Genomic DNA, 121,393 nt, shown 5'->3' with positions numbered 1-121,393 from the left:
CTGGGTGACAGAGTGAGACTCTTGTCTCAAAAAAAAAAACAAAAAAATCCAAAGACTATAAAAATAAAAATACACATTTAAAAAATATAGCATAACAATGATTTATATAGCATTTACAGTGTGCTAGGTATAAGTAATTTTTTTTTTCTTTGTATGGATCATGTTATAGGTATCAGTAATCTAGAGATGATTTTTTTTTTTTTTTTTTGAGATGCAGTTTTGCTCTTCTCCTGCCTCAGCCTCCTGACTAGCTGGGATTACAGGCATGTGCCACATGCCCAGCTAATTTTTTGTATTTTTAGTAGAGAAGGGGTTTTTCCATGTTGGTCAGGCTGGTCTCGAACTCTGAAACTCAGGTGATTGGCCAGCCTCGGCATCCCAAAGTGTTAGGATTACAGGTGAGAGTCACTGTGCCTGGCCTAGAGATGATTTAAAGTATATGGTGGTGTGAAGGCTCATGCCTGTATTCCAGCACTTTGGGAGGCCAAGGTGGGCAGATCACCTGAGGTCAGGAGTTCAAGACCAGCCTGGCCAACATGGTTAAACCCTGTCTCTACTGAAAATACAAAAATTAGGCAGCCATGGTGGCGAGCGCCTGTAACCCCAGCTACTTGGGAGGCTGAGGCAGGAGAATTGCTTGGACCCAGGAGGCAGAGGTTGTGGTGAGCAGAGATCACACCACTGCACTCCAGCCTGGGTGACGAGAGCGAGACTCTGTCTCAATAAATAAATAAATAAATAAAGTATACAGGAGGGCAGAGCAGGCCAAGCAAGCTGGGTGCAGTGACTCACACTTGTTATCTGAGCACTTTGGGAGGCCAAGACAGGAAGATTGCTTGAGCTCAGGAGTTCAAGACCAGCCTGGGAAATGTGGCGAGACTTCATCTCTACTAAAAATGAAAAAAGCCAAGCATGTACTCACACCTTCTTCAAAGGCTGAGATGAAGATTTTTAAGTCTGAAGGATATAATGAGCATGGGAGGTTGAAGCTGGAGTGGACCATGATAATGCCACTGCACTCCAGCCTGGGTGGCAGAGAGACGAAGACTCCAAAAAAAAATGTTGGTGAGCATGTGGAGAAATATGAATCCTTTTGCACTGTTAGTGGGAATGTAAAATGATATGGCTGCTCTAGAATACAGTATGGAGGTTCCTTAAAAAATTAGCAATAGAACTGTAAGATCCAGCTGTCTGACTTTGGGGTATGTTGGGTCTCTCAGTTTCCTTTTTCTGTCCTTACTGAGAAACAAAGGCTTCTTCACAGTTGTGTGTCCTGGGCAGCTGCATGTTTTGCCCTGCAGGCTTGAACCCAAGCCAGGATTTTGGACAGTTTCAGGCACTGATGAAGGTTTTTCAGGTTGTTGTCCGAAACCCTGAAAGGAACTAGCTCTAGCCCTGAGCCAAATTTCTTTTTTAAATATATATTTTATTGCACTTTAGGTTGTGGTATGCGTGTGCAGAACGTGCAGGATTGTTGCATAGGTACATACATGGCAATATGGTTTGCTGCCTCCATCCCCCCATCACCAGATTTCTCCCTATGTTATCCCTCCCCAATTCCCTATCCCCACTGTCCCTCCCCTGTTCCCCCACAACAGACCCCAGTATGTGATGTTCCCCTCCCTGTGTCCATGTGTTCTCATTATTCAACACCAGCCTATGAGTGAGAACATATAATGTTTGATTTCCTGTTCGTGTGTCAGTTTGCTGAGAATGATGGTTTCCACATTCATCCATGTCTTTACAAAGGACACGAACTCATCGTTTTTTATGATTGCATAGTGTTCCATGGTTTATATGTGCCACATTTTCCTTGTCCAGTCTATCATCAGTGGACATTTGGATTTGTTCCAGGTCTTTGCTATTGTAAACAGTGCTGCAGTGAACATATGTGTGCATGTGTCCTTATAATAAAACGATTTATAATCCTTTGGCTATATACCCAGTAATGGAATTGCGGGGTCAAATGGGATTTCTATTTCTAGGTCCTTGAGGAATCACCACACTGTCTTCCACAATGGTTGAACTAATTTACACTCCCACCAACAGTGTAAAAGTGTTCCTGGCTGGGCATGGTGGCTCACGCCTATAATCCCAGCACTTTGGGAGGCTGAGGTGAGTGGATCACAAGGTCAAGAGATCGAGACCATCCTGGTCAACAAGATGAAAGCCCGTCTCTACTAAAAATACAAAAATTAGCTGGGCATGGTGGTGTGTGCCTGTAATCCCAGCTACTTGGGAAGCTGAGGCAGGAGAATTGCTTGAACCCAGGAGGTGGAGGTTGCAGTGAGCTGAGATTGCGCCATTGCACTCCAGCCTGGGTAACAAGAGTGAAACTCCGTCTAAAAAAAAAAGTGTTCCTATTTCTCCACATCCTCTCCAGCATCTGTTGTCTCCAGATTTTTTAATGATTGCCATTCTAATTGGCGTGAGATGGTATCTCAATGTGGTTTTGATTTGCATTTCTCTAATGACCAGTGAGGATGAGCATTTTTTTCATATATTTCTTGGCCTCATATATGTCTTCTTTTGAAAAGTGTTCATATCCTTAACCCACTTTTGAATGGGTTTGTTTTTTTCCTTGTAAATCTGTTTTAGTTCTTTGTAGATTCTAGGTATTAGCCCTTTGTCAGATGGGTAGATTGCAAAAATTTTTTCTTATTCTGTTAGTTGCCAGTTCACTCTAATGATTTTTTCTTTTGCTGTATAGAAGCTCTGGAGTTTAATTAGATCCCATTTGTCTATTTTGGCTTTTGTTGCCAATGCTTTTGGTGTTTTAGTCATGAAGTCCTTGCCTATGCCTATGTCCTGAATGGTTTTGCCAAGGTTTTCTTCTAGGGATTTTATGGTGTTAGGTTTTTTTGTTTAAGTCTTTAATCCATCTGGAGTTAATTTTAGTGTAAGGTTTCAGGAAGGGGTGCAGTTTCTGCTTTCTGCACATGGCTAGCCAGTTTTCCCAACACCGTTTACTAAACAGGAAATCCTTTCCCTGTTGCTTGTTTTTGTCAGGTTTGTCAAAGATCAGATGGTTATAGATGTGTGGCATTGCCTCTGAGGCCTCTGTTCTGTTGCATTGGTCTATATCCCTGTTTTGGTACCAGTACCATGCTGTATTGATTACTGTAGCATCTGTTGTAATATAGTTTGAAGTCAGGTAGCATGATGCCTACAACTTTGTTCTTTTTGCTTAGAATTAACTTGGCTATGTGGGCTCTCTTTTGATTCCATATGAAGTTTAAGGTGGTTTTTTCCAGTTCTGTGAAGAGGGTCATAGGTAGCTTGGTGGGGATAGCATTGAATTTATAAATTACTTTGGGTAGTATGGCCATTTTCACAATATTGATCTTCCTAACCATGGCCAGGGAATGTTTTTCCATCTGTGTGTTCTCTTATTTCCTTGAGCAGTGGTTTGTAGTTCTCCTTGAAGAGGTACTTTACATCCTTTGTTAGTTTTATTCCTCTTTGTAGCAATTGTGAATGGCAGTTCCTTCTTGATTTGGTTCTAAGTCTGTTATTGATGTATTGGAATGCTTGTGATTTCTACACATTAATTTTGTATCCTGAGACGGCTGAAGTTGGTTATCAGTTTCAGGAGATTTTGCGCTGAGACGATGGGGTCTTCTATTTTTTTTTTTCACGTTTAACAAGATTCGTCCACTTTAATGCATAAAACCCTTTTAAATAGAGCTAATATTCTATATTCAGAACATCTGAGAAAACATTTTTGAGTATTACAAAAGTTTAACAAAAAGTCTAATATGAAAATGTACATGACCTAATTTTTACATCATAGTAAAACAGGCCGTATGGAGAGAGGACATGGGTTTCTCTGCTGAACAGCCATTATTTATACTCATTCCAAGATTTCTAACATGATGATACTATTTATTCATATTACCACCATTCCAATATTGTTCTATTGTCCGCTAGTCGCCATCTCCACACATTCATCTATCACAAGATTCATAAAGGGATCAAATCCCCGCAATATTCTTTGGACATGTTTGCCACCATTTAATTTCAATGATAGCTTCTTGTCCATCAATTTTTTCAACTCGGGAGGGTGAGCTTTGTTCATGATGGCTACTCTGCGGGCACACCAAAGAGGTCTTCTAAATATACAATCATATTGTCTGCAAATAGAGACAATTTGACTTCCTCCTTTCCTAATTGAATACCCTTTATTTCTTTTTCTTGCCTGATTGCTCTGGCTAGAACTTCCAATACCGTATTGAATAGGAGTGGTGAGAGAGAGCATCCTTGTCTAGTGCCAGATTTCAAAGGGAATGCTTCCAGTTTTTGCCCATTCAGTATGATATTGGCTGTGGGTCTGTCATAAATAGCTTTTATAATTTTGAGATACATTCTGTCAATACCTATTTTATTGAGAGTTTTTAGCATAAAGGTCTGTTGAATTTTGTTGAAGTCCTTCTCTGCATCTATTGAGATAATCATGTGGTTTTTGTCTTTGGTTCTGTTTATGTGGTGAATTATGTTTATGGACTTATGTATGTTGAACCAGCCTTGCTTCCCTGGGATGAAGCCTACTTGATCGTGATGGATAAGCTTTTTGATGTGCTGTTGCAGTCGGTTTGCTAGTATTTTATTGAAGATTTTTGCGTCTATGTTCATCATAGATATTGGCCTGAAGTTTTCTTTTTTTCTTGAGTCTGCTAGGTTTTGGTATCAGGATGATGTTGGTCTCATAAAGTGATTTGGGAAGGATTCCCTCTTTTTGGATTGTTTGGAATAGTTTCAGAAGGATGGTACCTGCTCCTCTTTGTACATCTGGTAGAATTCAGCTGTGAACCCATCTGGACCTGGGCCTTTTTTGGTTGGTAGGCTATTAATTGCTGCCTCAACTTCAGCCCTTGCTATTGGTCTATTCAGGCTTTCGACTTCTTCCTGGTTTAGGCTTGGAAAGGTGCAAGTGTCCAGGAATTTATCCATTTCTTCCAGGTTTACTGGTTTATGGGCATAGAGTTGTTTGTAGTAATCACTGATGGTAGTATGTATTTCTGTGGAATCTGTGGAGATATCCCCTTTATAATTTTTTATTGCATCTATTTGATTCTTTTCTATTTTCATTTTTATTAATTTGGCTAGTGGTCCTTTTGTTGATCTTTTCAAAAAAACCAGCTCCTAGATTTATTGATTTTTTTTTAAGGGTTTTTTCTATCTCTGTCTCCTTCAGTTCTGTTCTGATCTTAGTTATTTCTTGTCGTCTGCTAGCTTTTGAGTTTTTTTGATCTTGCTTCTCTAGCTCTTTCAATTTTGATGATAGGGTGTTGATTTTAGATCTTCCCTTGCTTCTCATATAGGGATTTATTGCTATAAATTTTCCTCTAGACACTGCTTTAAATGTGTCCCAGAGATTCTGGTACATTGTGTCTTCGTTCTTGTTGGTTTTGAAGAACATCTTTATTTCTGCCTTCATTTCATTATTTATCCAATTGTCATTCAGGAGCAGGTTGTTCAGTTTCCATATAGTTGTGTGGTTTTGAGTGAGTTTCATTATCTTGAGTTCTATTTTGATTGCACTGTGGTCTGAGACTGGTTGTTATGATTTTCATTCTTTTGCATTTACTAAGGAGTGATTTACTGAGGAGTGATTGACCAGTTATGTGGTCAATTTTAGCGTTAGTGCAATGTGGTGCTGAGAAGAATGTATATTTTGTGAATTTGGGGTGGAGAGTTCCGTAGATGTCTATTAGGTCTGCTTGGCCCAGATCTGTGTTCAAGTACTGGATATTCTTGTTAATTTTCTGTCTTGTTGATCTAATATTGACAGTGGACTGTTAAAGTCTCCCATTATTATTGTGTGGGAGTCTAAGTGTCTTTGTAGGTCATTAAAAACTTGCTTTATATATGTGTGCTCCTGTATTGGGTGCATATATATTTAGGATCATTAGCTCTTCTTGTTGTGTTGACCCTTTTTACCATTATGTAATGCCCTTCTTTGTCTCTTTTGATCTTTGTTGGTTTAAAGTCTATTGTATCAGAGACTAGGATTGCAACTCCTGCTTTTTATTGCTCTCCATTTGCTCGGAAAATCTTCTTCTATTCCTTTATTTTGAGCCAATGTGTGTCCTTGCACGTGAGATGGGTTTCCTGGATACAGCACATTGATGGGTTTTTGACTTTTTATCCAATTTGCCAGTCTGTGTCTTTTGATTGGGGCATTTAGCCCATTTACATTTAAGGTTACTATTGTTATGTGTGAATTCGATCCTGCCGTTTTGATGCTAGCTGGTTGTTTTGCGCATTAGTTGCTGCAGTTTCTTCATTGTGTCGATGCTCTTTACCATTTGGTACATTTTTGGAGTGGCCGGTACTTGTTGTTCCTTTCTATGTTTAGTGCTTCTTTCAGGAGCTCTTGTAAAGCAGGCCTGGCGGTCATTAAATTTCTGAGTAATTGCTTGTTCATAAAGGATTTTCTTTCTCCTTTGCTTATGAAGCTTAGTTTGGTTGGATATGAAATTCTAGGTTGAAAGTTCTTTTCTTTAAGGTGTTGAATACTGGCCCCCATTCTCTTCTGGCTTGTAGGGTTTCTGCTGAGAGATCTGCTGCGAGCCCGATGGACTTCCCTTTATGGGTAACTCGACCTTTCTCTCTGGCTGCCCTTGGTATTTTTTTCTTCATTTCAACCCTGGTGAATCTGCTGATTATGTGCCTTGGGGTTGCTCTTCTTGAGCAATGTCTTTGTGGTGTTCTCTGTATTTCCTGGACTTGAATATTGGCCTGACTTGCTAGGTTAGGGAAGTTCTCCTGGATCATATCCTGAAGAGTGTTTTCCAGTTTGGATTCATTCTCTCCATCACATTCAGGTATACCTATCAAACGTAGATTAGGTCTTTTCATGTAATCCCATATTTCTTAGAGGCTTTGTTCATTTCTTTTTACTCTTTTTCTCTAATCTTGCCTTCCTGTTTTATTTTATTGAGCTGATCTTCAATCTCTGATATCCTTTCTTCTCCTTGGTTGATTTGGTTATTGAAACTTGTGTATGATTTGCGAAGTTCTTGTGTTGTGTTTTTCAGCTCCATCGATTCATTTATATTCTTCTCTAAGCTGTTTATTCTTGTTAGCATTTCATCAAACCTTTTTTCAAAGTTTCTAGTTTCTTTTCATTGGGTTAGGACATGTTCTTTTAGCTCAGAGAAGTTTGTTATTACTCACCTTCTGAAGCCTGTTTCTGTGAATTCATCAGACTCATTCTCCATCCAGCTTGTTCCCTTGCTCGTGAGTAGTTGTGATCACTTGGAGGAGGAGAGGCATTCTGGTTTTGGGTGTTTTCATCCTTTTTGTGCTGGTTTCTTCCCATCTTTGTTTGATTTATCTACCTGTGGTCTTTGTAGTTGACTTTTGGATGGGGTCTCTGAGTGGATGTCCTTTTTGTTGATGATGAAGTTATTTCTTTCAGTTTTTAGTTTTCCTTCTAACAGGCCCCTCTGCTATAGGACTGCTGGAGGTCCACTCCAGACCCTGCTTGCCTGGGGATCACCTGTGGCAGCTGCAGAACAGTAAGGGTTGCTGCCAGTTTCTTCGTCTGTTATCTGTGTCCCAGAAGGATATCTGCCAGATGTCAGCCTGAGCTCTCCTTTATGAGGTGTCTCTTTGGATATACTGGGGTTGGGGAGCTGCTTGAGGAGACAGTCTATCCCTTATGGGAGCTCAAGTGCTGAGCTGTGAGCTCCTTTGTTCTGTTCAGAGCTGCTGGGCAGGTATGTTTGTCTGCTGCAGTGGAACTCATAACCGCCTTTTTTCCCCAGGTGCTCTGTCCTGGGAAAGTGGGGCTTCATTTATAAGTTCCTGATGTGCTGCTGCCTTTTATCAGAGATGCCTTGCCCAGCGATGAGGTAGCCTAGTCACAGTCTGCCAGCAGAGGTGTTCCTGAGCTGCTGTGGGCTCTGCCCAGCTGGTGTGAGAACTTCCTTGCGGTTTTGTTTATAGAGGTAGAGTTAGAACTGCCTCAGTAATGGTGGACTGCCTCAGTAATGGCAGACTGCCTTGGTAGTGGTGGACTGCCTCGGTAATGGTGGACACGCTTACCCCCACAGAGCCAGACTGTTGCGGGTCCAGCTGTGCTGCTGTGAAACTCTCAATCCAGAGTGTTTTAGATTGCTGGTCTTTGTGGGGGTGGAACCTGCTGTGCCAGATCACCTGGCTCCCTGTTTCAGCCCCCTTTTTTTTCAGTTGAATGGGTGACTGTGAATCCCAGTCATTCCAGACACCAGTTGAAATGGCCACCCAGATTTGTGTGAGATTTTGTGCAGAGACCCAGTGCACCCCCTGAAACAGCCATGCTGGAATCTTCTGGTCTGTGGGCAGTAAAAATTCGTTTGGAAATGTGGTGATCACTCACCCTCTGTGTTCTTGCTGGGAACAGAGCTGTTCCTATTCAGCCATCTTGGATTCTCCTAGCCAAATTTCTTAAGCCCTCATATAAACTCTGTCCCTGACCCTGTCATTGTGTACATACGCAGGTTAAGCATACCCAGGGAGAGCATCCCTTTTTTGCTGGTCCCAGGAAGGAGATACTGCAGCCTCCTCTTTACATAGGTTCCCTTATAAATACTCTGGACTGATCACTGATGCTTAGTACTTCTTTCTTTGGAATTCCAGCCAGCCTTATTTCCAAATGTTTTGGGACAGTCCCTTATGGGAATTCCTCTGCTTCCTATTTTGGAGTGACTGCAGCCTCAGGTTTAGCCAGGATGAAATGGTTTTTATCCAAAAGAAATGAAATTAGGGTCTTGAAGGGGTCTTTTCAGTTCCATTCACTGCAACATTCACAATAGCCAAGGGGTGGAAACAACGTCTCTATCTATGGATGAATGGATAAATGCATAAACAAAATATGATATATGCATATAATGGAATACTATTTATCCATAAAAGAGATTTTTGGGCTGGGCGCGGTGGCTCATGCCTGTAATCCCAGCACTTTGGGAGGCTGAGGCAGGTGTATCCTGAGGTCAAGAGATGGAGACCATCCTGGCCAACATAGTGAAACCCCATCTCTACTAAAAGATAAAAATTATCTGGGTGTCTGTAGTCCCAGCTACTTGGGAGGCTGAGGCAGGAGAATTGCGTGAACCTGGGAGGTGGCAGTTGCAGTGAGCCGAGATCGCGCCACTGCACTCCAGCCTGGCGTGTGGCGACAGAGCAAGACTCTGTCTCAAAAAAAAAAAAAAAAAAAGATTTTTGGCTGGGTGCAGTGGCTCTCGCCTGTAATCCCAGCACTTTGGGAGGCTGAGGCGGGCAGATCACCTGAGGTCAGGAGTTCAAGATCAGCCTGGCCAACGTGGCAAAAACCTGTCTCTACTAAACATACAAAAAAATTAGCTGGGTGTGGTGGTGGGCACCTGTAGTCCCAGCTACTCGGGGGGCTGAGACACAAGAATCACTTGAACCTGGGCAGTGGAGGTTGCCTTGAGCTGAGATCGTGCCACTGCACTCTAGCCTGGGTGACAGATTGAGACTCTGTCTCAATAAATAAAAAAAAAATTTCAGGCTGGGCACGGTGGCTCATGCCTGTAATCCCAGCACTTTGGTAGGCCAAGGAGGGCGGATCACGAGGTCAACAGATTGAGACCATGGTGAAACCCTGTCTTTAAAAACTAAAAAATAAAAATTTAATAAGCTTCAACACGGTGAACCTTGAGGACATTATGCTAAGTGAAATAAGTCAGTTACAGAAGAGCAAATACCACAACATTTCACTTTCATGAGGTATCTAAAGTGGTCAAACTTAGAAGCAGAAAGTAGAATGGTGGTTACACAGGAATAATGGGAGGGGAAAATGAGAGTTTTTCAGTGGGTATAGTGTTTTCAGTCATGCAAATTGAAAAAGTTGTAGAGATCTGTATAACAGTGTGCATATAGGTAATAATACCGTATTGTACACTTAAAACATCTGTCGAGGGTGGATTTAATTTTTTTTTTTTTTTGAGATGGAGTTTCACTCTTGTTGCCCAGCCTGGAGGGCAGTGGCAGGGTCTTGGCTCACTGCAACCTCTGCCTCCCGGGTTCAAGTGATTCTCCTGCCTCAGCCTCCCAAGTAGCTGGGATTATAGGTGCCTGCCACCATGCCCAGCTAAATTTTTTTGTATTTTTAGTAGAGATGGAGTTTCATCATGTTAGCCAGGCTGGTCTTGAATTCCTGACCTCAGATGATTCACCTGCCTCGGCCTCCCAGAGTGCTGGGATTACAGATGTGAGCCACCGGACACAGCCAGATTTCATGTTTTTTAACCACAATAACAAAAGGACATAACACAAAGTTTGCACTGCAGAAAGTACAATTTTTTTAAAAAAGGAAAACTATAGCACATACCACATAAATGAATATTTGCAATTTCTTTTGTAAAAATAGAGACGGGGTCTCCCTGTGTTGCCCAGGCTGGTCTCAAACTCCTGGACTCAAGTGATCCACCTGCCTCGGCCTCCCAAAGTGCTAGGATACAGGAGTGGGCCACTGCTTCCAGCCAAATATTTGTGTTTTAAAAATGCACGTATAGGCCGGGCTTGGTGACTCACACATGTAATCCCAGCACTTTGGGAGGTTGAAAGTGGGTATCACCTGAGGTCAGGAGTTCAAGACCAGCCTGGCCAGCATGGTGAAACCCCGTCTCTAAGATAAAATAAAATAAAATGCATGTATAACTTTAAAACATACACTTTAACCTAGTAATTCCAATTCTACAAAGTTAACCTAAGTAAGTAAATGAATATGCAAACTTGTATATATAAGGATTTTCACTATTTGGTTAAGTGTCCTTTGATGGTACTTCATTAAATTGCGATGCTAACATACAAGGAGATTCTGTGCAGCTGCTAAAAAGGATGAAATACCTCTACATGAATTTACATAGAAAGATGTTAAAACTGGTATATTAAGAGAAATTTTGCTATAGGATGCTACACATATAATATTTAAGCATATATAATGAATATATATATATATAGTATAAAAAGACTGAAAGTTACAAGTAATTTATATAGTAGTTCTCTGAAATTTTTGACATTAAGTTTCTATATTATTTGGGATTATTTTTTTTTGAGACGGAGTTTACTCTTACTGCTCTGGCTGGAGTGCAATGGCACGACTTCGGCTCACTGCAACCTCCACTCCTGGGTTTAAGCGATTCTTCTGCCTCAGCCTCCCGAGTATCTGGGATTACAGGCACCCACCACCATGCCTGGCTAATTTTTTGTACTTTTAGTAGACATGGGGTTTCAGCATGTTGGCCAGGCTGGTCTCAAACTCCTGACCTCACCTCAGCCTCCTAACTGCTGGGATTACAGGCATGAGCCACCATGCCCGGCCTATTTGGAACTTTTAAATAATCATCTCCCCAATACATGTTTTTTTATCTGGAATGGGAAAACATGATAAAACAACCAGTGATTTTTAAACTTTTTGGAATCCTAGGATTCCACAGGGTGCCTGATATGGTTTGGCTGTGTCCCCACCTGAATCTCAACTTGAATTGTATCTCCCAGAATTCCCACATGTTGTGGGAGGGACCCAGGGGGAAGTAGTTGAATCATGGAGGCTGGTCTTTTCTGTGCTATTCTTGTGATAGTGAACTATTCTCGTGATAGTGAATAAGTCTCATGAGATCTGATGGGTTTATCAGGGGTTTTTACTCTTGCTTCTTCCTTATTCTCTCTTGCTGCTGCTATGTAAGAAGTGCCTTTTGCCATCTCCCATGATTGTAAGGCTTCCCCAGCCACGTGGAGTTTTAAGTACAATTAAACCTCTTTCTTTTGTAAATTGCCCAGTGTCAGGTATGTGTTTACCAGCAGTGTGAAAATAGACTAATAGAGTAAATTGGTACCAGTAGAGTGGGGCATTGCTGAAAAGATAACCCAAAAATGTGGAAATGACTTTGGAACTGGGTAACAGGCAGAGATTGGAACAGTTTGAAGGGCTCAGAAGACAAGAAAACATAGGAAAGTTTGGAACTTTCTAGAGACTTGTCGAATGGCTTTGCCTAAAATGCTGATAGCTATATGGACAATAAAACCCAGGCTGGGATGGTCTCATATGGAGATGAGGAACTTGTTGGGAACTGGAGCAAAGGTGACTATTGTTATGTTTTAGCAAAGAGACTGGTGGCATTCTGCCCCTGACCTAGAGATTTGTGGAACTTTGAACTTGAGAGAAAGGATTTAGGGTATCTGGCTTAAGAAATTTCTAAGCAGCAAAGTATTCAAGAGGTGACTTGGGTACTGTTAAAGTCATTCAGTTTTAAAAGGGGAACAGAGGATTAAAGTTTAGAAAATTGGCAGCCTGACTGTGATAGAAAAGAAAAACCCATTTTCTGGGGAGAAATTAAAGCCAGCTGCATAATTTCCATAAGTAACAAGTAAGGAGCCTAATGTTGATCCCCAAGACCATGGGGAAAATGTCTCCAGGCCATTATAGCAGCCTGTCTCATCACAGGCTGCTCCAGCTGGCCAAAGTACAGCTGAGGCTGTGGCTTCAGAGGTGGAAGCCCCAAGCCTTGGCAGCTTTCGTGTGGTATTGAGCCTGCAGGTACACAGAAGTCAAGAATTGAGGTTTGGGAACCTCCACCTAGATTTCAGAAGATGTATGGAAATGCCTGGATGCCCAGGCAGAAGTTTGCTGCAAGGGCAGGGCCCTCATTGGAGAACCTCTGCTGGGGTAGTGCATAAGGGAAATGTGGGGTTTGAGCCTCCATATAGAGTCCCTACAGCACCACCTAGTGGAGCTGTGAGAAGAGGGTGACCATCCTCCAGACCCCAGAATGGTAGATCCATGGACAGCTTGCACCATGCACCTGGAAAAGCCACAGACATTCAACACCAGCCCATGAAAGCAGCCAGGAGGAAGGCTGTACCCTGCAAAGCCATAGTGGTGGAGCTGCCTAAGACCATGGGAACTCACCTTTTGCATCAGCATGACCCAGATGCCAGACATGGAGTCAAAGGAGATCATTTTGGAACTTTAAGATTTGATTGCCTCACTGGATTTTGGACTTGAATGGGCCCTTTGTTTTGGCCAATGTCTCCCATTTGGAATGGCTGTGTTTACCCAATGCTTGTACCCCCATTGTATCTAGGACTAAGTAACTAACTTGTTTTTGATTTTACAGGCTCGTAGAGGGAAGAGATTTGCCTTGTCTCAGATGAGACTTTGGACTGTGGACTTATGGGTTAATGCCAAAATGAGTTAAGATTTTGGAGGACTGCTGGGAAGGCATGATTGGTTTTGAAATGTGAGGACATGAGATTTGGAGGGGCCGGGGAGTAGAATAATATGGTTTGACTGTATCCTTAACCAAATCTCAACTTGAACTGTATTTCCTAGAATTACCATGTGTTGTGGGAGGGACCCAGGGGCAGGTAATTGAATCATGGAGGTCTTTCTTTCCCATGCTATTCTCATGTTAGTGAATAAGTCTCAAGAGATCTAAAGGGTTTATCAGGAGTTTTCGCTTTTGCTTCTTCCTTATTCTTTTTTTTTCTTTTTGAGACTGATTTTTGCTCTTGTCACCCAGGCTGGAGTGCAATGGCACTATCTTGGCTCGCTGCAATCTCTGCCTCCCAGGTTCAAACACCTCTCCTGCCTCAGCCTCCCGAACAGCTGGAATTACAGGCATGCACCACCATGCCTGGCTAATTTTTTTGTATTTTTAGTAGAGGCTTCACCATATTGGTCAGGCTGGTCTCAAACTCCTAACCTCAGGTGATCCACCCACCTTGGCCTCCCAAAGTGGTGGGATTACAGGCATAGTGTAATCCCACCACTTTGGGAGGCCAAGGTGGGTGGATCAGCCCTTCTTCAATCTCTCTTGCTGATACCATTTAAGAAGGGCCTTTCACCCTCCTTCATGATTGTGAGATCTTCCCTAGCCACATAGAACTGTAAATCCAATTAAACCTCTTTCTTTTATAAATTGCCCAGTCTCTGGTATTTCTTTATCAGCAGTGTGATTAATACAGTGCCTGAGGCTGGGAGCTGGGTGGGGGTAGGTGATAGCCCTGAAGCTACAGGAAGTCAACAGGTGCACCTGGTAAAGACCTTTTGGTTTAAAATATCTGTTTCTCTAGTTTAAAATATTTCTGGTCAGGCACAGTGGCTCAAGCTTGTAACATGAGCATGTTGGGAGGCTGAGGTGGGAGGATCACCTGAGGTAAGGAGTTCAAGACCAGCCTGGCCAACATGGCAAAACCCTGTCTCTACTAAAAATACAAAAATTAGCTCGTGGTGATAAGTGTCTGTAATCCCAGCTACTCGGGAGGCAGAGGGTACAGTGTGATCTTGATCACACCACTATACTCCAGCCCGGGCAACAGAGCAAGACTCCATCTCAAAAAAAAATTAAAAATAAATAAATAAAATGTTTATTTCTGTTTGTCTCTACCGTCCTGAAAAATAGCTTTATGCCAAGGTAAGTCATTATAAAAATGGTTTCTTAAACTATTAGAGATCCTCTAGCTTGCTAGTAGAGGTATAACTGCATTGACTTTTTTTTTTTTTTAAGTCTTGCTGTGTTGCCCAGGCTAGAGTGCAGTGGCATGATCTCGGCTCACTGCAATCTCTGCCTCCTGGGTTCAAGTGATTCTCCTGCCTCAGCCTCCCAAGTAGCTGGGATTACAGGTGTCTGCCACTATGCCTGGCTGATTTTTTTGTATCTTTAATAGAGATGGGGTTTCACCCGTCTTGAACTCCTGACCTCAGGTGATCCATTTGGCCGGGCTCTCAAAGTGCTGGGATTACAGGCATGAGCTACCAAGCTTGGCCAAAGTTTTTTACATACAAAATTCCTTCTTTTTTTTTTTTTTTTTTTCCTGAGACAGAGTTTTGCTCTGTCACCCATGCTGGAGTGCAGTGGTGTGATCTTGGCTCACTGCAACCTCCACTTCCCAGGTTCAAGCAACTCTCCTGCCTCAGCCTCCTGAATGCCTGAATTACAGGCATGCCCATCTAATTTTTGTATTTTTAGTAGAGATGGGGTTTCACAATGTTAGCCAGGCTGGTCTTGAACTCCTGACCTCATGATGCACCTGCCCTGGCCTCTTAAAGTGCTGGGATAACACGTGTGAGCCACTGTGCCTGGCCACATTCTTTTAAATATTTTCTAGTTCTCAATAATTTTGTTCTGTATGAGTAGAATGTATGCTCAGCCACTAGTTATGAGAAAATGTAAATTAAAACAATTGACACTTCTATTAAAGCAATCCCCAACCCACTCCCCACACCCCCACCCCAAGTATCATACCAGCAAAAAATGCGAGGCTATAACACAGCTAGCAGTGGTACAGGTTAGTATTCTAAACCTTTTATAGTAGACTGCTGGCTGCCTACTCAATATCTAGCCTCCCCCTTTAAAAATAGAAACCCACTTTTGTTTGGAGTGGCAACGTGCCTAGCTACATTTTCGAGCATTCTTTACAATTATGGCTGGTCATATGTCATAATTCTGGCCAATGAGATACAAGTTGAGGGTTTCTTAAAAAGCTCTGCTCTCCAGATATAAATGTCAAGAAGGGAGGGCCGGGCGCGGTGGCTCAAGCCTGTAATCCCAGCACTTTGGGAGGCCAAGGTGGGTGGATCACGAGGTCAAGAGATCGAGACCATCCTGGTCAACATGGTGAAACCCCGTCTCTACTAAAAATACAAAAAATTAACTGGGCATGGTAGCACGTGCCTGTAATCCCAGCTACTCAGGAGGCTGAGGCAGGAGAATTGCCTGAACCCAGGAGGCAGAGGTTGCGGTGAGCCGAGATTGCGCCATTGCACTCCAGCCTGGGTAACAAGAGCGAAACTCCGTCTTAAAAAAAAAAAAAAAAAATGACAAGAAGGGGTAGGGCCATTTCCTCCCCTGGAGTGTAGATGTGAGGCAAGAGATAAAGAAACCATACTTCATAACCAAAAAGATGAAAACTACATACTAAAATGATGAAAGAGAAATCTGGATGGAGCCCAGAATATTTAAGACATTGTAGAGCTGCTGTACCATCCTGAACTTCTCACACCAGAATTATATGAGAAACAAAAACAATTTTAGAAACATCAGTTTAGCCAAGTTTTCAAATGCAGTATTAACTGATTGATAGACTCTCATGGTTTGCCTACTTTTGGGAACTTTTGATCAAAGGAAAAAAGTTTGAAAAAAGAAAAAGCTGTGTGCATGAAGGTATCAGTGTAGTATTTTTTTTTATATTGGATTAGCACTGAAAATAAAATTAGATATCCAACAATGAGGAAATTTTTAAGTACTTGGACTGCCATTTTATAGTGAGCTTTATGAGTCGGGCACAGTGGCTTATGCCTGTAATCCCAACACTTTGGGAAGCCTAGGCGGGTGGATCATCTGAGGTCAGGAGTTCAAGACCAGCTGACCAACATGGTGAAACCCTGTCTCTACTAAAAATACAAAAAAATTAGCTAGGCGTGGTGATGCATGCCTGTAGTCCCTCCTACTCAGGAGGCTGAGGCGGGAGAATCATTTGAACCCAGGAGGTGGAGGTTCCAGTGAGCCAAAACTGTGCCACTGCACTCCAGCTTGGGCAACAAAGCAAGACTCCGTCTCAAGAAAAAAATAATAAAGTGGGCCAGGCGCGGTGGCTAATGCCTGTAATCCCAGCACTTTGGGAGGCTGAGGCAGGTGGATCACGAGGTCAAGAGATCGAGGCCATTCTGGTCAACATGGTGAAACCCCATCTCTACTAAAAAAAATACAAAAAATTAGCTGGGCATGGTGGCGCGTGCCTGTAATCCCAGCTACTCAGGAGGCTGAGGCAGGAGAATTGCCTGAACCCAGGAGGTGGAAGTTGTGGTGAGCCAAGATCGCACCATTGTACTCCAGCCTGGGTAACAAGAGCAAAACTCCGTCTCAAAATAAATAAATAAATAAATAAATAAATAAATAAATAAATAAATAAAATAAAAGTGAGTTTTGAAGATATAACAGAAAAGATCCAAATATAAAATGACCTCTTCTCTAATTATAACTAGTGGCAAAACTACTGGTTGTCTGATCCATGGTTATTCCCAATCCCCTTTTTCCTTTCCCACCTTCTATTAGTAAGATTGGAAAGGCTTACAGCTTCATTTCCCCACTTTTCTGGGAACAAGGGATGATCATGTTATATATTTATGGCTAGTAGATGAGCTAACTTTCTAAAAAAGGTTTTACATTTGAGAGAAAAGGATCCTACGTAGAAGGCTCTGCTTCCCCCTCTTTTTGTCTTGAATACAGATACACTGCCTTGAACTGCAATGGCTATCTTATTTCCATGATGGAAAGGCTAAAGGAATCTCAGAGACCTTGATAACACTGAGTCACTAATCTAATGTCATTGGCCAGCTCTTTCAGACTTCTTGTTATCTGAGAAAAATAAACCCCTATTTGAAGAACCATTGCCACTTGGATCTTCTGTGTTACTTAAATCAGAAAACATTCCTACCTGATATAAAAATAGATAAATTATAAGTAATATAAAAAAATTAAAACAGTTGACTTGTTAAGAATATTTTTGAAAATGATTTGTTAAAGATTTTTGCGCAACAAAGCATTTAAAAATAAAAGTATCAAGGCCAGGCATGGTGGCTCACACCTGTAATCCCAGCACTTTGGGAGGCTGAGGTAGATGGATCACCTGAGGTCAAGAGTTTGGGACTAGCCTGGCCAACATGGTGAAACCTCATCTCTAATAAAAATCCAAAAATTAGCTGGGCATGGTTGCTGGCACCTGTATACCCAGCTACTTGGGATTCTGAGGCAAGAGAATCACGAACTTGGGAGGCGGAGGTTGTAGTGAGCCTAGATCACACCACTGCACTCCAGCCTGGGTGACAGAGTAAAACTCCATCTCAAAAAAAAAAAAGTACTGAGCTCAAAGGAAAAAAATGTTTGATTAATTACTGCTGAGTATGAATATACTTGCCATTTAATCTAGATTGTTTTAATTCTGATGCTAAGGCTATCCATTGTCTTTTGTTAGGCGTCAAACAAAATTTTTGTAACCAAAACATATTTTCAATAAAATTTTATATGTATATCAGCAAATAACAAAACAAAAAACAACAAGAAAAGGACAAAACAGCACCAGAAACCTATGTAAAATTTTATCATACAATTTCTATGCAAGCTGCTTGATTATGTAAAACTGTTTAAATTGTTCATCAAAAACTGAATGGGATTTTCCACTGATATTTCAGATATTCAAATCAATACAACCTACATTCTGAGTATCAATCTGAAATTGCACTGTGAGCCCTTCACACAGTGTTGAAGATATGTTGCAATCTGTACTTGAATTGGCTTTGCTTTCCTCAGAGTTAGGCTGCCTTCATGAGAAATATCTTCTATCCCTGAGAGATCAGCTACATCAAGATGGCTCATCAGCTAAATCACGCTGGTCAAAATACCTAGCAAAAAAAATAATTTATGAAGATATTAACTGTTGCAATATTTTCGACAGCCAAAGACCAAAAGCAACCCAAATATCCATCAAGAGACTGGTTAAATAAGCTATAGTACATCTACATAGTGGAAAATTATGAAGCCATAAAAGGGAATGAGGAAGATATTTATACTACTAACGTATGATTTCCAGGATTTATTAAGTGAAAAAAAATGAAGTACAAAACAGATTGTTTTGTATGCTATCTTATGTGAATATGTGTAGGATTGCAAATATACATGTTTGCTTACATATTTCTTTTCCTTTTTTTTTTTTTTTTTTTTTTTTGAGACAAGGTCTCACTTTGTCACCTAGGCTGGAGTGCAGTGGCATGATCATGGCTCATTCATTGCCCAGACTGGTCTTGAACTCCTGGGGTCAAACAATTCTCCAGCCTCAGCCTCTCAAAGTGCTAGGATTATAGACATGAGCCACTGCATCTGGGCTACTTATACTTTTAAAAAGAAACAATGAATGAAAGGATAAAACAAAAATTAATAGTAACATGATTAGAGGAGAAACGAGAAAAGAGTTTAATGAGGTTAAAGATGGATGCTAAAATACTCCAAATGTACCTGGAATTATAATTTTAACTTTGGCAAGGTTAACTATTTTATGTAATTAAAAGACCAGATTAAATAAAAAGGAAAATCACTAATCAAATTTTATCATGGCTCACTGAACTCTTGAACTCCTGGACTCAAGCAATCCTCCCACCTTGGCCTCCCAAAGCACTGGGATTTACAGGTGTGAGTCACTGCACCTGGCTTTTTTTTCCTTTGAGATGGAATTTCCCTCTTGTTGCCCAGGCTGGAGTGCAATGGCATGATCTCAGCTCACTGCAACCTCCACCTCCTGGGTTCAAGCGATTCTCTTGCCTCAGTCTCCTGAGTAGCCAGGATTAAAGGCATGTGCTCCAATGCCTGGGTAATTTCTGTATTTTTAGTAGAGGCAGGGTTTCACCATGTTGGCCAGGCTAGTCTTGAACTCCTGACCTCAGGTGATCCACCTGCTTTGGCTTCCCAAAGTGCTGGGAACAGGCTTGAACCACAGCACCCGGCCCTTTTTTTCTAAAGTTTCAAATCTTTATGTCTTGTTTTGTAAGCTGTTAGCTTCAGAACCTTCTGTAGTCTAGAACTCTTTCCATTTTTATCTAACTTTTTGAGGGCAAAAAATACACTTGAATGTTTTTGCTTTCATAATTGCATAATACTGTAAAATCTCAATGGATTGGCAGTCAGAAGCTATACTTAAGTTTCAGATTTCATTTATTACTGGTTTGCTGAGCCATCAATTACTTAACCCATCCAAATCTGTGTCATTATCTGTAAAAGGGAAAAAAAATCAAGTCCAACAGAGCTGAAAGGATAAAATGTATTAAAACAAAAACAACAAAACACAACTCTGAGCTACTGTAAAGGGTAGAGATACTATACATAAGATAACTAGGGCAATGCTATATCATCTCATTTAACTGCTACTACCAACAGATGAGGTATGTATTAGCTTCATTTGTGATCAGCATAGTTAAAAGCTTAGCTCTGGAGTCAAGTTGCCTGGGTTTGGATCCTAACTCTACCACTTACTAGCTTTGTGATGGGAGTAATGTTATTTAACCTCTCTCTCCCATGGTTTCCTCATCTGTAAACTGATAACAGTACCCACCTTATGAGGATCAAATGGGTTCCTTAGTAAGGAAAATGCTTGGCACAAATTGTCCAGTAAATGTTAATCAGCAGCATAATTATTATAGATCAAGAAACTAGATATTGAATATGTGAAAATATGGACACTTACTTGCCTTCTCAATGTTTAAGTATATTATAAAGCTTTAAAAAGGTACTGGCACTGGAATAAAAACCCTGATGATCTATGGAGTAAAAATATGTCCAGGAGGAGACCTAAAATAAGTATGTATGTGTTTTATTTAGAATTTAGAATATGAAAAAGTTTTCAGGCTGGGAGTGGTGGCTCATGCCTGTAATCTTACCACTTTGGGAGGCCAAGGCAGGCAGATCACCTGAGGTCTGGAGTTCAATACCAGTGTGGCCAACATGGTGAAACCCCGTCTCCACAAAAATACAAAAATTAGCTGGGCATGATGGCGGGTGCCTGTAATCCCAGCTACTCGGAAGGCTGAGGTGGGAAATCACTTGAACCTGGAAGGTGGAGGTTGCAGTGAACCAAGATGGTGCCATTGTACTTTAGCCTGGGCAAGAGTGAGATTCCGTCTCAAAAAAAAAAAAAAGAAAAAGTTTTCAAATAAATTCCAAGAAAAACTTTTATGTAAGAAATGAAATCAAACAGATACTAAACAAAAATATGCTGCAACTGAAAATGAACACAAGACACAGGCAATTAAAAAAAAAATGAAGGCTGAGTGCAGTGGCTTATGCCAGTAATCCCAGTGCTTTGGGAGGCTTAGGTGGGAGGATCACTTGAGCCGAGGAGTTCTGAGACCAGACTGGGCAACACAGTGAGACCCCGTCTCCAAAGAAATTTTTTTTAAATTAGCTGGTTGTGGTGGTGTATGCTTGTGGTCCAACTAGCTACTCAGGAGCTAGCTGAGGTAGGAGGATCACTGGAGCCTGGAAGTTAAACCTGTAGTGAGCTGTGATTGTGCCACTGCACCCTAGCTATAGCAACAGAGTGACACCTGGTCTCAAAAAAAACAACCAAACAAAAAACAAATGTAATGAATATGTTCTACCCTTACTGACCTCACTGATATACAAATAATCAAGCAGCCAAGGATTAACTATACCTGCTAACCAAGCAGATTAATAAATTCAAAGCAGGAACCCTCTCATCATCTTTGCTATCCTAAAAAAAAGAAAGAAAAATTTAAATATTGTCTGTTTCCATTATTTTTTAAATAAATTATGTGAAACATGAAACATGAAAACTTTATTATAGTAATCATCATGTGGAAATAGGAGCCCTCAAAGAAAAAGGAGAACACTGTAGATTAATGATTCCTTAAGAAACAAGACTACCTTTTAAATAAAGATTCTGAATAGGGAAAAAAAATAAGAGTGGAGTGATCTAAGTTGGGGGAAATTTTTCCCTGGTTCCTACTAGAGGAACAATAAGAATCCTGTGTACAGTACAGTGATGAATATATATATTATATTCATATTAGTATATACATGAATATGTACTATATAATAGTGATGAATAATATATATATGGATATATTATATATTCATATTCATATATATATTATTCATCACTATACAGCCAAAACATAAGACTATTATTGTTCCTCTTGTTATGTAAGTATATGAAGATATATGTATTCTATATATGAATATATATAATTATATATTCATCACTGTACAGTCAAGACAGGATTCTTATTGTTCTTCTATATATATTCGTTACTGAATATATATATACTCATTACTGAATATATGTATTCATTACTGAATATACATACTCATTACTAAATATCTATGTATATATATAAATAAATATATATATGGTTCACCATATATGCCTATGTTTTAAGGACGTTACAATCAAGAAAGAGTGAAATCTTGGCTTCCAGGATAAGTCATACCAGAAAATATTCTAGGTCAGGCTTCTGAATTAAAATGCAGGCAATTTCTGAACTTTATTTATTTATGAGATGGAGTCTTGCTCTGTCGCCTGGCTGGAGTGCAGTGGCACGATCTCAGCTCTCTGCAACCTCTGCCTCCCAGGTTCAAGTGATTCTCCTGCCTCAGCCCCTCAAGTAGCTGGGACTACAGGCACATGTCACCACGCCCAGCTAATTTTTGTATTTTTAGTAGAGACAGGGTTACACCATGTTGGCCAGGATGGTCTCAATCTCTTGACCTCGTGATCTGCCTGACTTGGTCTCCCAAAGTGCTGGGGTGTGAGCTACCATTCCTGGCCTTTTTATTTATTTATTTAAGACAGAGTCTCACTCTGTCACCCAGGCTGGAGTGCAGTGGTATGATCTTGGCTCACTGGTTCTGCAGTCTCTGACTCCTGGGTTCAAGTGATTCTTCTGCCTCAGCCTCCTGAGTAGCTGGGATTACAGGCGTGCGCCACCACACCCGGGTAATTTTTGTATTTTCAGTAGAGATGGGGTTTCACCATGTTAGCCAGGCTGGTCTGACCTCAGGTGATCCACCCGCCTCAGCATTGCAAAATTCTGGGATTACAGGTGTGAGCCACCAGGCACAATCTGAACTAATATATTTTTAAAAGTTCACTTTAAATATTTGTTAAAATGACAGGTTTAAGACACATGGAAGGTAGTGGTATAAAATATGAACTTTATACATTTCAAGGAAAAGTCACAATAATCTCAGTAATGTTACAGCAGACATATTTAATTCAAATTTGAGACACACTTCCATGTTCAATTCTTTTTTTTTTTTTTTTTTTGAGACAGAGTTTTGCTCTGTTGCTAGGCTGGAGTGCAGTGGTGCAATCTTGGCTCACCGCAACCTCTGCCTCCTGGGTTCAAGTGATTCTCCTGCCTCAGCCTCCCGAGTGGCTGGGACTATAGGTGCACACCACCATGCCCCACTAATTTTTTGTAGTTTACTAGAGACGGGATTTCACCATGTTGGCCAGAATGGTCTCAATCTCTTGACCTCATGATCCACCTACCTCAGCCTCCCAGTGTGCTGGGATTACAGGCGTGAGCCGCTGTGCCCAGCCGCATGTTAAGTTCTTCCATGTAGCAAGCATTATATGAAATAAAGCTGAAGAAAACGTTATCTGCTAGTAGTACAGATGATGAACTATCACATATTAGCTAATATGGAAGGAAAAAATGTATTAAGTGCCATATACAGGATATAAAGATGCTGGAAAAACAAGATGGAGCGATTCTTCCTAGTTCTTAGGTTCAGGAAAGTCTTATAGCATGTGGTGGAATATGAACCAGATTACAAAAAAGTAAATGGTATTTAAATGCAAATTGAGAGTGGAAAGGGACTTCTGTAGAGGGAAAAAAGTCTAGAAACAAAGCACAGGGAACACTTAGTGAACAGTAAGCACATTTTTTCTGGAGCACAGGCCATATAAATGTTAGTTTAGGCCATATCATGGAAGTTCAATGAAAATATTTTGGGTTGGACACAACACCTGTAATCCTGGCACTTTGAGAGCCCAGGGGCGGCAGGTTGCTTGAGGCCAGGAGTTTGAGGTCAGCCTGGGCAACATGGCAAAATCCTATCTCTACAAAATAAAAATTAGGCAAGTAGGGTGGTACATGCCTGTGGTCTCAGCTATTTAAGAGCCTGAGGTGGGAGGATTACCTGAGTCTGAGGAGGTTGAGGCTGCAGTGAGCTGTGATTGCACCACTCCATTCCAGCCTGGGCAACAGAGTGAGACCCTATCTTGGGGGCAAAAAAAAGAAAAAAAAAATTTGGAGTGGTCAATGTACATTCTGGGGATGGGGAAGGAGGGAGGAAAGAAAAATCAAAACTGGGCTTAATCTGGCATTAGATTAATTTATACAGTAATGCTATAGGCATGAGTTAGAGGAAGGGTCTGATTGGAGAAATTCAAAACAATTACTATGCCCAAGACTGCTGGTTGATCACTCTGGCTTCCTGTGTCCCCCTACTATTTATCAACAGAGCTCATTTTTAGCTAGGCATACTTGTGCCCAGGCAAAAGGAAACATTTCCTAAAGTCCCTTATGGCCATGTGATTAAATTCTGGCCAATGAGATATATAGCCAGATATGCCTGGGGAACCTTTGAGAAGGTTATTTAAAGAGGATGGGCTGCTTCTTTCTAGTTGCCTATATCAAAATATTATGGGTGGCTGGGCACGGTGGCTCATGCCTATAATCCCAGCACTTTGGGAGGCTGCAGTGGGCAGATCACCTGAGGTCAGGAGTTCAAGACCAGCCTGGCCAACATGGCGAAACCCTGTCTCTACTAAAAATACAAAAATTAGCCAGCCATGGTGGTGGATGCCTGTAATCCCAGCTACTTGGGAGGCTGACACAGGAGAATTATTTGAACTAGGGAGATGGAGGTTGCAGTGAGCTGGGATCATGCCACTGCACTCCAGCCTAGGCAACAAGAGCCAGACTTCATCTCAAAAAAAAAAAAAAAAAAACCAAAAACCAAAACTATAGCTGAAGCTACGGCAGCCATCGTGGATCATGAGACGAACATGAGTGTGAAAGCCACATATGACAAAACTCCTGCCATCTTAGTAAAAATCTAATTTTTTTTTTTTTTTTTTGAGAGTCTCACTCTGTTGCCCAGGCTGAGGTGCAATGGCACGTTCTCGGCTCACTGCAACTTCCTCCTTCTGGGTTCAAGCAATTCTGCCTCAGTCTCCCAAGTAGCTGGGATTATATGTGCGTGCCACAATGCCCGACTAATTTTTATATTTTTAGTAGATTTGGGGTTTCACCACATTGACCAGGCTGGTCTCGAACTCCTGACCTAGTGATTCATCTGCCTCGACCTCCCAAAGTACTGGGATTACAGGCATGAACCACTGTGCCTGGCCATAAAAATCTAATTTTTTACTTACTTTTTTATTGAGACAGAGTCTTACTCTGTTGCCCTGGCTAGAGAGCAGTGGCACAATCTCAGCTCACTGCAACCTCCGCCTCCCGAGTTCAAACGATTCTCCTGCCTCAGCTGCCTGAGTAGCTGGGATTACAGGCGCCCACCACAATGCCTATCTAATTTTTGTATTTTTAGTAGAGATGGGGTTTCACCACATTGGCCAGGCTGGTCTCAAACTCCTGACTTCAGGTGATTCACCCACCTCAGCCTCCCAAAGTGCTGGGAACAGGTGTGAGCCACCTCACCCAGTCCAAACTTTCTTTATCTGAGAAAAACGTTTCCACTTTATTTAAGCTACTATTATTTTGGGCTTTTCTGTTATAAACACAAATCTAATTGTAACCAATAAAATATTCCATGTGTTTTCCTATTTCATTGAACTCTTTCTTTAACACCATATAAATTTGTGAGTGTTTTTAATTTTAAACAGTAATTTTACACTTACCACTAAGAGCCTCACTTCAGAGCACCTTCTTGCAAGCTGCCGAATCAGTGAATGAGCCTCAGGTAATAAAGGCTTTTCAAGACAAGCCAATAAAGCATAAAGCCATCTTCCCTAAAAAAAATTCAAAAAGGTAGTATTTAGACAAATAGTAAAGCAGAAGTTTATTTTAAATGTCCAATGTTATGCCTGATTATCTGCTATGAATAAATTCATAGAACATTTAACTATATTATGTTTGGGTATAGACAACAAAGCATCATTTGGAAAGCCAGGTGTTATCTTTTGTATCCCGTAACTATAGACACAAGACACTGGATACCTCAAAATATTTCCTGATCTCCAAGAGTTCATTTCAGACATTCTTATGACAGGAAGTTCTCATTTGTAAACAGAAAATTACATTAAGATGAATATAAATACTTGAAAAATTAAGGTACTTTTTTTCTTTGTTCTGTATGGACAGATATACAAGTCATTTTATAATTGTATAATTTTGTCCTCTGGGGCATACAAAGGAACTATACTGTAGATGAAATAATTTTTTGACACTTCTATAAATATTTTGACAGGCTGAATTTATCCCCACTCCCTTTTAAAATGGGTTTTCCAATTACAGGATAAATACATATTTGATGCAGAGAAACTGTGAGAATACCACAAGCACAAGAAAAAACAAACCTGCTGTCCCAACATTCCAGATAAAACTTTGACTCACTTTAAAAATACTCTTCTTTTTCCTATTCATATGTACAACTTTTTTTTTTTTTTTTTGACAGAGTTTCACTCTTGTTGCCCAGGCTGGAGTGCAACAACATGATCTCAGTTCACTGGAATCTCTGCCTCCTGGGTTCAAGTGATTATCCTGTCTCAGCCTGCCAAGTAGCTGGAATTACAGGCATGTGCCACCATGCCTGGCTAATTTTGTATTTTTAGTAGAGATGGGGTTTCACCATGTTGGTCAGGCTGGTCTTGAAATCCTGACCTCAAGTGATCTACCCGCCTCAGCCTCCCAAAGTGGTGGGATTACAGGCGTGAGCCACTGTGTCTGGCCGTATGACTTTTTTTCAATAAAATTTCATCAGTTATAATATCACCTTGTAACCATCTTTTTTATTTATAATACATATAAAATGTTTCCCATGTTGTTTTTGTCCTTTTTTTTTTTCTGAGATGGAATCTCCCTCTGTCACCCAGGCTGGAATGTGGTGGTGCCATCTTGGCTCACTGCAACCTCTGCCTCCCAGGTTCAAGCAGTCCTCTTGCCTCACCCGCCACCATGCCTAGCTAATATTGTATTTTTAGTACAGATGGGGTTTCACCATGTTGGCCAGGCTGGTCTTGAAATCCTGACCTCAAGTGATTGTGCCCACCTTGGCCTCCCTAAGTGCTGGGATTACAGGCATGAGCCACCCCACTTGGCCATCCCATGTAGTTAAATGGGATTAACAAGGCAATGTTAAGTGCCTTGTTGAGAGTATTTAATAATATTACCTTGTTTAATCCCATTTGACAACATGGGAAAAGTTTATGAAGTACTGCAAGTAGGGCCGGGTGTGGTGGCTCATGCCTATAATCCAAGCACTTTGGAGGCCAAGGCAGGCGGATCACCTGAGGTCGGGAGTTCAAGACCAGCCTGACCAACATGGTGAAACCCAGTCTTAAAAAAAAAAAAAGTATTGCAGGTAAAATGGTGACAAAGAGTATGTATATTTATCAAACTTTTTCAGATATGATCACCAGATTGTATCCTGGAAAGGTTATACCAAATTTGTATTTCCATCAGTAGTGTATATAACTTCTTTTATTCTGAGCAACATATCACTTTGGAGAAACCTAAAAAATATTTGGGCAAAATCTAAATAGCAATTTATATAACACACTAAATTAGTTCCTCAGGCAAGCCCAATCAATAGTTAGACTTTCTTACATAAAAAGATTCAATTCCAGGTTTCTTTTACAAATTGTGGAAATAATTTTTCTATAAAAAAAATTATACATATCAACTTGACTCAAATTTTAAGGGATACACTTACTATGTAAAGCTAGCATTCAAATATTAAATATCCTCTACACTTGTCTGCAACAAGATAAGCAGTTTGTACCTTGTACCAAGATATAAATCAACTCTTTCATTGACTTTTTTTTTCTCAAAGCAAGACTTTCTCAATGAAGGAAGTAGTATGTTGATTTACATTCTAGTGTTTCTTATTTGACTACAAAGAAGCATACTTCAGATTAAACATATATATATACACACACATACATACACATATATAAATATAAATACTGGCCAGCTGCAGTGGCTCAGCCTGTAATCCCAGCACTTTGAGAGGTGGAGGCGGGTAGATTACTTGAGGTCAGGAATTCAAGACCAGTCTGGCCAACATGGAGAAAGCCCATCTCTACAAAAATACAAAAGTTAGCTGGGCTTGGTGGTACAATCCTGTAGTCCTAGCTATTTGGGAGGCTGAGGGAAGAGAACTGCTTGAACCCAGGAGGTGGAGGTTGCAGTGAGTTGAGATTGAACCACTGCACTCCAGCCTGGGCAACAAAGGGAGACTCCATCTCAAAAATAAATAAATAAATAAATAAATCAAATACTGTGGCGTCATATCTCATATGTAAGTACAGTCATGCGTCACTTAATGAAGGGGATATATTCTGAGAAATGCATTAGGTGATTTTGTCCCTGGACGAGCATCATAAAGTATACTTACATAAACCTAGATGGTATAGTCTACTACACACCTAGACTACATTGCATAGCCAATTGCTCCTAGGCTACAAACATATATAGCACATTAGTGTACTGAATACGGTAGTCAACTGTAACATAATGGTAAACATTTGTGCATCCAAAAACCTCACATATAAATTTTTTAAGATAGGATCTCACTCTGTCACTCAGGCTAGAGTACAGTGGCACAATAATGGCTCACTGCAGCATCAACCTCCCTGGCCTTAGGTGATCCTCTTTCCTCAGCCTCCCTAGTAGTTGGGATTACCGGTGTGAGCCACTGTGCCCAGTTGCATCTAAACATATTTAAACACTGAAAAGGAGCTGGGCTCAGTGGCTCATGCCTATAATACAAACAGTTTGTGAGGCCAAGTTGGGAGGAACACTTGAGCCTAGGAGTTTGAAATCAGCCTGGGAAACATAGTGACACCTCGTCTCTATTTAAAAAACACAAAAGGCCATGCATGGTGGCTCATGCCTGTAATCCCCAGCACTTAGGGAGGCTAAAGAGGGAGGATCATTTGGACTCAGTTCAACATGAGCCTGAGCAACATAGTGAGATCTTGTCTCTAGTAAAAATAATAATTAGCTGGCTGTGGTTGTGTGCACTTGTAGTCCTAGCTACCCAGGAGGCTGAGGAAGGAGGATTGCTTGAGTTGGGAAGATCAAGGTTGCAGTGAGCTATGACTGTAACACTGCACTCCGGCCTGGGTAACAGAGTGAGACCTCGTCTCAAAAGAAAAAAAAAAAAAAGGTGCAGTAAAAATACAGCATTATAATCCTATGGGAGCACCATTGTATATGTTCCCCATACTTGACCTAAAACGTCTAATTTTTGCCTACATTATGAAAAGAAAAAGATGCAATACTACCAATTCCGGAGTAAAGTCTCTGTCTCCAAACCAATTACTCAGATATTCCAAGACACTAGTTATTGTTGCCTAAAAAAAAAAAAAAAAAAAGGAGGTGGGTAGAGAAGAGTTGTATTAACAATAAAACACGAATTCAATATAAGTTTCATTAAGTTTATTTACAAAGCAACTCTGATGTTTAAAATGACCTCATTCTTTAAACTTTCTAAGAAAACTAATACTAATTAGTTCGACTCTAATTAGTTTGATTCGATGGCTTATCCAGTGAGACTTTTTTTTTTTGAGATAAGAGTCTCCCTCTGTTGCCCAGGCTGGAGTGCAGTGGTGCAATCTTGGCTCACTGCAATCTCTGCCTCCCAGGTTCAAGCAATTCTGCCTCAACCTTCCGAGTAGCTGGGAGTACAGGCACGTGCCATCACGCCCGGCTAATTTTTGTATTTTTAGTAAAGACAGGTTTCTCCATGTTGGTCAGGCTGGTCTCAATCTCCTAACTTGGCCTCCTAATGTGCTGGGATTACAGGCGTGAGCCACTACACCCGGCCATTTTTTTCCCCTTGAGATGAAGTTTTGCTCTTTTTGCTCAGGCTGGAGTGCAATGGCACGATCTCGGCTCATTGCAACCTCCGCCTCCCAGGTTCAAGTGATGCTCCTGCCTCAGCCTCCCCAGTAGCTGGGATTACAGGCATGCGCCACCACGTCCAGCTAATTTTTGTATTTTTAGTAGCCAGGGTTTCTCCATGTTGGTCAGGCTAGTCTTGAACTCCCTACCTCAGGTGATCTGTCTGCCTTGGCCTCCCAAAGTGCTGGGATTACAGGCATGAGCCACTGCACCCAGCCCCAGTGAGGCTTTTAAAACAAATTATTTTCACACTTTCAAATATCAACTAACATCTTGGTTTAAATCCTAGGATTTAGTTTCTAACTATTAATAATTTAGTTTGTAACTACTTAAAAAACTTTACAAGGTTAAAAAAGGATATATTTGTGGCTAGGTACAGTGGCTCACGCCTGTAATGCCAGCACTTTGGGACCCTAAGGCAGGCAGATCACTTGAGGTCAGTGGTGGTGAGTGCCTATAGTCCCAGCTACTTGGGAGGCTGAGGCAGGAGAACTGCTTGAACCTGGGAGGCAGAGGTTGCCGTGAGCTGAGATCCTGCCATTTCACTCCAGCCTGGGCAAAAGAGCAAAACTCTGTCTAAAAAAAAATGTATTTGTAAAGATACCATCAGTTTATTTCCAAATTGAAATTAAATCAAAGTACGAGTCTGAAGAAAAAATAGCTGGAGAAAGATCTGTTTTTAAGCTGTACAGATGGATTTATCAAACTCTTGAAAATATTCCTTGGTTTATTCAAATACAGTTGATGCTTACAACAAAAATCACACTGATGAAATTTAGTATGACTGCTACAATATCTTAATGCAAATGATTAAGTAAGTAAAACTGTCAGCTTTTTATTATTTCCAATAGAATATCGCCCACAAAAAAAATTGTCAGCTGGGCCCAGTGGTTCACACCCATATTCCTAGCACTTTGGGAGGCAGAGGTGGGAGGATCACTTGAGCCCAGGAGTTCCAGACCAGCCTGGGTAACATAGAGAGAACTTGTCTCTACAAAAAATAAAGAAATAAAATTAGCTAGGCATGGTAGCACATGTCTGTGGTCTCAGCTACTCAGGAGGCTGAGGTGGGAGGAGTGCCTGCGCCCCAGAGGACGAGCCTGCAGTGAGCCAAGGATCACACCACTGTACTCCAGCTTGGGCAACAGAATGAGACCCTGTTTAAAAAAAAAAAAAAAAAAAGTCTTCCAAAGGTATCCAGTGCCATGTGAAGGTAAAACTAAATTTTTATTTGGTTTTTAAATGAATAACAGAGTTCTTACTCCTAAAAAACCAGAAGAACCAAACTCTGTAATTCTCCCCTTTGATCCAAGAAATTATGTATTTCAATCTTAACAGAATGTAGGACATCTAGAACTAGAAATAGCAATCTAACCTTAGTATAGATGGCCCTGAACTTGCAATGGGGTTATGTGCTGATAAACACATTGTAAAGCTGAAAATTCCTAACTTGGCCAGGCATGGTGGTTCATGCCTCTAATCCTAGCACTTTGGGAGGCTGAGATGGGCAGATCACTTGAGACTAGGAGTTCGAGACGAATATGGCCAACATGATGAAACCCTGTCTCTACTAAAAATATAAAAATTAGCCAGGCATGATGGAAAAAAAAATTCCTAAACTGAATCATTCATTGTAAGTCAGGGACCCTGTATTTAATTCAAACCCCAGAATCTACAACTTATAACTGAAATCTACAGAAATGAATACTCTGGCCAGGTGTGGTGGCTCACGCCTGTAATCCTAGCACTTTGGGAGGCTGAGGTGTACAGATCATCTGAGGTCAGGAGTTCGAGACCAGCCTGACCAACATGGTGAAACCCCATCTCTACTAAAAGGACAAAATTTAGCCAGGCATGCTGGCACACAGCTGTAATCTCAGCTCCTCGGGAGGCTAAGACAGGAGAATCACTTGAATCCGATAGATGGAGGCTGCAGTGAGCTGAGATCGTGCCATTGCACTCCAGACTGGGCAACAGGAGCAAAACTTTGTCTCAGAAAAAAAAGAAAAAAGAAAAAAAGAGAACTGAATACTCTGGCATCATGATTAAGACAGAGTATGAGCTCTGTAGTTAGATCTAGCTGGCACTGAATCTCAGTACTGTCATTTACTTGCTGAAAAACTACCTGCAAGTTCCTTAACCTCAAATGCTGTTTCCTCATCTATAAAAGTAGTTATCAATAATAATTCCCCATAGAGGGTTATAGTAAGGATTAAATAAGAACACTGAAGAGCTTAGGACAAAGTCCTGCATACTGTAAGAATTCAGTAAATGTATTAATAATTCAAATACTTTCACACTCAATGCAAACAAAAAGTCCATATATCTTTATCATTAATTTTACCTGATTCATTCTGCTAACAATACTAAGCAAGGGAGGAAAACCAATCTGAAAGAAAAAATGAGACTGAAATTTATTAAATAGTATTATAAGGAGGAGCTTCATTTTTATTTTTTTTCAAACTGGTGAATTTCTTGCCACCCTGTTGTTTAGAAACAAAGAACACATAAAAGAAAATTCACTCATTGTCCATTACAATATGACATTCTGGTAATGACTATGTTAGTACTGTGGAAGAAAATAACATCTTAAAATTTGAATATGTAATTATTTTTTTTTTCAGATGGGGTTTCACTGTCACCCAGGCTGGAGTGTGGTGGCATGATCTTGGCTCACTGTAACCTCTGTTTCCTGGGTTCAAGTGATGCTCCCACCTCAGCCTCAAGAGTAGCTAGGACCACAGGCGCATGTCACCATGCCCAAGTAATATTTTTTGTATTTTTGGTAGAGATGAGGTTTTGCCATGTTGCCCAGGTTGGTCTGGAACTCCTGGGTTCAAATGATCTACCTGCCTGGACCTCCCAAAGTGCTGGGATTATAGGAATGAGCCACCTCGCCTGGTCTGAATATGTAAATTTAAAAATAAAGTATAATTTTAGTAACTAAAAGGTTAAAGACTAAAAATTTTTTAAATGATACTACTTGAAAAAACTAAGTTATTAAGTATATTCAATAAAACTGTAACATTGATAGGATAACATTAATATATTGTACACAACATTACAAAATTTTCAGCTAAAGCTAACATTCTCTTTTTCTTTAAAATTAATTTATTATTATTTTTTTATTTTTTAAGATGGGGTTTCACCATGATGGCCAGGCTAGTCTTGAACACCTGACCTCAGGTGATCCACCCACCTTTGCCTCCCAAAGTGCTACAATTACAGGCTTGAGCCACCGTGCCCAGCCTAAAGCTAACATTCTCAAGAATTAAGGACATTTCAATTAAAATGACATTTTAAAAATCTAATTTGATTCACATTTTAAAAGTGTACTTTGGAGTCTGAGGCTGTAATTCCTAATTATGAAAATACCATTGATTTGTGAGAAACTTAAGAGGATATACATTAACTCTTAAGGGTTTTTTTAAAATTTTAACATGGTATATTTTACTTGCCTGTATTCTCTGAAAATAAGCTAAATAAGGAAGTTTTAATTCTTTATTAAATTAAAAATTATTTTTGGTCAGCCATAATGGCTCATGCCTGTAATCCCAGCAGAAGGACTGCTTGAGCCCAGGAGTTCCAGGCCAACCTGGGCAAAATGGCAAAAACGTATCTCTAAAAAAAATTTATAAAAAATTTTATAAAAAATTAAAAATGTTTATATTAGTAAACTTATCTCTACAAAAAATTAAAAAATTAGCCAGGTGTGGTGGTGCCTGCTGTCCCTGCTATGTAGAGGGCTGATGTGGGAGGATTGCTTGAGCCCAGGAGGTTGAAGCTGTAATGAGCTATGACCTATACCACTGCACTATAGCACAGATGACAGAAGAAGACCCTGTCTCATCAAATATATATATATAAAGAAAACCATTTTTGAAATGTAACATATATTAAGGATATCATCCAAAAGATCAATTGGTTATATAGAAACAGTACCAAATTACCTTCCCTAAGATTGAGTCTATTTACACTCCTGTACCATGTGTAAGAAAGAGTGCCTGTTTTCCCAGCTCTTGTTAATATGGTGTATCAAACTTTCTTTGCCAATACGTTACCTGAAAAATAGCACCTTGGCATGGTTAGGTTATGCTTCTATTACAAGTGATTTTTGGCATCTTGTCATATAAGAATAATTTTATTTCCTTTCTGTGAGGTATCTACATCCTTTGCCTGTTTTTTCTTGGGCAGGGGAGGAGTGATTTTTGTTTTTTTTATTGATACTTGGAGCTCTTTCAATCTTTGGGAAAAATTAGTATTAAATGGGAAAAACACAATGTGGCATCATATAGCAAATAATAAATACCTGTTGAACTGAAGAGAACAACATGATATAGAGAGTAAGCACTAATGCAGAGGCACACACTGGATTCTAAAGGAACACCTGCAAACTTGGGGACAGGCGAATCCTAAAGGACAAGGAGTTGGCTCCATAACTTATGATTAAAGCCATGTGAATTTTAAACATATCCTCAACATTTCATCTTCAAATTATGTGATTTACTTTATTTTTTACAAGCCCATGAAGTGATAAATGTGATTATGTGTTTTAAAGCGCCTAATTGTGTCGTTTTCCATTTTTTTCATGGCTACTCATAACATTGTTTGCCCAATGCCTCATCATTTTAAAAAAACCTGAATCTTATCCAACTCATAAAATGATATATAGCCAAATATAAGGGATATGAAGTGAACCTAAAAAAAGTCACGGCTGTTTTGTTAGGAGGAAGAGCTATTAAACTAAGTCTGGGTTGGCAAACATTTTCTCTCAAGAGTCAGACAGCAAATATTTTAGGCTTTGCAGGCCACATACAGTCTCAGTCACATATTATTGGTTTCTTTTTTACAACTCTTTAAAAACCTAATAACCATCCATAGCTCATGGGATATATAAAGAAGGCCAAGGACTGGACTTGGCCCAGGATGTAGTTTGCTGACCCCTTATATTAAGTGATGCACCAAAATTAAAATGCTTTTTGTTCTGTTTATTGACATAGCCCTTACTTGTACATAATCTATTCCAGGACTTTCATTTGTGGCTGGTCCAACAGCACCGTCAGCACATAACTTCTCACCCAGACAAAATTTCTTCCAGCCTTCTTCATCTTCAGATTTTGGCTGAAAGAAAAAAAAGATAAAAACAAAAACAGATTTATTCCTGTGTATTAATTTTTACACAGAACAGTAAACAAAATAAGTTAGAGTCTCCCATATTCCCATTACTTCAACCCAAAGATAGGGTGCCAGTTACGGGGAGAATCTCTGTCCCCAAAATTTGTAGGGTTTTAAAACCCTAACCTCCAGTACCTCAGTATGTGACCGTATTTGGAGACAGAGCTTTTAAATAAGTGATTAATTTAAATTGAGACCATTAGGGTCAGCCCTAATCCAATCTTACTAGTGTCCTTGTAAGAGGAAATGTGAACTCACAAAGAGAGAACCAGGGACTCTCACACACACAGAAAAGAGGAGAAGGTGGCCATATGCAAGCCATGGAAAAAGCCTTAGAAGATACCAACCTTAGGTTGGGCATGGTGGTTCATGCCTGTAATCCCAATACTTTGGGAAGCTAACGTGGGCAGATCACCTGAGGTCAGGAGTTTGAGACTAGCCTGGCCAACATGGTGAAACCCTACCTTTTTTTGGTACTAAAATTACAAAAAAAAATGAGCTGAGCATGGTGGCGCGCACCTGTAATCCCAGCTACTCGGAGGCTGGGGCAAGAGAATCGCTTTAACCCAGGAGGTGGAGGCTGAAGTCAGCTGAGATCATGTCATTGCACTCCAGCCTCGGCAACAAAAGTGAAACTCTGTCAAAAAAAAAAAAAAAAAAAGAAGAAGAAGAAGAGACCAAACTTGCTGCCACCTTGTTCTTGGACTTTCAACCTTCAAGACTGTGAGAAAATAAATTTCTGTTGTTTAAGCCACCTAGTCTGTTACGGCAGCCCTGGCAAACATATTGCCTAAGTGGCTATACAATATGTGGGACATGTTGTTTTTTCTTATTTTATTATTATATTTTTTGAGTCAGGGTCTTCCTCTGTCACCTAGGTTGGAGTGCAAAGGTATGATTACAGTTCATGGCAGCCTGAATCTCCCAAGCTCAAGCAATTTTGCCACCTCAGCCTCTTGGGTAGCTGAGATTACAGGCACGTACCACCACGCCTGGCTAATTTTTAAATTTTTTTGCAGAGATAGTTGTCTCAACTATGTTGACCAGGCTGGTCTCAAACTCCTGGCCTCAAGCAATTCTTCTGCTTTGGCTTCCCAAAGTGCTGGGATACAAGTGTGAGCCACTGTGCCCAGCTAAGATGTGTTTAGTTTGGACCAGACTAATGGACACTGACAGATAAGGGTGTGTCCAAAAGAGAATGATAAAGACAGAAACAAGTACGGGGGAAAAAATGCACCAAGAATGCTTAATGGAATGAAGGATGTTTATCTCATATACAGAGACATGATTACATATTTGACATGTTTGAAGGGCTGTCCAATCCAAGAAGAAACAGATCTACTCTCTGCTGCCAGACAGAAAAAGCAGGACTAGTTGGGAGAAGCATTCAGCTCAATATAATCTCCTTAACAAAACAACTTTTATTTGTACCTATCACCTTGCACATTACTCTGCATTGGTACATTCCCCCCTCCCCGGGAATAAATAGCTTTCATTAAATCCTCAGCATGGATCACCTGAGGTCAGGAGTTCGAGACCAGCCTGGCCAATATGGTGACACCTCATCTCTACTAAAAATACAAAATTAGCCAGGTACAGTGGTGGGCGCGTCTAATTCCAGCTATTCGGGAGGCTGAGGCTGATTGCTTGAACCTGGGAGGCAGAGGTTACAATGAGCCGAGATCATGCCATTGCACTCCAGTCGGGGCAATAAGAGTGAAACCCCATCTCAAAATAAAATAAAATAAAACAAAACCTCAGGATGATCATGAGACACTAAAAAGTTAAACCCTATTGTCTTGGAACAAAGTATCTATCTTTTCCTATCATTCCATTAGGTCAGAAGTTGTTTCTGTTTCAGTTAGTACTAAATATCCTGATTATTAAATATAATACCTGCTTAATAAATTATTGGATCAATTAATATTTATGTTTTCACACAGTTTCCATCAGAGTGTACTTTATTTATTTTTTAAATAATTTAAATAGAAATGGGGTTTTGCCATGTTGTCTAGGCTGGTCTTAAACTCCTGAGTACAGGTGATGGGCCTGCTTTAGCCTCCCCAAGTGCTGGGATTACAGGCATGAGCCATCGTGCCTGGCCCAGAGTGTACTTTAAAATATTTTCATTTTATTATGTGTATGATGTTTACATTTGCCATGATAAACATCTATAATTGCTACATAATATTCCACTGTTCTGATGGGCCATAGTTTATTGAATCAATTATGTTAGGTAATTTCCATTTTTGACAAAATTTTATCAAGTCATATTACTGACGTGGCTTTTTTTTTTTTTTTGAGTCAGAGTCTTGCTCTGTCACCAGGCTGGAGTGCATGATCTCAGCTCACTGCAACCTCTGCCTCCCGGGTTCAAGTGATTCTGTTGCCTCAGCCTCCCGAGTAGCTGGGACTACAGGTGTGCGCCATCATGCCTGGCTAATTTTTGAACTTTTAGTAGAGACAAGATTTCACTATATTGGCCAGGATGGTCTCAATCTCTTGACCTCCGGATCCTCCTGCCTCAGCCTCTCAAAGTGCTGGGATTACAGGTGTGAGCCACCTTGCCTGGCCGTGGCTTCTTTTTTAATTAGTGGGCATGCACCCAAAAGCCGTTCCACTGAGTAAGAAAAAAATATATTTACCTACCTGTCCCAGTCCCTACTACATACATATACCCTTCTGACTAGGAAGGCACCATTACATAGTCAAAGGCACAAAGGCTTTAGAGACAGCCTTGAGTTTGAACCCTAAGCATACTTTTTGTGTGTGTATGTGCACATGCTTCTTTGATAGAAGGACTAGCTATACCTTTTATGAGTTAAATGTCCTTTGGCAAGTGATAAGTTACTTCCCTTAACACTTTTCCTGGAGCAGAGCTTCCAAATGGTATGCAGAAGAATAGAGAGATGCCATATACTGAATCTCTCAGCTTTCGGCTGGTTTCAGGAAGAATATGCAAGCAGTCATTTATTCTAATGCATCACCCCGTAAAAGATATCAAGAAGCACTGTCTACAGGAAGCTTCTAAAATCTGAAATCTATGAACTACCTGAAACTAAAATTTTGTGCATAGGTGCATTTTTTCCCCTCTGAAGATAAAGAGCTTTCATTAGGTCCTCAGAAAAAAATACGAAATCCCCTAAAAGGTTAAAAACTACTGTCCTGAGACAATGTATCATCTTTCCAACTCCTTTTTTCATTTGGTAGTCCTGATATATCTAGTGAAGAGCTTAAAATTATATTTAAAGATAAAATGTAGGACATATGCATGACAGTATACAAGACAGGCTTTACTTATATGTCACTGGAATTGTGATGCAGACTCATCACATTAAGTAGAAGCAGAATCATTTACAAGTTCTGTAAATGTGTGGGTTTACTGCATGGTACTATCACCTCATCAAGAAAATCCATTAAGTCTTTATTAAATCTTTTTATAAATATTAAAAATGTATTAATTTCCTAGAAAGTAAATGCCTAGAAGAATCCTTAAAAACTTGTAGAAGCTTAACAGTCACCTATCCAAAGTCCCCCAAGATATTGTGAATTAAAATTGACATGAAAGGCTGGGTACAGTAGCTGATGCTTGTAATCTAGCACTCTGGGAGGCTAAGGCAGGAGGATCTCTTGAGCCCAGGAGTAAGAGACCAGCCTGGATAATAAAGGGAGACCCCGCCTCTACAAAATATTTTAAAAATTAGATGGGCATGGTGGTATGTGCCTTTAGTTTACGCTACTTGGGAGGCTGAGGTGGGAGGATCACTTGAGCCCAGGAGGTTGAGGCTGCAGCAAGCTGTGATTGTGCAACTGCACTTCACCCTGGGAGATACAGCAAGACCCTGTCTCAAAAAAAAAAAAAACTGTCATGAAAATCTATACTTTTCAGGCTACTAATGTAATGGAATTGCTACTATTAATGGTATATTGAAAAGAATGAAAATAACACTGAATAGGAAGTGAATCTTTAAAGACTGCAAGTAAATGTAGTTTCTTTCAATCAAGTATATATTGTACAACTTAAAACTGAGAAACTTACATACCATGGTCACATTACTATCCAACTGTTGTGATTTCCAGTGACTTCTATGTTTGTTCACATTCTAAAGGAAGAAAAGTTATACGTTAGTACTCTTCAAAAAATGGGTAACTGAAAAGAAATCAGTTTCTGCACAAAATTTTAACCATCTAAAACTTGGAAAATGGGAAGGGTGGGAGGGGGTGAAGTATAAAAGTCTACTTATTGGGTAAAGAGTACACTGCTTGGGTGATGAGTGCACCAAAAGCTCAGAAATCACTACAAAAGAACTCAACCATGTAACCAAAACTCACCTGTTCCCCAAAACTATTGAAATAAACAAAATAAATAAAACTTATACAATGTTTCAAACTGTATTATGTCTAACAATTATAATAACTTGGTAATTCATGAATATTCTGTATACTTTAGGATCATAAATTTTATTTTTCTATCTACAGTCTAGGAATAGAAATAAATCCAACAGGGGCTTAATTAGATTAAATATGACACTTTACCTGTCGAACAGTTGAAAACTGTGCCACTTGTTGCTGTTGCCACTGAAGTGTTGGTGAATAACCTTCAGGGGCGGGTTGGCATCCTGAAAGCTAGAGATCAGGTCACAAATACTAGGATTAATATTAGTGTCAAAACTAGAATCTCATGCTTTTGCAAAGCAAAAGTAAAACCAAGATAAAGTGTATAATAAAGGTTAGACAAGAAAAATAAAATACAGCCGGGTGCAGTGGCTGATGCCTGTATTCCATCACTTTGGGAGGCTGAGGCAAGTGGATCGCCTGAGGTCAGGAGTTTGAGACTAGTCTGGCCAACATAGTGAAACCCCGTCTCTACAAAAAGTTAGCTGGTATAGTGGCGGGTGCCTATAATCCCAGCTACTAGGGAGGCTGAGGCAGGAGAATTGTTTGAACCCAGCAGGTGGAGGCTGCAGTGAACTGAGATCATGCCACTTCACGCAGCCTGGGCAACAAGAGCAAAATTCCGTTGCAAAAAAAAAAAAAAAAGAAAGAAAGAAAATATTTCTTACAGATGTAAAAAAGTAGACATTTCACTTTTCTATTTATTTATATCCCAGTTAAAAACATTAGGGAAAGAGCCTTAGTCAATTTAATAAGAGAAATCTGGAAAGGCTTATACTTGGAGTTTCTTTTTTTTTGAGACAGAGTTTCACTCTTGTTACCCAGGCTGGAGTGCAATGGCACGATCTCGGCTCACCGCACCCTCCACCTCCTGGGTTCAGGCAATTCTCCTGCCTCAGCCTCCTGAGTAGCTGGGATTACAGGCACGCACCACCATGCCCAGCTAATTTTTTATATTTTTAGTAGAGGCGGGGTTTCACCATGTTGACCAGGATGGTCTCAATCTCTTGACCTCGTGATCCACCCGCCTCGGCCTCCCAAAGTGCTGGGATTACATGCTTGAGCCACCGCGCCCGGCCCTATACTTGGAGTTTCTATGAAATCTAAATGACGTTAGCCCAGAGGATATGATCTAGTCCTACCTGCCTTTCTAGAATATCAAACAGAAACAAAAAGAGAGACATACCGTTTCAATCAATCCATCCATCTATCAAATTAGGTATATAAGACATTCTGTTCCATTAAATGTCTATCAACTAATGAGCCGAGACCGTGCCACTGTACTTCAGCCTGGGTGACAGAGCAAGACTCTGTCTCAAAAAAATAAATCAATCAACTAAAAAATCCTGAAGAGGAATTACAGGAAACATTATAGTGTCTGAATTAAAATTTTCTGATTATAAATATCAGATAGAGAAATTACTTTCAACATGAAAAGGAAATTACTATCAACAATTTAAAATGCCACCTCCTTTAAGCTTAGGTTAAATAGCACCTCCTTAGAGAGACCTTCGCTGGCCAGGCGTGGTGGCTCACGCCTGTAATCCCAACACGTTAGGAGGCTGAAGCAGGCAGATCACTTGAGGTCAGGAGTTCAAGACCAGCCTGGCCAACATGGTAAAACCCCATCTCCACTAAAAATACAAAAATTAGCTAGGTGTGGTAGCACACACCTGTAATCCCAGCTACTCAGGAGGCTGAGGCAGGAGACTCTCTTGAACCCGGGAGGTGGAGGTTGCAGTGAGCCAAGATCACACCACTGCATTCCAGCCTGGGCGAAAAAGCAAGACTCAAAAAAAAAGGGGGGGGGGAGGGAAGAAAGACCTTCTGTGATTCCTCTATCTACAGTAGTTCTGTCATTTATTGATTATTACATATGCTTATTTTCTTCATAGCAATAGTCACAACATGTAATTATTTGTTTGCCTGTTTACTCTCTGTCTACAAGGGTAGGATCCTTTTTTATCTTATCCTCTGTTACATTCCCAGTGCCTGGCACAACGTAGTCCCTTAATTAAAAATGTGCTGGATAAATAAATAAACGAAAATGTCCACAGTGTGCAAGTAGCTGTAAAAGTGTAAGATATCTGAGTTTCTATTTTGACAAAAAGTGGAACTTTATCAAATTCAGAACACACAAAGCACAATAGGATTAAACACCAATCTAGTAACTGGAAAAAGATTCCTTAGGAAAAAAAAAAAAGGAGGGCCCAGTGCGGTGGCTCACGCCTGTAATCCCAGCACTTTGTGAGGCCGAGGTGGGCAGATCACCTGAGTTCAGGAGTTCCAGCCTAGCCAACATGGTGAAACTCCATCTCTACTAAAAATACAAAAATTAGCCAGGCGTAGTGGCAGGCACCTGTAATCCCAGTTACTTGGGAAGCTGAGGCAAGAGGATAGCTTGAACCTGGGAGGAGGAGTTTGCAGTAAGCCGAGATCCTGCTGCTGCACTCCAGCCTGGGTGACAGAGCAAGACTCTGTCTCAAAAAATAAATAAATAAAGGGGTCAGGCACAGTGGCTGAAGCCTGTAATCCTAACACTTTGGGAGGCAGAAGCGGGAAGACAGCCTGAGGCCAGGAGTTCCAGACCAGCTGGCAACAGAGACTCCCTCTCTATAAACAAACAAGAAAAAATAGAAGATAGCCTAAGTAACCCATTTAAAGACTCCTTTGAAAGGATTGGATAGTGTCCCTGAAGAAAGATGGGCAAGCTCCACAAATGCTAGAGTTACAGAAAACCTCTTCAGAGGCTGTAAATGCCAGTTGCCTTTCTGGAGGAAAAAGTACAAGCGAATGTCTATCTTTGAAGGGAGTAGTCAAATCTTACTTACACCATAATTGATACTGTCGGATACTATAGGAAGAGCCTTAGTCTTTTAATTGAGGGGTTGGGGGTAATCTCCAGACGGTTAATAACTCACAGAAATATTCACACTTTGCTTCCTTTTCAACTTCTTTGGGTCAATTTGAGCTACCACAACATCTGGACACTGAGCTGCTTCGATCCTACAAATAAGTAATAAATGCAAGAAATTAAATTTCTATTGTGCTTTGCTCAGGTGTAGTAAAACGAGCGATCCATTTCCATAGTTGATTGTGAAATTAAAAAAAAAAATTCAGACTTCCACTTGACGTACTAAAGAATATATTTCTGAAATTATCTGGATTGAAAACAAATCTAAGATCACACATCTTGGTACATTCAATCATGTTAAACAGAAACTCGCCCACGTAAGAATGTAATCCAGAATCCTGAACAGACCCGAACTCGCAAGAGACTGGAACGGGAAGAAACAGGACTTTATAGAACGCAGGTCGAGAGGGGCACCAGGGGCTGTACCCCGGGGCAGGGCAGACGACCAGCCCACCCGCCCAGGGCCAAATCACTCACTGGACCCGCCTCAGGTATTCCTGAGGCGTCCTCGGGGGTACCGAGGGATCGAAAGCTTCCGTCAAGTCGCAGGGCTCTACCGGTAATAGCCGAGGCATCAACTCTTCCACAGCGGACTCGGCTGGTACCCACGCCATGGTTTTCAAACCAGCCAGCTCCACTCAGCGCATGCGCCCACTCTAGGTCACGGCGCAGGCGCACAAGTAGGAACCTTGGGCGCGGAGCTGAGCAATGGCAGTTTAGGGAGCGTTAACTGCGCATGAACAGACTGCTGCTTGCCTCAAGGTTAAGGCTCCGGTGGTGTAATAAAGGATCTGAGAATTTAATTCCTAGCTGAATTGGTTCGAACGCGTTTCTGGTCTTTTACTCCCTGTTTTGTCTTCTCACGCTGGGCAAAGGCCGAGGGTTAGCAACTTTTATGCATCCTTAGTAGTGAAGGATCCTTAAAAATGGTTTTTGAATTAATGAACAGTATTACTGTAATTATCATTCTTGGAGCTCTAAATTCTTAACCCCGACATAAACACACACATTTTCTCACTTGATTCTTAAAACAATCTTGTAAAGTGGGGAGTAATACTCTGTTAGGGGAGGGACTGAGCTTCTCCCAAAGGGGAAGACACCAATTCCAACATACGCTTATCCGATGCCAAATGAAAGAAAAATTAATTTTCTACAGGAATATCTAGTGCTTGACCACTTCAAAGATCACTGTATGTTTATTTGGAATGAGTATTACTCCTAGAATAGCCAGCACTTTTTATTTTTTTTGAAGAAAAATATCTTCGTTTAAATACAAATAGTGAAAAATATGAAGCTAATGCTAACATACAGAAATTAACAAAAATGTTAGGTCAATCTTGTTAGGTAGATAGTATCATCTCCATTTCACAGGTGAGGAAACAGGGCAAGAATGTGCAAGAAACAAGTATTATATCTGATTATTTCTAAACAAATACAATTGAGTGAATACAATTGACTTTTCTAAAATTTATATTTCTTTTCGAAGGTTTTTAAAAAAATTTGTTTATATTTTAGCACTGTTTTTAGGTTGCAAGGAATCGATTTCAAACAAGGATGTAAGTTTAAGTTGAAGATAAAAAAATTAAACAGGATAGTCCTTAGCTTTTTTTAAAAATTATATATATATATATTTTATTGCACTTTAGGTTCTGGGGTACACGTGCAGAACATGCAGGATTGTTGCACAGGTACATACAAGGCAATGTGGTTTGCTGCCTCCATCCCCCATCACCTATATCTGGCATTTCTCCCATGTTATCCCTCCCAACTCCTTCCCCTCCCCTGTCCCTCCCTTATTCCCCCCCAACAGACCCCAGTGTGTGATGCACCCCTCCCTGTGTCTATGTGTTCTCATTGTTCAACATCAGCCTATGAGTGAGAACATGCGGTGTTTGATTTTCTATTCTTGTGTCAGTTTGCTGAGAACGATGGTTTCCACATTCATCCATGTCCCTACAAAGGACAGGAACTCATCTTTTTTATGGCTGCATAGTATTCCATGGTGCATATGTGCCACATTTTCCTTGTCCAGTCTATCACTGATGGGCATTTGGATTGGTTCCAGGTCTTTGCTATTGGAAACAGAGCCAAAATGAACATACATGTGCATGTGTCTTTATAGTAGAATGATTTATAATCCTTCAGATATATACCCAGTAATGGGATTGCTGAGTAAAATGCAATTTCTATTTCTAGGTCCTTGAGGAATCGCCACAGTGTCTTCCACAATGGTTGAACAAATTTACACTCCCACCAACAGTGTAAAAGTGTTTCTATTTCTCCACATCTTCTCCAGCGTCTTTTGTCTCCAGATTTTTTAATGATTGCCATTTTAACTGGTGTGAGATGATATCTCAATGTGGTTTTGATTTGCATTTCTCTAATAACCAGTGATGATGAGCATTTTTTCATATGTTTGTTGGCCTCATATATGTCTTCTTTTGAAAAGCGTCTGTTCAAGAAAATCAAACACTGCATGTTCTCACTCATAGGCAGGTGTTGAACAATGAGAACACATGGACACAGAGAGGGGAGCACTACACACTGGGGTCTGTTGGGGAAAAATAGGGAAGGGACAGTGGGGAATGGGGAGTTGGGGAGAGAGAGCATGGGGAGAAATGCCAGATATAGGTGAAGGGGAGGAAGGCCGCAAATCACGCTGCCACGTGTGTACCTATGCAACAATCTTGCATGTTCTTCACATGTACCCCAAAACCTAAAATGCAATAAAAAAAAAAAAAGAGAAGTGTCTGTTCATGTCCTTCACCCACTTTTGAATGAGTTTGCTTGTTTTTTCTTGTAACTCTGTTTTACAGACTACTGTTTTCTTTGTAGATTCTGGATATTAGCCCTTTATCAGATGGGTAGATTGCAAAATTTTTTCCCATTCTGTTGGCTGCTGGTTCACTCTAATGCTTGTTTCTTTTGCTATACAGAAGCTCTGGAGTTTAATTAGATCCCATTTGTTTATTTTGGCTTTTGTTACCAATGCTTTTGGTGTTTTAGTCATGAAGTCCTTGCCTATGCCTATGTCCTGAATGGCTTTGCCTAGGATTTCTTCTAGGGTTTTTATGGTGTTAGGTCTTATGTTAAAGTCTTTAATCTATCTGGAGTTAATTTTAGTGTAAGATGTCAGGAAGGGATGCAGTTTCTTCTTTCTGCACATGGCTAGCCAGTTTTCCCAACACCATTTACTAAACAGGGAATCCTTTCCCCATTGCTTGTTTTTGTCAGGTTTGTTAAAGATAAGATGGTTGTAGATGTGTGGCATTGCCTCCGAGGCCTCTGTTCTGTTTCATTGGTCTATATCCCTGTTTTGGTACCAGTACCATGCTGTATTGCTTACTGTAGCCTTGGAGTATAGTTTGAAATCAGGTAGCTTGATGACTCCAGCTTTGTTCTTTTTGCTTAGGATTGTCTTGGCTATGCAGGGTCTCTTTAGGTTCCATATGATGTTTAAGGTGGTTTTTTCCAGTTCTGTGAAGAGGGTCATAGGTAGCTTGATAGGGATAGCATTTAATTTATAAATTACATTGGGCAGTATGGCCATTTTCATGATATTGATTCTTCTTAACCATGAGAATGGAATGTTTTTCCATTTGTTTGTGTCCTCTCTTATTTTGTTGAGCAGTGATTTGTAGTTCTCCTTGAAGAGGTCCTGTATATCCTCTGTTATTTTATTCCTAGGTATTTTATTCTTTTTGTGGCAATTGTGAATGGCAGTTTATTCTTGATTTGGCTCTCTTTAAGTCTGTTATTGGTGTATAGGAATGCTTGTGATTTCTGCACATTGATTTTGTATCCTGAGACGTTGCTGAAGTTGCTTATCAGTTTCAGGAGATTTTGGGCTGAGATGATGGGGTCTTCTAAATATACAATCATGTCGTCTGCAAATAGAGACAATTTGACTTCCTCCTTTGCTAATTGAATACCCTTTATTTCTTTTTCTTGCCTGATTGCTCTGGCTAGAACTTCCAATACTATGTTGAATAGGAATGATGAGAGAAGGCATCCTTGTCTAGTGCCAGATTTCAAAGGGAATGCTTCCAGTTTTTGCCCATTCAGTATGATATTGGCTGTGGGTTTGTTGTAAGTAGCCTGTATTATTTTGACATATGGTCCGTCAATACCTAGTTTATTGAGAGTTTTTAGCATAAAGCGCTGTTGAATTTTGTCGAAGGCCTTCTCTGCATCTATTGAGATAATAATGAGATTTTTGTCATTGGTGTTGTTTATGTGGTGAATTATGTTTACAGACTTGCATATGTTGAACCAGCCTTGCATCCCTGGGATGAAGCCTACTTGATAGTGATGGATAAACTTTTTTATGTGCTGTTGTGTTCGATTTTCCAGTATTTTACTGAAGATTTTTGCATCTATATTCATCATGGATATTGGCCTGAAGTTATCTCTTTTTGCTGAGTCTCTGACAGGTTTTGGTATCAGGATGATGTTGGTCCCATAAAGTGATTTGGGAAGGATTTCCTCTTTTTGGATTGTTTGGAATAGTTTCAGAAGGAGTGGTACCAGCTCCTCTTTGTATGTCTGGTAGAATTTGGCTGTGAACCCATCTGGACCTGGGCCTTTTTTGGTCAGTAGGCTATTAATTGCTGCCTTAACTTCAGCTCTTGTTATTCATTTATTCAGGGTTTCAACTTTTTCCTTGTTTAGTCTTGGGAGGGTGCAGGTGTCCAGGAATTTATCCGTTTCTTCCAGGTTTACTGGTTTATGTGCATAGAGTTGTTTGTAGTAATCTCTGATGGTAGTTTTTATTTCTGTGGAATCGATGGTGATATCCCCTTTATCGTTTTTTTATTGCATCTATTTGATTCTTTTCTTTCTTTCTTTTTTTTTTTTTTTTTTTTTACCATAGAGGCCCTGATGGACTCTCTTTTCTTTTTTATTAATCTGGTTAGTGGTCTGTCTATTTTGTTGATCTTTTCAAAAAAAAGCTTCTTTATTTATTGATTTTTTTGAAGGTTTTTTTTTTGTGTCTCTGTCTCCTTCAGTTCTGCTCTGAGCTTAGTTATTTCTTGTCTTCTGCTAGTTTTTGAGATCTTGCTCCTCTAGCTCTTTCAATTTTGATGATAAGGTGTTGATTTTAGATCTCTCCTTGCTTCTCATGTGGGCACTTATTGCTATAAATTTTCCTCTAAACACTGCTTTGAATGTGTCCCAGAGATTCTAGTACATTGTGTCTTCATTCTCATTGAGTCCTTAGCTTAGCTTATTTAAGTACTTAATGCTTAGAAACTGTAACTAAACAGTTGGGACACTTGGAAAGACACTACTTGGCTACAAACTACAGTTATTTGGTTAAAAATTTTTCACTGGTTTTGGAAAAACAGACTTAGAAGTGGGAGAAATACTCCTGTCTGCGAACATTTTGGTGATAATCAAGGACAAATTTGAAAAGTAAGTAGTGATTTGAGGACTAAACTCTGATTTTTTTTATCTTGCTTAAATTCCTGTCTAAGGGGCCTTGGAAGTCATGGCCTACAAATCATAAATTCTCAGCAGATGGGTTTTATTTAACTCTATATATCATGATTTACTTTACAACCTGACTTTGGTATACCATTATGAGACAAGGAAAAAAATAAAAATATTTTACCCCAAAACATGTTTCTTTGCTGTATTTTGAAAAGGCCCTGCAAAGCTATTCTTTGTGGGGGATAATTTGCATCTGTAAAGAATCTTGGCCAGGAGTGGCGGCTCACGCCTGTAATCCTACTTCTTTGGGAAGCTGAACTGGGGGGATCACCTAAGATCAGGATTTTGAGACCAGCCTGGCCAATATGGTGAAACACTGTCTTTACTAAAAATACAAAAAATTAGCTGGGTGTGGTGGCAGGCACCTGCAATCCCAGGTACTCAGGAGCTGAGGCAGGAGACTCACTTGAACCCAGGAAGTGGAGGTGAGAGTGAGCCAAGATAGTGCTATTGCATTCCAGCCTGGGCAACAAGAGGGAAACTCCATCTCAATAAAATAAAATAATATACCCAGTCTTAACCTCCTGGGCTCGAGCAACACTCACCTTGGCCTACCAAAGTGCTGGGATTACAGGTGTGAGTCACTGCACCAGACCACAAATACATTTTTAAAACTTTTTATTTTTTATGTAAATTGTTAGCATTTTCTCTCCATTTTTCTGGAGAAGAGAATAGGTTACCTTGCTAATCAACTGCCAATGGAATAATGACTAACATTGGAGTCCGTGCATAAGTGTGTGTTAGAACTACACATAGATTAAACAAGAAAGGAGAGAATAGGGGAATGGAACAAAGATTGTCCAGGAAAAGAATAATTAATTATGTTCCAAAAGAAGAGGCGATAATATAGCTTCGTGCTACTTCAAATTTAATTTGATTTAAAAAAATTACTAATGAGATTTCAAGCAGAGTTTTCAGAAATTACACTAAGAATTTTTTTAATGCTTCAGTGAAATATGGAACATGAGATAAGTTGTATTTGGTTGATGAAATTATTCTGAAAAAATGCTTACTATTTGGAAAGGTGAATTTCTGAAACTACAATAATATTTTGTCTAACCTGTTCCAGGAAGGACTATTCCTAAGGTACTGTACTACTTCTGGTGCCCTGTTTTTAGATATTTATCCCCTGTTTTTAGTTTATGATGAAAAAACTTTTATTTCAGTATTTCTCAAATGGTTGGTTAGCTGTAGGAGTTACACGAGGATTGTGAGAACAGAATATTCTGTTGTGTGTTTATTGATGATGTGGCTGTTTATTGATGATGGAGGCATTTGTTAAGTCAACCTTACACACAGCCAACTGCAATTTATCTCGGTCTCCATGTTTTCTTTTCTGCTTTTTTTTTTTTTATGAGATAGAATTTCACTGCATCGCCCAGGCTGGAGTGCAGCGGCACCACTCACTGCAACCTCCGCCTCCTGGGTTGAAGGGATTCTCCTGCCTCAGCCTCCTGAGTAGCTGGGATTATAGGCGCATGCCACCATGCCTGCCTAATTTTTAGTAGAGACAGGGTTTCACCATGTTGGCCTGGCTGGTCTTGAACTCCTGACTTCAGATGATCCACCCACCTTGGCCTCCATGTCTCTGTTATATCCCTTTAAGTAGCTCAGTTATTCTCAAATGGTAGTGTGTATAAGAATCACTTGGAAGAATTATTTAAAATACAGAGTCCTGTATTTTATAGTTCTTTCTTCCAGAGCTTCTGTTTCTGTTGGTTGGGTGTGGGGCTCAGAAATTGACATTTTAAGAAGCATTCCAGGTGAGAAACTTTTTTTTTTTTTGACAGTCTCACTCTGTTGCTCTGTTGCCCTGTTACCCAGGCTGCAGTGCAGTTACCATCTCTGCTTGCTTCAACCTCCGCCTCTCCTCCGCCTTTCAGCAAGTCTTCTGCCTCAGCCTCCTGAGGCCAACACACCTGGCTAATTTTTGTATTTTTAGTAGACCTAGACAGGGTTATGCTGTCTAGGTTATAAATTCCAGCTCTCTGGCGCTGTTTTTATCTTTTTCAGGGCTAAATCTTTTACATGGATTATCTCATGTAATCTTCACAATACATGATTATTTAAGTGGTAGTTACTATTGTTATCTTCATTTGCAGGGGAAGAAACTGCAACATGCCCATATCACACAACAAGGAAGTAATGGAATTGAGATTCTATCCTGGGCGCCAAGCCATTGCTCTAAATCTCTGTCCTGTACAAGATACAGCTCAGTAAAAATTAGTAAAAACAAACAAACAAAAAAGGGAAGGTTCCTGTGAGTCTTTTTTTAATTTTTTTGAGAGGGAATCTCATTCTTGTCACCCAGGCTGGAGTGCAGTGGTGTGATCTCTGCTCACTGCAACCTCTGCCTCCCGGGTTCAATTATTCTCTTGACTCAGCTTACTGAGTAGCTGGGATTACAGGCACCTGCCACCATGCCTAGCTAATTTTTGTACTTTTAGTAGAGACAGGGTTTTGCCATGTTAGCCAGGCTGATCTTGAACTCCTGACCTCAGGTGATCTGCCTGCCTTAGCCTCCCAAAGTGCTGGGATTACAGGCATGAGCCACTGTGCCTGACCTTCTGTGAGTCTTTATGACCTATTGACCATAAATTAGCGACAGGCAATGAAGATTAAATGCAGAAAGATCCACTTTGCTTCCTAGTCTTAGTACATTGCCAGCTCGGCATGAGTAGTCTCCTTATCTCCGTTGTCTGAGAATGCTGTCCTTTGGCTCTGAGGTCCAGACCCACAAAGAGAGAGTGCTGACTTGATGTCAGAAAATCAAGACAAGGTCTAGTTTAATTATGGAATGTAAAACAAAAACTTTACTCCTCTCTTAAAGTAAAAAAAGGCAAATCTGTTTCCTTTCTTTTAGAGTGGGATTTCCCTCCTTTGTTATATGGCATTTTAATCCTTCTTATGTTCTTTACAAATCAAACAAACAAAAGATAAAAAGAAAAATAAACCTGCCAGTAGATAATTATGTTTTATTTGGGCCACTGTAAACGGTTTAAGAGCAAATCAATGAATTTCATTTGTTTAGTTTTATTAAATTAACACTTAGTAATAATTCTGGGATTGGTCAGAGTGGCAGAATGAAGAGATATTGGAGTATACCACTGTTGGGACATTCTGTGGAATAGAGACAATTGCTGTTTGGGCTGAGTGTGGTGGGTCATGCCTGTAATCCCAGTACTTGGAGAGACCAAGGTAGGAGGATAGCCTGAGCCCAAGAGTTTGAGACCAGCCTGGGCGACATGGTGAAACCCCATCTATACAAAAAATAAGAAAAATAGCTGGGCATGCTGGCATGCACCTGTAAGTCCCAGCTGCCCAAGAGGCTTAGGTGGAAGGATCCCCTGAGCCCAGGGGGTCGAGGCTGCAATAAGCTGTGATGCTGCCACTATACTCCAGGCTAAGTGACACAGTGAGAGCCTGTCTCAACGATATCTATTAAATAAAATAAACAATAGCTATTTGAACAAGAGTTAGAAAATGTAGTTTTGTCAGCATTTAAAGAGAAAAAGGCATGAAATGAAAACTCAATGTTGTAGGGTTTTTTAAATTTAGTTTTTATTTTATAATCACAAACTTTACGATCAGCTAGGCATGGACAGAAACAAAGAAAACATGGAACTCAAAGGGAATTGCAGAGAGAGCACAAAGATCGTGGGATACTGTGAGCAAATGGGGTTTAGGGGTGCTCTACTGAGCTAGAGATGTCTTGATTTACTGAGCTAGAGATGGAATGGCAAACTTATGAGAGTTACCCACAGTCAGCAGTGGTGATTTTCTTGCTGGTTTTGCCATTCTTGGACCCAAAGCACTCCATGGCCGCCACAACATTCATGCCTTCTTTCACCCTGTCAAAGACCACATGCTTGCCATCCAACCACTCAGTCTTGGCAGTGCAGATGAAAAACTGGGAACTGTTTATGAGGGATCCAGCATTTGCCATGGACAAGATGCCAGGACCTGTATGCTTTAGGATGAAATTCTTGTTATCAAATTTCTCCCCATAGATGGACTTGCCACCAGTGCTATTATGGTGTGTGAAGTCACCACCTTGATATGTAAACCGTGGAATAATTCTGTGAAGGCAGGAACCCTAGTAACCCAATCTTTTCTCTCCAATGCACAGAGCATGAAAGTTTTCTACTGTCCTTGGAAACGTGTCTGCAAACAGCTTGAAGGAAACATGGCCCAAGGGCTCACCATCGACCACAATGTTGAAGAACATGGTGGTGCTGACCATAGCTGATAGTACGGGGCTCCTGGCAGTGGTGTTTGCAAAGCCAGTGTTGTAGGTTTTAAATGAGCATCAGTACCCTGGCCTTAGGTGTTGTTAAGTGTCCCACTTCTCTTGTCCTCACATTTATTTGTCATGTACGAGGATTAGATTAAATGATCACTAAGGCTTATTTGAGTTTACAATTGTGTAATTTCCATGTCATTTATTAATTAGCCTTATTTATTATTATATTTAATACAATTGTAGTCATTATGAGTGCAGAATAGAGTGTCAGACAAATGTTATTCCATGAATATAACTTTAACACACTATTGATGCTGAAAGTGTAAAATTATAGGAATATGAATATTGCTTTTTCAAGTGACAACTCCAAAAATAGTTGGCCAGTGCCTTAATCTGTCACTATCTAAACAGATGGAAGAGAATCCATGTTAGAAAAAAACTGCAAATGCTTCATCAATACTAGAAAATAGAGTAAACCCAAAGGGAAAAGTAGAGGTGAAAGCTCCATCTGGTGGTTAATATCTACAATTCCAAGAAATTGACATTATACTTCACTGGACTGTAGTACTGGAACCTCAGTTTAGAAGTATCTGTGGGCTCTGAATTATGAAGATTACTGGCTATTATGTATTAACTAATATTTAACGGTGGAATTCAAAGTCTTTCATAGGGTGTTTAGAGTACTTGACCCAAAACAGTTCCTGGGAAAAAAGTTGCAAGGTCAAATATCTTTAAGAAATGTTCTTGGCTGTACATGTCTTTATTTGACCACAGAATCTTTCCCTCTCTTTTTAATTTCTGGCATTTCTTTAAAATGACAGTTTGAAGAAGTAGTGAACTTAGGAATATTTGCTTTTAAAAGACTCTTGAAGAGAGCTTATATGAGATTTTATACTTTTTACAGTCTCTTATATGTTCTGACCTTCCTTTCACAGGAGTTAAAAAAAAAAAATTTCCATGCTCTTTCTACTCTTCCTCAGGTTGAAACCTCCTAACCAGCATACTAGAAAAAATTATAGGTGTAGTGGTTCATGCCTATAATCCCAACACTTTGGGAGGTTGAGGTGGGAGGATCCCTTGAGTCCAGGAGTTCAGTTCCAACCTGAGCAACATAGAGAGACCCCATCCCTATTGAAAAAGAAAAACAGAGGCACAGCACGGTGGCTTATGCCTGTAATCCCAGCACTTTGGGAGGCTTAGGCAGGCAGATCACTTGAGGCCAGGAATTTGAGACCAGTCTGGCCAACATGGTGAAACCCTGGAATTATATGCGTGAACCGCTGTGCCAGCCTGATTTTTGTCTTTTTTTTTTTTTTTTTTAACAGAGTTTTGTTCTTGTTGCACAGGCTGGAGTACAATGGCGTGGTCTTGGCTAACTGCAACCTCAACCTCCCGGGTTGAAGTTATTCTCCTACCTCAGCCTCCCCAGGAACTGGGATTACAGGTGTGCACCACCACACCCAGCTAAAATTACAAAATTGCATTTTTAGTAGAGATGGGGTTTCTCCATGTTGGTCAGGCTGGTCTCAAACTCCCGACTTCAGGTGATCCACCTGCCTCGCCCTCCCAAAGTGCTGGGATTACAGGCATGAGCCACCATGCCCCGCCAATTTTTGTATTTTTTAAAGCATAGCTTGGAATAATTGATCAGTAAGGATGAAACAATGCTATGGATGATGAAGTAGCAGAATGTTCCAACATACAGGAAAAAAAATTAGTAAATGCCATGATGTGTTCTACATTTATAAGAGTCCAATGGATCTATATGGGAATTGCAAACATAATTATAAGTTTTATTCTATTTTGTAATTTTATGTATTTTATTTTTGAGACAGAGTCTCACTCTATCACCCAAGCAGTGGCACAGTCATGTAGCCATGCCATCACGGCTCACTGCAGCCTTGACCTCCCGGGCTGAGGTGATTCTCCCACTTTAGCCTCCTGAGTAGCTGGGATTAAAGGCACACACCACAGTGCCCTGCTAATTTTTCCATTTTTTTGGTAGAGATGGGATTTTGCCATGTTTCCCAATCTGGTCTCAAACTCCTGGGCTCAAGGGATCTTCCCCTTTCAGCTTCCCAAACTGCTAGGATTACAGGTGTGAGTCACCACATCTATTTTTTTAGAAAGTAAATTTTCTCTTTGCTGTTTGGAAGACTTCTATGAAGGAATAAAAATCGTGAAATATCAGTCCTTAAGAGCAGAACTCACAGCAGGGTGTGGTGGCTCACGCCTGTAATCCTAGCACCTTGGGAGGCTGAGGCGGGTGGATCACCTGAGGTCGAGGGTTCAAAACCAGGCTGACCAGCATGGAGAAACGCTGTCTCTACTAAAAATACAAAATTAGCTGGGCGTGGTGGTGCATGCCTGTAATCCCAGCTACTGGGGAGACTGAGGCAGGAGAATCACTTGAACCTGGGAGGCAGAGGTTGTGGTGAGTCGAGATTGAGCCATTTGCACTCCAGCCTGGACAACAAGAACGAAACTCCATCTCAAGAAAAAGAGAATAGAACTCAAAAAAAAAAAAAAAAAAAACCCAAAAAAACCAAACAACCCTGAAAGACTGAAGCTGGGTCCAGAAGATCCTGATCCTTATAGTACATCCAAGGATTAAAGTACATAAAGACAGATACAACTGAGTTTGTTATGCATCCTAACATCTATTCCATTGTAATAGGGAAACAAAACCTTTGATCAACTGAAAACAAAGGAATGAGTTTTTAAAAAGACTTCATTGAGCTGGATGGTAAAGATGCCTTTCTGGGTACCATGAAATGAATGTAACTACCAAAGATGCTATACTTTGATTTGTTCATCATTGAATTCCAGGATCTTTGTGGATCTTTTCATCAATGTTGCTATGGTCTGAATGTTTGTGTCCCCCTACAATCTCATATGTTGAAATCCTAACTGCTAAGGTGATGGTATTAGAAGGTAGGGCTTTTGGGAGGTGAATAGGTCATGAGGGCTGGCCTCTCACGAATGGGATTAGTGCCCTCGTAAAAGAGACCCCAGAGAGCTAGCCAGCCCCGATACAGTTAGAAGGCACCATCTATGAATCACAAAGCAGGTCCTCACTGGACACCAAATCGGCTGGCATCTTGATCCTGGACTTCTCGGCCTCCAAAACAGTGAGAAATGAATTTCTGTTGTTTATAAGCTACCCAGTTGAGGGTATATTATCATAGCAGCCTAAATGGACAAAAATCTATGTCTTTTTACCCTACTCATTCTTAGATCTTGTCACTTTTTGTGGGTGTACTTATTCCACCTTTGTAACATTACCCCTGCTGTTTACATGGTGTGCTGTCGAGAATCCTTGCTAAGGTAGCACCCTGAATCTACTTTATTTGGAGGCTTACACTGATTTTTGGCTTTTGATTCCCATTGTCCTCTTCAGGATTGTATTATAATTTGACAAGCAAATGCATCCTCTTCCACCTTCCAAAACAACTTTTTAGTATACACATTATAGAAAGGGAATTCTATGTTTGGTGCTGGTATCATCTTATTTTCCATGAAGATAAGCTTTGAAGGACAGGGATCAGATCTTGTTTTCTATTCCATAAAATGCTGATATGGCTAAGCTTTGCAAGATTTTAGGTGTTGTCATATATGTAATTAATTCCATGGGAAACTCCTCACTGAAGGATGGGATTGTCTGAGACCACCAAGTTATAATGTTTTACCAATCAGTTGCTTTCTCATTTTGCTCTTTTCTTGGAAAGAAAAGCATTGAACACATCAAGATGAATCAGCCAAATATTGTACTGTGTGTGTGTTGGGGGGTGGGGGGAGACAGAGTTGAGGTGGCAGAGGCAATGTAGGAGGAAAAAATAGACTAGAATACATAAATAGTACGTAAATTCTTCCGGGCCGGGGATCTGGGCCTACTTTGTCTGCATCATATTACCAGCATCTCAGTTGTGTCTGGCACATAGTAGGTGTTCATTAAACATTTGTTGCACTAAGCCAAAAGATGAACTTCTCACTTTTTTCAGAGATGTGGTTTGTGATTCTCGGAATCAACCAGGGTCCTAAGATGTCCTGGAGGTCGTCTCTATTTCTCTCGGTGAGCTAAGGTGTCCCAGTGGCACCAGCTCTCCACTCTTTCTCTGACCTGCAGGGAGTGGGATCCGCAGTGGCTTCGGGGAGCTGGCAAAGGCGCTCCCTCGCCGTCGCCCCTTTCTCGGTCTCGCTCTGCATCGTCCAACGCCCCTCGGCCGCCCGACTGCCTGGGTCGTCCGGGTTCTTTCGCCCCTCTGTCTTGGTTCCCGCTACCTATCCTCCCTTCTCGCCCCCTGGATCCCTTTGCCCGCCGCGCGCCATTCTCAAATCCTGCGCTCGCAAACTCGGGAGTCTGATAGCCAGCATCGGTAACTCTGCGCCCGCCCCTTCCTGCCCCCTTCCTGGCCTCACGCCCCGCCCCCCTCCCCTTGACGTGGCAGAGGCGGCGCCAGCCATGTTGGCCGGGCGGAGGTCTTGGCGGAGGCTGGGGGCGGGGCGGCGCCAGCCCTGATTGGGGTGCTACGGACTGCTCCTGCTGGGTGGAGAGGACTGATTTTGCAAAGCGGAGGCTGCGACGGGTCCGGTAGGGGGACAGTGAGGTAAGGGCCGCCTCTTCTCCGCTCCCAGCTACCGCGGGTGCGCCACGGGAAGCCGGGGCCGGGTGTCGGCTGCGGGCTGGCGGCTGGGGTCCTGGGGTGGTCCCGGTTCTGCCCTCACGGTTTTGCGGGCGCAGGCTAAGGGCCGGTTCGGCGGTGGGAGCGTTGAGCCCTGAGCTTGCCACCCTCTCATCCACCACGCTCTGCTTCGCTCTGCCGGTGCCAGGGGCCCGGCCTCCTCCCTCAGCTCCCCTGGATTGGATGGAAAGATGGGAGCCTTGTGGAAAACGGTGGTTCAAGCATCTCGCCCAGCACCCAATTCCACCTCCTGGGCCACCCACCTTTTCCACCCAAGCCCATCATCGCTGCTGGGCCCTTGGACTTCTTGTTTCATTCCTTTCTTGATAAGAAGTGTCCTAGACTTTGAACTGAATTGACTACGTCACGCATAATTCGGCCGTGGAAGTTAAAGGGGTTAAGGGGAAAAGTGCTAGGTAAAGCTAATGCCTTGGGTTTTGATTACAAAGAGTTCAGTTTTCCAACAGGACCAGTCCTATCCCATTGGGCTTCCTTTCTGCCGTAGGTAGTGTTTTTCTATTTGGTGGTAAAGGTACTACCTGAGCAAAGTCATAGCAAATCTACATGAGTCCCTGGAGTGGGGGTGTGGAATTCCCGTTTTCACGTGAACTGTCTCAGCCTCTACCCTCCAAAGCCATGGATATCTAGCCAAATTAACTTGATTTAAAAAAGTTTTAGATTTAAATATAAATGCATGTTAAGTTTTCCTTCTCTTTTTCCTCTGGTAGTGAGTGAACCTCATTTCAGAAAGTCCAGCTATTTTTAATTAATTTACAGAATTTTAGAGTTAGATGGGACCTTGTGATTTTTCTAGTGCAAGTCTCTCATCTTGCTGATGAGAAAGTTGAGGATTCAGGGAGGTTAAATCGTCCAATATCATAAAGCTCATGGTCAGAAGTAACTGAAGACAGTTCATCTAGGATTTTACAAGTGAAAAGGAGACTTTTAATTAGCTGCTAACAAATACATCTAATTGGAAGGAACTCAAACTTACTTGGCAAGTAAATTTCCCATTAGATATGAATAAAAGGGCTTAAATTAGAATACTGAAAAACTATCATAGGGAAAGTCTTTTAAAATGCCTTTAAAAGACTTGGGCACATACTTGATATACTAGGTTAAAGTGACATAATGGTTTGCTTCTTAGCTTTTAGCTCTACCATGATAAATTATTTAAAGTAAATTGTACTGAAATTGGACATTTCTTTAGAATAGTCTTGTTAACCTTTTTTTTTTTTGAGATGGAGTTTCGCTCTTGTTACCCAGGCTGGAGTGCAATGGCGCGATCTCGGCTCACCGCAACATCCGCCTCCTGGGTTCACGCAATTCTCCTGCCTCAGCCTCCTGAGTAGCTGGGATTACAGGCACACGCCACCATACCCAGCTAATTTTTTGTATTTTTAGTAGAGACGGGGTTTCACCATGTTGACCAGGATGGTCTTGATCTCTTGACCTCGTGATCCACCCGCCTCGGCCTCCCAAAGTGCTGGGATTACAGGCTTGAGCCACCGCGCCCAGCCACTTTTTTTTTTTTAAATAAAGATTAGTGGCCGGGCATGGTGGTTCACGCCTGTAATCCTAGCCCTTTGGGAGGCCGAGGTGGGCAGATCCTATAAGGTCAGGAGTTTGAGACTAGCCTGGTCAACATGGTGAAACCCCATCTCTACTAAAATACAAAAATTATCTGGGCATAGTGGCTTGTGCCTGTAAGCCCAGCTACTCGGGAGACTGAGGCGGGAGAATCACCTGAATCTGGAAGGTGGAGGTTGCAGTGAGCTGTGATCGTGCCACTGCACTCCAACCTGGGTGATAGAATGAGACTCCATCTCAAAGGAAAAAAAATAACTAGTATGCTAAGTCTGCATTCTAATATAGTGTGTGGAATAATATTTCTTTGGTTTAATACTTTCATGCAAAATGTTAGTATTAGGGGAGAGAGTGCTTATCAAATAATAACATTTTATGAAAAGCTAGCTTGTAAAAGGATTTTGTTTCAGATATGCCATTTTTGGACATGAGACTTAGCCTGGCAAATTTTGTACTTGAATTTGTGATTTTAAGATTGCATGATTTCTACTATGGAAAGGTGAGGGAAGTCAGGGAAGTGTTGTGCATAGCCGTGTAATTGAACCAGTAAGAAACAGGTAGGACTTTCTTCAAACTGCTGGAAAGTGAGAATGTAAGAAGTATAATGGATGTAATTTAGCAAGCAAATTGATCTTAGAGCAGAGAGATTGTGAAGAAAAAATGTGAAGAAGAGAAGGGGAGTTGTGCTCAAATATCGCTCAGGTGATATTTAGTATGTCTTAATGAGAAGTAAGGATGTGGAGATACAATCCAGCTTGTTAACCAGTTGTAGAAACTTAAACCTGGGTATTGTCTGCGTGTGAATTGCCTTCCTGCTAAGACTCCTAGAACCTTTGTTAGTGAGGTTTCCTAATGGTCCTAAGGCAGTGGTTCTTAGGACCCCTAACTTAAATATTACTGAGTATCCAAAGAGAAAAAAAATGGCTAAATAGAAGACAAGTGGGCTTTCATATCTACTTCTGCAGTTTATTGTGATACATTATTTTGGTTGAATTTTATGAAGGACTAATTAAGAAATTAAAAGGTTAATTGCAATGTGGAATCTGAAAGCTTAGGAGTGAACTTTTTTTGTATGTGACAGAGTCTTCACCCAGGCTGGCGTGTAATGGTGTGAACTTGGCTCACTGCAACCTCCTCCTCCCAGGTTCTAGTAATTCTCCTGCCTCAGCCTCCCAAGTAGCTGGAATTACAGGCACCTGCCACCACGCCTGGCTAATTTTTGTACTTTTGGTAGAGACGGGTTTCACCATGTTGAGAAGGCTGGTTTCGAACTCCTGATCTCAGGTGATCTGCCTGCCTCGGCTTCCCAAAGTTCCTGGTGTGAGCCAGGAGTGAACTTTTTGTACTTTGTTACCTTCAAACCCATTGGTCTATTCTGCACTTTGAAGGATCATCCACCCATATATGGTATTTTAACATCATGAATTGACTGTTTGAGAGATATTGCTTCACTGAGTAATGCATGTCTTCTGAATGTTAATACATTTTGTTATATAATATCAGATCACATTAATACCAACAGTGATCTCATCAGAAAAATCTTTACATATTAGGAACTTGTCAAACTCATGGTAGCAGGCACAAGTTTTAAAACAATCGAGTATTTGCTTGAAAGCTCAAGTTTTTATTGTTGGCAAAAAATACTATCAGTTGTTTTCTATGAAGTGACATGTTTACTTCATACGTTTTTGAGAAAATATCTGTATAATATCTAAGTACTAGTTATGTACTATCCTTGGGAGAATTGAGAAAATAGTCATTCAAAACATCTTTTGTTTTGTGTTCTAGATATTTTAATGCCTTTTGCAGATGTGTTTTAGATGCATTTTTTTTTGTTATTGCACATTAGAGTTCTTATTTTTTCTTAACAACATGATATTTCTTATGACTTATTTTTTTTGTCAAATGTAGTCATCCCTGTCCTGATTTCATTTTGTTTCACTGTCTCTCTTTTTTTTTTTTGAGATGAAGTCTCGCTCTGTCACCCAGTCTGGAGGGCAGTGGTGTGATCTCGGCTCACTGCAACCTCTGCCTCCTGGGTTCAAGCAATTCTCCTGCCTCGGCCTCCCGAGTAGCTGGGATTAGAGGCACCTGCCACCATGCCCAGCTAATTTTTGTATTTATAGTAGAGATGGGTTTCACCATGTTGGTCAGGCTGGTCTTGAACTCCAGACCTCATGATCCACCCGCCTCAGTCTTCCAAAGTGCTGGGGTTACAGGCGTGAGCCACCGCACCCTGCCCAAAATAGTCTTTTCTAAACAAGTTTAGTCTTGGGATTTATCTTTATCCTTTATACACTTTGAAAAATCCACAATCTTTTTTGGTTAGCATAAGATTTTCTAGCTGTCTCCAAGATTCTGGCACAATAGGAGGAAATACTTTATTTTCTTTAATTTTTATTTTCTTATTTCACTTGAAGAGAAATTTCTTAACTGCTTGGAATGCTTAGATTTGTTAAGCTTCACTTTCTGTAATTTGTTTTATCAAAATATATTTGAAAGATTTTCTAAAATTAAAATTGTTATATCTAACTCCCCCCACCCCCCAATAATATCTCTTTTTTCTTCACCTAAATTTTAGAATCAGTTTCTCGTCCCACCATTGTTCTTAGCAACTTTAAACTTCATGTTGGGTTTTCCAGGCACCCAAGGTTCACAGTTCAGTTCTTTTACCTTAACATCCTTCATCTCTGCTACACATAACACTTGAATATTTTTGTCCTCCCACACCTTTAAATTCTTCAGCTTCCTTCCATGACTAACCAGTGTTGCAGTTTGAGAGCATGAGATAGAGCTATTGCCAACGTAGGAAAGCTGGCATCCTGTGTAGGCATTTAGACCTACACATGGAGCTGCCTTTTAACACTGGACCCTCCCCAGAGTGCATCCTCTTTTCCTGGTTAGTAAACCTAAATTAATATACTGAAATTTAATGTCTTAAATTGGAGTTTGAAATGCTCTCATAATTTGGATTATTAAAAATATCCTGAAGTTTCTGCAAAAGAGGCTAAATGATATATAAATTGGGGGAACAGTACTTATCAAGCATTTTATTTATTGTGCTGCAAGTAGCCTATATTTGCACAATAAGAAAATTACCTGTCCAAAGCAGAAGTGCCCAGTTTTAGGAAAATCTTTTTGTTATATGCCATTTAAACATTCTCTTTTATAAAGTTTAGAGAAAACTTTTTTTTCATATAGAAACCATCTGCATTTTAGAACTTTATAATTTTGAAATCTGTTTATATGAATTAATGTAACTTTCAGAACTGATATGGAAAACATAGGATCTAGATTTTCCCCCTAATTTTGCATTTCTTTCCTGTTTACCCATAAATAAATAGGACACTTGCTATTTTTTGCCATCATCTTTTAGAATGAATAAAAAAGTGTTAAATACCTCTTATTCAGCCTCATGGACATTGAGTAGAGCCATTTATTATTTTGTTATGAGTTGCTTGCTGATTTTTTTTCTGAGATAAATATTTTCATTTGGTCCTGATTTCTAATGTGTTAATATAGCTGAATGTGGGGAAAACATACTTATTTTGAACCTTTTCTTAAGAGGATCCTGGATTTTAAAATATTTTAAAAATTTGGTACAGAAATAAGAATCAAACTCCACAATGACAACCTATTTGGAATTCATTCAACAAAATGAAGAACGAGATGGAGTCCGATTTAGTTGGAATGTTTGGCCATCAAGTCGACTGGAAGCTACAAGAATGGTTGTTCCTGTGGCAGCCCTGTTTACACCACTGAAGGAGAGACCTGACTTACCACCTATTCAATATGAACCTGTTCTGTGTAGTAGGACCACTTGCGGTGCAGTTTTGAATCCTTTATGGTAAGTAAAATATGTAGAAAAACTAATGTGGCAATGCGATTTTAAAATGTAGGGTTTTTTTTTGCGTATTTATATAAAAATCCCTTTGTTTTTGTTCATAGTAATTTTTTCAAATTAGGACACTCAAAGAAATCCAGAGAGCTGTAAAATTTTAAGATATAGTTGTAGTGAGTTGATAATATAAAGAGACAAAATGTAAAAAAGTGTTACTATAAAAACTCTTAGATCCCATCAGTGTTTTCTGAATAGTGATGGTGGCTGTGTATCAACCCATCATGTGTCATTAGAAAAGTTATAATTGGCCGGGCGTGGTGGCTCATGCCTGTAATCCCAGCACTTTGGAAAGCTGAGGCAGTGGATCACCTGAGGTCAGGAGTTTGAGACCAGCCTGACCAATATGGTGAAACCCCGTCTCTACAAAAAATACAAAACTTAGCCAGGCATGGTGGCATGTGCCTGTAGTCACGGCTACTTGGGAGGCTGAGACAGGAGAATTGCTTGAACCTGGGAGGCAGAGGTTGCAGTGAGATGAGATGGTGCCGCTGCACTCTAGCCTGGGCGACAGAGCAAGACTCCCTCTCAAAAAAAAAAGAGTTATAATTGAATAATGTGGTGTTCCAAAAATGTGATTTCTGTTGCTTAAGCCAAAATCTCAGAAATCATTTTATTTCTCTTTCCATTCCTTCTCCCCCGAGCCAATCCACTAGCAAATCTGGGTGATCTGCCTGTAGACCATGACGGATTCCATGTCTTAAAGTCTCTTATTCTATCTCTGGTAGTATACTCTGCTTCAAGATACCACCATCTTTTTCCGGGGCAATTTCAGTATCCTCCTACATGCTCTCCCTGTTTCTATTCTTGTCTTTCAGCAATCTGTTCTCCACCCAGAAGCTAGAGTTTTATGAATGAAAATCAGATTATTAAAATCTTCCAGTAGTAACTTCTTATTCTTGGAATAAGAAATCCAAACCCTTTATCAAGACCTGTAAAGCCTTGTATGATCTAGCCTCTGTATATATTTCTGCCTTCATCTTGTATTATCTATTTTCCTTATTCTTATCTACATAATACTTTAACCCTGTTATTCTCTTTCTGATTCTTGAACATTTCAAACTTATTCCTAACTTGACATTGGTATAGTAGGTGTGCATTCTACCTGGATTCTTCTGTCTCCAAATTTTCTTGTGATTGATTCCTTTTCATTCTGGTCATACTTTACTTGACTATTTAAGAAGGCTATTTTTTTTTTTTTGGAGACAGAGTCTTGCTCTGTAACCAAGCTGGAGTGCAGTGGTGTGATCTCTGTTCACTGCAACCTCTGACTCCCTGGTTCAAGTGATTCTCCTGCCTCAGGCTCCGGAGTAGCTGTGATTACAGGCACACACCACCATGCCCAGCTAATTTTTGTTTTTTAGTAGAGATGGGGTTTCACCATGTTGGCTAGGATGGTCTTTATCTCCTGATCTGCCCTCCTTGGCCTCCCAAAATGTTGGGATTACAGGTGTGAGCCACTGTGCCTGGCCAGTAAGAAGGCTGTTCTTCAAAACAGCCCTCTTCAACATATTCTCACATTCTGCTTTGTTTTCTTTAATCTCTTATTACTATGTAAAGTTTTTTCAGCTGGGCATTGTAGCTCATGCCTGTAATCCCAGCACTTTTGGGAGGCTAAGGTGGGAGGATTGCTTGGGCAAAAAAGCAAGACCCCATCTCTACAGGGGAAAAGACACACACACACACACACACACACACACACACACACACACACACACACACACAGGTGTGGTGGTATGTGTCTGTAGTCCTGACTACTTGGGAGGCTGAAGATGGGAGAAACAGTTGAGCCAGGAATTCAACACTGCAGGGAGCTATGATTGCAGCCTGGGCAACAGAATGAGACCCTGTCTCAAAAAAAACCAAAACAAAACAAAAGTATTTTTTTGTTTGTGCATCTGCTTGTCTTTTATCTGCCTTTTCTGGAATGTAAACTCCATGGGAGCAGTTTTTTTTTTTTTTGTTGTTTAACTATTGTATCACCACACCTAAAATAATGGTTGGTACATATTAGGTATTCAGTAAACATATTTTTGACCTGAATAAATATTTTTAGGTCTGAGTGTGGATGTTACTGAAGTCATTTGAAGAAAAAAATTGGATTATTTTAATTTTATTGATATTTGCTATATATGTTTGTATACACACACACACACACATATGTATTTTTTGAGATGGTTTCACTCTGTCACTGAGATTGGAGTGCAGTGGTGTGATTCTGGCTCTCTGTATTCTTGACCTCCTGGGTTTACGTTATCCTCCCGTCTAAGCCTCCTGAGTAGCTGGGACTACAGGGATGTGCCACTATGCCTGGATGACTGTTGGTATTTTTTGTAAAGACTGGGTGTCACCATATTGCCCAGGCTTGTCTTGAACTCACAGACTCAAACCATCTGCCGCGTCAGCCTCCCAAAGTGCTGGGATTACAGGTGTGAGCTACTGCACCCAGCCAATATTTACTGTATGTTAAACGTTATAATATAGTCACCATTTAGATGAACTTGTATATGTTGAACGTCTTAATTAGATATTGGCAGTATGCAAAACTACATGGCTTTTAAAAGTTACTTTGACTATCAATTTGAATATATTCATGTTTTAGGAAGAAATTAATTTTATTGAAATTAGGATATTTATAAAATTGAACTGAAATATGAACTGATACAGCTTTTCTTTTTTTAAAACAGTCAAGTGGATTATCGAGCAAAACTTTGGGCTTGCAACTTTTGTTATCAAAGGAATCAGGTAAGAAAACCTTCATTGCAGATGTTAACATTAAAATACTAGTTATGTAGAAAATGCATATTTTAAAAAAAGATAAAAATAATTATTTCTCATTTAAGAAAATGCCTTTTTAAAATAATTAAATGATCAGGAAATACTTATTTTCTCAATTTAAAATTTTATTATTCTTTCTGGCCAATAATTTGTTGCAAGTATTTATTGTTTTTTTTCTATTTGTAGTTTCCACCTAGTTATGCTGGTATATCCGAACTGAATCAGCCTGCTGAACTTTTACCTCAGTTTTCTAGCATTGAATATGTTGTTCTGGTAAGAACATAAGAACAAATATTTAAGAAAGCTTTAAATACTCAGTAATTTATACTGAAATAATTATTTAATTGTGATGATTTAGAAGAAATCAAGTTTAATTCTCACATTGATTTGATGGAACATTTCAAAGATAAGAACTGTCGAGGTCAGTTTGAGCAGGGTAATTCCTTGTAGTTATTTGATGGGTGGCTAGGATACTGGATAGGTGGTGCGATTTACTATACTGAGCAGAACAGTAAACAGTAAAGTGTCAATCTTGCTTTGTGATTGGAAGATCAGTTAACAAACTCTTAGTCAGTATGATGTTGGAGTTGGCTAATGTATCCCCCAGGTCTAATTAATGAAAATAATCTTGCATTGGTCCTTCTTAGGGAAATCATTTTTCTTCTCTTTCTGAATACTTAATGTAGTTGTTTACATATTTAAGTATGAAAACAATAATATCTTTTATGAATGTTTTAGAGAAAACAATTATGGTTCACTTGGACCATTAAGTAATTTGTCCAGCCTGGCTAGTTTCTAGTCCTCTGAAAATCTAAGACAGGTTTACTAATTATTTTATAAAAGTCAAATGAAACCTTATGCGTGTAGTTAAATAAAATGGAAAGTGAAATCCCCTCTGTATAACTATACTTAATATTCTTAAACTTAATTTTTTACCTGATGATACATCTTAGATCTCTCTCCATGACTACAAATAACCTGTTTCATTTCTGAAATGGCTTTGCTAGGATTCTGTTGTATTTGTTACTTAATTAATTCCCTCTTGACTGTCTTGTATATTGTGCTTTAAAATATATATTTTTTCTTTTTTGTGAATTTTTTAAAAAGCGTGGTCCTCAGATGCCTTTGATATTCCTCTATGTGGTTGATACTTGCATGGAAGATGAAGATTTACAAGCTCTGAAAGAATCCATGCAGATGTCATTAAGTCTTTTACCACCTACAGCTTTGGTTGGACTTATTACTTTTGGGAGAATGGTTCAGGTTCATGAACTTGGATGTGAAGGCATTTCAAAAAGCTATGTCTTCAGAGGAACAAAAGATTTATCTGCCAAACAACTGCAGGTAAATGGCAAGAATGGTAGTTTTCACCTATCTGAACATTATTCGATATATGTTTATAAATGCCTTCTGTATGTTTCTAGGAAAATTTTTATTATGAATGACTAATATAATTGTATTAAAACAAAGGCTTTAAATTCAGTGCTGGCATCAGTTTTCTTTCATGTGCCTTGCAAATTGAAGACCCTTCACTTTTAACAGTACCTTTAAAATTCAAAATCAAACCAAAGGTATTTTACTAGAGATTTGAAAGGCTTATGGAGAGTCATGCTGAAGGCTAAGAGAGAGCAACCACAGAATAGAAGCTTGTTTCTTTTTTTTTACTTTTTATTGAACATGTTATAAAAGAGGTTTAGTCAAAAAGATCGAAGTCCATGTCATCATCATACTCCTCAGGTTCTTCTTTGTTTCCACTTTCTTTTCCTCAACTGGGGCAGCACTGGTGGTGGGGCAGGACCTCCTGCTGGTGCAACACCAACTGGCAGGTCCACCCGCCCCTACATTGCAGATGAAGCTCCTGATGTTGACATTGGCCAGTCCTTTGCAAACAAGCCAGGCCAGAAAGGTTCAACATTCATATCAGCTGCTTTAATGAGGGCATTGGCTATGATGGTCACCTCATTGTCATGTAGAATGAGGTTCAAGTAGATGCAGAAGAGCTCCAGATGGTGGCCACGGTGTGGGCGAGTGCAGGCCTGGTGCTGCCTGACACAGTGGTAGTCTCCTGATGAAGTGAGGGCCTCACCCAGTGTGGTCTTAGCTTCCTCATAAGAACCGAGCACTTTGGTGGCAGCTGAGGAAGAGAGCTTTTGTTTTTTAACGTTTCACTTAGGAACAAATACTTTTAGTATGTTTGGCAGGGGGAGTTATTTTGAGATTGGACAGTTTTTAATGTATGAACTCTGGCTACATATGTTTTTTAGTGATTTTTATCATTGGGACAAAATGCAGCTTTCTCTTCCAAGTCAAAGGAGTTATATGTAGCACACTAAGATCATCTGCGGCCGGGCGTGGTGGCTCAAGCCTGTAATCCCAGCACTTTGGGAGGCCGAGGTGGGTGGATCACGAGGTCAACAGATCGAGACCATCCTGGTCAACGTGGTGAAACCCCGTCTCCACTAAAAATACAAAAAATTAGCTGGGCATGGTGGTGCATGCCTGTAATCCCAGCTACTCAGGAGGCTGAGGCAGGAGAATTGCCTGAACCCAGGAGGCGGAGGTTGCAGTGAGCGGAGTTTGCACCATTGCACTCCAGCCTGGGTAACAAGAGCGAAACTTTATCTCAAAAAAAAAAAAAAAGATCATCTGCTTAGATGAACATCTTTTTTTCTGCCCAGAGATTTTGATAGTCCATAAGAGAGTAGTAAGTAAATGTCTTGGGAGATAGTTGGTAGCATAAGGTTGTTCATGTAGGTACTTTGAAAAAACTTTCTAAGTAATGCTGGTGCAACTCCTAGTTGAAAACAGTTACCCCAGAAGATGATAGATAAGCCTGGCATAAAGTTGACAGATGTGAAATCAGACTTTAGAGGCCTCCAGGTAGACCAAAGTGAAGAAGAAAGGAAGAGATTTTTGAAGATGAGTCTAATTTGAAACTTAGTGGTGCTACAGTTAACTAAAAGAACATACTAGAGAAATTTGCAGGTTTAAATGGGGTAGTGGTGCTACAGTGAACTAAAAGAACATGCTAGAGGAATTTGCAGGTTTAAATGGGGAGGATAATGAGTAATGAATGAGTTAGTAAACCAGTAGTGAGTAACATTTGAGAAGATAGAGAAAAATTGAAGTTTGTTTTTTTTTTTTGAGATGGAATCTCATTCTGTCACCCAGGCTGGAGTGCAGTGGTGCGATCTCGGCTCACTGCAGCCTCCATCTCCTGGGTTCAAGAGATTCTCCTGCTTCAGCCTCTCAAGTAGCTGGGACTCTAGGCACCCGCCATCATGCCTGGCTAATTTTTGTATTTTTGTGGAGATGGGGTTTCATCATGTTGGCTAGGCTGGTCTTGAGCTCCTGATCTCAGGTGATCCTCCTGCCTCAGCCTCCTAGAGTGCTGGGATTACAGGTGTGAGCCATTGGCGCTGGCCTGAAGTTTGTTCTTGTAAGAGGTTTGTTGTTGAGGTAAGGAAATAAGGAAGGAGGAGATAGCAAGGGAATTTGAGAGAGAACTGAGTTAAAGAGATGTACTTTAGGAGGAAGGAGAAGGGAAAGAGACTAAAGACTATGAGTGAAAACAAGAGTGAGATGAGGAAAGTGAGGTTTAGGAAGATATGGTAGGGATTTTTTCAGGAGCACAGGAGGCAGACCACCTTGGAGATGAGAATCATGTTTCCATGAGACATTTGAAAAAGTGACTCAGTTTAAATCTCTGTGCTTTAGTTTTTTTCATTTATAAAATAGAGATAGTAATAGTATGTATCTCACAGGGTAGTCATGAGAATTAAATGAATTGTACATTTAAGTGTTTGCTACTATTAATATTATTATTAAATTATGAATTTATTTAGAATGGTTTACTGTTTTGATTGTAGATTACCTTTTACTTAAATTATATTATATATACGAAGCACATAAAACATCTTTTGTTTTTCTTTTTTTTTTGTTTTTGAGATGGAGTCTCGATCTGTCACCCAGGCTGGAGTGCAGTGGTGCAATCTTGGCTCAGTGCAACCTCCGCCTCCTGGGTTCAAGTGTTTCTCTTGCCTCAGCCTCTCAAGTAGCTGGGATTACAGAAGCATGCCACTGTGCCCAGCTAATTTTTGTATTTTTAATAGAGACAGGGTTTCACCATTTTGGCCAGGCTGGTCTCAAACTCCTGACCTCGTCATCCGCCCACCTCACCTTCCTAAAGTGCTGGGATTACAGGTGTGAGCCACCACGCTTGGCCCTAGTATTTGTATTTTTAGTAGAGATGGGGTTTCACCATGTTGGCCTGGCTGGTCTCAAACTCTTGACCTTAGGTGATCCACCTGCCTTGGCCTCCCAAAGTACTGGGATTATAAGGGTGAACCACTGCGCCCGGCCACATCTTCCTTTTTTCAGTAGGCAAATGAATGTCTGCAGACTAAAATTTTTTTCTCCATTGAAACATTTTAATTTTCTTTCCCTATCAATCTGGTTGAAAAGAGCCTGGTCTTTGCTCCCTAAATAGTCCTGGATTCAAATCTTAAACTTTTCTAGTTGTATGATCTTGGGTTTATGTCTTTGCTACTTATCTCATTCTATATAGAAAGGAATAAACAATACCTATTTTGCCAGGTTACTAGTACTAAATGAGAATTCTCAATATGGTGTCAAGCCTTATAGGGCTTTATAGAAAGACGTGATTTAAAATCTTCCATTGTTACTTACTGGTTGTTTAACCCCAGACAAATTACTTAGTCTTTCTGACTGTTAATTTTCATTTATAAAGTAGAAATGAAGAAGAAATCTATTTCATTGTTGTTTTGTGAGGAAATAATATATATAAAGATTTTAGCACAGAATCTGTTACATAGTAAGTTCTTAGTACTAAGAGTTGCATTTTCTGCTAACAGTATAGAAATATTGCAGGATTAGTTCACTAATTTTATATTTGTACTTCTTTAGACTTTGATTTTCTGTTATATAGTTTTATTACTCTAGTACTTCATGACTAAGCATATTTAGATTCAAGAAAAATTTAGTGTGATAACATTATTTTTATTTGTCTAGAGAGGAATTGTGCAAATATCTGAAATTCAAAACAAAGCTGGCAGTTTGGTTAGGAATTACATTAGAAAATGAATATATACATACATACCAAGTATGGGAACCTTCTAACTCCCCGTCTCATAACTACTTATTACTGTTTCAGTTTTACATTTATTTATCTGATGATTTATTTCTGTTTTCTGATTTAATTTCCGTGAAGTAAGGGACTAGTTAGTTTTTACCATTATATTCCTGCCTTAGCAGGTACTTATGATGTAGTTTACTGAAATGGATAAATGAATATAAATTAAGAAGTATGGATATTTAAGTTACATGACAATTTACTTTTACTATTAATTAGAAATAAAATGTTTCTGAGCTAATATCCTTCCTCTTTGGTTATATAACACCTTGTACTTTGCTCTCTCATGATGATTATTTTGCATTCTTGTTTTCTTGATAATCTCTCCTACTGGACTCTTTGTTTTCTGAGAAAGGGACCTTGTATTTTTTATTTTTGTGTTCCTAATGTCTAGCACAGCATTTTATACATGATAAATAGCTGATAAATCTTTGTAAAAGTAATTAAATGAATACTGTACAAGTAATCTCTTTACAGGAAATGCTGGGTCTCTCTAAAGTGCCGGTTACTCAAGCAACACGTGGTCCTCAGGTACAGCAGCCTCCTCCTTCCAACAGGTAATAATTAACTATGGTGAAGAGAATTTGACCATTTCTGTAGCTATTTTAAACCTTCCATACCCTTACCTTGAACATAGGCATTCAGTGATACTATATTGTTAAATATTTTTAGGAATATAAGTAAATTGTATTAACATACTTTTTAAAGAATTGAGGCAAAATCATTTCATTAAAAATTTTTTTTTGTCATAACCATGTGAGGATTTACTTTAGTTTTGATATTTTGCTTATTTTCTGTTTTGAACTTTGGAAAAAACTTTTTGTGTGGTTTTAGGGCGGCCAAGCTTTTTATTTTTTCTTCTTAGCTTTAGAAGTAGCTTTAGCCCTTACGCTTTCTGGAGTGCAGTGGCACGATCTTGGCTCACTGCAACTTCCGCCTCCTGGGTTCAAGCAATTATCCTGCCTCACTCTCCCGAGGAGCTGGGATTACAGGCATGTGCCACCATGCCTGGCTAATTTTCGTATTTTTATTAGAGACGGTTTCACCATCTCGAACTCCTGACCTTGTGATCCTCCCGCGTCAGCCTCCCAAAGTGCTAGGATTACAGGTGCCAGGAGCCACCGCACCCTGCTAGCTTTCCCCCTAAGCTTTCTAATCAGAAGTAGTATTACTAAAGTTGAGTTGATGTATTTTCTCCTAATTATTTCAGTAACCTAAAACTTAACTAGGCTAGTAAGTGAAAGATGAAGTCCTCAAGTAATACTTGGTTTGAGTGTTTTGTTTATTGTAGTTGTATTCAAAATGTGGTTTCTGGGCTGATAGCATGAAGTGGCATTTAGGAATGCATTTGAAATGCAAATTCTTGGGACACTCCAGACCTACCAAAACAAACTCTAGAACTGGGACCTGGCAATATGTGTTAAAACAAGCCCTTTAGCTGGTTCTCATGTACTACACGAAAGTTTGAGAATCATGGGTCTGCTGTGTGTTCAAAGTATTGTTTTCTATTTTTAGGAAAGTGAAATTTGTTTCTTGGACTCTCACTCATGAACATTTACAAATGGCTTTTTATTTAATTTTGTCTCTCAGATTCTTACAACCAGTACAGAAAATAGACATGAATCTCACAGATCTTCTGGGAGAACTCCAGCGAGACCCTTGGCCTGTACCACAGGGAAAGAGACCTTTGCGTTCCTCCGGAGTGGCACTTTCCATAGCTGTAGGACTACTGGAGGTAGGGAAGATAGTTTTATTTTGGAATGTAAAGTAAGTGTGTGTGTGTGTGTGTGTGTGTAATTGTAAGGATATAGGAAGAACCAGATTGCTTTTTTTCCTCCCTATTCTCTCACTCAGCATCAACAAAGTATACTTCTGTGGTTTTCCCCCACATACCAACCAAGCAGTTCTGCCTTTGATACTAGCTGGGTGTCTTATAATTCAGTTCAATTCTGTTACTGTCTAACTGGAGATAACATCACATCTCACAGATTGAGGGCTCAGTCCCACAAGACTGTCCACCACTTCAGTGCCAGTCACAAGTAGTAGGTTGTTACCTATACTTCTGACAGACTGGCTGTAAATTGGAGGTTCCTATGACACTCTCCTTGGGTTTGATTAATTTGCTAGAATGGCTCAGAGAACTCTAGGAAACACTTTACTTAAGTTTCCTGGTTTATGATAGAGATATTACAAAGAATATAGATGAACAGTCAGATGGACTAAATGCATAGAGTGAAGTGTGGGAGAAGGGGTTCCAAGTTTCTTTGCCTCCTCTGAGGTACCACCCTCCAGGAACCTCTACATGTTCATTTGTCTGGAAGCTCTCCAAACTGTGCTCTTTTGGGTTTTCACGAAGGCCTTACTACACAGGAATGATTGATTACATCACTAGCCATTATCCCCTCTCTCTTGGAGGATGGGGGTGTGGAACTGAAAGTCTCAACCTTCTAATCATGCTTTAGGCTTTAGAATGACCAGCCCACATCTTGAAGATATCTAGGAGACACCTTTTTTTTAGAGACGGGGTTTCTCCATGTTGGCCAGGCTGGTCTCGAACTCCCAACCTCAGATGATTTGCCTGCCTTGGCCTTCCAAAGTGCTGGGATTATAGGCGTGAGCCACTGTGCCTGGCCTAGGAGTCATTATATAACACAAAAGGTACTCTTGGCTGGGTGCCTCATGATTGTAATCCCAGCAATTTGGGAGGCTGAGATGGGAGGATCACCTGAGCTCTGGAGTTCGAGACTAGCCTGGCCTACATGGCAAAACCCCATCTCTATTAAAAATTCAAAAATTGGCTGGGTGTGGTAGCAGGCGCCTGTGATCCCAACTACTTGGGAGGCTGAGGCAGGGAGAATTGGTTGAACCCGGGAGGTGGAAGTTGCAGTGAGCTGAGATTGCCTCACTGCACTCCAGCCTAAGTGACAGAGTGAGACTCCATCTCAAAAAAAAAAAAAAAAAAACAACAACCAAAAAGCCCAAAAAACAAAAGATTCTCTTATCATTCTACAGATTCCAAGGCTTTTAGGAGCTGTGTGTCAGGAAAGGAGAGGAAAAAATATATTTCACGGTATAATGGGAAATGGTATGTATAAGATAATATTGAGTAAAAAAAAAAATCAGGTTATAGGACAGTGAGTGTATGATTTTATCTATGTAAAGTATTTTCCTCCAGTGTATTGTCTTGTATATGTTTTGTACAGACAGGATTCTGGAAAGAATTTCACCCAGATGTTAACAGTGGTGCAATAAGTGGGGTTTTAAATAGAATTAGAAAAATTTATACTATACATATCTTAGCTTTAGAATGGCAAAATAATTAAAAAAATTTTTGGGCGGGGCGCGGTGGCTCACGCCTGTAATCGTAGCACTTTGGGAGGCCGAAGCGGGTGGATCACAAGGTCAAGAGATCGAGACCATCCTGGTCAACATGGTGAAACCCCGTCTCTACTAAAAATACAAAAGATTAGCTGGGCATGGTGGCGGCGCGTGCCTGTAATTCCAGCTACTCAGGAAGCTGAGGCAGGAGAATCGCCTGAACCCGGGAGGCGGAGGTTGCGGTGAGCCGATATCGCGCCATTGTACTCCAGCCTGGGTAACAAGAGCGAAACTCCGTCTCAAAAAAAAATTTTTTTTTTTTTTTTTTGAGACGGAGTTTCGCCGTTGTTTCCCAAGCTGGAGTGTAATGGTGCGATCTCTGCTCACCGCAGCCTCCGCCTCCCGGGTTCAAGTGATTCTCCTGCCTCAGCCTCCTGAGTAGCTGGGATTACAGCAGTGCACCACCATGCCCGTCTAATTTTGTATTTTTAGTAGAGATGGGGTTTCTCCATGTTAGGCTGGTCTCGAATTCCCAACCTTAGGTGATCTACCTAAGCCTGCCAAAGTGCTGGGATTATAGGCATGAGCCACTGCACCTGGCCTTAAAATGTTTTTAAAAAAATTTAAAATACTATCAAATTTACAGAAAAGATACAAAAAGTTTACAAATAATTTTTTTCTCCAAACTGAGGTTGTGAACCTGAATATCTGAGACAGTCTCAATTAATTTAGAAAGTTAATTTTGGGTTGGCTTTGTTGGCTAACGCCTGTAATCCCAGCACTGTGGGAGGCCGAGGTGGGTGGATTGCTTGAGGTCAGGAGTTTGACACCAGCCTGACCAACGTATTGAAACCCTGTCTGTACTAAAAATTAGCTGGGTGTGGTGGTAGCCACCTGTAGTCCCAGCTACTTGGGAGTCTGAAGCAGGAGAATCACTTGAACCCGGGAGGCAGAGGTTGCCTGAGCCGGGATCATGCCCCTGCATTCCAGCCTGGGTGACAGAGGAAGACTCTGTCTCAAAAAAAAAAAAAGCAAGAAAGAAAGTTTGTTTTGCCAAGGCTGAGGACACATGCCCATGACAAGGACACATGCCCATGACACAGCCTCTGCAGGTGCTGATGACATGTGTCCAACATGGTCAGAGCACAGTTGGTTTTACACATTTTTGGGAGACGTATATGTAGGATGGAGACGTATATGTAGGATGTATGTTGGTTCCGTCCAGATAGGGGGACAACTCAAGCAGGGAGGGGCTTTCAGGTCTCACGCAGGTGAGAGACAGGTGGGTGGGAGACACAGGGAGGTGCATTCTTTTGAGTTCTGATTAGCCTTTCCCAAAGGAGGCAGGCAGGTATTCATTTATCTCAGTGAGCAGAGGGATGACTTTGAATAGAATGGGAGGCAGGTTTGCCCTAAGCAGTTTCCAACTTGACTTTGCCCTAGGATTTTCTCAGTCCTAGAATATATAGAATAGTTTCAGAGTTTCTGTCTTATACCTCTGTTAGAAAGAAGCTTAGGAGTTAGAGCTCATTATTTGTTTAATATTCTGAGAATATATAGTATAAAATACAATGTTCAAAAGTTAAGTGGGTTATTTCCCTCCACTGCCCTTAGTGTGCTTATTTATTCTTTGTTATTTTATTTGTATCTGCTAGTAAATTATTTAAGAAGACTTAAGAGTACAGAATTTTCTGAGCTGTTGAATGTTTAAACATTTTTCCTATGGTGCTGATAGCCAAAGAACAGCTTGGTTGGATATAAAAAGCCTTGGTTCTCATTTTTTTTCCTGGAGTTTTCAGAAAATACTTCATTGTTTTCTTGCCTTGATATGTTTTGATTTTTTTTTAAAACAGAACCTCTGTTGCTCAGGCTGGAGTGCAGTACGTGATCATAGCTCACTGTAGCACTGCAGTCTCAAACTCCTGGTCTCAAGCAATCCTTCCACCTCAGACTCCTCCCAAGTAGCTGGGACTATAGGCCAATGCCACCATGCCCAGCTAATTTTTAAGTTTTTAGAGACAGAGTCTTGCCATGTAGCTTAGGCTGGTCTTGAACTCCTGGTCTCAAGTGATTCTCCCACCTCGGCTGATGTGTTTTGAGAAGGCTGGTGCCAGTCTTATTTTCTTGCTTTTATAAATTATTTGATCATTTTCTTGACGGCCTTGAGGCATTTTTCCTTGGAGGGTTTTTGTTGCAGGTTAATTTTTCTCTAGTAAGTGGTAGGCCCTCTTTTATATGTATTTTTTCCTGTAAAGTTTTCTTATAGCTTTAAATATTAGTTTTGTTCCTTTGTTTCATCTTTTTTAAGAGCTCCTGGCTGGGCACAGTGGCTCATGTCTGTAATCCCAGCACTTTGGGAGGCTGAGGTGGGTGGATTACATGAGGTCAGGAGTTTGAGACCAGCCTGGCCAACATGGTGAAACCCTGTCTCTACTAAAAATATAAGAATTAGCCAGGCATGGTGGCATACACCTATAATCCTAGCTACTCTGAAGGCTGAGGCAGGAGAATTGCTTGAGCCTGGGAGACGGAAGTTGCAGTGAGCCAAGATTGTGCCACTGCATTCCAGCCTGCCAACAGAGTGAGACTGTTTCAGAAAAGAACCAAAAACTCCCATTATATATAAATTTACTCTTCTTTGCTTGCTTTTTGTTTCGGTAGTCTATTTCTTTGTTTCATTTGCATTCTCTTTTTTTTTTCTTTTCTTTAGTGTCTCTTACTAAGTTTTCATTTCAATCTGTAGTTGTTCTTCTAGGCCTGCTGTTTGCTTCCCTCTTTTCTCTTCCCAAACTGCCCTTGATCTTTTTGAAGACTTGCAGTGAGAGCATGGGAGATGTGGTTCATGAGGATTTAGTAGTTTTTTTTTTCCCCACTTATAGAAAATTTGAAGTTTGGAGGTTCTTTGTGTTGTATTTTTATGAAAGTATGTGTATATAGTTTTATTTGCTCTTGCTCTTCATTTTTTCAGCTTTACATGACTGCTATTAAATATTAGAATGAAGAGGATATTTTTGTTACTAGTTAAGGAAGTTATAGAAGTAAGCATACCTTGTGAAAACATTTAAACAATATGCAATGGTGTATACAAATAAGTAGAAGGCAACTTCTTGTTCTCCAGATTTGTTAACCATATGATTTAATTAAATTTATTTATTTATTTATTTTTGAGATGGAGTTTCACTGTTGTTGCCCAGGCTGGAGTGCAGTGGTGCTATCTCAGCTCACTGCAACCTCCTCTTCCCGGTTTATGTGATTCTCCTGCCTCAGGCTTCCAAGTAGCTGGGATTACAGGTGCCCACCAGCATGCCTGGCTAGTTTTTTTGTATTTTTAGTAGAAAGGGGATTTCACCGTGTTGGCCAGGCTGGTCTCGAACTCTTGACCTTGTGATCTACCCGCCTTGGCCTCCCAGAGTGTTGGGATTATAGACGTGAGCCACTACGCCCAGCCTGTATTTTTTTAGTAAAGACAGGGTTTCTCCATGGTGGCCAGGCTGGTCTGGAACTCCTGGCCTCAAGTGATTTGTACAAAACATAACTTTTCTCTTATTTCACTGGCATCTTGTGAGGAAGGGGAAGTAGATTGGGGTATTCAATCTGTTAACTTGAACTAAAAGTATAAGTCATGCATTCTTATGTTTCTTTCTTTCTTCCTTTCTTTTTAGGGGTGGGGATGGAGTCTTGTTCTGTCACTCAGGCTAGCGAGCAGTGGTGCAATCTTGGCTCATTGTAACCTCCACCTCCCGAGTTCAAGCAATTCTCCTGTCTCAGCCTCTTGAATAGCTGGAACTCCAGGCGTGTGCCACCATGCCCAGCTAATTTTTGTATTTTTAGTAGAGACAGGGTTTTACTGTGTTGGCCAGACTGGTTTCGAACTCCTGACCTCAGGTGATCCACCTGCCTCAGCCTCCCAAAGTGCTGGGATTACAGGTGTGAACCGCCGGGTCTGGTCTCTTTTTTTTTTTTTTTTTTGAGATGGAATCTCACTTTGTTGCCCAGGCTGGAGTGCTATGGCGTGATCTCAGTTCACTGCAACCTCCGCCTCCTAGGTTCAAGTGATTGTCCTGCCTCAGCCTTCCACGTAACTGGATTACAGGTGTCTGCCACCACACCCAGCTAATTGTTTTGTATTTTTAGTAGAGATGGGGTTTTACCATGCTGTCCAGGCTGGTTTTCAACTCCTGATCTCAGGTGATCTATCTCCCCCCACCGGCCTTCCAAATTATAAGTGTGTGCCACTGTGCCTGGCCTTTTTTTGTTTTAAATCATATTTGTGTTCTAAACATCAAAAACAAAAGTGAAACACCAACAACAAAACAGAAGAACCAGGTACAGTGGCATGTTCTTCTCATTCCAGCTACTTGGAAAGCCCAAGTGGGAAGATCACTTGAGCCTAGGAGTTCAAATCCAGCGTTGGCAACATAGTGAGACTGTCTCTAAAAAAAACCCCCAAAAAACAAAAAAATGTTCACTCTTCCATTTCTCTCTCTACTCTTCCCAGTCTGAGATGAGTTAGGTAGGAGAGATATCCTTGTTTATAGGAATTAGGCTTATAGATTAGTTTAGAATTAGGAATGTACTACTATTTACCATAGGATTTAAAAAAAAATGTTGTTCACCTTTGTTTTTAAATTTTATTGTAAACATTTGATTATTTTATTTCTTAGAAAATATATGCTTTTCTCTTATTTAGAAGGAATATATAAACCATTATCAGAAATGTATATGCATATGTTTTCTTTTAAACTCTTGACTTTGTTTTTTAATAGTGTACTTTTCCCAATACTGGTGCTCGTATCATGATGTTCATTGGTGGTCCTGCTACTCAGGGGCCTGGAATGGTGGTTGGAGATGAGTTAAAGACACCTATAAGATCGTGGCATGACATTGAAAAAGACAATGCCAAATATGTTAAAAAAGGAACTAAGGTAATTTTGACTTTTAAATCTTTTTGCCTTATTGGGAAACAGGCATTCATTTGCTAGAAGAAGAATAATAAAAATAGTTTTTGATAGAAATTGATATTATATAGTTTGATACTATAACTGCTATTGGGAATTAGAGAAATATTCATTTTTTTCTTGATAACTTGTTATAATTTTTCTGCTTTGAAATAGTTAAACATTTAATAGTAGGTATCAGTAGGTATCTCCTTAAAAATCATTCCTGAGAGAAACATTCTATGCCTTTTTAAATATTCATGTTAAAGAATGTCTTTCTTTCTGTTTTCACATTTTTCAGTTTTTCACTTCCAAGAGGCAGTTTTTAATTTTTTCTTCAGATATGAATATTGTTCATAGCTTAAATAGTCCATCATTTTCTTGTGAGTTGTTTTATGTTCATCTGACTTCCCATTTTTGGGTTTGTGTAAGTACAGTTTGATGTTAATTTTTGAGTCTCTTATATTGGTTCTATTTGTTTTTTTCTTTTCTTTTTTTTTTCTGAGACCGTGTTTTGCTCTTGTTGCCCAGGCTGGAGTTAATGGCGCGATCTCGTCTTACCACAACCTCTGCCTCCTGGGTTCAAGCGATTCTCCTGCCTCAGCCTCCAGAGTAGCTGGGATGATAGGCATGCACCATCATGCCCGACTGATTTTTGTATTTTTAGTAGAGATGGGGTTTCTCCATGTTGGTCAGGCTGGTCTTGAACTCCCAACCTCAGGTGATCCACCCATCTCAGCCTCCCAAAGTGCTGGGATTGTAAGTGTGAGCCACCATGCCCAGCCTATTGGTTCTATTTGTTAATGTCTCTGTTAATTTTTTAATTCTCTAGAGTTCAGTTTTAGTTTGGTTTGTGCTGTATCATCTTGTATTTTTTGATAGTCATTATCAATATATATACATATATATATTTTTATGGAAAAAATATTGAAGGACGATTTTGTATATTATTTTAATTAAAAAATCTTTTGTAGCATTTTGAAGCATTGGCTAATCGAGCTGCTACGACTGGCCATGTTATTGATATCTATGCATGTGCATTAGATCAGACAGGTCTCCTGGAGATGAAATGCTGTCCCAATCTTACTGGGTATGTATTTAAACTTTTGCAGTTTTTGTAATTACAAGCAAATGAGGACATTTACTGATATAAACCAATAATTACCGCTTAGGGAAAAATGTCATCTTCCCACTACTTCAGAGAACACATATGTAATAGCTTTTGGTACACCTTTCAGTAAAGCACACTTTTAAATTTTTTCTAAAATATGGAGTTAAAAAGGTCCAATCCTCTTTTTTTTTTTTTGAGATGGAGTCTCACTCTTGTTGCTCAGGCTGGAGTGCAATGGTGTGATCTCTGCTCACTGCAACATCCGCCCTCCCGGGTTCAAGTGATTTTCCCATCTCAGCCTCCCAAGTAGCTGGGATTACAGGCATGTGCCACCACACCCGGCTAATTTTGTTTTTTTAGTAGAGATGGAGTTTCTCCATGTTGGTCAGGCTAGTTTTGAACTCCTGAACTCAGGTGATCCACCTGCCTCAGCCTCCCAAAGTGCTGGGATTATAGGCGTGAGCCACCACGCCTGGCAGGTCCAAGAGTGTTTGTAAAGCTCACTTTGATATCTTCAAGTCATTATTTTGTTTTATTATATTAACAGCATTTTTGAGATATAATTCACGTACCATAAACTTACCATTTACAATGTAAAATTTGATGCTTTTAGTATTTTCACAGGATGCACAGCCATCACCATAATTTGTTTAGAACATTTGCATTACCCTAGAAACTTTGTACCCATTAGCAGTCACTTGCCATTACTCCCTCCTTTCCCTTCTCACCACCCTCTCAGCCTTAGACAGTTGATAATTGCCTGTTCTGGATATTTTTTATGTTTTTTTTTTTTTTTTTTGAGACGGAGATTAGCTCTTGTTTTGGAGTGCAATGGCGTGATCTCAGCTCACTGCAACCTCCGCCTCTCTGGTTCAAGCAATTCTCCTGTCTCAGCCTCCTGAGTAGCTGGGATTACAGATGTGAGCCACCACACTGGCCTGTTCTGGATATTTGTATATAAATTGTCATTAATCTAGGATGCATTATTAGGTATAATGATAACATAGATCATCATAGATAACATGTTTGTAGAAAATCGGAAAGAATCTGTAAATATTGGAATTAATATGTGAAATTGGCAAGACTTCTGGGTCAAGGTCAGTGTACAAAGTTTAATTATATATTTATATACCAGTAACATAAATAACAATATTTAAAAGGATACAATATCTAATAAGCATCAGAGATAACATAAAAACTTTTAATAGTATCAAAAGTAAAATTATGATCAATTAGTTATATCACATCAGTTTTATTCTTTTGCCTATTTTGATTTTTGATTGTATCTTTTATTGATATTTAAGTAATACTTAAAATATTTTAAAAATGTGAGCAAGTATATCTAAATATTTCTATGCATATGTGTATACCCCTTTTTATATAAACAGAATGTTTTATACATCTTTCTCCACTTTTTGATTTTCACTTATATCCTAGAAATCAGTCTGTAGCAGTATATTACTGCACTGTGTGGATGTGATGTTTTTTCAACTAGTCTCTAAACACATGATTATTTGGATTGTTTTCAATTTTCTATTATTCTGAGTTTGTGTTTAAAATGGGGTATTTAAAAAAGGAAAAACTTTTATTATAAATAGTACTTCAGTGAATAACCTTGTGGCGTATATTTTGTTTTGCTAGAGTATCTTTGGGACAGATTACTGTTAGTGGGGTGCTGGATTAAGGAGGAGATCCATGTATAATTTTGTTAGATATTCTCAAGTTGCTCTGTACTGGGTTTGTATTATTTTGCATTCCCAGGAGAAGCGTATGAGAGTGCCTGCTTTTCTGTAGCTTCACTGACAGTATGTTGTTGCCAAACTGATTTTTGACAACTAGAGAAGGAATGGTACCAAAATAATTTTTCACTTTCCAATTAATGTTAAAAAACTTTTTAAAATTAAAAAAGCAGGTATATGCTTATTCAAACAAATTTAAAGTAAATGCAAAAAGTGAAAATACTCTCTTAATTTTCTTCCATTCTCATTTGCTTGGCATAACATGAATGTTTCATGTGACCAGATAATACATACATATACATACACACACATACTTATTTTTAAGAGTGAGAATAGGCCGGATAGGTAGCTCACGCCTGTAATCCTAGCACTTTGGAGGCCTGAGGTGACCATATTGTTTGAGCCCAGAAGTTCAAGACCAACCTGGGCAATATGGCAAAACCCTATCTCTACAAAAAAACAGAAAGATTAGTTGGGCGTGTTGGCACAACCTGTAGTCCAGCTGCATGGGAGGCTGAGGTAGGAAGATCACTTGAGCCCAGGAGGTTGCGGCTGCTGTGAGCCGTGATCGTGCCTCTGTACTCCAGTCTAGGCAACAGAGCGAGACCCAGTCTGAAAAAAAAGAAAAGAGAATGCATGCTGGAAACTATTAGGTATCTTCACCAAAATGGAGAACTGGTTGATGGCTAGGAGAAACACATTTGTTACTATATTCCCTTCTGTACCTTTTGAGTATTATAGTATGGTGGATGTATTGCCTATTTAAAGAAGAATTTTTTTAAATTACCAAGGACAAATGCAACTGTAAGGGGCACTCTGTTACCCTCGGAATTGAGATTATTTGTGGGATGAGGATATTCTCATATATATTTGAATATTAAAAATTAATAATGCAGTACATTTTTTTCTTCTACGATTTTAACACATGGACTTGGTAACTGTGTCAAGTATGTTCTTTTGTCCTTTCCATGCAGAGGATACATGGTAATGGGTGATTCTTTCAATACTTCCTTATTCAAACAAACTTTTCAAAGAGTCTTTACCAAAGACATGCATGGACAGTTTAAAATGGGCTTTGGTGGTACACTAGAAATAAAGGTAAGAACCAAAACTCGACATGTTTGTTCTGTTATCAAGAGATAACTTATAGGCTTGAGTATAATTCTAAAATAGCATTAATCAAATTTAATATTTACTTTCACAATTGTAATTATTTTATATTGAAACCTGAGTTAGAGATTTTCTTCACCTGAAGAGTATCATTATTAAGTGTGTGAGACTATACTTGAGCATTTCTGAACAATTATTAGAAAAGTAGAATAATATTGGTAAAATATTCCTTAACTTTTTACTGTTTCTTTTATATAGGGTTTAAATCTTTAAGGTATGTTTTATCTTTTTTATTTTTATTTTTTTGAGACAGAGTCTTCCTCTGTTGCCCAGGCCGGAGTGCAGTGGCCTGATCTTGGCTCTTTGCCTCCTGGTTTCAAGTGATTCTCCAGCCTCACCCTCCCAAGTTGCTGGGACTACAGGCATGTGCCACCACATCTGGCTAATTTTTGTATTTTTAGTTGAGATGGGGTTTCACCATGTTGACTGGGCTGGTCTCGAACTCCTGGTCTCAGACTCAGGTGATCTGCCTGTCTCGGCCTCCCAAAGCACTGAGATTACAGGCGTGAGCCACCACACCTGGCTGTTTTATCTTTTGTAGAGCCAAATCTATTTATGTTAGTGCTAGGTTAATGATAGGAACTGTTATCTAACTCAAGAGGAAACTGCTTTTTGCCTTTTGGATAATCAGTAATTGTTTTATGATTAGTTGTTATTGTATAATTCTATCATTGATTTCAAATACCCAAAGGCTTAGTGCTTCTAATCCTAATTGATTCTTATTAATTTAAATTAATTCTAAGCTTAATTTTGAATTTTCATTAAATATTTATTGTTTGTTGAATGCTTGCTATATGCCCAATGTTATGCTGGGAAATTACACAGATGTCTAGGGATATCTAAGGTACAGATCTTGGTCTTGATAGAGAGGCAGGAAAAGATAAAACAGTACATATAATAGAATGATGTAATAGTAAATATATATAGGACAATTTATTCTAGGGGAGTGTGACTTACAGTTGTCTTTTAAAGATGTCAGAGGATAATGTATTTTATTTAGGAACCCAGTGTGAGGAGAGGCATAGAGGTGAGAATCAGCATTGTATCTTTGAGAAAACTGCCCAGTGAGAGTTGATGCTTTCTATTGGAATGAGGGGAAATAGCTTACAGCTTAAATTCGGAGAAGTCGTTTGTACTGTGGAGAAGTGTGTGTAGGCAGAAGTCATACTAGGTATTTTGGGTAAGATTCATCTGACAGTGGTATTCTGGATATGTCATCTCAAGTAAGAAAACAAAAGTAGGCTTTCTAATTTTTTGTTTTAGGTAGAAGGTATTGTGATAGCTTAAAGTTTGGTGGCAGAGAGACTGGGGAGAGGCCAATTTTGGTGATGAATTTTCTGTAGGAGGAAAAACAGAATAGGGAGTCTAAGGTTTTGGATTAGGACATGTGAATTTGGGTGGGTAGGTAGGAGTGCGAAGTCAGGATGAGGTTCCCAAACGGAGACCCACTATGTGCTAATGGAAATAGAAGACTGAAATTAGATTGGTACCAGATTTTAAATTTGGCAGTGAGCATAGAAATGCTCATCGATTTATTATTTTTATTGTTAGTATATTTTCATTGGCTTTTGAGTTTTAAATATAGATGAATATCTTATACTCTTATATACCTGTAGCTGAACATTTGAACTTACCTTTGAGGAAACCGAACATGCTCTATTCTTATTTTGCAGACCTCAAGGGAAATAAAGATTTCAGGAGCTATTGGACCCTGTGTGTCGCTCAATTCTAAAGGACCCTGTGTGTCTGAAAATGTAAGTCACCTTTATTCTAAAAAGAAAATACAGGGCCAGGAACTGTAGCTTCCACCTGTAATCCCAACTACTTGGGAGGCTAAGGCAGGAGGATTGTTTAAGCCCAGGAGTTAGAGACCAGCTCAGGCAACATAGAGAGATCCTGTTGCCCACCCATCATCCCCCCTAAAAAAGAAAAAAAGAAAATACAGTGAATGTACCAGATAGCACCAACGAAGACTTGGGGTGGCACCTACAGCATTCCTTTCAAAATTATTATATTGGTTGCTTTATGTGGTTCAGCTTCCTATTGGTATACCTCTATTTGTGGTTGCTCTTTCTGCATACCCTTTTCCCATCCAGTCCTGAATTAAAACTTTTGTACTGTCATCAGTCTTCTATTTTTTTGTGCCTAAATCTTGCCCCGTGTGCCAAAAAAAACCCCCAAAAAACAGAAAAACAACAAACTTATGATTTGGAAATTTAGAGACTTCTGAAAGTTAAAATTAGCTCTAGATTGATTTTTGTTACCAGAATTTTTAAAAAAGTAACCAAATTAGCCAGATTTGGAATTTCAGTTCCTTATGTTCTTCTTATCCAATTTAATGGAGATATAATGCACTCTAAAATGGTAGAATCATGTAGCTGTAGAGAGGATGATGGGACAAATAATACACAGCAGGTAATCAACTTTAAAAATGACAAAGTTAAAAAATTAATATATATAAGCAGTTTGCATGGTTAAGGTCTATCTATATGCCATTTTCTTGGGAATCAGAGTGCTTAACAATTCTCATTCAGAGAACCTGTGTTCCTAAATGCATATATTGTATGTTAAATCAGTTTTTCTTTATGCAGATCAAGTAGTTGGATAGAAGGATATAATGTTAGTTGTAATTACTCTGTTAAATAACATATGCTTTTGAAGACAACAGTATGAAGAACTTATATTAATACTTTTGTAATGTACTTAGCAAGAATTTGAATTTTACTTTTATTATGTAAAATTTATTTTTTATTACGTAAAAAATGCCTAATTTTATTTTGTAATATACTTATGGTCTTAAAACATTTTAAGCTCTTAACATCATTGAATTAACTTGAAACATGACTTTTTTTTTTTTTTTAACTGTGGTCTTTTTCCTTTCTCATCTTAATATAAAATTAATAAATTGTGGCTGGGCATGGTGGCTCACGCCTGTAATCCCAGCAATTTGGGAGGCCGAGACAGGTGGATCGCGAGGTCAGGAATTCAAGACTAGTCTGGCCAACATGGTGAAACCCCATCTCTACTAAAAAATACAAAAATTAGCTGGGCATGGTGGCTCATGCCTGTAATCCCAGCTACTTGGGAGGCTGAGGTAGGAGAATTGCTAGAACCAGGAACTGGGAGGCGGAGGTTACAGTGAGTCGAGATCGAGCCACTGCACTCCAGCCTGGGCTACAGAGCAAGATTCCATCTCAAAATTACTACTACTACTACTACTAAAAAATTGTCTCTAGTTTTAAAACATGCTAAATTTTATTTTTACAGGAGATAGGAACAGGTGGCACTTGTCAGTGGAAGATATGTGGACTTAGTCCCACTACAACCTTAGCCATATATTTTGAGGTTGTCAATCAGGTATGGCTTTTTACATTTGAATATCAAAATGTATTTTTGAATAAGTATGTACTTTAGGCTATGAATAGTTCATATTTTTTTCCCCTGTGGTAAATATGACCCAAAATTTATCTTCTGTATTGGAATTTATATTTGTCATTTTTTTTTTCATTTTTCAAGGCTAAACTCCTTGCTGGAGACATTGTAATAGAAATACAGGGAAACCTACAAAGGCCAAACTTTGGGTATTCCAACTTTCAGTCTGTTTTCTTCTTTTTTGAATATAAAATTGAAGGATAAAGGTAGTTATTTAAAATTGCCTTCAATTACACATTTTTGCAATTAGATGTCTAGCTCTTCTTAGTTGTCACAAAGTGTATTATGATATATAAGTCCTCCTACAAGAAAGTCTGATATGTCAAAATCCATAGACAAATACTGGAAAGTAGTCATACTTGGAAAGTTTTTTTTTTTTGTTACAGGAGGTAATTAATCACATTGAAGAATAATACAAATTACTGACTTATGAATTAATAGTTTTTGGGCATAAAATGTACCATAAAATATTAACAGCTTTCCTAAGACAGGCGCAGTATTTTTTTTTAAACATTAAAATTTATAAGAAATATATTGACTCTTATTGACAAAACAAAACAACACAAAAAAACAAAGCAAGAATGTCTGTTGTCAGAGGGCATGAAGAAAGTTTTCCTATTGACTACTTATATTTCTTTCTGATGACAATTATTATGTATTACTATTAGTTTCTTGTCATTAATCTTTCATTGGTTATTTGTTCATCATATGATTGTGTTCTAAAAAGTTCTGTTTTCATCTTTAAAAAAAATTTTTTTTTTCTTTTTAGAGATGGGGTTTCACTATATTGGTCAGGCTGGTCTCGGACTCCTGACCTCAGGTGATCCACCTGCCTTGGCCTCCCAAAGTGCTGGGATTACAAGCGTGAGTCACCACGTCCAGCCTGTTTTCATCTTTTATATCTAGGGGAGGATGACTTAGCTCAATTTCTCTTTATTTAGTTACAAGTTGAATATCTCAAGTCTGAAAAGCTGAAATCTGAAATGTTTCAAAATCTGGAACTTTCTGAATGTAGACATGACACTCAAAGAAAATGCTCATTGGAGAGCATTTTGGATTTGGGATTTTTGAATTTGGGGATGTTCAGTTGGTATAAGGCTTGAAAACATACAGAATCTGAAATGTTTCTGGTTCCAAGCATTTTGGATAAGGGATATTCAACCTATGCAATTTGGCTTAAATGGACTCACTTAGGTCTTGATTATTTCTTTGTGATCTCCCTTTTCTTTGTTCTTTCATATACCTCTGGCTTATATATTACTTGAAAATTGATTTCCTAGCAGGACTTACTACTCTCATTCTTCATTACTTTCTTCCTCTCCCAATTAATTTCTCCTCTTCTGTGTAACAAATCATAACTGTTTTGTATGCACTTGAAATAAGTACCTTCTAATCAATTTTAGAATGAATTTTTTTAGTGCTAGGACACGTAGCCTGTGATTATATGACAACAGCATAGTAAATTTCGCTTAGGTTTTACTCCACTGTTTTTATATAGCACAATGCTCCAATTCCTCAAGGAGGCCGTGGTGCAATCCAGTTTGTGACTCAGTATCAGCATTCAAGTGGGCAGAGACGCATCCGAGTGACCACAATTGCTAGGAAGTAAGTTGCATTTGTTAGAGATTTGATTTGATTTTCAAATCACAACTAACTGGATCGTGTTTCTAAACTGGATTCCTATTTTGGGTGACATCCATGTCTAGCAAGTGAATATTCGTGACGAATAGTATTTTATTGCTTTCTAACCCAGCTTGTTTGCTACAGGTTCATTGCCAAGAAGTGTAAGAGCAATTTTTAGAAAGTACTTCTAAGACACACTCTTCAAAATATTATTTTACTTACCTCATTCATATGAGAGGAGAAAAATCAAACATTTACCTACAATAGTCAATAATATATATAATTCATTATATATAAATGATATAGCACGGTAATTGATCTCATTATTTTTCAATTAGTGATAAAAATTCTTAGCTATGTTTTTCAAGTGTTATTAGTAATTTAATTTATTTGTTAAGCCTTTACTCAGTTTCTGCTTTGTGGGGTAGATTCTGTTGTCAGAGAGTATGAATGCAGAATCTGTGAACATACTTAGCCTCCTCCTATATGATGGTGTGGTATAGACTAGTCCTCACCTTTTCTGTGGTAAAGGGCCAGTTGTGTTTTCTTTCCTAATCCTTTGGGTACAGATTCTTTTATTAAATACAATAAAAATGAATTACTAGAAAAATGAAATTAGAAAAATGATTAGAATTAAAACTCTGTTTCTTATTATTAGATTAATAAGACACAAGATTACTTTTTGAAGTTGCTCAGTTTCTAAGTATTTATTCTCAGTTCCTCTTCTTACCTCATGGCAGTGGTTCACATATGACACTGACTAGCCTTGTTGAGACCGTAAAAGATAAAGTCTCTATCTAACAGATTTGACTACAGGGTAATATTTTGTGTAAGATAGTAGTGTACTAATTTGTTGATATATGCAGGGTCCCCAAAAGGGATAAGTAGGCACAACAGATAGCTTTTTTCATTCCTATCTTTGTGATAGATTCTCTAAATAAGGTGTGTATTTATTTGTTCATGTGCTCTTTACCCAGCATTTGCAGAGACAACAAATTGAACTGAATTTAGTACCCTTCTTTTTATTAAGAATTAGGAATAAATTAGTTCTTTGCTACTTTGGTATCTTTATGTATTTGTGAAGTATAAAACAAAAGGAAAATAATTGTGGAACGAGGTTAGGAGGAGATTTTTAGATGAGGTGAATCTAGAAGTGAACAGGCTTTTATCTCTAAACTGTTTGTCTTGAACTTGGTTGTCTGGATAGGGAAAGTGTTGATCAATAAACTTACCCAGGTTAGTCATGGTCTAGACAGTGGACAAGGAGGGCATCTGTAGCTCTCATTTTCATTAACTGTACTTAAACTTTAGCTTCATTCCTGAAAATCATTAGACTTAGTGAGTGATGGACGTGAACCCAACATTTGAATATTAGTTGTGTTGGATGATCTGTTACTTAGCACAGGATTGTACATAGATTTAGTGTCCTGTTCTGTTACTTTGCTTTGACTTAACATTCTGGAACAACGTCAAGGGAATATATTATTCATTTGAAGAAAAAATGTCAACTGAACCTTTCCTTTGATTTGTTCAGATTTCAGATAAGGAACTTGGAAGTACTGATTCTTGGCAAACTTCTCAGATTTATGCCTCTCAACACACACACACACACACACACATACACACACACGCACGTGCACTAAATTGGACATTCAGAACATTTGCTTAAGGAAACAATGATATCCACATGAGAGACTTTACAAAGTCACTTGTTTATACTATTCAAAAATGTCTTGGAAGACAAAGAAAGTCTGAGTAACCGGTCCAGATTAAAGGATACTAAAGAAACATTACCACTAATGCCAGTGTGTGGTCCTAGACAAAATATGATGTCAGGGAAAAATTTGCTGTAGACCCCATTATTAGACAATTGGGGAAATATGAATATGGTCTTTCTATATGACAATAGCATTATATCAGTGTTAGATTTCATGAATTTAATAATTGGGGCTATATAAGAGACTTTTTTTTGTTCCGTGGAGATATACACGGAAATATTTAGGGCAGAAGGTCGTAATATCTCCAGCTTAATCTAGAAAAGTTTAGCCAAAAATTATGTATATAAATGGAGAGAGAGACTGATAAAGCAGATGTGTTAAAATGCTAACAATTGATGAATCTAGGTGATGGATATATAGAAGTTTATTCCACTCTTCTTACTGTCTTTGTTTGAAATATCTTTAATATGAAAATTTTTAAAAGGTTAGATTACTCTTTCAAGACAGAGGGTGCTATTTGTGAGAAATGTTATGGGCTTATATATTTTCAGTTTGCATAGAATTTATGAGGCCATTTGCGGAGAGATATGTGTGTTATGGTGCCATTTATAGCATTGTGTCTGTGTCTTACCAAAAGCATCCATCTTTTCAAGTTAACTTATCCCAACCATTTCCAATGATCAGAGCACCTTGATTTTTTTTTTAAACTAAGAATATCACTTTAGAGGCCTAGGCAAGTGTTTTTGTTAAGTGAATAAGCCATATGAAAATAAAGGCTCCTGAGAAGGCAAAGTTACTCCATTTTTCATATAGAAAATAACTTTGATCTAGGAATTTTGGTTTAAACTAAAGTTGTAAGAATCACAGTGAAGGGGTATGGGAAATGTAGAAGACAGATTTTTACAATGTCCAGAAGCCCTTTAAACTTGACTTTAAGAGCATACCTTTTAATTTATGTCTAAACAAATAATAATTAGTAAATTTGCATGTATTCACTTGCAATGTATTTCCTCTGTTGTACCATTATATTTTCAGAATAAAAAAAGTCATCTTTGTAGTTTAGATTAAGGCAAATGAATTATGGTCAGTCAAGTTGAGAAAGTATTGATTCAAACAGTGTTGCTTTTAATTCTTTGATTTTTAAAATTAAAATAATAAAACACTAAACCATTAGTATAATCATGAAGTCTTTAAATTGCATTAAAACATAACTTTCAAAATTACCAGTGTCTTCTTTTATACATTCTCATTCTTTTCTGCCTCTTACTGTTTACTACACTGAGATAATTCACATGTTTCAACCATCTGGGAAACATTTAATAATTATTTGCTTACTGAAAGAAAATTAAAAATACAGAAAGAAGGGAGAAGAATTTTAAACATGCTACTTCCTGAGTTCCCTTAGGATCACTCTTACATGTAAAAGTGGTTCAGGATTTATTTTCAGGAAGTCTACTAAGTATTGCCAGTCTTGCTGGTCACTATGTCTGAAATATTAAACAAACAAACAAACAGATAAAATGTATTGCCATGTCTACCCAGGATCAGTTTGACTAGATTGGATTTATACAACATTTGGATTTAACAAATGGCAGCTATTTTATGTGTAATATCAGATTAATCCCTTAGACTGAAATTTTTACTTACTAATTTTTAATTGGTTTTAGTCAGGGTATTAACTGAAGAGAAAAGAATACAAAGTAATTTTAATTATGTGATTTTTATAACTAATGATAGAAAGATCAATGAGAAACTTCTGGTACTTTATTTATAGCGGAATAAACAAGAATTACTTAGGCTGAGAGAAAATCTTTATTTTTGTATTTCTATTTTTCTGCTTTAACAAAATTTAAAAAAATAAAATTTTAAAGTTGGATATACGGACATGAGTATCTGTGTGTATAGACATACATATATGCTATTATTTTTACTTGTAAAAATCTTTTTTTGGCCGAGTATGGTAGCTCATGCCTATAATCCCAGTGCTTTGGAAGGCTGAGAAAAGAAGATCACTTGAGTTCAGGAGTTGAAGACTAGCCTGGGCAACATAGTGAGACCCTAATCTCTTAAAATATTGTTTTAAATTAGCTGGACATGGCGATCCACGCCTGTAGTCCTGCTACTCAGCAGGCTGAGGCGGGAGAATTGCTGGAGCCCAGGAGTCTGAAGTTGAGGTGAATCAAGATTGCGCCACTTGAACCATGATCATGCCACTGCATTCCAGCTTGGATGATAGAGTGAAACCTCGTCTCTTAAAAAAAATAATCTTTGTTTTTTTAAAACTTACTTATTTTATGACTTTAAAGGCTTTTTTTTTTTTTTTTGGAGACAGAGTCTTGCTCTGTCACTCAGGCTTGAGTGCGATGGTGCCATTTTGGCTTACTGCAGCCTCTGTTTCCCAGGTTAAGGCAATTCTCTTCTCCAGATTTGCTGGGATTACGGGCATACACCACCATGCCTAGCTAGTTTTGTATTTTTAGTAGAGATGGAGTGTTGCTGAGGCTGATCTCAAACTCCTAAACTCAAGCAATCTGCCTGCCTCAGCTTTCCAAAGTGTTGGGATTACAGGTGTGAGCCACCACAACCAGCCTAGAGCTAGGGTCTTGCTGTTTTTCAGGCTGAACTCAAACTTCTGGGCTTAAGTGATTCTCCCAATTTAGCCTCCTGAATAACTGGGACTACAGATGTGTGCCACCATGGCGACTGGACTAGTAAATATCTCAATGTTTTGGCTGGTTACCATGGTGCACGCCTGTAATCCCAGGACTTTGGGAGGCTGAGGCAGGCAGATCACCTAAGGTTGGGAGTTTCAGACCAGCCTGACCAACATGGAGAAACCCTATCTCTACTAAAAATACAAAGTTAGCTGGGTGTGGTGGTACATGGTTATAACCCCAGCTACTCAGGATGCTGAGACAGGAGAATCGCTTGAACCTGGGAGCCAGAGGTTGCGGTGAGCCAAGATCATGCCATTGCACTCTAGCCAGGGCAACAAGAGTGAAACTCCATCTCAAAAAAAAAAAAAAAAAAAAAAAATGTTTTAAGGAATGTGGTGGAGACCTGCCTTTACACTTACTTTGGAAGATTTCTTTAGGTTTGGTTATGTTTTTCTGAAAAACAATGAATACTATACTAAAACTGCTACTAGTGATTTGAAAAAAAAAAAATGCTAATTTGAGCCAGGCCTGGTGGCTTACACCTGTAATCCCAACACTTTGGGAGGTCCAGATGGGTGGATTGATTGCCTGAGCTCAGGAGTTTGAGACCAGCCTGGGCAACATGGTGAAACCCCGTTTCTACTAAAATACAAAAAATTTAGCCGGATCCTATAGTCCCAGCTACTCAGGAGGCTGAGGCACGAGAATTGCTTGAACCCAGGACACGGATGTTGCAGCGGTGAGCTGAGATCCCTTCACTGTACTCCAGCCTGGGTGACAGAGTGAGACTCTTGTCTCCAAAAAAAAAAAAAAAAAAAGAGACAAATTGGAATTTTGAAATATCGAAGTAGTTTATTTTTTATCTTTTAAATTTGTGTGGTAGCCAACTATGATATGGTGAATATACTAATTCAGTAGCATTTCTGTGCTTTCTTCTTGTCTTTAGCTGGGCAGATGCTCAAACTCAAATCCAAAACATTGCTGCATCTTTTGACCAGGAGGCAGCTGCCATTCTTATGGCCCGGCTGGCAATATATAGAGCAGAAACAGAAGAAGGTCCAGATGTGCTTAGGTGGCTGGATAGACAGCTCATTCGACTGGTAAGAAGTAAACACTGTGCTTTTCTAAATCTGTATGCTTTCATTTATAGTAAATGTTTGTTGCAGATAATCTCTTTCAAAGTACTTAACAGTGTTTCTGAAATAATGTATGAGAAACTTGTATTCAAATTACTGAGACAGTAGCACAGTAATGAATAATAGAATTCAGTAATCTCTTTCAGTAAACTAGATTGCCGTTTTTCCTTAAAATGTAAGAGCGACAATTATGTAACCTATTATTTTTCAATTCTTACTGGCTGGAATGAGGTTAGTTCTAAATTTATTTCTATGTTACTGTAACTATTTTTATTGCTTTTTAACATATTTCTTCATTGCTATGGTCTTAGTTTTCTGCTTTCATTTTAATGGAACTCTTATTTATGCATCTTTTGAAAGAAATTAGGGCCAGAAATGGTGGCTATTGACAATAATCCCAGCACTTTGGGCCAGGGGTTTAAGATCAGCTTGGGCAACTTGGCAAAACCCCCATCTCTACAAAAAAAAATAATAATAATTAGCCAGGCATGGTGTCTAGTCCCGGCTACTCCAGAGGCTGAGGTGGGAGGATCACTTGAGCCTAGGAGGTTTGAGGCTGCAATGAGCTGTGATCGTGCTGCTGCACTCCAGCCTGGCCAACAGAGTGAGATGCTGTGTCAAAAAAATAAGTTAATAGGGCTAGAAAAATTATACATATTAACATGCAAAATATAGACAAGGCTGTATTATCTGGTTCTAGATTTCTAAGGCATGTGCTAATAAAGTTATTAGTAGTGTTGATTTACTTGGTTTTTTTTTTTGGAGACAGTCTCACTCTGTTGCCAGGTGACAGGCTAGAGTGCAGTGGTGCAATCTTGGCTCACTGTAATCTCTGCCTCCTGGGTTCAAGCACTTCTCCTGCCTCAGCCTCCTGAGTAGCTGGGACTACAGGCGTGTACCACCACACCCAGCTAATTTTTGTATTTTTTAGCAGAGACGGGGTTTTACCATGTTGATCAGGATGGTCTCGATTTCTTGACCTCATGATCTGCCCACCTCGGCCTCCCAAAGTGCTGGGATTACAGGCATGAGCCACTGCGCCTGGTTTACTTGGGTTTTTAACATGCCAGAACACCATTACTGTACTTGCATTATGACATAGAGCACTTTATTAGTTCCTTTGTTGTTGTTGTTTTTTTTAAGACAGGGTCTCACTCTGTTACCCATACTGGAGTTCAGTGAGATGATCATGACTTACCATAGCTTTGACCTTCCATGCTCAAGTGACCCTTTCACCTCAGCCTCCTGAGTAGCTGGGACTAGAGGTTCATACCACGAGACCTGGCAAATTTACAAATTTTTTGTAGAGATGGAGTCTCCCTATGTTGCCCAAGCTGGTCTTGAACTCCTGGGTTCCTAGGTTTAAATGACTCTCCCACCTCATTCTCCCAAAGTGTTGGGATTACAGGCGTAAGCCACCATTACCATGCCTGGCTAATTTAAAAAAAGTTTGTTGAGACTGGATCTCACTATTTTGCTCAAGCTAGCCTCAAACTGCTGTGCTCAAGCAACGCTCCCACCTTGGTCTCCCGGAGTATTGGGATTACAGGCACGAGCCACCACATGCGGCTAAACTCAGTACTTAATGCTCCATTTCTGCTTAGCAACCTCTGGCCTATTAATTCTTTGAAGGTACTTCTTTATGCAATCTTTAGCTTAAACACCTTGTTGAGAACTCTGTTTGCTAAGCCATCGAATTTCTGTGTCTGGCAGTTTTTGTGTTGTTGGTGTAAGTTTTCATGTAATTAAAAAAATTCTTGAGTGAACTAGACTTGTTTTAAAAAGTTAGCCATTTTTGTAGCATTGTTCAGAACTTTTTTTCATTTAATTCCCAAGTTTCTTTATGCTAGTACCTCTTTGAAAAAAGCAGCATTAGTGAGCCAAGATTGTGCCACTGCATTCCAGCCTGCCAACAGAGCGAGATTCCATCAGAAGAAGAAGGAGCAGGAGAGGGAGGAGAAGGAGGGGGAGGAGGGAAAGGAGAGGAAGGAGGAGGAGCAGGAGGAGGAGGGGAAGAAGGAGGAGGAGGGGAAGAAGGAGGAGGAGGGGGAAGAAGGAGGAGGAGGAGGAGGAGGAGGAAGAGGAGGAAAGCAGCAGTATGATACTATTACCACTTTGTTTTTTTTTTTTAACAAGAGAGATTAAAACTCTCATGGGGTCCACAATTGATGGGACACTATCAGCACAAATGCCTCCTTCAAGGTGGTTCTTTTGTTTCCAGATAGATGTAACATTAAGTATATTTTGACCCTTGCTTATTTAGGACAGCAGAAAAGTTTTTCTTTGTAGCAAAAATGTTTTCTTGAATTTTATTGTTATTAGAAATCTGACATGACATCAGTGAAACATGTTAACTCATCAATCTATGATCTATTATTTTTCAGTTTACTATACACAGATGCCGTCAGCATCATGTGACATGTCATCAGTACTTTGACTTATTGTACTTTTTAAGAATAGGACCTTTTCAGTTTCTCAGACTGCATCTTTTTTTTTTTTTTTTTGAGACTGAGTTTGGCTTTTGTTGCCCAGGCTGGAGTGCAGTGGCACAACCTTGGCTCACTGCATCCTCTGCCTCCTGTGTTCACACGATTCTCCTGCCTCAGCCTCTGGAGTTGCTGGGATTTGTAGTAAAGGGCATTTTCCATCTTGCCAGAGGTATTGCTGAATTTGTAGGTTGTCACATATAACACACATTGAATAGTACAACTTGGATTACTGTCCCACGTAAAATCCACTGATTTTCCTTATAAACATGGATTTTTTTTTTGTGTCCCTTGTTGCATGAGTATACTGAAATGACTCATATGATTGTAATTCTTCAGAATTCTCTGGAGGCTTATGTCTACAATTGTTCTCTTTTGTATCTTTCATTTCATACCTTAATTTCGACATTGTTTTTTAATTTTTAATTTTTTCCTACTTGTAAGTTCAGGCATACACATGCAGGATGTACAGGTTTGTTATATAGGTAAACGCGTGCCATGGTGGATTTACTGCACAGATATCCCATCACCCAAGTATTATAGCTCAGCATATATTAGCTGTTCTTGCCAATGCTCTCGCTCGCCCCGTCCCCCACAGGTGCCTAGTCTGTGTTGTTGCCCCCATATGTGCATGTGTTCTCATCAGTCACCTCCCACTTATAAGTGAGAGCATGTGGTGTTTGGTTTTCTATGCCTGTGTTAGTTTGCTGAGGTAATGGCTTTCAACTGCATCTGTGTCCCTGCAAATGGCATGATCTGGTTGCTTTTTTTTTTTGAGATGGAGTCTCGCCCTGTTGCCCACACTATAGTGCAGAGGCATGATCTTGGCTCACTGCAACCTCCTCCTCTGGGTCCAAGTGGTCCTCCTGCCTCAGCCTCCCAAGTAGCTGGGATTACAGGTGTGTGCTACCACACCCAGGTAATTTTTTTGAACTTTTAGTAGGGATGGGGTTTCACCATGTTGGCCAGGCTGGTCTCGAACTCTTGGCCTTAAGTGATCCGCCCACCTCAGTCTCCCAAAGTGCTGGGATTATAGGTGTGAACCACCACACCCAGCCAATCTTCTTCCTTTTTATGGCTGCATAGTATTTCATGATGTATATGTACCACAGTTTCTTTATCTAGTCTATTATTGGTGGACATTTAGGTTGATTCCATGACTTTGTCTCATACCTCAATTAAAAAAATTGACACATTGTTTGACATGTTTCTAAAAAGACAGGCACTAATGTAAAACAGGAGAGCCTAGTAATTAATTAAACAAGACAACTGTAAAAATTACAAAATTACATAAACCTCACAATGTATTTTACTTCCAGTCTACGTATTCTACATTTTGTAGCAATTACAACAGCAGCAGGGCAACTGGGGCTAGAGACCAGATGAGTCTTGTGACTCCATTTAATGATAATGACTGAGGGAAGCAAGAGCTCTCATGTCAAAGGTGTCCAAAACAGATGTGGTGCCAGCACCAATTTGGCTCTCTAATGCATGCTATCTCTGAAACAGACACAAAAAATGATGTTTCTTTTTAATTAAAGTAACTCTAATAAGCCATCAAGGAAAAGAAAACTCTTGTATTACTATGCCAAATTGAGGCAAATAAATTTGTTAATATAATTTCCTAGATTTTTCTTTAGTAAAAAAACGTATAAAAGTTGTAATACCTAAACAGTATGAACTTTTTCTCTATTTGTGTTGCTGTTGTAATAGCTGAAAATTCAGCAGTGAAGTTATTAGTACAAGAAAATGAGGCCATTCTAGAATAGCTACTGAAACTAAAGTGCGTTACCACTTAAGTCATTTATCACATAAGATACTGGTATCCACATGTGAGTTACTGCCTCTATTCTTAGTCTCTTGTTCGGATCCATCTCGCATCCAACTTCAGGGATCTGTTCATCTCTGTTTTTCTTCTTTTGAGATGGGGTCTCGCCATGTTACTTACCCAGGCTGAACTTGAGCTTCTGGGCTCAAGTGATCCTCCACCTCAGCCACCTGAGTAGCAGGAACTACAGCCCTGTGCCACTGCTCCCTGCTTCCTTACCATTTTTTGACTCCTGACCTTTTCCGTTTCACAGCTTAAAATTGATGACTGATTTTTCTTCATCTTTAACCTTTGGTTTACTCATCAACCACTAATTGTATTCTTTTTTTAGCTGCATTGCTAGCCATCGTGGGTAAACACTTGACCTGATCAGACTTGGCTCAGGAAATCTTCTGTCTTAAGTCTATTGGGACTTGCCCTGCAAGCCAGGTTTTCTCTTGCTGCACCAATGGAATGAAGCACTTTAGTTTTGCTGTTTTTACAGATACCACTTTTGTCATTACCATTTTCTTACAGGGGTTAGGCACTGACCGCTAAGGTCCTTTTATGTGGTTGCCTTTATGCATAAATACTTGCTGAATTAAAGAAGGAATTAGCCTTTTTGTAAGAGATGTTATTTTCCTCAAGAAAATCATGTTACTGTTGCTTTATCTGTCCAGTCTTACTACTTCTGAATAACTTAAATAGTGGGTCTTGGATATACCTTCTTTATGCTTCAGTACATTGTGAGGTTAATGTTTTCCATTTGTATGAATGTTTTAGTTGGGTTGTAAATAAGGACTGCTTCTCATGATTCAAGTAACTGATACTAGAGCATTTTACAGGTTTTCAAAAAAATTTTTTTTTCTTTTATGAGACAGGATCTTGCTTTGTCTCCCAGGCTGGATTGCAGTGGCATGATCATAGCTTATAGTACCCTCAACCGCCTAGGTTCAAACAGTCCTCTTGCCACAGCCTCCCAAATAGCTGGGACTGTAGCTATGTACAATCATACCTAATTAAAAAAATTTTTTTAGAGACAGGATTTCACTACGTTGCCCAAGCTGGTCTCAAACTCCTGGACTCAAGTGATCCTCCTGTGTTGGCTTTCCAAAGTGCTTGAATTACAGGCATGAGTCAGCACACCTGGCTCAAAACTTTTTGAAAGTGGCAATTCACTGATTAGAAATTTATATGTATGTATTATACAGATTTTATATTATCTGTGCTATAGACTGTATTTATCAAGAAATAGGTTAATGTGTATTTAACTGCTAGATGTGGAAGAATTTTTTAAAACATGAAACCAAAGGCAGGAACCATTAAACAAAAATGTTGAAATATTTTTATTACACTAAAATGAAATAAAATCTGATTGGTAAACTACCATAAGTAGAGTTTAGTGCCAACATTTGTTATATGCATGACAGAATGTGAGAATTTTCATATATAACAGCCCTTACAAGTCAATAAGATTTGGGTAAAAAATGGGCAAAGGTCATGATCAAAGAATTAACAAAACAAGGAATGCAAGTGACCAGTCAACATATGGAAAATTATCAATCTTCCTTATAATCAGAGTTGCAGCATAGAACAAGACAACAATTTTTACCTGTTAAACTGGTAAGAATTAGAAAAACAGGATAATACTTAGAGTTGGCTAGTATTCAGGGAAACGGACAGCATTAATGTTTACAGGTCTGGTGAATGAAATTGTACCACCTTTATAAACAGCTATATAACTTTATATATAGAGGGCAGTTGGTAACTTTCCTTTACTCAAAAATTCTACCTTTAAGAATTTATTCTGTCAGGTGTGGTGGCTAACAGTTTTAACTTTTATTCCAGAAAATAAATTACTATTTAGTAATTATTTTATTTTATTATTTAGTGTCAGAAATTTGGAGAATATCATAAAGATGACCCAAGTTCCTTCAGATTTTCAGAAACTTTCTCCCTTTATCCACAGGTAAGTAGGTAAAAAGTTCATATTCTTTTCTTTTTTAGAGATAGGGTCTCACTGTGTCACCCAAGCTGGAGTGCAGTGACTTGATTGTAGCTCATTGTAAACTGGAACTCCTGGGCTTAGCCTCCTAAATAGCTAGGACTACAGGTGTGTACACCATGCCCAGTTAGTTTTTTTTTTTTTTTTTTTGTAGGGATTGTTTCTTGCTATGTTGCCCCGGCTGGTCTTGAACTCTTGGCCTCAAGCAGTCCATCTGCCCGGCCTCCCAAAGTACTAATAGTGCCACACCCAGCCAGACCCATATTCTTTTCTTGTGTGGCCAACAGCATTGAGCCTCACTTTTCCTATTTTTTCCTTTTTTATTGCTCTTTTTATAGAACCTATTTTATTGGGTTCTTTTTGTTAGGTAAGTTTTAGGATAGCTAAGAAATTAATATTGTGCTGTGAGTAGTTGGTGAAAAGTATTTTTATACTTGCCTTGTAAATAATCATTTATTTGTGGTGAATAGAGATTTACATGGGACCCCTACAGTGGGTAGCATTAGGTGAAAGGCTGATTAGTTTTCAGTTTGACATAAGGGGACCTAATAATTATAGTGGTACCAGAAGGACTTCATCTGAGGTTATTTTACCAATTAGCTGGTCTTACAGTATGGTATCATCACCTGAGAACAAGTCTATGGGGCCAGACCAGATAGATAAAAAAGAAACTAATTTGATTTACTTTATAGAATATTTTCCACCTGGAGCAGTAGAATCTATCCCTTCATTCTTCCTGTTGATTTGATAGATACTTTTAAGTTTGTGTGTTTAGAGTGCTATGTGCAAGGAACTTTAGGAGGATACAGGTGACCGACATGGATCCCTCTTAAAAGGAGCTTTTACTGTAAAGGGTGAGATGTGAAATACACAGAACAGAAAGTGAGCAATGCTACAGAGATATACAGAATTTAAAGGAAACGTAAAGGAATCCTTCCATATGGATGATTTTTATATCTTTTAAAGGAGGAGGTGGCCTTTTAGTTAACTTGGAAGGACACTTAATATTGAGATGTGGAAATTCATATTTTTGCCCATAAGAATTTTGTCTAAAGCATGAGCTTTCCTTTTCAGAGCTGCTCTGTTTTTTGTTTTTGTTGATCCTTTATTGTTTATTGATCTATAACCCAGAAATGCCGTGCTTATAGAGGAGAGACTCCCCTAAAACCTCTGGTGAGATTTTGGAGAATCAGGAAAAGGCAAGGTCTGCTTGTCTTAAAGCATGCAAAATTCTTTCTGTTTTGTCATTTTTATAGCAGAAACTAATAGGAAAGTGATTGAGGACATTTTCCTAAGTGTTTGACTAAATTCTCCACACTTTCCTTTCTTTCTCTTCTCTCCCTGCCTCAAGCCTTCTTGTTGGGCATTTAGATTTGAAGAGAGATCTGGACATTGCCATCTTTCCCCCTTTCCTAGAAATAGGTGAAGTCTTCATTCTCAAAATATTACCTAACATTTACCAATTAGACATTTCTGTGAGTAAACATGAATGACTGAAGTGGTAAGAGGTGCAAGAACCTCTCAATGAATTATGGATCCTGAAAACAGAATAAGAATGAGAATTTCAGTGAGTGACATGTTGGGAGAAAACTGTTGAGTGAGTCCCAGGCAGGAGCAACATATAGGCACTGGGAACCTGAGGGTTGAAAGACAAGTGGGAATATTTTGGGGCTGATCCTAATCAGTTTTATCAAAAACCCAATGTAGCTGTCCATTATTCAGGCCTAACTCTCCCTCTTTTTGATTTCTTTCATGTGAGGAGTAGGTAGAGGGAAGAAATTGAAAGGAGAAAAAATCAGTGAAAAGAAATCTGGAGACTGTTTCTTAGGTATAGGGAAAACATTACCTATTAAGAAATTATATGGGGACTGGGCGCGGTGGCTCAAGCCTGTAACCCCAGCACTTTGGGAGGCCGAGACGGGTGGATCACGAGGTTGAGAGATCGAGACCAACCTGGTCAACAAGGTGAAACCCCATCTCTACTAAAAATACAAAAAATTAGCTGGGCATGGTGGCGTGTGCCTGTAATCCCAGCTACTTGAGAGGCTGAGGCAGGAGAATTGCCTGAACCCAGGAGGCGGAGGTTGTGGTGAGTCAAGATCGTGCCATTGCACTCCAGCCTGGGTAACGAGCGAAATTCTGTCTCAAAAAAAAAAAAAAAATTATATGGGTATATATATGTGTAGTTTTCTTTTAAACCACTATAGACCCTTCCCAGTACAATTTTTAAAAGTCATTGTAATAGTTTGTTCTCATGCTGCTAATAGATATACCCAGGACTGGGTAATTTATAAAGGAAAGAGGTTTATTTATTTATTTGTTTTTGAAACAGCGTCTCACTCTGTTACCCAGGCTAGAGTGCAGTGACATGATCTCAGCTCACTGCAGCCTCTACCTCTCTGGTTCAAGCAATGCTTATGCCTCAGCCTCCAGAGTAGCTGGGATTACAGGCATGTGCCACCACACCCGGCTAATTGTTTTTTGTATTTTTAATAGAGACGGCGTTTCACCATGCTGGCCAGGCTGGTCTTGAACTCCCAGCCTCCGGTGATCTGCCTGTCTCAGCCTCCCAAAGTGCTGGGATTACAAGAGTGAGCCACCATGCGTGGCCAACAGGTTTAATTGACTCATAGTTCCACATGGCTGAGGAGGCCTCACAATTATGGCAGAAAGTGAAAAGGAAGCAAGACACATCTTACATGGCAGCAGACAAGAGAACATGTGCAGGGGAACTCCCATTTATAAAACCGTCAGACCTCATGAGACTTACTACCATGAGAACAGTATTGGGGAAACTGCCTTCTGTGATTTAGTTATCTCCACCTGGCTGTACCCTTGACAAGTAAACTTGAATTGACAATTCAAGGTGAGATTTGGGTGGGGACACAGCCAAAATCATATCAGCCATGCAGAAAGTAGAAAATCTGTAATTTATTTTTTATTCTCTTAGAATCTTTTGGTGTTGGTAATGAGTAGTAATAAAAAAGCTCAAAGATATGATCAAAGGGGTGAGGATTAAAAATAAAGAATGGTCATAGTTTACTACCTGGCATCAGCCTCTAAATAACTTAGATTTGAGCAAAGTATTTTTGTCTTTTTTTTCCCCCCTTCTAAATACAGCCTATGCTGCCTAGGCTGTTGTCCAACTCCTGGGCCTCAAGCCATCCTCCCTCATCAACCTCCCAGAGTGTTGGGGTTATAGGTGTGAGCCACCATGCCCATCCATCCTTTTTTTTACTTTAACTTAATTTTTTAAATTTCTTTAATATTTTTTTCTTGTAGAAATTTCTTGTAGAAATTAAGCAGCTGATACATATTATGAATAGGATTCCTTTCTGAGGAAGGAATTAGAACATTCTTATTATGTTTTGTTATGTTGTTAATAGTTTGTAATCAAATGCTTTTGCTAATAGTAAACACCTGTTATACTAGTAAAATCAGTAACATCTATCTCACATGTTTATCTTACAGTTTATGTTTCATTTAAGAAGATCTCCTTTCCTGCAAGTTTTTAACAATAGTCCTGATGAGAGTTCATATTATCGTCATCATTTTATGCGTCAAGATCTGACCCAGTCTCTAATTATGATTCAGCCTATCCTGTATGCATATTCTTTTAGTGGACCACCAGAGGTAAGAGGGGCGGAAAAAAAGTAAATTGGTCTTTTAGTGTAATGGGTGGCATTAAAAAAGTGAAAATAACGTAAAAAATATAGTTATTAAATATAAGAATTTAAAAGAATGGACATCTCAACCTATTTATGTATTCATTTAATATATTGATGAGTGTTTACTATATGCTAGATACCATGTAAGCTGTATTAGAATATTGTTAAGAATTTTTTTTTTTTTGAGATGGGTTTTCGCTCTTGTTACCCAGGCGGGAGTGCAGTGGCGCGATCTCGGCTCACCGCAACCTCCGCCTCCTGGGTTCAGGCAATTCTCTTGCCTCAGCCTCCTGAGTAGCTGGGATTACAGGCATGCGCCACCATGCCCAGCTAATTTTTTGTATTTTTAGTAGAGACGGGGTTTCACCATGTTGACCAGGATGGTCTCGATTTCTTGACCTCGTGATCCACCCGCCTTGGCCTCCCAAAGTGCTGGGATTACAGGCTTGAGCCACTGCTGTTGGAAGAGACTTTCAGATTATTTTGTCCAGCCATTTGGTTGATCAAATTCTTCAGAGCATATGATTATCTTTATGTCTTTAACAATGTCCAGAAGTGATTATGATTGTGTATACTGTAGCTTATTCCAGAGTTTAGTGTCTGACAGTTAACTATATTCTGTCTAAACAAAGTCTCTTGTTTTAATCTCATTTTCCTTTTTTTTTTTGAGAGCATAAAATATAGTTGATTGTAAAGACATATGTTGAGAAGAGTGATAGTTATCCATTTAACCTTCTTAGCAGACTGTCCCACTTACTCTAACCTGTTATCAAATGAACCATTTTTTCATTCTGTAGTTAAAATGGTCTGTTTTACTACTTAAAAGGATGTAGTTGCCGTATTTGAAAATACTTTAGGAAGGTCAATATAAAGAGAATATTTACAATATCTCTTGATTAATGATCACTTATGATGCTGTTATTCACGGTTTTGTAAAAATGTGTAAAATATTTTGTTTCATTACAATAATTTTTTTGTAATTGGTCAAATAGTTTCTACTTTTCTAGGAAAATATATATTTTTAATATGTTGTCTTCTCTGTATGTATTTTGGTCTTGTATTCTTTAAATCAGGAATATAGTAGAAATAACTTTTTTTTCCTTCTGAGTAGTATATGTGCATTGTAGACATCTGAAAAATGTCGAATAGTGTTTATAAGGAAATTGGAATCCCACTATCCCTAGTGCCTCCTCCTGTTAAATTTCAACCTTTTGATTTAATTCATGAATCCCATCAGCTTCATTTTCTTAGGGTTTTGCTTTTGGAGTTATCTTCTTTCTTGCTTACATCATCACTTTCTGTCCACCTGGATCATTCTTATTGACATAGAAACCATGACAACACTCATATTTAAAAAAACAGACAAACCCCCACCCCTACTGTGACTCACTTTTTTTTCTAACTGCCACCCCATTTCTCTGGTCCTGGTCACAGTTAAACTCAAAAAAGTTATTTTTTTTAATACTTTCTCACCTTAGATTTTCTTCTCAACCTATATAAGTAAGACTTTTGTCCCTAACATTATATTGAAATGGCTCTTATAAAGACCACCAATGTCCTACATCTCACCAGAGCTCTCAGCAGTATTAACCTAGTCCTCACTAGGTAAATACTGGGCTTGAAAACCTTTTGCTCTGGGCTTCTGTGACACCTACTATACCTTCCTGGTTTTCCTCTTAGTCACTGTTTCTTCTCAGTCTTTTGCTGGCTTCTCCCTTTCAGACCACTAAGTGTTGACATGCTAAGGGATCAATCTTCTGGCTTTCCCTATCTTCAGTCTCTCTCTGTGATATAGTCTAGTCCCATTGCTTTAATGACCATTTTTGTGCATGTGACACATAAATTTATGTCATCCCTTCAGACCACTCCCTTTCATTTCATATGTAGAACTGTTTTCCCATGTGCTCTGAATTGGCTCTATCCCAGGCCTTTCCCCATTTAGGCTTAGGAGTTATCCTTGAATTCTTCTTGACTTTACTCTATTTTTAAATTGTTTGTTACCTCAGTTTAAAGAGGTTCCTTAGAAAATTAAAATACACTGTAAGAATCGATAATAGCAAGAGGTTTTAAGTAATAAAATATAAATTTGAAATTTAGGCCATGTGTGGTGGCCTAAATTTCTAATTTAGTGCTAACCCTGTAATCCCAGCCTTTGAGAGGCTGAGACAGGAGGATCACTTCAGTCCAGGAATTTGAGACCAGCCTAGGAAGCATAGTGAGACCCCATCTCTATAAAAAAATTTAAAAATTAGCTGGATGTGGTGTTATACACCTATAGTCCCAGCTGCTAGTCTGAGGTGGGAGGATTGCTGGAGCCTGGGAGGATGAGGCAGCAGTGAGCTGAGATCATGCCACTGCACTCCAGCCTAGGTGACAGAGCAAGACCCTGTTCCCCCTAATCCCCCCCAAAAAAAGAAAAGAAAAAAGAAACTCAGAAAGTAACCTGGAAACATCTATTTTATATTGTTAAGTAGTTTATTTTTCCTTTTTCCTCATTTCTCATTGTTTTCTTTATGTTAGCCGGTTCTTCTTGATAGCAGTAGCATTCTTGCAGATCGTATTCTTCTCATGGACACATTCTTCCAGATTTTGATTTATCATGGTGAGGTAAGATTTCAATAGCATTTATGCATGTAAAGTCTTTTTACTTAGAAAAGGTTTTTTTCTTCTTATTGTATGGCTGGTGTTTCATCTATGATAAACTTTGATTTCCATTTTCATAAAATATATATAAAATATGATTGTGCTTACTATAAGATTTAAGGTTTCAATTGTAATTGATCCACATGTGATTATTTTGTTCATTTGTTCCCACACAATTGGACAAATGGTTTTTGTACAAAGCATAGTGTTGTAGATGGCACTTTTAGGTTTTATGTGAAAATATTAAGAGGGGAAAAGTCAGCCTTTGTCAGTGGGCAGGCTTTCCTTTTATGTTATGTAATCATTATAAGAAGCTATTTTTAAGTGTTCTACATGATCTTGAAAACTCATTTGAAGCATACATGAATTAAAATTTGTAATGTCACTTAATTGGAATGGTAAATGATTGCAGAGAGCAGAAGATTTTAGTAGCTGTCAAGCTTTAACCCAGGTATTTAGCAGACCTTGATTGATTCCTGCATTTATTCACTCAGCCAATAGTTATATGCTTCCTCTGGATGCTTTGGAAGATACAGATGTTCTTTTTTCACAAATCTGCTCTCAAGCTTATAGTCCAGTATTTTAGTAACTTCTGCAGATTTATTTTTTTCAGTTGCTTTAATTGTGAATGATTTTAGATTTGCACTGTGGCTGGCTGTGGTGGCTCATGCCTCTAACTTCAGCGTTTTAGGAAGTCAAGGCAGGAGGATTGCTTGAGCCCAGGAGTTCAGGACCAACCTGGGCATCATAGTAAGATCCTGTCTCTACAAAAAAAATTTTTTTAAAGATTTGAGTAAAGGCATTACTCAAAATATTCTTTGAAGTAGTACTACCCAGGACTTAAAAAATATTTAATTATTATTATTTTGTAAATTATTTTTAATTGATACCAGGTTTTAATGCCCTAAACTTGTTAAGAATAATGCCTGTTTTAACTTTGTTGCCTCTGTTAAAAAAAAAACAACAACCTGTAATACTGGCAACGCTTACTGTTTTTTGCTCTTTGTTTGTTTTTATAGTGATTTTTACTTTTTCAAATAGCTTGTTAAAGGAGAAATCAGAAATGCACATGATTGTTTTATAGCTTTATACACAGGTATAAAGCTATAAAAGAATATGTGTTGACTGATTTCAGCTAACTTAGAAAATAAAGCAGACATAGGTTTTTAGATAATTTAATTACATGGTTTTTAGAGCTTTTTACCTTAATAAATGGATTGATTCAGTTGCTCTTCTAAAGGTATCTTTATAATGTTATTATTTTTATTAAAGTTTTTATGTTTCTGTGTCTTGCCAGAAAGTAACTCCATTGGTAAAGACTTCATAAGAGTAGGTCATTAATTTTGAAATCTTTTAGAACTCTTCTGTAATAAAACTCCCTCTCACATATCATAAGCTTAGGTAGATAGCTTTTAACTAACGTTCATTTGATAAGCATAGTAATTTTGAAAATTTTCTGACTTACGTAAGTATTCTTTCATTTTACTTTTAAAGGAAATAGTCTAATTTTACATTTTTTTACTTAAGAATATTTTCTCTACTTAATTAGTGTTTGTAACTTTTAAAAAATTGAGGTAAATGGAATAATGGTATATAATTTTCTTAGTTTCTAGAGATTACTTTCTTTGGAAAAATCTTCTCAAGATTTTTGGATGGGAAAGAAATTTAAAGTAATTTCTTTAATTGTTTTAAAATTAGACCATAGCACAGTGGCGGAAGTCAGGATACCAGGACATGCCTGAATATGAAAATTTCCGCCACCTTCTGCAAGCCCCAGTGGATGATGCGCAGGAAATTCTTCACTCCAGATTTCCAATGCCGAGATACATTGACACTGAACATGGAGGCAGCCAGGTAAGTAGTGTTAATTTTTTTGTGTGTTTGTTTGTTGTTAGGTTTGCAGTGAGGTATAACCTATTAGCCTTCTGGGTTTAATAGATTGCTTCACAAAGCAGATAGAAAGGTAAGGAGATGGGAGGGGAAGGTATCAGTACATACTTTTTGTATTAGCTTTTGAGAGCAAAGCAGTAAGATTATTGACTAGTTACTTAAACCTGGCAGTTTCCATCATCTACGTCTATAGCCTAGCTTCCTGAACAGGGCCAGGATGGCGTTGTGCTGGTATGTTAGCTTTGGTTGAATAAGAAGATATGAGCAGCTTAGAAGGTAATTTAATATACTTTTCTTAAAGCTGTTTATTTACCGATAAAGTCTATGAATGTGATATTTGTGGTAACTTACATTTCTTCATTGTCTTCATTCTATCATTCCAGTTTTCTAAAAAATAAATTTTCATGTAATAGGAAAACACTGTGGTATTATGAAAAGATTTTGTGGTTTTTAGGATTATGAGGATTATTAGATACATATACATGCATACACAGTTGCTTTGAGCTCTTTAGAAGGCTAAGTTAGGTTCCTTAACATACACTCATAAAATACTTCTTCTCTTTTGTAATTCTTATAAATAAGTTATAATAAATTAATTATGTCATTATTAGTTTGAAGGCAGGGATTATGCTTTGTATTCCTTAGTGCCTAGTACAGTACTATAAAATAGGTAGCAAATAACAGTAACTGTTACTCAGAAATAATTATTATTAGAGTTTTACTGTATTTATATGAGTTTTCACGTATTGAGAATTTGCAGAGTACTTCTGCATGCCTTATCTTATTTGATCCTCACAAGAATTCTAGTGTTATTTTCATTTAACAGATAATAAAACTGAGACCTAGGTTACTTATGGCCAAGGAACACAGTAAATGCAGGAATGGGATTTCAATCCTGATACTCCAGGGTTAGTGCTCTTCACTGTTAGGTTAAACTGATTCCTAGAGAGTAGAAAAAGATTTTGTATGATACTGAATTTCAAAAGATATTACTATCTGTGTTCTTTCATTATGAATTAAAAATCTTACTAGTTCTTTCATTGATGTCTCACTATGTGTATTATCATTTTCCTCTTTTATTCTGGTTATTATTTTCACGATGATAAGCCATAGTGGGTAGAAGGATGAAATGTTGGATCACTTGTCTCATAGAATCACCTGTGGGTTAAGAAAGCTTAAGTCATAATTTTAACCAAAAGAACAGACTGATTTTTATGGCTTTTATTTTTATCATTTTTTGGGATTTTGAACTTCTGACCAAGTATTTAGTAATTTCACAATAATCTTGTCATAATTGTTGCACACATAATTTTTATATGCTGAGTTTTGGACTCAACAATGTATTTGTTATTTTGGATGTATGATTTGGAGAGAAGAGTGCATTTATTATTTATTTATAATACATAGTGACCTTTATATTTCAAAGTTCAGTTAATCATTTAAAAATTAATTTGATAAAGTTAATTTTACCAAGATGTACTAAATAAAATTGATTTAACATGATATAATTATTCAGCTGATATTGACTAAAACCATTTTTGATGGATAATGTTATTTCTTCTTTGTTTTTAAGGCTCGTTTCCTCCTTTCAAAAGTCAACCCTTCACAGACTCATAATAATATGTATGCCTGGGGGCAGGTAAGTGTAAAAAGCAGGTTTTGAAAATTATTTCTTTGTGTATTTGTTTGTTATTTTAGTGAAAGCAGCATTTTTTCCTGTTTAGTAATGATTTCTGTTGGAAAAGTAATGTAAAAATAAGAGTAGAAAACAATTAATATTTGGTGACACCATAGAAAATAAAAAAGTGATCCCATCAAATAGACTCCAAGTTTGGCACTATACTTGAGACAAAAAGCAATAAAATATATAAGATAAGAGGTGATGACTCAAGCTTAATGCTAGGTTATTACCACAAAAGGCCACAGTGAGCCAAGAGAGGCCAGGGACTGTAGTTGAGCAGGATGGGCCGGAACCCCGCAGTTCATTATTGGTATAGTTTAATTTGGTAAAAGTCCTGCTGGGTGTGGTGGCTGATGCCTGTAATTCCAGCTACTCGAGAGGCTGAGGCAGGAGGATCACTTGAGGCCAGGAGTTTGAGACCAGCCTGGGCAATATAGCAAGACTCCATCTCTTAAAAAAAAAAAGTCTTAACTTCTTGGTGTAACATATCAACATTTATTGAGTGTCAGTATGTTTGGGACTTTGTATTGGCACTTTAGGATGCAGTTATTACCCGTGCCTTAGAAGAGCTTGTAGTCTAATATTGGAGTCTAATATTTGTAGTCTAATATTCTACTTAGATATGTATCTTAGATACATACATAACTAAGTGGAATATAAGGCAGAATGGGATATTTGTCTTTAGAAAGCTATAAAGTATTACAAAGGTTGGAAGAGGAAGATGGAAAGAGGTCACATGGTGGTAGCAGGAAGAGAGTGTGTAATCAGAAAAGAGCTCAGAAAAAAGAGCATTTCATTAAATAATGGTTACTTTAGTAATGGAAATTGCATGAGGAAGGGAAATCTAGGTAGAGATAGTATGGGTCAAGGTAAAAGACTACATGTAGAGCTGACTGGAAGAACATAAAACAGAAATGTGTTGTGCAGCTAAATTATGGAGGATCTTGAATGTCAACTTGAGGAGTGAAAAATTGAGTATTTATTTGGTAACTAATGGCAAGTCATTGAAGGTGGACAGAGGGGTACATTTAAGTCTTAGAATAGTCGAATCTTAAGATTAAATGGAAGTAGTCTATAGGTTGAAAGTATATTTATGAAAATAATCCAAGTGAGAGGGAATGAAGGCAAGATGGTGAAAGGAATCAATTTGGAAGATATTTCAAAAGTAGACTCAATAGGACTTGATTAGAAGTTGCAGAAAAGTAATTATTCCAGGTCATGGCAGCTATGCACAAAATCTGAATTCTGATTGGATCCTGGATTAGAGGGAGAGAATAGCTATAAAGAACACAGTAGGGATAATTTGTAAGATTTGAGTATAGATCATATGTTAGATAACTAGGGGTAACAGGACTGGAGCTGAGAAAGACAGGCACATTTAGAAAGGGGATAGAAAATTTAAATTAAGAAACTTGAGAGTGATAATGTCATTGTGATTATGTAGGAGATTCTTCTTGATCTTAGGAGATACATCATGGAGTATTTAGGGATAAAATGCCATGATGGCTTCAACTTGCAGGAGTTATTCAACAGAAAGAAGAAACAAAGAAAAGGAAAAATAATGTAGAAACTTAGGCAAAATGTTAACAATCTGAATTTAGATATGGTATGTGGGTGTTTATTATACCTCTTTCTCAACTTTAATGTAGTCTTAAATTTTAAAAAATAGGTGAGGGGAATCAGGGTATTTTGGGGTTTTGAGTCTGAATGACTAGGAGAACATGTGTCAACAAATGGGATAGTGGAGATAAATTGTTTGGTTTAGATACTGAGTTTGAGGGACTCTCTAGAAGGCCTTATTGAGCCACAGTAAGATGACCATATTGCTTATGGCCATGCTGCGTAGGCTGTTGGCAATTTGGGTTTGATGGTCAGGGCAAGGATGTGAAAGTTGATTTTAGAGAGGTGATTCTTAAGTCATCATAGCAATTGCTTCTCTGAAGAGACAGTAAAGAGGTAAAGGAGAGATGAGACAAAAACTTCAGGGAGTACTAGTGTTAGGAGTGTTTAGTGAATTATCAGTCAGAATGAAAAGAATACAGTGTCATGAAAGGTGACTTTATGGAAGGAAGAAGAAGGGGGTAACAAACTGACATGCCGCAGACTGTTGAAGGGGGATACAGAGTGAGAAGAGGTGCTTGGATTTGATGACTAGGAGGTTATGTGTGGTCTTCTGTATGCGGCTTTAATATGGTGGTTGAGTAAGAAGATAAATTTATAAGGACTTAGTGGGTGGCAAAGAAATGGAGGTAGAAAGTATAAATGATTCTTTTGCACATTTAACCTGAGAGCAAATAGTAGGATAGACAGACGATTGTTATTAGAGTAAGGGCACAGAACTCATTTGGAGACCAAGCATAAAGAGCCAATATAGGAAAAGCAAAAGAACAGATGTTTAAGATTGTCAGGAGACAGTATGATCATAAGCACTCTATGGGGGTTAAGCATTGGTAAGAAGGCAGGACATTTATTTCTGCAAAAGCAAAAGATGAGAAGAAGGGTGAAGACAGAAAGGTTTTTAGGTGGCATGAAAACTCACATTGGATAATTGCTTGTCTCTTTTCAAGAATACAAGATTATTTAGGAGTGAAAAAGTCTGGAGTTACGGTCCAAAAAACAAGAAAAGATTAAAAACAGTTTTAAAGAATACAAAAATCAACTGAAGATTAATAAAAGGCTTTTGCAGCAGTGGTGAGGGCCCATTTTATTTACCAAAAATTTCTAGAGTATGCTTTCATAATGTTCTTTAACCATGCTTTGTACTTCAGGTACTGATCAAAGCTGCAAGACTTTGGGGGTAACGTAGGACTGTAGCTGAGAAACGCAGGCACATTAGAAAGGGCGTAGAATAATTTAAAGCAATGTTAATTGACTAATTACGGGGTCCAGGTTAGGTAGAAGATAAATGGAGCAGTAACTGAGATGAAGGCCCCTTCTCTTTGAATATAAAGGTGTCTCAAAATTTTGTCCTGTTTTCTATACCTTTATGTTTCTCTGGGTGATTGCATCCACCTGTTATGGCTTCAGCTTTCATCTGAAGGCTAACTTGCAAATCTCCATCTTTTGTTTGGCTTCACATTGAGCTATATAGACTTGCATTTCTTTAACTGCCAGCTACTCATCATTTGAATTTCCTGTAGAATTTTTACAGGCAGAATGGGCCAACTTGGCCTCTTATTTTTGCACTATCTTGTTTTTCCTGATTTCCTGTTTTTAGAGCACCTCACTCTTGTCTCAGTTCCCAAGATTTAGAACTTTAGTCATTTACAGTTTTTACTTTCTGCGCCTAATTACTCAAGCTTTTTCCTTGTTTTCCCTATCCTTCCCTCCTTTCCATGTCTCTAGCCAAGGTCAGCCCCTTGTTAGTTTTCACATGGACTGTTAGTAGTGTCTGCTAACTGGTCAGGTGCTTCAGCTTTTTTCTCTATTTTGGCAGTGGCCAGAATAGTCTCTCTAATGTAGTAGTCCTGAATATCAACCTCTGAAACCTTACATAATCCCTTAATGAATTACAGATAAACCCTTTATACTGGTATTGAGGGTCCTTACTAGTATGATCCAAATACCTTTTTCTACCTTTACTACTACTAAGTTATTTTAGCCAAACTAGATTCTCACTCCACTTTGAATATATTAAGCGTGCTCCTTCCATCTCTGTTACTTTGTCTTACTTGTACAAATCCTAACTATCCTTCAAGGCTCACTTCCGAGTTCACTGATTCCATGAAACCCTTTTCTCTTAGCCTGCTTCCTGTTGTTTATAAGAATACTTGAAACTGGGTAACTTACAAAGAAAATAAACTTATTTCTTATAGTTACGGAGGCTGGGAAATTCAAAGTCAAGGGGTTACATCCAGCAAGGGCCGCTATCTCTGCAGAGTCATGAAGGGCATCACACAATGAGGGGGCTGAACAGCTTCATCTTATAAAGCCCCTTGTCCCACTCCTGTTATAACCCATTAATCCATGTGTGTGTGTGTGTGTGTGTGTGTGTGTGTGTGTGTGTGTATATAAAATTTTTTTTTTTTTTTTTTAAGATTCTCACTCTTTCACCCAGGCTGGAGTGCAGTGGCATGATCTTGGCTCATTGCAACCTCCACCTCCTGGGTTCAGGTTATTCTCCTGCTTCAGCCTCCCGAGTAGCTGGAATTATAGGTGTGCACCACCACATCTGGCTAATATTTTATATTTTTGGTAGAGATGAGGTTCACCATGTTGGCCATGCTGTTCTCAAACTCCTGACCTCAAGTGTTCTGTCCGCCTTGGCCTCCCAAGTACTGGGATTACATAAGCCACCGTGCCTGGACAAATCTATGAATAGCTTTTAATTCTTTCATGAGGGTAGAACCTTCATGACTCAGTCACCTCTTAAAGGCCCCAACCTTTATACTGCCACACTGGGGATTTTCAAAGTGATCTTTGGAAGAGATGGATATTCAAACCATAGTACCGTCATACAATTGCATGATTGAATTTGTGTAATATCCCTGCCCTGTCATCCCTTTCACCCCATCTATTTCCTATGACATTGCTCCTGTTAGATTGTTAGTTAATTGAGACAATAGCTGTCATTTTCATTTTTGATTTTCCATAGCATCTTAAAAGTAGCATGTATTGAATATAAGAGATCTGGACAGGAGAGAACAGAGATTAGAATATTGGAGATCTGTGGAGGTGGTTAGGAGTTAAGGAGTTTTTGATTCAATAGATAAATAAATTGAATCCAAAGTCCAAAAGTCCTGGAAGATGGAGATGTTATAACAAGTAAGGTGGATGAATCTTGGAAGGGTGGAAGGCTGGTAGTGGAAAAATGCAGACTCTGCAAGTTACCTGACTTCTTGTTGTTTTCACTTCCTTGTCTATGGAGTTTAATAAAATGTGCTTGAAATGGACAGTAATACACGGTAAATATTAGCTGTTAGTTTTCACTGTTATCAATGGGAAAAAGTCACTTCTTATGTTTAACATGGGAAAGGAAACTTGCTTTAAACTCTGAAGTTTAATTGTTACTGCCTGGAAGCGGGGGCATTACAGGCATAAATAAGAGTGTTCAGGTCTGTCTTAAGATTTTTATGAGTAATGATGTTAATATTTTAATAATCATAATATCTAATAGACTGAATCTGTACTATGTTTATTCACTATGCTTTTAGTGCACTCTCATTTAATTAACTTTTAAGGTGGATACTAGTAGCTCTATATTTCAAGAGAGGAAATTGAGGCTCATATAGATGAAGTATTTTATGCAAGATCATGTAGCTAAACTGTGGCAGGGTCTAGATTTTAACCAAGGCCTATCTGACTCCATACTCTGAATTTTTAATCATTAAGTTAATATGATGATTGAATTTAAGGGAAATAACTTAGTCACCAAGCATTTTACTAAAAATTAATGGACTCTAACAGCTTACAGGAGTTTTTGGGAGTCTGAAATCAAGGACCCTATGATAAGTACTATCCATGAACAGCCGGCAGAGGGCACCACTGCAACACTTCTGTGACAGGGTGCTGGAGGCCTCCGTTACTGTAGTGCTTCGTATACTAAATAATGTAAAGCTTGTACCTTTCTGCCTAACCCTGGATATATTTTAAATAGAAAAAGGGTCCATTTAAAAAAAATTGAGATCAACCAACTGCTAATTTTTTATAAAATTAAATCGAGCATTGGTATTTATAATTTTAGGAGCTCTGTGGTATATACATTAGGAAATTCATATATTTTTGTCTTGACTAGAAGTGGCTCTGAGATTGGGTGACTTGAGATGGAAAGCATTGTTAGAAGAAAATAAAATTAGGTATACTTACAGGAAGAAAAAAGTAGGGGCCATCAGGTTGTTATTGGTTTAGTTTACAGTTTTGAGACTTATGCTTCTCTGTGTTAGCTATGCATATAGAATGAAGAAAAGTATTTCATTATTATATTAGATTTTTCAAAAGGAGGAATAATAAAAATACCTAAAACTTGTATTTTTTACTGTATGTACTAGGTATTGTTCTGTTTGCTTTATAGAATTTAACTCATTTAATCATTACAACAACTGTGTAAGATAGGGTCTAGTTATTATCCTTGTTTTACACATGGGGAAACTGAGACATAGTTTAAGTAGCTTCTTTAGTCACATGGGTAGGAAGTGGCGGAGCCAGAATTTGAACCTAGAAATGCTGGCTCCAGACTCTATACCCTTAATCCCAGTAAGGGATTGCCTCCCTTTATTATCAAGTTTTTCAAGTTCTTTTGAATTAATATATGATAAAATTGATTTCCATTTATTCAGGAGAGGTTATGGCATGTTTGGCTCTGCCAGAGTAGACTCACAGGAGCTATAAGTTTTCATCTCACATTTACCATTCATTTGCTGAAAATTACTTAATTTCCCTGTTTTAGGCTTTGAATATTTAGAATTAAGTATCAGAGGAAAAATTTAAAATTCAGATAAAAAAAATCTTCTAGAAATAATTCCTTTTGCTGAAGTAAAATTTCAAATTTCAAAAAAATTTCAAAATCCATTGTTAATAGATTTTGAATACCAAGGTCATTCTGTCAACATAGTTTTTATTAAAATGGATAATAGGAATTTTCCCTAATTCTTGTTAATTACTTGAGCCCTACAGAAATCAATTAAAATGACCTGAAAACTTGATAAGCATGGTTTATTTTAAAAATGATATTATGAGTTTGCTTCCTTCCAGTTGACATTTGTGTTAAAATGCCAGGGAGAAAGGGTCTGGAGGCCAGGCTTTTTTTTAAAGTCTCAAGCCTCTAATTACATTGTTGGTCTTTCTGATGACTAGCCCTCATCCTGAGTCATCTTATCTCATAGCATAAACTCAGATGTGATCCCATCAGCCTATGAATAAAGACATTCCTATTAATCAGGGAATTCTAAGGATATAGTCTCCCTTTCAGGAACTAGGGATGAAGGCCAGTTAGATCCTTTTTATTTAATGGGATCATAGGCATTGTTCTATTTCAAATAATTTCCTTGTCTTTTAAACATTTGCCTATAAATTCTAAGGTATCACCCTGCGTTTTAATTATAACAAGTATCTTTTTTCCTCTAGGAGTCTGGAGCACCTATTCTCACAGATGATGTTAGTTTACAAGTGTTTATGGATCACTTGAAGAAACTTGCTGTGTCCAGTGCTGCTTGAAGTGCTAAACATGTTAAAGATATTTAAGAAGATGAAATAATATTCACATTTTTTTTCTTTTTCCATTTATCTGTGTAAACTAACAGATATTGTTCTATATTTTTTTGTATTACTATGATTTGAGACAACATATGGAAAATGTTCACATTTGTAGATTAAGCTGGAGTTATAATGAGAGCAATAAGAACAAATTTATTTTGCTTACCACAGTGTTATAACTGGTTCTAGAAATTTGAAGTCTTTATAACTTAATTATGTTTAAGAATAAAAATAGTCTGCCTTGTACTACAGATGTAACTCATTTGTATGTTGCGGACAGACCCAAAGTGGCACTGAATGTCCTTGCTGACTTTTTAAAAACTTGTTTCTTGTTTTCAGAAAGTGAAAAACAATAGTAATGATAAATGTGAACATTTTTGCTTATTCATTGAATTTTTCTGTAATTTTCAGCGTTTATGTATACACTTTTTCTGTACTTATTAGGTTGAGGTAGATTTATTTTTATGATTTGTTTAGGAATTATTAGACTTTATAATGGTAATTTTTATGATAATGTTTTTGATTATTTGGAAAAGGAGTTTAGAGATGAAAAGGTTTTTTTGGGTAACAATCCCGCAACTGAAAATAAATGTGAAATTTCCACAAAATACCCGACTTATGTGACTAAACACAATAGTTTTTTAAAAAGGAGATAGAAAATAAATTGTTTTGTTAGAGTGCTTTTTAGTAAGCCTTTCCAGTAAAATGACTGTTGTAACTATATACCAAATTTGGTTTTCACAGCATGGTTTTGTTGTTTCCCCTTGTTTTTCTGAGGTAAATTTTACATTATATCCTTCAGTATTTTAACATTATTTTGGCAGTTTACACATAACTTTTTGTTTTTTCTTCCTTTTTGTGAAATTTATTAAGTTGTGGTTCTTATTGAAACAGTATTATATAATGTTTGTTTAATATATCATGTGATGCTAAGTTCTATTTTGATTTATTCATTAGCATCATTCACTTTTACCTTTAAAGTTTACTTGTAGCAAATATGTTTACATTGATAAAGCCAGATATGTTTTGACAATGAAATTTACATATCAAGTACTGCAAATAAAAGGTGGTGCTATGATATATTCTTAGAAGGACAGTTTTGATGATTGTACTTGCATGAACACAATCATATGATGGTAAAACAGAAACTTAAGGAAAAATTGCTTATATGTTATATTCAGTTAGCTTAAATAAATTGCTTTGTTATACTTTATTTGAATTGAACTGTGCTAGGCCTTAATGCCAATAAAATATACTTTCCACTGTTTTTCTGGCTATTTTGAAATCTAGTAAACCTGAGAAGCCTAATGTAAAATTAGACTATTTAAAATCTATTTAAAAGCTACTCATTTAAAAAGTAACAGCTTTAAGATATAATTCACACACCATACACTTCACCCTTTTAAAGCACACAATTCAGTAGTTTTGAATATTTTTATGAAGTTATGTAACCACATCACCACAATCAATTTTAAAGTATTTTTATCATTCCCAAATAGTTACTCATTTCTGTTGTAAGGCTAGTGTGTTTTGGAGTTCACATAGGTTTTTTTTTTTTTGAGATGGAGTCTTGCTCTGTTGCCCAGGCTGGAGTATAGTGGCATGATTTCGGCTCACTGCAACCTCCACATTCTGGGTTCAAGCAATTCTCCTGCCTCAGCCTCCCAAGTAGCTGGAATTACAGATGCCTGCCACCACGGCTGACTAATTTTTGTAGTTTTAATAGAGATGGAGTTTCACCACATTGGCCAGGCTGGTCTTGAACTCCTGACCTCAAGCGATCCACCTGCCTCGCCTCCCAAAGTGCTTGGGATTACAGGCGTGAGCCACTGTGCCCGGCTAAATTCATGTATTTTGAATTGAGGAAAGACATTGTAATGATGACAACTGTTTAATTTGCTTGACTACTTAAGTTAATGTCCTTTAAGAATGCTGTTGTGCCATTGTTTCTTGTCTTGGTGCTTAACCCTAATTGTCCTCTACTTCTAAATCGATTACAGCTGAATTTAAGGGCTAAGGATGAACAAATATATTACCATACCCTTTTAGCTTACCAGTTAAAAGCAATCACCTGGGATCATGTTTGTGTATAATTTTTCTATTTCTAAATTATTATCTACTTACATAGACTGTTGAAAAAAATGTCTAAACCAACCTGGCCATACTGGGCACAGTGGCTCATGCCCATAATCCCAAGCACTTTGGGAGGCTGAGGCAGGTGAACTAATTTAGCCCTGTCCTAATTGTTTTGGGCTGCTAGAACAAAATACCCTAGACTGGGTAATTTGTAAACAATGGATATTTATTTCTCACAGTTCTGGAGGCTGGGAAATTCACAATCAAGGTGCACCAGTAGAGTTGGTGTCTGGTGATGTCTCTCTGCTTTGTAGAAGGCATCTTCTATGCATCCTCACTTGGTGGAAGGGAGGGAGGTGAACAAGTTTCCTCAGGCACCTTTGTAAAAACACTAATTCCATTCATGAGAGTGTACCCCGCATGCTCTATTACTTCCCAAAGGCCCCACTGATCCAGGAAGCGGGGCAGAGAAGTGCTGGGAAGGGAAGGGCATGGTCCTTGGCTAGGGCTTCACCCCCAGGCCTGTGCTCACTGATGTAGGTGAAGACAAGCATTTCTGTTTCCCTGCCCAAATGTTGCACTTCCCAAGACCACCCTGGCCCACCACACCCCCATCCTGTAAGTTTCCTGAGGCTTTCCAGTTATACTTCCTGTTAAACCTGCGAAACTATGAGTCAATTAAAGCTTTTTTCTCCATAAATTACCCAGTCTCAGGTAGTTCTTTATAGTAGTGTGAAAACGACTAATACAGTACTAATACAGTAGGATAAAGAATACTTGTTAAATTATTAGCAGCACTGAGAAGCTTTGGTATATTACCTAGAACTATTTTGGAATTCATTTTTGAACCTACTACCTCTATTGGCTTAATCTCTAAAAATGACCTTAGACTTCATCTACGTACACATATATTTTGGTGTAACAAGATAAATTTATTCTTTTATTGGTAGATTCCAAAACGGATCTGACGTTTCTCTATTTAGTTCCCCACTTGATAGACTTCCCTCTCATATCCCGAGACTCAGAGACTACATCTAATGAGTGTACTTACTTGTCTAGCTCAGGCCAGAAACCAAAGAATCATTTTCAACTCTTACTCTCCTCAACATCTTTGGTAACCATATTCTACAAATTCAACTTCTCTGATACCTCCGTAATCGATTTCCGGTTCTCTATCCCACTGCTGTTCTGCCTTGATTATATCTCTCGCCTGGTTTGGTGAAATAACCTCCTAACCAGCCTAATTTCTCCAATCTCCTTTTCTCTATCCTTTTCAATTCACTTTCCACACTGCAACAAGTGTGCTATTTCTGAGTACAGGTTTGATTCAGTCATTTCCTTTAGCCTTCCTGATAAAGTACAAACACTTTGGCCTGGTAACATGATGAACTATATATCATATCACACCCAGTTATCTCCTAGAAAATATGTCATAGAGGACACAGTTGAAAAGGTATTGGAGAGGCGTTCTAGTTGTAATGTTGTAATGTTCTAGTTGTACCCAAGCATTAAATTTAGGTGTGGTATTTGGTATCTATATAGTGGCAAAAGCAAATGCATTCTTTACTGCTTATTACAAATTAAATTCTGTGGGTTTATTGCACTTGCATTTATTTTAAATGAACATGGCATTTTTTTTCAGTTCAAACTGCTGACAAATTAGGATTATTTCCTTTCATTTTATTTTATTAAATTTAAAAAATAGAGATGAGGTCTCACTATGTTGGCCAGGTTGGTGTTTTTGGTTTTTTGAGACAGAGTTTTGCACTTGTTGCCCAGGCTGGAGTGCAACGGCATGATCTTGATACTCACTGCAACCTCCACCTCCCGGGTTCAAGGAATTCTCCTGCCTCAGCCTTCCAAGTAGCTAGGATTACAGGCATGTGCCACCACATCCGGCTAATTTTTTGTATTTTTAGTAGAGTCGGGGTTTCTCCATGTTGGTCAGGCTGGTTTCGAACTCCCGACCTCAGGTGATCCGGCCACTTCAGCTTCCCAAAGTGCTGGACTACAGACATGAGCCATTGTGCCTGGCATGGTAAGGTTGGTTTTGAACTCTTGTCCTCAAGCAATCCTCCTGCCTTGGCCTCCCAAAGTTCTAGGATTACAGGTGTGAGCTACTTTGCCCAGCCAGATTATTTCCTTTCTTTTTTTCTTTCAATATATATATTTTATTGCATTTCAGGATCTGGGGTACATGTAAAGAACATGCAGGATTGTTGCATAGGTACATACATGACAACGTGGTTTGCTGCCTCCATCCCCATCACCTATATTTGGCATTTCTCCCCATGTTATCCCTCCCCACTCCCCTACCCCCTATGTCCTTCCCCTAGTTCCCCCCCGACAGACCTCAGTGTGTAATGCTCCCCTCTGTGTCCATGTGTTCTCATTATTCCATACCCACCTATGAATGAGAACATGCGGTGTTTGATTTTCTGTTCTTGTGTCAGTTTGCTGAGAATGATGGTTTCCAGGTTCATCCATGTCCCTACAAAGGACATGAACTCATCGTTTTTGATGGCTGCATAATATTCCATGGTGTAGATGTGCCACATTTTCCCTGTCCAGTCTATCATCCATGGGCATTTGGCTTGGTTCCAAGTCTTTGCTATTGTAAACAGTGCTGCAATGAACATACTTGTGCTTGTGTCCTTATAATAGAATGATTTATAATCCTTTGGATATACACCCAGTAATGGGATTGCTGGGTCAAATGGAATTTCTATTTCTAGGTCCTTGAGGAATCGCCACACTGTCTTCCATAATGGTTGAACTAATTTACACTCCCACCAACAGTATAAAAGTGTTTCTATTTCTTCACATCCTCTCCAGCATCTGTTGTCTCCAGATTTTTTAATGATCGCCATTCTAACCAGCATTAGATGGTATCTCAATGTGATTTTGATTTGCATTTCTCTAATGACCAGTGATGATGAGTGTTTTTTCATATGTTTGTTGGCCTCATGTATGTCTTCCTTTGAAAAATTTTCGTTCATATCCTTTGCCCACTTTTGAATGGGTTTGTTTTTTTCTTGTTAATCACAGTTCTTTGTAGATTTTGGATATTAGCCCTTAATCAGATGGGTAGGTTGCAAAAATCTTTTCCCA

The 121,393-nt window shown here is 38.9% G+C and overlaps 2 protein-coding genes and 2 pseudogenes across 19 annotated transcripts; 1 reads left to right on the top strand and 3 right to left on the bottom strand.

Annotated features, from left to right (window-relative positions):
* Window positions 1-3,715: 3,715 nt before the first annotated feature.
* Window positions 3,716-4,404, bottom strand: LOC144577394 (small nuclear ribonucleoprotein G pseudogene; annotated as a pseudogene).
* Window positions 4,405-18,017: 13,613 nt separating this feature from the next.
* GEMIN2 (gem nuclear organelle associated protein 2) lies at window positions 18,018-42,791 on the bottom strand. 17 transcript variants are annotated; one of them, XM_054239880.2, is made up of 11 exons: window positions 42,639-42,791; window positions 42,169-42,253; window positions 39,389-39,478; window positions 38,896-38,955; window positions 34,685-34,798; window positions 32,022-32,084; window positions 29,059-29,127; window positions 25,450-25,560; window positions 23,727-23,807; window positions 21,212-21,270; window positions 18,018-18,412 (listed from the first exon to the last, which is right to left on the bottom strand). In XM_054239880.2, exons 1-11 carry the CDS (start codon window positions 42,773-42,775, stop codon window positions 18,373-18,375), a joined length of 909 nt encoding a protein of 302 aa, XP_054095855.1. In that variant the 5' UTR covers window positions 42,776-42,791; the 3' UTR covers window positions 18,018-18,372. The 17 variants fall into 17 exon arrangements, with proteins under 17 accessions (XP_054095855.1, XP_054095856.1, XP_078190937.1 ...); XM_054239881.2 differs by having other exon boundaries at window positions 32,022-32,066; XM_078334811.1 differs by having other exon boundaries at window positions 23,727-23,803; window positions 32,022-32,066.
* An 8,459-nt stretch (window positions 42,792-51,250) lies between these two features.
* On the bottom strand, window positions 51,251-52,166 carry LOC144577511 (peptidyl-prolyl cis-trans isomerase A pseudogene; annotated as a pseudogene).
* A 4,172-nt stretch (window positions 52,167-56,338) lies between these two features.
* On the top strand, window positions 56,339-117,473 carry SEC23A (SEC23 homolog A, COPII component). 2 transcript variants are annotated; one of them, XM_009005963.5, is made up of 20 exons: window positions 56,339-56,504; window positions 61,772-62,013; window positions 64,752-64,809; window positions 65,029-65,115; window positions 65,950-66,186; window positions 70,472-70,551; window positions 71,585-71,729; window positions 78,079-78,237; window positions 79,224-79,339; window positions 82,074-82,197; window positions 83,943-84,023; window positions 85,537-85,626; window positions 87,200-87,306; window positions 92,646-92,799; window positions 99,020-99,097; window positions 102,605-102,766; window positions 105,322-105,408; window positions 107,143-107,298; window positions 108,908-108,973; window positions 116,078-117,473. In XM_009005963.5, exons 2-20 carry the CDS (start codon window positions 61,793-61,795, stop codon window positions 116,165-116,167), a joined length of 2,298 nt encoding a protein of 765 aa, XP_009004211.2. In that variant the 5' UTR covers window positions 56,339-56,504; window positions 61,772-61,792; the 3' UTR covers window positions 116,168-117,473. The 2 variants fall into 2 exon arrangements, with proteins under 2 accessions (XP_009004211.2, XP_035116278.2); XM_035260387.3 differs by lacking the exon at window positions 85,537-85,626.
* The last annotated feature ends 3,920 nt before the right edge of the window (window positions 117,474-121,393 follow it).

This window comes from Callithrix jacchus, chromosome 8, assembly GCF_049354715.1.
Source record: "Callithrix jacchus isolate 240 chromosome 8, calJac240_pri, whole genome shotgun sequence".
NCBI lineage: Eukaryota > Metazoa > Chordata > Mammalia > Primates > Cebidae > Callithrix > Callithrix jacchus.
Note: the sequence above shows the minus strand (reverse complement) of the source record. Positions and strands in the feature narration are given on the sequence as shown.

Coding starts and splice junctions, on each gene's coding strand:
- GEMIN2 (XM_054239880.2), bottom strand. CDS start 42,775: ATGGCGTGGGTACCAGCCGAGTCCGCTGTGGAAGAGTTGATGCCTCGG. Junction 38,956..39,388: donor AGTTTTCAACTGTTCGACAG/GTAAAGTGTCAT, acceptor TTCTTCCTTTAG/AATGTGAACAAACATAGAAG. Junction 23,808..25,449: donor CTGAAGTGAGGCTCTTAGTG/GTAAGTGTAAAA, acceptor TTTGCCCCCAAG/ATAGGGTCTCACTCTGTTGC.
- SEC23A (XM_009005963.5), top strand. CDS start 61,793: ATGACAACCTATTTGGAATTCATTCAACAAAATGAAGAACGAGATGGA. Junction 70,552..71,584: donor CAGCCTCCTCCTTCCAACAG/GTAATAATTAAC, acceptor TTTGTCTCTCAG/ATTCTTACAACCAGTACAGA. Junction 99,098..102,604: donor CTTTCTCCCTTTATCCACAG/GTAAGTAGGTAA, acceptor TTTATCTTACAG/TTTATGTTTCATTTAAGAAG.